This window comes from Miniopterus schreibersii (genome assembly GCF_964146895.1).
Source record: "Miniopterus schreibersii genome assembly, chromosome: 1".
NCBI classification, from domain to species: domain Eukaryota; kingdom Metazoa; phylum Chordata; class Mammalia; order Chiroptera; family Miniopteridae; genus Miniopterus; species Miniopterus schreibersii.
This window is the reverse complement of record NC_138101.1, coordinates 177,877,110-177,989,431: the sequence shown is the minus strand read 5'-3', so window position 1 is coordinate 177,989,431 and position 112,322 is coordinate 177,877,110. Positions and strand designations below refer to the sequence as shown.

Sequence of the window (112,322 nt, the reverse complement as noted above, 5' to 3'; positions counted from 1 at the left end):
TACTATTTTTCATGCCATTTTGCTTACAATTGGGAAGGTTACATAAATTTCTCAAGGGAACAAAGGAAGTAAGCATTGGAGCTGGGAACCACACCTCAGAGTGTCTGCTCGGCGGCTGAGCGTCGACCTGGGATCCAGGCCATCGGGGTTCGATTCCCAGTCAGGGCACATGGGGGGAGGGGCTCGATCCCCAGCAGGGGGCGTGCAGGAGGCAGCCGACCAATGACTCTCATCATGGATGTTTCTCTCTTTCCCTTTCCTTTCCTCTCTCTAAAATCAATTTAAAAAACCCAAAAACCCCTCAGTATGTATGACTGCAAAGCGTGTTGCTCGCACCCTCTATAGTATATTCCCTCCAGTACAGGAAGGAGGTTCTAAGTTCCATTAGACAAGTACCCATAAAGGGGAAATTTCTGGCAGATGTAGGGGGTTAATCCCCTTCATTTTCATCTGCTTGACCCCAAAACACATTAAAAAAAAAAACAAAACAGTAAAGAGTAAATGCAAATAATTAAAACCACAATGAGGTACCATTACCAGAAAGCCTAAAATGAAAAGAAAAAAAAAACTCACAGAAAAGACCAAGTATTGGAAGATTTTTGGGCAGCTGGAACTCTAATATGCTGCTGAAGGGAACATAAAGTGGTACAATCACGTTGTTGAACTGTTTGGCAGTATCCGCTAAAGCTGAATATATGCAAAGCCTCTGTCCCATCAGTTTCACTCCTAGGCGTGTATACCCAACAGAAATGTGTCCCTATGTTCACTAAAAGGACCTGTATAAAAAAGTTCATACCCATACTTTGTACTAGCCCTAAACTGGAAGCCACCCAAATATCCATGCTGTTAGAAGTCGATGTAGTCGTTACTCTTGGAGTAATGACTGGAGAACAGAGAGAGGCTCACCAAGTGCTGATAATGTTCTATTTCTTAATGTGAGTGCTGATCTACATGTGTGTTTAGGTTGCATGTTTGTGGTCACTTTTCTGAATGCACATATACGTCACTAAAAAAAATGTTAATGCCCTGGCCTGGTGGCTCAATTGGTTGGGGCATTGTCCGATACACCAAAAGGTTGTGGGTTCGATTCCTGGTTAGGGCACATACTAGGTGGCATGCCTGATCCCTGGTTGGAGCACATATGGCAGGCAGCCAATAGACGTTTCTCTCTCTCATCAATGTTTCTCTCTCTCCCTTCCTCTCTCTCTAAATCGATAAAAAACATATTCTTGGGTAAGGATTAAAAAATACACTAAAAAAATTTTTAATGAATGTAAATGTGTAAAAATTTTATAAACCCAATGGAAAAAAAAGACCAGGAGAGAAGCTAATAGCAGACAACAAATGTCAATATAATTTTAGAAGATAGATTAGAATGGCAAAATATTGACATTTGAGGGATCCCATAAAGAACTGTCTGAGTCCATAAGCAATCATCCTACATTGAAAGCCCAGTCAACAAGCCCCGTCTGTGTATAAAAAATTTCCAATCAGCTTTTTAGTACTTCACTCTTTGTCTTAGTCCATTCAGACTTTTATAACAAAATACCATTGACTAAGTGGCTTATAAACAACAGAAGTTGGCTTATAAACAACAGAAGTTTATTTCTTATAGTTTTGGAGGCTAGGAAGTCCATGATCAAGGTGCCAATAGATTTATTGTCTGGTAAGTGGCTGCCTCCTGGTTTATAGACATCTGTCTTTTCACTGCGTCCCCACTTGGCCAAAGGGGTAGGGAGCTCTCTTGGGCCTCTTTTATGAGGCGCTAATCCCATTCATGAGGGCTTCACCCTCATGACCTAATCACTTCCCAAAGCCCCCATCTCCTGACACCATTTTATTGGAGTTAGTTTACAACATATGAATTCTGAAAAGACATAGAACATTCAGTGTATAGCACTCAAATATGAAAAGACACTAAGAATCACCAGTCATTGCAGGAATGTCTTCAATACTATTAAGATTTTCTAAGGAACGCGTGCTCTAGCTGGTTTTGCTCAATGGTTAGAGCATCGGCTCATGGACAGAAGAGTCCCAGGTTCGATTCTGGCCAAGGGCATATACCTTGGTTGCAGGCTCCATCCCCACCCTGGTCAGGGAGCATGCAGGAGGTAACCAGTCCTTGTGTGTCTCTTACATCTCTCTCTCTCTCCTTCCCTCCCTCCCTCCCTCTTCCACTCTCTCTAAAAAGCAATGGAAAAAAATACCTTCAGGTGAGGATTAAAAATAAATAAATAAATAAATAAGGAACACTTATAGAACTCCACCCATTTTGATAACACATATTTTTCAAACATACAAGGAAGATTTAAGAAAATTAATTTTGATTTAGACCATTGTGCAACTTACTAAAAATTGGAAGAAAAAAAAATACTGCTATCATACAGATCTCATTCTCTGACCATATTACAATTAAGTTAGAAATCAATAATAAAATGATTATTTTAAAACTCTGTATATTTGGAGATTTAAAAAATAACTGAAAGATCAAAGAAGAAATCCCAATGGAAATTTATAATATAGATTTGAGAGGTACTGCCCTGGCTGGTGTGGCTCAGTGGTTATAGTGTCAGCCTGCACACTGAAGGGTCTTGGGTTTGATTCCCAGTCAAGGGCATATACCTTGGCTGTGGGTTCCCTACCTGCCCCTGGTCAGGGGCACACAGGGGGCAACCAGTCAATGTGTCCCTCTCATATCGATGTTTCTCTCTCTCTCTCACCCCCTTTCCCTCAATTCTACTTTCTCTGAAAAGCAATGGGAAAAAAATATCCTCAGGTGAGGATTAACAGAACAAAAACACTATATAAGAGAATTTATAGGATATAGATAAGTTAATAAACTTATATGCTTTTACACTAGAAAATAAGACTAAAAATTAAATATGTAAGTGATTGGCTTAATATATTAGAAAAAAAAGAATAAATCCAAAATAGTAGAAGAAGGAATATAAAGGTCAGAGAATAAATTAAAATAGATAAAATACAGATGGCCAATGAAACTAAGGTTAGATTCTTGAAAAGACTAATAAATTTCCTGTGAGAATGATCCAGATAAAAGAAAAATGGGAGCAAATAAATAATATTAGGACTAAATCATGTCCTGGCCAGTGTGACTCAGTTTGGTGGGGAGTCCTCACATGCACCAAGAGGTCACTGGTTCGTTTCCCAGTCAGGGCACATGCCCGGGTTTCGGGTTCAGTCTCCAGTAGAGGGTGTGCAGGAGGCAGCTGATCTCTCTCATTAAGGTTTCTTTCTCTCTCTCCCTCTCCCTTCCTCTCTGTTTCTCTAAGATCATATTTTTAAAAATAATAACAATAAGGGGAGACATCACAAAATACAGCAGAGATTTAAGAAACAAGAAAATATGAACAACTTTATGCCAAAAAAATTGATTAGGCAAAAGAATGAAAAGACAAGTCACAATTTTGGAGGAAATATCTAAAAAACACATTTAATAAAGATTTGTTATCCAGAATATACAAAGGAATTTTGAAACTCAACAACCCAATTAAAATTGAACAAGATATCTAAATAGACACCTCACCAAAAAGGATATGTGATATCCAAATAAGCATATGAAAAGATGTTCAACATTATATGTTATTAGGGAATTGCAAATTAAAACAATGAGATACCAGTATTTTATGGAATAACTAAATTCTATTAGAATGGGGAAAATTCAAACACTGACAACACCAAATGCTAAGGCTATGGAGCAACAGGAACTCTCATTCATTGCTGGTGGGAATGCAAAATGGTAGTCACTTCTGAAGGTATTTTGTTCGTTTCATACAAAGCTAAACATAGTTTTACCATACAACCCAGCAATCATGCTCTTAGATATTTATCCAAATGAGTCAAAAACTTAAGTCCACATAAAAACCTGCAAACAAATTTTAAAACAGGTTTAGTCATAAATTGAAAGCAACCAAGATGGCCTTCAATAGGTGAACGGATAACCAAACTCTGGTACATCCATACAATGGAATATTATTCAGTGATAAAAAGATAATGAGCCCAGCTAGCGTGGCTTAGCTGTTGAGCATCGACCTATGATCCAGGAGATTGAGGTTTGATCAGGCACATGCCCGGGTTATGGGCTCTATCCCCAGTAGGGGGCTTGCAGGAGGCAGCCAATCAATGGCTCTCATCATTGATGTTTCTTTCTCTCTCTCTCCCTCTCCCTTCCTCTCTCTGAAATCAATAAAGACATATTTAAAAATAAAAAGATAATGGAGGAAGCATAAAGCCACAAAAAGACATGGAGGAACCTTAAATGCATATTGCTAAGTGAAAGAAACCAGTCTGAGAAGGGTATATATTGTATGATTCCAACTATGTGACATTCTGGAAAAGGCATTCTGGTAACAGTAAAAAGATCATTGGGCCCTGGTCAGTGTGGCTCAGTTGGTTGGGGATCATCCCATGCACTAAAAGGTTGCTGGTTTGATTTCCAGTCAGGGTACATGTGCAGGTTTCAAGTTCAGTCCCCTCTAGGGGGTGTGCAGGAAGTAGCCACTCTCACATCAATGTTTCTCTCTCTCTCTCTCTCTCCCTCTCTCTCAAATAAAAATAATAATAAAAAATATTTTTAAAAATTTGTCTTGCTTTAAAAAAAAAAAAAGATCAGCAGTCACCAAGGCTTCCTGGGGAGGAAGGAAGATGTGCATAGGTGGGCCATAGGATTTTTAGGGCAGTGAAACTATTCTGTATGATACTGTAGTAATGGATACATGATGCATGTGTCAGAACCCATAGAACTGTGCAAGGTAAGAAAACCCTAAAATAAACTGTGGACTTCAGTTGGTAATGTATCAATATTGATTCATCAAATGTAACAAAGACCACACTAGTACAAGATGTTAATAATAAGGGAAACTGTATGAGGGAGGTATATGGGAACTCTCTGTACTTTCTGTTAAAATTTTCTGTAAACCTGAAACTGCTCTAGGAACAAATTCTATTTTTTTAAAAAAAAATCATACTGTGAACCACTTGTTTTATCTTTAACTGCTTTATGCATTTATTCATTGATTCCAAGGACAACTTAATACCAAGCACTGGGACGTTATGTACAGAAAATTCAAGAGGAACTGTGGCAAGAAGTGCTAGTGGCCTGCCTCATATCCATTCTCCCCTTATGCTTAGTAACAGAAGTCAGGGAGCATTTTAAAATTGCACTTAAAAAATACATTTTGTCTCCATTGGCAATGGGTATGGCCATGTGACTTAAGTTCTGGCCAATGAGGTGTAAATAAAACTTTTTGCATTGGACTTTTGGTAAAGTTGCAAAAAAGGGTGCAGACAACTGCCACAGGCCCTTTTTGCCTTTTCTCATTGGCCTTCCATTTATTTCTTGCTAAGACTAGGGCCTGATGGCTGAGCTCAAACAGCTCTCTGACAATGCAGTGTCACCTTGAAGATGGAAGCCAGGTGCTTAGAAAGATAGAATGGAGAGGCAGAAAAGCCTGGATCCTTTACGCCCTCTATAGTTCCCATACTAACCTTGAACTACCTACTTCTGGACTTCTTTTATATGAGAAAACTAGTTTTTTAAGCCACTGCAGCCAAATCTTTGTTAGGAATGAAATCCCTAACTGACACAGGAAATGAAAGCTATTAATAATGCATGCATGCCACACAGGTGAACTAAACCTGTTGCACAGAGTGACAGCACTGAAGATACTCAATAAAGGCTTTCAATATGGTACCCTTTATTGGATTTGCTTAGTGTGTTGAAGATAAAGGTCAAAACTTAGAAGAACCACTAAATAGGCTCTTTCTGAAAACCTATTTCCTTCCATTGAAAGTCTATCCGTCCTTTCTACCTACCAATCTCTTCTATAAACTTTTGTAATATTAGGTACTCTACAGATTATAAAAATATGTAGCTAGGCACTCAAGAAGCTTGCAAGCTAGTTGGAAACACAAAAAGACTGTTAGCAAGTGAGAAAAGGTATTCTTTTGGGGTGGTTTAGAAATATAGAAAACTTTTTTTTTAATGTTTTTGTTGATTTCAGAGAGAGGAAGGGAGAGGGAGAGATGGAAACATCAATGATGAATCATTGATCAGCTGCCTCCTGCATGCCCCCCCCACCCGGGATCAATGTCTGTGTTCATTTAGAAAAAATTCATGAAGTCCCCTTAGAATAAGGGTGAAACACAAGTCCCCAATGGGACAAGTTCACCTAATAATAGGGGTTTAAAGAGTGGAGAATCAGCATTCCTTTTGTTCTGCAGTGAGTGGTGTGATTTGGGGCTGAGCTGAATTTCTTTGTAGGGTAAATGGGGTGATGATTTAGAAGATTTAGGGGAATCAATCAGAGATAGAGAAGTCAGCAAGGCTCCAAACTTCCTGGGAGAAAGAGAAAGTCACCTCAGAGGAGAGACTCAGGGGGAGAAAGAAATGTTTCAAGTGTTTGGGGAGTTGAGTTTAAGGTCTTTACTGTGAGGAATGTGCGTGTTATGTAACCAAATCTATCCCTCATAGGTAAGGTTCAACAAAGTCCATATCATTCTCTATTGCTTTTGTTACAATAGGTTCTCTGGAGGAATATGAATAGGTGTTAAATTTGGCATCCAGTCCTGGTCTGTGTGGCTCAGTAGGCTGGGCATCATCCTGTGCACTGAAAGGTTGCTTGTTTGATTCCCGGTCAGGGCACATGCCTGGGCTGTGGGCTTGATCCCTGGTAGGGGGTGTGCAGGAGGCAGCCGATCCATGTTTTGCTCTCACATCGATGTTTCTCTCTCCCTCTCCCTCTTCCTTCCTTTCTCTCTAGAAATCAATACAAACATGTTTTTTAAAAATCTTTTTAAAAGGGCGATCTGGAGGCCAAAGAGTGGACTGGTCACAGAGAAAAGAGCACAGTTAAAGAGACCTCCAGTTAAAGATGATGGATTGAGTCATATAATTCCACTTTCTCCTGAAATCCCTCTAAAAATGGGAAAAACATAAAACTTTAATGTAAAAATAGATACAGAAAAAGATGAAAACCACCCAAATGAAAACAAACAAGCTATTTGTTCAGAGCTTTCTATAGCTAGGAGTCAGCCACCTTCACTCGTGTTTGGCAAAGACTCAGAGGACTCAGGCAGAGGAGTGGGAAAGCTTTATAGTGGGGAAAAAAGGTGTGTGTGGGGGGCTTCAGATATGCTCTGATTGGAGGTCATTGTCATGGGGCAACCAGAGATGGGCTAACTAGAAGCCAGACTTCTTATGTGATTAGATTGGCTTTCTCTGTTTGGTCCTATGTTGGAAGTGGGGCAAAACATAAGGAAGTTGACTCATTGATAAGTTCAGACGGTTCTGGGCTGATTGTCTCAGAGGTTGCAGTTTGGCTTCCCAGGCTGGTTGTTGCAAAGGTTATGGGTCAGGGTTCTATTGCCATATATGTTCTGTCCATTTGTCTACTGGTCTGTCTCTCAGAGAACAGAAGAGGAGATAAACTCACTAACATCTTGAGAGCTGGAAAGCAGAAGGACAGTGGGAACTGACTTAATAAACTCATCATCTGCCAAAGGACAGGCCAAGAGCAAGCCTGAGTGTCCCAGAGGACTCCCAAAAGGCTCAATGATGGGCAGCACCAGGTACCTCAAGAAGCAGGGGTAAAGTTGGGACTAAAAGCAGAAAAATAGATTAGAAGTCTATTTCACAAGTAGTTAAACCACCAGATTTCCCCTCTAGCTCCCAAGTAACTGTCCCTCTAGGGCTCCTACAGATGCCTTCGGATTGATTCCCCGGAGAGGGTTAAGTAGGGGGTACCTTGTCTGGTTAAGGATGGTTAAGTGCCATACTAAAAACATGAGGGTTCCGTGAGAAGTATTTACTTTCAAGACTCCTGCCTTACTCTCTCACATCAACAACCAATGTTAAAGAAAAAGTTTCAGCCCGGCAGGTGTGGCTCAGTGGTTGAGCACTGACCTAGGATCCAGGAGGTTACCGGTTCGATTTGATTCCCAGTCAGGGCACATGCCCAGGTTGCAGACTCGATCCCCAGTCGGGGGCGTGCAGGAGGCAGCCGATCAGTGACTCTCATCATTGATGTTTCTATCTCTCCCTCTCCCTTCCTCTCTCTGAAATCAATAAAGACATATTTTAACTTTTTTAAAAAAAAGGAAAATAAAATTCAGATAATTTTGTTATGAGCATATGCCAAACTTTTGTTGATCTCTTGAGACAAGGGAGAAGGCCTATTGTGGGATATAGGAGAAAGTGTGAGATACTTCTAAATGGGCCAAAAGATTATTGGGAAATGGAAAGCTATGCATTGTTTTAAACATACCCTTCCCTCGTTTCAGATTTAATGAGGTTTATGCCTTTTGTTGTCTTTGAACTCAATTTATCAACCTCAACAGATTTTTTCACACCCTACACTCTAGCTCCTCTCTACTCCCCTCCACATATACTCTAATTCCTTTCTCCATTAATCATTCAGTGACCGACGCTAGAAACCTGTAAAATGCCCCAGACTCCTGCCTCTCCCTTGTCCCTTTGGACGTACTCTGAACAATGATCGTCTAACTCTGCTGGTCATAAAAAAATTGCTCCTCAGCTTCCAAACTACCCCCCTGTACTGTTTTGTGGTGCTGAGGCTGGGTCTCTGAAATTCCCACGTTTCCTTTGCCAGGCTGATGTCTGTTAGGTTCTGCAAATAGCGGGAGATCAGAGGCAGGAAGAAGGGAGAAGGGACTTGTTCCTTCCTGTTTCCTTCCTGTTTCTATCAGTGTCACCCAGGCAACAGTTCTTCCTGCCAGCAGCAGCAGTTGGTTCTAGCTTTGGATTTCTTTACCTATTCCCAGAAGGAGCCTCATCACATTTCTGAGATACCAGCACCAGTTAGTCAGCAAACCCTCCTTAGAGGCCAGAGGCCCCGCACTGCAGGCCCCCCTCTGAGCTGCTGAGGTGTCCATGTAAAGTCAGCAGCATGCTCTCCTCGAGGTCTAGGTTGTGGCTCTCTAGGGCGCCTCTAAGTGTTTGGTCCCAATAATCCCAACCTTGACCCTTTACTATCCCATCTACTTCTTGCAGTTTCCACTTCTTTGTTCCACTTTTCCTTTTCGATTCTCCAATACCTGTGATGTCTCCAATAACTCTTTACGTTAATTTTCTCAGTTAAGGTAACTGCTATAGTTTCTGTTTCCTTATTGAATCCTATTACAGAAAATGGTCCCAAGAGTGGTTCTAGGAAACAGACTTTCAGATATAGGATTTTGGGTTGATTTGGTCATATCTTTAAAACTCAAATTCAATGTTGAGCAACTTGTCAATGGGAAATGGGATGGAGTGGCATTGTAAGCAATCAACTTCACGCCTTTAGCAAGTGCTTTGGAGCCGTATTTGACAATTCAATGGCAATGCTGACTATGATAGCTGCAGGTTGGGAGTGGCAGCATTGGATTGCACTGAAGAACTTACATAAAGAAATGGAATGTTCAGGTCATTAAACATTCAGTTCAAGTCACAGTCAGAGAACAAAAGCTTCGATGGCAGTCTTAAAGGGAACCCTTATTTTTCGTACCTGCAGACTAATCTTTCTGAAAGGCAAACATAAAATTTAATTGTGCAGGTTTCAGGATTACAACATAGGTTGATTTCATAGCCATTGCCACAACTCTTTAGTAATTACAGGGCACTGATTGGGAAGGGTGTGACACTGAAACTTGGAATGGGGACATTTTAGTTCACGCAAAGTTAAGATTCTAGAATGCCCAAATATCTCTAAACCTCCAGTGTCAGTGGAAGGTATCACTATCAGTATCAGCCTTCCATCCCTTGCTTAAAATCCCTGTAATAACACCATCTGAAGAATGTCTATTTTCCTCAAGTTTTACTTCAACCACTCATTGTTACCTGTAGATCAGGGTTTCTCACCATTTGGGGCTGTGATTCTTTATTGTGAGATGTCCTGTGCATTGTAAGATCTTTAGCAGCATTTACTCCCTATAAAATACACACTTTAAATAAATAAAATACAAAGACACAGTTTTAAAGTAAAAGGGAAAGACATGCAAAGAGTAAAGCATAAGAAAGTGGAGTAGCTATATTAGTATCAGATAAAACAGATTTCAAGATACAGGTACTACAGGAGATAAAAAGGGGTCTTTTATAATAATAGTAATAAAAGGATCAATATATCAGAAGACATAACAATCATAAATGTGTACATACCTCATAACAGAGCTTCCAAATATGTGAAGCAAAAATTACAGAATTAGCCCTGGCTGGGTAGCTCAGTTGGTTAGAGCATAGTCCCGCTACGCCAAGGTTTCAATCCCCAGTCAGGACACATGCAAGAATCAACCAGTGAATGCATAAATAAGTGGAACAACAGATCCACGTCTCTCTCTCTCTCTCTCTCAAATCTATACATTAAATTTAAAATATATATTTAAAATAACTAGGTAAGTTTATAAATACCAAACAAATTGTTATTTCCTCTCAGAAATGGGGGGAGAGTGTAAGTACGAATTTTAACTTACCTAAGTTAAAAAATTTTTTTTTAGTGTTGGAGATACCTGAACATACTTGCCAACTAAGGGGAAAAGCCGGTAGCATTGGAGTGGGTTAATATGTAGGAGGAGAGGAAAAATGATGGAACAGGGATAAAAGGAGATAACATGAGATGGTTCCAGAACACAGTGAAAGCACTGTGCCTAGATAAGAGGAGTTTTGCCATGGGGAGACCTGAGACTCAGGGCGTTCTCAACTAATGGCCTCCATGATCCTTGTGAAGTAGACGAGCTCAAGGCTAAGGGCAAGGGTTTGGGGAGTGTGCTCAATTTATGAGGGTTTAGGAAAGGTATTATGGTGACATTAACAAAATTATTTTATTTAATCCTCACATCAGTCCCATAAGGTGTTATTATCTCTACTGTACAATATTATTCCATTTATAAAAGTAGAAACAGAAGCACAGAGATTAGATAATTTTGTGCAAGACCGCACAGGCTGATGAATGATGGAGCCACTTTAGGAAGCTCTGTCTAACCCAGGCCTCTCCCGCTCCAATGTACTGCACCCGTCTGGGCCTCACGTTCCTCGGCCATGACGCAGAGATGGTCTCAGGCCGCCCCATTCTCTAATGTAATGGCCCCCGCAGTGGAACAGGATGGGCACATCCAGGGTGTGCATGATGGATGGTCCATTGGGATGTTAAAAGAAAATATTAGATTTCTATTTATATTTTTTAATCTAAAAAAAATTTACAGAAATTGAGCTTTGCCACTACTTAATATACAGATGGACACTGGAGTCCTTATTTAGTCTGGATGCCAGCTGGTTATGAGTCATTTTGGTATCTTGAGGGAGACAGGAGTCCCACAGTGCAGATGGATTGATGGTGGTGCTTGCCCATATTATTTTTGTGTGGTTAAGGAATGATGTCAATGTGTTCATTTCTGTAGAGAAAAAGACTTTTATGTAGCAGAATCTTTATACAACAGTGGTCTATGATGAAACAGGGATTGACGGAAAAGATATTTGGCTTCACTCAGAGACTGCTGGTGTTTCTTGTCTGAGTATTAAAATAATTGTCAGAACCTATAAATAACTTGCACTTTTCTTTTATAAGAAGACAAGTACATTCAAATTTTGCTGACTTTTTCAATGATGGTAAGGTGGCTGTCAGTAGTATGCTACTTTATAGATACTAAAAAACAATGTTTTAAAGCTATTCCTTTTGGGTAAAGTCAATAGTGTAACAAGTGAGAAAACTGCTTTTTGAAAGCTATTGCAAATGAATATTTTGAAAAATGATTTGGTGGAGTTCTTTTTGCCAAAAAATATAGAAGTGTGTCACTTCTAAAAACGCTCATATTTGTACACATAAAACCTCGGGAATAGTTTTTTACTGTGTTTAAGTGTATTCCAAATAAAAGAGATTCAGTGGATTCTAAATATACTTGTTAAAAGTACAACATCTGATTAATCTGCTAATGTAACTGATTGATATCATGGAAAATAAAAATTAACCAGCTGAAATTCAATAAAATTGAATGGGGCTAAAGATGTTTCACTTTTGAATAAGCCTAGCCAACTATTTTTCCATTTGGATCCTTTATATTTTTATGAGTTTTATTTCCATTAAAACTAAGTTATAAAATAGACACATCATAGAGACAAACTTTTGAAATCATAATATCACAGTGTATTAAACTACCATTTTAAAAGTAAAGCAAAGTCCAGCTCTGGCCAAGCAGCTCAGTTGGTTAGAGCATCATCCTGATGTGCCAAGGGAAATTTGAAAACACCCTGAGATGAATGGATCTGAATAGATATTTCTCCAAAGAAGATATACAAATGGCCAATAAGGACATGACAAGATACTCAACATCAACAGCAATCAGGGAATTGCAAATCAAAACCATAATGAGAAACCATTCGCCCACTTGTATGGTTATAAGAAATAAGATGGACAATGACAGAGATTGGCAAGGATATGAAAAAACTGGAACCCTCATACCTTGCTGATAGGAATGTTAAATGGTCAGCTACTTTGGAAAAACAGTTTGGAAGTTCCTCACGAAGTTAAACAGAGTTATCATAGTGATACTATGTATATACACCCAAGATAGGAAAACATGTCCAAACAAAAACTGGAACACAAATGTTAATAGCAGCAGTATTCACAATAGCCAAAAAGTGGAAACAGCTCAACTGACCATACCTATACAATGGAATCGTTTGGTCTAGAAAAAATGGGGTACTGATACAAGCTACAATAAGGATGAGCCTTGAAAACATGCTGAATGAAGGAAGCCATACACAAAGGCCACATATTGCAGGATTCCACTTATATAAAATATCCAGAATAGGCAAATCTATTGAGATAGTAAGTACCTAAATTGTTGACAGGGGCTAAAGGGAGAGAGGACTGGGGAGTGATTGCTAATGTGAATGGGGTTTCTCTTTGGGCTGGTGAAAGTATTCTAGAATTAGATAGTGGTAATGGTTGCACGACTTTGTGAATATACTAAGCCACTGAATTCTGTACTTTCAAAGGGTGAATTTTATGGTATGTCAATTATATCTGATAAAATTATTATTAAAAAATGAAAGGATATATGTCCTATAGATCTTGTTGGTGAAATTTGTATTTAAAAAGATCAGTTTCTTCCACCCACCCCCAAATTAAGATTGACTGCTATTTGAAATGACCAATAAATAACTTATCCTTTAAAATTTAAATGGCATTAGTTATATTATATGTATATAATATGTATTATTTGTCTGAATTAAATCTCATCTATAAGCAGTTTATTTTAAAGTTGAAAACATTTTTAAGTGAAAAATTTCTGAGCATGTTAGTATCCATATGTAGCTCTTAATATGCTAAAATTTAGTAAATGTTTGAAAAGGGGCTTAGTATTTCTTAGTTGTTTTTTTAAAACAAACAGTTTCTAATGTTTGAGCTTTTCCTTAGCATTTAGTCAGTTTTTAAAGATTCTTTACTCCTTCTCTAGTGATATCAGGGCCAAGCAAAAAAGAAATCAAAGAGTAAACGAATTTCTGGGAACTCTACATCTGATCAGTATTCGACCCTTGGTGGGCCTATTAAGTAAGGGTTAAGTAATTTTAGTATTTTGGTTTTTCCAGAATGAATTTATAAAACAGTGTTTCGGGGCTTCCTGAGTGTGAATGTTAATATACAGAAGTTTCTGTGCCTAAGAAAAATAGGACTTTTTCACTTTTCTCTCTCTTCCTCCACACATTCTATGCAGTGGAGAGATCACTCAGGGGTCCAACTCCATTTGCTATTTTTAAGCTAACTACACTGGCCTTTTCACCATAAATGCCTATATCAAAAATGCCGTGCTCATATAGTCATTGAAGTTGATTAAATGTTTGTGTTATATAGTTATGTACCATATTATTAGTTTGTAATAAATGGCCCAAGGGTGTATGTTAAATTCTTAATAAAAAGCAAATAGATACCATGGGGCTTGATCTTCTAAACTTGGGTTATATTATATTAGGGTTGCCAGATTTAGCAAAGACAAATACAGGATGCCAAATTCAATTTGAATTTCAGATAAACCTAATTATGGGAACAAGGAGAAAGGGGTTTTATGTACTCTCCTTACAAAAATCTGTCCAGAGTAGCTGTAGGATATAAACAGACTGAGTGCTCCTTCATATCTAACCTGACTGGTCAGTGAAACTCAAGGAAGTTTCCAGCAAAATCCTAGAATTGGGCTGGCATGTGACCAGGTCCTGGTCTATTGTTAGGCTGAGGTAAATGGGGCAGTTAGTTATTCCAGAGACTGGGGGAAATCAAGTTGCATTTAAAGTTGTGGAGAAGAGATAAATGCTGAAGAGGGGAGAGGAGAATGTGTCTTAAATACTGCCACAATGAAGGCCACTTCAACCACATTACTATGCCCATGCCCCCCACCCCAGGCAAATAAGACAGGTATAAATGATGCCCTATTCATTGAAAGGAGCCAGAGGGCTCTATTTTTTAATGTGTAGAGTGTGTTAAGCAAACAAACAGTGCGATGGGAAACTGGCCTTAAAATTGAAATGAAGCACGCATACCTCAAACACACCCATACCTGAGTCATTCCCTTCCTTGCCAAATTCCTCCCCACTCCCTAAGTTCATTCATGTATTTAGTGGCAACTAAGTGATGGCATGTGTTGGCTCTGGATATATACCCATGAGCAGAACAGACATGATCCCTGCTCTCAGAGAGCTTATAGCAGAGTGGAGGACCAGTGATATAATCATGAAATAAATGATTATCTACACATTATGATACTGCTATGAACAGAAGATGTTGGGTGCTGTAAATCTTTCAAGCTAGTATGCTGCCACTGATTTTTATGGGGCTATTAAAATAAACACGAAGCTTCCTGAGGATTAAAAAAAATTTTTAAGCATGCTTTATTTTTTTCCTATTTAGGGGAAATAATATCTCATTTAAACCATAATTTCTGGAATTTGGTGAATTGCTGTTAACTTCAGCAATATTTGTGATTATGTAGACTTTTAAATTAAACATTTATTTGCATTTACGTCATTAGTATATCAGTAATCTTATCGTTGTCATTGTGTAAAAAGCAGAAGTAGGTGACTTTTCTTGATGGGTGAACGTCTTGTGTTCCACGTTCAGCCCATCTTTTACCCCGGTGTACTAGACTTACTACCCATAGACCATCTCTAGTCCAGAGGATGTGATTCCTGTGAAATTCAAAGGGCAAAACTGCCACCTGCCTATTTTAGTAGCTCATTACCATTTAATGACAGAGGATAGCTTCTAGAAAAAGTACTACAATACACTGAAAAGGGGCCTTCTTACTGTATCTGGTATAATTCCAAAGCACTTAACCTCACTGGGGTGGAGGCCAAGGCTCCCAGCCTACTTAAGTGCGGCAACTTCTGGCCTGGAACCAGCTGCTGGTTAACAGCTGTACAGCCTCAGAGTCCCGCACTTAAGGCCTTGAAGAGGACCTCTCGGCACCCAATGAAGCAACATACATATATTCCTATTTTCGAGTAACGCTTCTTGTGTCTTGCAAAGCTACTTGGATCTAATGGACACAAGTACTTTCTGCTTCTCGGGGCTTTCTCAACCAGGTTTTGGCAATTCTCTTTCCACTCAAAGAACCCTCTTCCCATCCTCTATTTCCCATATACCGCTGTATTATCTACCAGACGGTACAATGTAGCCTTTTACTGAAAGGCTGGAGGGAGAATTAGAGCACAGAAATGGGGGTGGGTGGGCAGTGTTAAATTTTTATTTGGTGGGTGTAAGAACGGATGCACCACCCAAATCCCCAAGCAACCTTACCCCAAGAGTCTTGGTTTCCTTCCCTTGGACGGGGCTCGGGCGACCCCAGGATGAAACGCACTGAGCTCGGCCCGCAGTCCCCCCTCACCTCTCTGCCCCCTCGGGCTGCATTTTCCCGACCGAACCAAAGAGCGGGGAGCCGCACTCGTCCCGGCGCCGGGCCCCCGGGAGGCGACGGACCGCAGGCCGCCGGGGTAGGAAGGCGAGCCCGCAGCCCCGCGGCCGCTTTGATTGTTACGCGCCCTCAGCTTAACAGAGTGCGGCGCTCCCGGGGAGCCGCGGAGCCCCGGCCCAGCGCCACCTGGGTCCTCGCGCGAGGTGGAGCTGCGGCGGGAAAGCCGAGCCGCCGCCCGCGTTCTTCCGGCCAGCAGCCTGCGGCGGGGGAGGGGCAGCCCCCGCCCGCGCTCTCCAGGCGCCCGCGGCCCGCGGAAGCGCGGCCACAGCTGGGGATCAGCTGCTGGAAGAGGCGGAGAAGGAGAGGGAGGAGCCTGGGCCGGGGGGTGGGGGGTGGGGCAGAGGAGGGAGGGGACCATCAGGAAGCCGCGAACGCCACCGAGTGTCTGCACACCTCGCTCCGTCTGCCATGGCTGGTTAAAGAACCATCCGGATCCCAGCGCGGGGGGAGGGTCGGGTGGGGGGAGCGCGGCGGCCGCGCGTGAGGCCGAGGGAGGGGCGGCGGCGCGAGCGGCGGCGGCGGTTCCAGGATGAAGAGGAGAGCTGGCCTGGGGGGCAGCATGAGGTCAGTGGTGGGCTTCTTGTCCCAGCGGGGCTTGCATGGGGACCCCCTGCTCACTCAGGACTTTCAGAGGAGACGCCTGCGGGGCTGCAGAAACCTCTACAAGAAGGACCTCCTCGGCCACTTCGGCTGTGTCAATGCCATTGAATTCTCCAACAATGGAGGCCAGTGGCTGGTCTCAGGTAAATCAACCCCCTTCCCCTCCCCGCGCCTCCCGGCCCCTTTCCAATCTCCCCCTTTTGCTCTCCCTCGCCACCCTCCTCCTCCTCCCTCCTTCCTCCGTCCCCACCTCCTCCCTCCTCAACCCCCCTTCTGCGGTGGGAAGGTTTGGTGTCAAATTAAAACCATTGCAAGGGGAGGGAGGGAGGGAGGGGAAGGAGAGGATGTCTTCTATAAAAAAGACCCAAAATGGTTGACAGGTCCTTAATTCTCTTTATCCCAAGTGTAAAGTGATCTCTCCTGCTGACTGCCCCGAAAGTGTGGGTTGGGAGGGGGGCGAGGTTACCTCTGGATAAAGTTTGAGGGGAAACTCTTCCTCCGCGTACTTTAGAAGGTGTGGGGGGCATTTTGGGGATTGGAGGGGGAGGGGTCCGAGGCGCGCCTGAGGCAAGGGGGAGCTCGAGACCCCGTCGCCTCGTCCTGGGGCAGGGGCCTTGGGCCCGGGGCCGGGCGGTGACAGGGCTGGTCGCCCGAAGGGTCGGGGGCTGGCTGGGTGAGCGGAGGGGAGGTGACTGGCGGCCGGGTCGCTGTTGGCCGCCGCCCCCCCTCCCCCGCCTGGCGCCCTTAAGGGCCCAGCTCCATCTCCTGTGGTCATGTTTTTATTATGGTTTCGGGAGTGTCGAGGGTTCTGCAGGCGAAAAGGCGCCGGCCTGAACTTGAATGCGCAACTTGTGAGGCAGGGGGCGACCACTGGGCGACCCCGGAGACTTGTTGGCGGGAGCCCCGCGCCCGCACCCCCTCCCCGAGGCTGCCGTTGCAGGTGGTCTCCGCGCCTCTTCCCTCCGGACCAGCTGGGCTTGGTTGTCCCCGGGCTCCGCCGCCGGTTTGGGGAAAGTGGCGAAATCGAGGCCGGGGCTCCGGCCGGGCGGTGTAGGCCTCGCTCTCCCTGGGCTCCTAGCGACAGGCAGCTGAATCGATAGCCTATTGCTCCCGGCGAGGCTCGGGCAGGGCGGGCCGCGGCGACAGCTGCCCCGGGGGAGGTGCGCCTGCTGCTCGAGGGGGCGCTAGCCGCCGCCGCCCCTCCCGGGGGTTGCGGGCCCAAGGCGGGCGAGTGGGGATGGGGGTACTTTGGGGGCGGCTCCCCGAAAGTCGGCTAAGGGGAGGAGGGCGAAGACGAGCGCTCTGGCGTTCCGCTTCGCTTCCAGCCTTCCTCGTCCCTTTTCCTACGTTGAGAGGAACAGGGAGTGCAGCGCTGGACGTGGCGCTTCGCTTCCCCCGGGCCGGTCCCCGAGTGATTTTCTAATTTACGTCAGTGGGCAGCTTGCCAGAAACTTCTGGGATCATGGCAAAGCATCGGCCTTTCTTCGAGATTAACAGTCCAAGTGACACGGGTTGTGCCGTCCAATTTGGGGGTAGCAGAGATAAGACCTGTGATCATTTCACCATGAACCTTCTGGGGTTTCTCCAGAACTGACTTGACTTTTCCACCCCAGATCGTTTTCTCACTGACTACGTAGATTTTGGCCCTAGATCATCCCCGGAAGAAACCTGATATTCCTCTTCAAGGCATACCCCAAACAAAAGCTTTCTTCCCCCACACGGCCAAAAATTCCAAAGGCAAAATGGGGGAAGTCCTCTTTAAAATCTCCCCGTTTCCCCCCTACGGTTTCTTCTGTGTTCCTAATACTCCTGCCTCCTTTCCAGACTGATTATGTTCCAACAGAGATGTTTCCAGACACAAGTAAACTCACCCCAGTGGGTTAGGGAATTTAGGGGGCACTTTTATAGACAGAACTGATCATTTTAATTAAATCATAAGTACAAGTCACAGGTTGCCCAGTTTAACACACTTTTTAAAAATAACGGATTTATGGCCCTGGCTCAGTATCTCTGTTGTTTGGAGCATCCTCCCAATAGGCCAAGGTTGTGGGTTCCATCCACGTCAGGGCACATGCAAGAATCAACCAGTGAATGCATAAATAAGTGGAACAACAATTGATGTCTCTCCCCCCGCCCCAAAATAAAAAATTAAAATTAAATATAAATAACATCTATTAAGATGTAAATCACATGCCGCACAATTCACCCATTTAAAGTGAACACTTTTCAAAAACCACTAAAAAGTTGCCTCCATTCTCTACCAGTTATAGTTATCCTTGTTCAGGACCTTCCTCTATGTCTTAAATGAACTCCATTTTCTCTAGTCTTGGCCAGTTCATTTCCTTTCATTTTAGTCTGTAGAAGCCGAGATCCTTCCCACCGAGCAGGCTCTGATAAACCTGGTTCTGGGCATTCGTTTCCTTCCTTTTCAAGGTCTGAGTTGTCCGTATCCATCAGTACTTTCTGGGTTTCAGCCTTCTTTGCCCCTATTCCTCCTCCTTCCCCTCACACTTCCTGTAGCTCAGTTCTCCCTGTTTCCTTTTCATCTACTCCTGCCCTGTTTTCAGTCCTTCCAGCTGGCTTTACCACCCACCCCTCCAGTTTAGCTTAGATAGACTTAGCCTTTCTTATTTGTTCCCAGAACATAGAATTTTGCTTAAAAGCCTTTTCAGTTATTCAACTTCCATTATGAGTATAATTTATGCTAACAATGTTCCTCCTGTTTGCTTCAGATAAGGAAGCCCCCTCTAGGAATTATAAATACAGCTTAACTTGTTAAAGCTAATTAAAGTTTGTTCTGGGGAGTCTTTCAGTAATCTTTCCATGTTTAAAACTATTTATAGTGTCATGTTTACATTTTATCTGCCATTGTCCTCCTTTTAGCAGTTAACACCTGAGGGGAGGGGCACATAGTATTTTTGAGGTTAATGCTGTCCATTCCCTCATGCTTCACCATAAGGTGGTGGGAGGCCAGACTCTTGGATGGTAATGAGAGATTACTTTTAATGCTTTCTGTTGTTGTTTTATCTTTTCTGGATTGGTTAAAGCCCTCAGAAAGTGGTGATTAGAATGATTGTTCATAGTTTGTTCACTGTTCTCATTTCCTAACTGTTTGGGCAGGCTCATGTTTCTTGTAACTGACACATACTATTTGATAGAATTAGATTAGACCTAGGGCAAAAATAATATTTGCATGATTCCTGTGGCTTTATACAATGCTATTTGTTAAGGATACATCATTGCTTTTTTGTTCTAACAGCTAGCCCTCTTTCCAGGGCACAATGAAGCCAGCAGATATTAAGAGTAACCTAGAGAAAATCAGGAAGGAGAAAAGGCACTCTGCTGGGAAGTGAGAGTGTGATAGCAACAAGTGGTAGGATGTTGTTGTTTTTTGACATATTAAAACATTAAAATATTTTAACCTAAAAAGTATTTTTTATTGTTGATCAGAAAAGGGCATTACTATGATATCATGTAAGGCAGTGTGGTATAGCAGACACATGGTTAAAATCACTGCTTTGTCATTTCATGTGTGACTTTAGTCGAGGTGCTGAGCCTCTCTGAGTATGTTCCCTGATCTATGCAATGGGAATACCAGCACCTACCTGAAGGGCTGTTGTGAAGACTACATTAGGCAAAGTTTAGGTTGGGGGCTAAACAGAGTGCCAGGCCTCTCAGAGAAAATGCTGTTTGTTTTCTTTCCCCTTCGTACTTATAAGTCATGGTGTCATTATTAGCTGACACTGTTCTTACAGTATTGGTAATGAACTTGTGTAAATGGGGCAGACAGGATAGTTTTGTGACCTTCTGATGTGGAATGAGGAGGCACAATGTGTGGAAGGAGCCTGGGATTTGGTGCCACATGATTAGGAGTTGGAGGCTCTACCAGTCACAAATGGTATGAAAGTAAGTCCCTTTATTCTACATCTGTAAAATGGGGATAACAAATTGCTCTCACTACCTAACAGTAGTATTCAATGAAATGTTATATGTGAAGGTACTTTGTAAACTACATGGGTTTGAGTGAAGATTACTTTTTATAAGGAACAGTTTATGCTTGATGCTTGCAGTCTCTTAAAATACTTATGTGTTAATCCTTTGAGGGATGAAGAAAAATGTATGTTGAAGTCCTACTTTACAAGCGATCCCAACAACATCAAGGATGTTATGTTAGTACACATATTTAGGGTGTATCCTGGGTTTACCTTTTAAGTCTTTGGTTGTATCTAGTACTTTCCATTGCCTTCATTGCCTCCTTTTATGCTTCTCCTTTTCCCTAGAATGGAGTCTTTTATATGTTTGCCTAAATTGTCTTTTTTCTTTGGGAACAAAATGAGCATCTTCGGATCTGATTGGGAGACTAATTAGAATGTAGCTCTGTGTGTATCTGAGTTGGATTGTAACTCTGCCTTCTAGTTATTACCTGGGACAGCTATTACATTTCTGTTTCACATGGGCCTCTGACTTTATTGATCATTAAAAGTATCCACAGGGAGGAGAAAAAAAAAGTATCCACAGGTATAAATAGAGATTAGGAGCATGAACCCTGGAGTCAGGCAACCAGGGTTGGGGGTGAATATCAGCTCAACTACTTGCTAACTGGGTTCCCTTTGACAAGTCATTTATCCTCTTCGTCTCTTTCCTCATCCATGTAATAAGGGCAGTAATACCTCACGGGGTTGTGATGAGGATCGAAAGAAATAACATTTGTAAAGCTCTTATTTAGCGCAAGGACCTAGCCCCTGATGTTGCTCTGGTTTCTACTGCTACTGCAACTGTTACTGTTGTTTAACTTTAAGCTCACAAAAAGCTTTTAGGAGATTGACACCATTAATCTCTAACATTAATGACAGAGTAAAACGTGAAAAATTGAGAAAGATCTCAACTAAGTGAACTGTTAAAAATGCTTGGTGAATAAGCTCAACCTCTAAAAATGCTTCATGAATAAGCTCAACCCCAGTATTGTCATCAAAGCATATTTTTAAGCATCAAATAATACCTATAACTATATGCTTAATTTGAACCCATTAATTATCTTTTTCTGTTGCCTAATCATTAGTTATATCACATTTAATAGAATCAATTTTTTTGTAAATAAATTTATCTAAGAGCATATTATCTATAGGTAAAATATTTGGCTTTAGCCAGTTAAAGTTTGACTTCATTAAAACTCGTGAGTCTAATTAGAATGAATTTCTTAATCCAGTGGTGAGTTTAATCAGGAGAAATATGCCCATTGGTAGGGCAGATTTCTGACTTTGAAAAGCTTTAATAGTACTTAAATTTTGACATGATGATTAGGGAATCGATTCTTGGATTTTCTTCTGGGCTTTTCTATTTGCTGGTAGTTCATTGTTTTGAAGGTGTTAAATTTTATGCTTCGGTCTGCTTATTAGTTCAACAAGTAGTTTTTGAGTGCATACTATTTATAAGACAGCTATGAGAAGAACAGAGATGATGAATCAGGTATAAATCATGCTCTCAAGAAGCTTGCATTTAGGAGCATTTACTTCTCATTTGTAACAGTGCATGACCCTTTTTAATTTTTCCTTTCTGCTTCATGATACTTTAATAGATATTTGATTTTCCTCTGGTTTATGGTACTTAGCATAGCAAAAATCCTCATACCTGTGAGCTTTAGTGGGAAAGAGAAGGTTCACAGAGATGGTCTTGGTTGACAGTGCTATAATAAATTATAGATCATGTGACAAGGATAAGGTAACATGGATATTTATAGATACACATTTTTCCTACTTGTTCTTCAGTCTAGTGGTGGTATCTATCAAAGATTGGCAAATTTAGAATTATGCCCTGGTTTGTCACTTCTGCTTTAAAATAACCTAGTGAGGTTTAACTGATGACCACCAGTCTTATTAGACATTATTAGCACATTAGAAAGTTGTCTTTGTGTTCATATTTGTTCAAAGGATCATCACTGACTTGACTTATACCAGTGTGTTTTTGATTATTAAGATTTCCTAAGAGTGGCAGCCCTCATTTACCACATTGAGAGGAGGTGTCAGACAGGTGCAAGCGTGTGCTCATTCACTGATAATTGATAGATTTGATTGTCAGGTACAGTTGGAATGATTCAGATCAGGGAAACTTTATTGACCAGTAAAACTTGAGACACAAATGGATACTGCTTTCCAAATGCTGAGTTGCAAAGTGGATACATTTCTGTTTCTTTTTTTCCCCTTTATATTTTTCCCGTCACCATTTATCCCCTCTATACTCTTCTAGAACCACCGGCCCCTCTCCCCCAATCACCACACTGTTGCCTGTGTCCATGAGTTTTCTCTTTTATTTGCATTTATTTTTTCATTCCTAGAGCACTTCTTCCATTGCTAACAAAATGTTTGATTTTAATCCTTTTTTCTTTTTTCATAGTTTCAAGAAAGAAGTAGCTTTTCATACTATTTTAGTTTGAATTTATATACTCAAGGGTAGAATTAAAGCCTTTTAAGGTTAAAGGAACTAAAATCCTAATTCAAATGGAGATTAAGAAGGAATCAATTCTGTTTTTAATTTTTAGTGCCCTACATTATATTGTTTCTTATAATTAAGTGACAGAATATTAATCTTTTAGGATTAACCCTTAGATTATTGTGAGAATATGAAGTTATATTTCTTATCTACTTAATTCTCTGCCCTTAAATTTTTTTATTTCAAGCTATAAGGGTTAGATTACTGTTTGCCAAAGTTTGGGTATGTAAGCTGATTTTAGGTATCTTTGAATGAATATTTAAATTTTAATAGTACATTTATTTTTATACCTATTAGAAAATCAATTTAAGAAAAATAATGGTGTATGTGTTATATGGATAAAGCAAAAATCAAAAGGTGACCAAGATTGATTGAAGCTTGAGAAATACTGCATTAGGTAACCTTTTTTTTTTTTTTTTTTAAATATGTCTTTATTGATTTCAGAGAGAGGAAGGGAGAGGGAGAGAGAAAGGGAGACATCAATGATGAGTCATTGATTGGCTGCCTCCTGCATACCCCCTACCGGGGATTGAGGCCTGAAACTGGGCATGTGCCCTGACTGGAATCAAACCGTTATCTCCTGTATCAACCGCTGAGCCATGCCAGCTGGGCTAGGTAACCTTTTCTGTATCTTCTTTCTTCTTCATCGAATCAGAGAGATGGAATGATCTTTATTTTATGGAAGAGGAATATAGCAATAGAAAAGCGACTTGCCCAGAGCTGCCCAGTTAGTCTTTGGCAGTCAGAACTCTAATTAGGGCTCACTGCTCCCAGGAAGGGGCTGTTTCTTAGTTGCCTTTTTATATCTTTCTCCCCCCACCTTTTTTTCTGATAGGGTGGGCCAGTTTTTCTAGATCTTTTTTAAAGAATTAAAAGCTGAATGCTAACAATTTCTGAGTGCATGTACAACTCTAGTTGCTTCTCTTAGATGATAAATTGAATTTCTGTGTTTTGCTGTAAAGTTAACTTGTTCCACACAAGTATCTTATGTTTATTTATTCATTAATGTGAACTTACTGTATGTGCCTCTTTAATCTTAATAACTATAAGAATTATTTTTTTACATTTATTTAGCATATAATGTGTATCAGGCCCTCTGCTAAAGCACTTTATATTTCTTATTTACCACTTGGAAAATAGCCAGTATTATCTGTAGTCTAGAAAGACAAGGGGATTTGAAGGTTTTGTATTAATTGTCATAAATAAGTGCTGAAGAATCAAGAAAGGACATTGATGAGTGACTGCTGATGGTTCTATGATGCAGAGAACTGGTAGGGCATTACATTATATTACACTGAAATATAACTCTAAGGATAAAAAAATGATTTTTATTACCTTGGTCTTTGTAGAAAATTTGGTTCCAATAGGTGCTTCCAAGTTTTTGTTCTTTTCAGCTTTAATACTTACTAGTCATCACTGCCAACATAAAAGCTTCCTAAAACTTAACTCTCATTTTCTCACATCCCCGCCTGATCCCTCAAAAATCTACAGTACTCCCCAGTTTCTACCGCGTAGGATGCCTCACCTCATGTTCAGTTTATAAAATAAATGTTTAACAATATAAAAATAGCTAATATTTGATCATGTTATTTTTCAAATATTATTTGGGGGTGTTTCATATGTGTCAGGCACATTTATATACATGATTGCATCTAATACTCAGTAGAATCTTTCCTAAGGTAGGGATAGTACTATTATTCTTATTTTACATATGAGGAAACTGAGGCTTAGAGAAGTTAAGTAACTTGTGAAAGCTTCTATAGTTAGTGGTGGAGCTGGATTTCCAGCCTGGGTCTGCATGAGCTCCAGGACGTGCTGCTATTATATGCTCTGAAATTTTTAGTGTTATGTACGTTTTAAAAGGATTTGATTTTTTCCCCCTACAGTCTTACCTCCTGATGCTGTCACTCTGATACTTTACTAGCTGCTTTTTTCCCCCTTCATGTGTAAATGGAAATGGGGGTGGGGCTGAGGGGACGGATCAGTCATTTTGGAGCTTGTAAGCACTGTTCAGGTCACATTAAAATTACCTTGGTCTGTTACCTTGGTCTTTGTAGAGAATTTGGTTCCAATAGGTGCTTCCCAAGAAGCTACTGTACTCACCCCTCAAGCAGGTTTCTCTTGGTGTTAGAAATCACTTCACCTGGATGGATATTAGCCTTGGCAGTCATCTGAAGTCTCCTTTTTTACACTTTGTGTGTTCCACACTTGCTTACATAAACCATGTGACTAACTTCACACTTGGTTAAACTTACCTACTTCAGTCTAATTAAGAGTAAGTATACTCTTGTTACCAAATTGGTTCCTCTTCTCCATTAGCCCAACTAAAAGTACAAACAATATATATGTATTTACTGAGCCTGTAATTTGAATTTGATATCTGCTGAAAGCATGCTGATTGAGTACATTTAGCTGAATTTCAGCCAACCGAAATATGTATCTTTCCTCATAATTATACACGGGGAGAAAATATCTATGCCAGAGGCACAGATGAATAATGTTGTTCACAATAAAGTGCTTTTTAGCAGAAGGTTTAAATAACATAACATGGGATTATTTGCCCATAGAGCACACTCACTTGTAAAGTCATTTGGAAGAACTTTTCCACAGATACAGTATCATAAAGGGAGGTATAACTCCTAACCCAGATGATAAACCTGTTTAATCCTTAATGGAAGCATAGTGTTGTTGCAAGTAAAATTTACTTCCGTCACCAGTAACTTCATTCTGGTTCTGTGAAAAAGAAGGCATTTCATTTCCAAGGTTATTCACCGATTGGGTGAACAAGGAGGGTTGCTCTTTAGATTCTGTTCTTAGGTTCCACTTGCTCTTCACAACAATTTTCATAAGTCAGGGATTTAGGGAAAGATGACAGTAGTATTTTGTCACTTTAGTTGTCTACTCTTCCCATAACTTCATATTCATATTTTCTTGCCATCTTCCTCAGTCCTTGCACTTTGCAGTGTTGAATACTGAGATCCTATCACGTATCTCTCAGGATACAGAGTTGATAAGCATTGGAGATCACGTCCATGTGCTCTGAGTGCCATTTTCCAATTGGGGCCAATTTTAATATGGAAGTAATAATCCAGGGCTGGGGCATGTAGGAATGAATGAGAAAATGGCATTTGAGGAGGTTGAAGGTTTAAAATAGGTCCAAATAGCAGAGATGATGGTGGGGGAAAAGCAGATTCCCATCTTCCCTTTTGCCTCTACTGGGCCTCCTGCTGGTTGATAAGGTGATTTTGAGATAAGATTACTTTATGTGGTTGATAGGGTAACTCTGTAGGTCCCTTGCCTGCCTTGCTGCCTGCTGGGATCCTTTATAATCAAGGTTCATATGTCCTGGTTCACTTGGGGAAGAACGGTCCCAATTGTCCTGGTACAATTAGTGTTCTTTTCATTCTTGAAAAGGTACTATTTTAGATGATAAGGTGTTTTGTTTTTTTCAATTGATTTTTTAGGGAAAGGAAGGGAGGGAGGGAAGGAGGGGGGGATCAATTGTTGTTCCACTTATTTATGTATTCATTGGTTGATTCTTGTAAGTGCTCTGAGAGAGAGAGAGAGAGATCAGTTGTTGTTCTAATTATTTATGCATTCATTGGTTGATTTTTGTATGTGCCCTGACCTGGGGTCAAGCCCACAACCTTGGTGTATTGGGATGATGCTTTAACCAGCTGAGCTACCTGGCCAGGGCTTAATAATAAGGTATATGGCCACTTACTCATAAATCTCAGCTATCTGGTTCTCAGGTAAAACCAAACCACTTACCACGGAATGCCTCTGATGGAAAAGCTACCGAGCCTCCATTCTTCCCTTGTCAGGTCTTTCAGCTGCCACTGGATTGGGCCTGAGAGACAGTAAGTTGGTTATTTTTCCTAGTCTTATTAGAAAGGGGGTAAAACTATTAAAAAAATGTTAAGTCCGAGCAAGCTCTCCACCTCCGGTGCAGGGCGGGGAGCAGGGCAGAGTCTTTCCCTCACTCCTCTTCTTCCCCCAGGGCCCCAAGCCTTTGCCTTTCTCCTAAGCTCCAAGGGCTCTTATTTTGCTTTTGTAACTTGTTTCCTAAGCCTGTGCAGCCCAGCTGGCTCACTTCTACTACCTCTGTAACTTTCTAAATAAACTTTCTCTTATAATTTGAAAAAAAAAAAAGAAAGAAAATGTTAAGTCCAAAGACTAAATTACCACTTTTTTCCTGTATAACCTCGTCTTACAGTTCTTGTTCTTTTCACCTGTACATTCTTTCTTTTTCTTTTTTTTTAAGTCTTCTTGTGGGGGATTGTTTTTCACAGAGTTGATTTTGAGGAAAGATGTTTTGAGGAATGGTTCTCCACTGAGTTGGGTTTGTTTTTTTTTCCCCTGAGGTGCTTTTAACTGAAAGTGGATATGCCATTGATGTTAACACCATGCTACAGGCATAGTTTTGTACCCCAGCACTAGGGTACATTTGGAGTAAATTTGTCCCCCTCCTGTGTATAGGTTGGCCCTGAGAAAGGTTTTCAGGAATTAATAGTTTTTCAGGTACATGGCCAGTTGGCTTTAGAATGTCTTTCATGTTGTGGAATGTCATCAGTAAAGAAGTTCAAGAAATCTGGGTTAGAGTCCTGATATCAGCATCCTCACTTGTGATCTTATGCTACCGATGTTCTGTCTCTGAAGAATCATAGAATTTTATTGCTGTAAAGGACTAATGATGAAGCCTTTAGTTTTACATAAAAGGAGTAAAGAGGTAAAGTGATTTGCCCAATCGTTAACTACTAGTTAAGGAGTATAACCAAAACTAAAATGTGGGTCTTCTGGCCTGATCCCTCAGTAAGGAAAGTTACAAGGTCCAGTAAAGTGTTAAACTCTTTAGGTGTCTTCCTCTGCCCAGTACATTTTATATGAAGTTTCATTGTCCCTGAACATGGTTGCTTTGATTAAGTTGGTGGTGTCCCATTATTTTATAGATGAGTAAGTAGAGATTTTCCAGGGTGGAGGCAGACTGTCACCTTGGCTGGGTCTCCAGTTTTAATTCTTAGCCTACCTATACTTCCTTACTTTGGAAAGCCTGTTTCCTTCCAAGAACATTACTCAGGAGGAGGAATTTTTTGCAAATCCAGATGCCTGTCAGAATCTTGTTACACAACTTCGCTTCATTCTGAATTTCCATTTAAATCTTGTACTACATTTAAATTCCAGTTGTATTTTTTGTGTTACTACTTAAGGCCAAGTGAGTGATTGGAGCCTCTGAGATTATAATGTGGTTTTTTTAAATAGATGCTATAACAATGTTTGATGGCCTAGTGCAGATATCTGATAAATGTCTAAGGCATGTATTTTGCCTTAGACATACTAGCAAGAAACAACTGAAATTTGCATGTTTGGCAGCAGACTTCAGGCAGCCTTGATTTAGTTTCAGAGTTGACATCTCTGTTTATACCTGCTTGAGGATGGGTATTGTGTGCCTTCCTAGAAAGACTAAGAAAATATTGGGGTGCCTCAGAAGAGAAAAGAAGGCCTTATTATGTTAATTTTTTTTTGTTTGTTTTTTATTTGGGGGAGAGAGAGAGAACCATCAGTTTGCTGTTCTACTTAGTATTGCATTCATTTGTTGTTTTTTGTATGAGCTCTGACTGGAGATCGAACCTACAACCTTGGCAAATCAGGATGACACTCTAATCAACTGAGCTATCTGGTGCCTGGGGGTTGTTAATGTTTTTATTTATTTTAAAATATGTTTGTATTGACTTTAGAGAGAGAGGAACACATTGATGTGAGAGAGAAACATCAGCTGCCTCCTGCATGCCCCCTACTGGGGATTGAGCTGGCAACCTGGGCATGTGCCCTGACCAGGAATTGAACAGGTGACCTGAGCCACATCAGCCAGGGCATTGTTAATGTTCTTTACGCAAAGAATTTTGCAAAAGTCAGGCAGGCAGTGCTCTTATTGAAAAAAAAATCTGAAAAATCAGAACCTGCTCAGAATGAACGAACAGCATATGTAATATAATTAGGGGTGAGCATATTGTTCAGGTTAGTTGTCTATGGCAAAAGAAGAGGGATTGGACACAGAGACAATCTGTGGTCTGGGAGTACCTTTCAGTGTATCATCCACTACCTTAATAACCTCCCTGCAAATCCTTACTGTTTTTGAGTCCCCAAGACTCAGTTTTGTTTTGTGTGTGTGTGTGTGTGTGTGTGCACTTACTCCTCTAGCTCTATTTGAGGAGCTTTTTTGTCCGTTGACATTTCACTAATTTCATACTTTATTATTGAGAATTTCCTGTTGAATCATTCAAGTAGTCAGAATATGGCACTTAAAAGTCAGGCTTCCCACTTATTTATTTATAAGTTTTAAAAATGTTATGTATTAATTATAGGAAATTTAGAAAATAAAGAGATATTTAAAGAAAGTAAGAAGTATTTCACCTACTCAGGATGACCATTTTTGACAAATGGGATATATTTTAGCCTTTTAATATGTATATGTACATTTTTAAAAATAAAATTGAAATTAGTCCATCTCTGCTGTTTTGTAACTTTTCTCTTATATAATATTAACATTTTTTCATAGGTCATTGAATATTCTTGAAAAGCAGGGTTTCTCAACCTCAACAGTATTTACATTTTGGGCTGGATAATTCTTTGTTATGAGGACTGTCCTGTGGATTGTAGGATGTTTAGCAGCATCCCTGACCCCTAACCAGTATATGCCAAGTAGCATCTCCCTAGTTGTAACAACCATAAATTTCTTGGAACATTACCAAATGCTCCCTGGGGGGCAAACTCACTCTGGTTGAGAACTACTGTTCTAAAGCAAAACTTCTCAAACTCTTTGGTCTCAGGACCTCTTTACAATTCTTAAAAATCATCAAAGACCTCAAAGAATTTGTTTATGTGGGTCATATTTATTGTTTTCTATTGCATTAGAATTTAAAGTTGGGAAAGTTTAAAAGTTCATTGAAGAAGAGCAATAATAGCCCTGGCCAGTGTGGCTCAGTTGGTTGAGTGTCCTCCCATGCACCGAGAGGTCACTGGTTCAACTCCTGGTCAGGGCACATGCCCAAGTTGTGGGCTTGATCCCCAGTAGAGGGCATACAGGAGGCAGCTGATTGATGTTTTTCTCTCCCTCTCCCTTCCTCTCTCTAAAATCAGTAAAAACATTTTTTTAAAAAGAAGGTGGCTTTAAAAACAATAATAAACTTTATATTAATGATAATATTTTAATTAAAAATAACTTCTAAAATAAAAAAATAGTGACAAGAGTAGCATTGTTACATTTTTCCAAATCTCTTTAATGTCATAATAGACATTATGAAGACATTTACATTTACTCTATTGTGAAATACTGGTTTAGCTGATGTATATGAAGAAAATTCAGCCTTAAACAGATATGTAATTAGAAAAGGGGAAGAGTTTTAATGTCTTATCAAATAACTGTGTATGTTCTTCTTTGATACTCTATCAAAACTCAACAAGTGGAAATTTCTTAAAGATTAGTTGCAATGTACAATCTGAAACTGTATCAGAGAACCGGCAACTGGGAACTAACTGGGAATCGAACGGACGACCTCTTGGTGCATGGGTTGACGCTCAACCACTGAGCCACACCAGTCGGGCCACTCTTGGTTGCTTTGTACCTTCAGGTTATTTAGTTTTTCTGTAGTTTCATCTGGATAATAAGGGTAGCAATACCTGCTTTATAGGGTTGGTAAAAGGATTAGAAGAGCCCTATGTATTGTTTTATAACCTCGTGCATTGGTCATTGGTTTGAGGAGTCATGCCAGTTTTTCAAATCTTGACACATTTCATTATATATTTTAAGAAACCATATTTGTTAATATCACCACCAATCTCATCAGAAACGTTTTTAAGAACAGTATTGGGAAATTATTGCTCTTGCTGTTGTGAATATGGTTTTTCTGAATCTTATCATTGGCTACAAATACTACCAGTTGTTTTTCTTGAAGTGACAGGTTCATCTTGTTTGTTTTTGAGAAAATATCTGCCAAATACTCAAGTCTGAATAACCGTAGTTTGTCACTTGTTTCAAGTAAAAATGGTATTTCTTGAAAAAGACAACCTTTTCAGCTCACAGTGTAGACTGTCACACACACACACTGTTCCACAAAATCACCATTGCTCTGTGCTGTTCATTGGAAGTGCTTTATGTGTATAATTCCCACTTCGTTATACAGAGTATTAATTAAGATGTGTACTCTGGTTGAAATTTGATGAAATTATTTTACTGTTTCATCAAGGACATTCCTAAGTGAAACTGACATTTGCTTTTTACTGCCAGCATGTGACAGTTAAGGATACGCTGATGACTAGTACAGTTTGCTGTACTGCCTTCGTTAGCACTAAGACACCAGTAGTTTTACAAACCACCATTGCTTTTGCACAATCAATGCGGTGTCAGCACAGTGAAAAAGTCAGATAACATTTTAGTGTTATGAAAATAGTTTCAACTTTTTGAATGTTGAATCACTGGGGTTCATGGAACACTCTTTGAGAACAACTGCTCTAAAGCATGATATTATGGCATTGTATCCTGTCCAGGGCCTATGTCAGGATTTAGCCAGTTCCCTCCTGTTTATTTTTTGCTTTCATCACAATTTTTGTAGCTAAGCTTTTGTGAAAATTTGTTTTTTCCCCTTAGAATAAAATGTTAGAAATGGGATTCTGGATCAAAGGATGTGAATGTCTTTTTACATTTATGAAATACATTTGACATATATCTATGGTTGAACAAACTAATTTATATTTGTACCAGTTCATTGTGAGATTGCATCATGGCTATTGCTGAGCATCATTTAATCTTTGTCTGAAAATTCAATCAGTATGTGAAAAATGGTATCATTAGAAAAATTTATTATTGTTTCAGTTCTCATATAACTGGCCTTGATTATTAGTGAGTCTGAATATTTTTATCTTAGTTTTGACCATTTTTATAGTCTTTCTTTAGGCTAATTACATCACAACTGATTAGGTTGCAACTTTCTTAATATAGTCACGTATCATAATACCTCTTGAGATTAATCCCTGGTTACCCTGTTTGCATTTGAGTGTGTATCAAATCCCAGCCTCTGATTTAGAGGCCCTCCCTTAAAGAACTGTAGGTAGTAAAGGCACCTGGTAAACTTCTAAATTTCAGAAGTTTGAGCCCTACCTTTTTTACTTTTGACATATTTAAGGGGTATCACCTATGATGTTACTTAAAATTTCTTTTAGTTGACTTCTCTTAAAACAATGCTTAAAGGAAACAATATTATATAATATCTATGAAGTCATGGTTTAAACTTTTTAAATTAAATAGTTGCATACAATATATTCGTTTCAGGTGTACAACATGTTGATTCAACATTTATATACCTTATGATACAATCGCCACACTAAGTCTAGTAACCATCTGTCACCACACAAAGTTATAAAAATATTATTGACTCTATTTTCTGAGCTGTATACTACATTTCCATGGCTTATTTCATACCTGGAAATTTGTACCTCTTATTCCCCTTCCCCCCCAAATCATGGGCTTTATGTGCTAGTTTTCTCCCCAATACACATTAAAATACATAATTGTTAAAACTGTTGCTCTACTGTCTGAAATCATCCAGTGGCCTCTGCTTACCATACTTTAGGAAGAGCAGGGGCTTTGGAATCAGACATCTTGGATCTGAATCCCACTCTGCTTCTAACTGGTGGTATGCTCTTGGATCAGTGCGTTTACCTCATTGCGCCTCTGTTGTTTTTTAAAAAATATATCTTTATTGATTTCAGAGAGAGGAAAGGAGAGGGGGAGAGAGAGAGAGAAACATCAATGATGAGAAAGTCATTGATCGGCTGCCTCCTGCACTCCCCCAACTGAGGATCGAGCCCGGTCCCCGGGCATGTGCCCTGACCAGGAATCGAACCCCGATCGCCTGGATCCTAGATCAACACTCAACTGCTGAGCCATGCCCAGTCGGGCATGCCTCTGTTTTTTCGCTGGCAAAATGGGGATGTTCAAAAGATGATCTCGTGGGTGTCTTCCAGATCTGTTCTGTTGTGATTCTAGTGTAGGTTATTTTTGGATTCCTTTCTCTACTTTCAGGAATTAGAGACATTATCTAGGGATTGGTATGCTGGCGCAGGATTTTAAAACCCTAGCTCTGTTAAATTCCACTGCTACTAGTCACCTGATTTAGAGAAACCATTTTATTTCATGGGGTCCTACCTGTCTAGTTAGGGTGTTGCTGCTACTTTGATTCCTCCTTCCCATTTAATGTAAAGTTCTTCAGGCTAGGAATCAAGGCTTCCATCATTGAAGTAAGCCAGTGCCTCACTTTTCACATCTTTAAAATGGGGGTAATGTTTCTGCCCTACTTACCTGGAGATGTGGAAAAATGAGATAATAGGTATATAAATGGGCTTGGCTTTTAGAACAGGAGTACTAGGTAAGGGCAAGGTATCAGCAGAAGTTAATGTCTGTAGATGTTATCTCTCCTGTGGCTACTTCTGTAGTGAAGAGCAAAATCCATATGACACTACCTCTCCTTATCTCTCCATACATGCCCACACCTCCCTGATTTTTAGGGAGTGCCATTGGACCACAGTTTTGTGACCTCAAGCAGATCACCCAGCCTTAACTTATACGTGGGCCAAATGCAGCCTTTACTGAAGCCTACATTCAGCCTGCAAAATCAAGTTGCTGTCTTCTCTTGAAAAATTGGAAGACCTGGCAACATTAAGCCTGCTTTCTCTCCTATGGCAGTAACTGGCTGGAACTGAGTACTGCCTTGTCCTTTAAATTTTATTTATTTTTAATTTTAGAGAGAGGAAGAAAGAGAGAGAAAGAGAAACAATTGATGTGAGAAACATGAATCGGCTGCCTCCTGCATGCACTCCAACTGGGGATTGAACCTGCCACTTTTAGGTGCCCGTGACGACACTCTAACCAACTGAGCCACACCAACCAGGGCCTGGCTTGTCCTTTAAAGAGGGTTGTGTATTCTCCAGTATGCCATTTAATCTGGAAACTTTCACTCATGCTTTGCTGCCTGACCCCTGATGTATTTGAGAGGCTGGGTTGTATCCTGGTAGGGAGCAGTTTCCAGATTCAGATCCCAATTTGCACTCTTTGTCACTGTGTACCTTCAGGTTATTTAGCTTTTCTGTAGTTTCTTTTGGATAATAAGGATAACAATACCTGTTTCATAGGGTTGTTAAAAGGATTAGACCCTTAGGACAGTCCCTGGCCAAGAGTAAATTTAGCTGATGTTAGCTGTTGTGCATTGCTGGTGGGAATGTAAGATGGTATAACCACTGTGGAAAACAATACGGCAGTTCCTCAGAAAATTAGACGTAGAATTACCTATAATTCGAAAATTTCATTTTTGGGTAAATACCCAAAGGAATTAAAAGCAGGGACTTGAACAGATCTTTGTATCCCCGCACTCACTATAGCATTAGTCACAATAGCCAAAAGGTGGGAGCAACATAGTATCTATCAACAGATGAATGGATAAACAAAATGTGGCATATACATTTAATAGAATACTATTCAGCCTTAAAAAGGAATGAAATTCTGGCACATGCTGCAACATGGATGAACTTTGAAGACATCATGCTAAATAAAATGAGCTGGTCATAAAAGGACAAATGTTCTATGAATCCATTCATGTGAAGTAACTAGAGTAGTCAAATTTATAGAGACACAAAGAACTAAAAGAAAAAATTTCATAGATAGAAATGGTATCTTCAGAGGTAGAATGGTGGTTGCCAAGGAGGGGAGGAGGTGGAAATAGTTATTTAATGGGTACAGAATTTCAGTTTGGGAAGATGAAAAAGTTCTGGAGATGAAGTGTGGTGGTGTTTGCACAACAGTGTGAAAATGTGAATGTACTTAACTGCCACAACACTACACTTAAAAATGGCTAATTGGAGACAGACTAGAAAATCCTTTTTGTTCTGTGTAGAAAGCTGTGGGACATCCTCACTTGGAATTGTAAGTAGTGTCCTGGTCTCTGCGCTTTGATAGAAGGGATACAATGTGGTTTTAGGCTCAGGCCTACCTCCTTGGAATATTAGCAAGTTATTGTATCTTTCTGACCCTAATCTGGAAAAAGGGTCTATATAATCCTTACCTCACAAGCGAAGATGTGTATGAATGAACTTCTATACAAATGTTATTTTCACTTTTGGAAAAAAGAACAAAACAGACTTATTTCTCATTCACCGATGTAGCTGGGCTGTGGCACACTGGCTCTGCCTCTATATCCCATGCTTCTCTTATACTCGGGAGAGGTGTGGTCGACACAAAAGGAGATTTAGCTTCACAGAGGGACGATTATAGACACTGAAGGAGAAGGAATAAATAGGCTGAGAAGAAAGCAAGGCTGAATGATTTTCCTTTAGTGTTAGCAGGTTAAAAGAAAACAAAACTGTAGCAATTTAAAAGGGTATTAAGGAAAATTGCTATTCCCAAGAGGTAACTTCTATTAACCATTTTGCACCTGTCCTTCCATGTATAATTTCGTGAATATTTTTGTTTTATTAAAATATTTCATGTTATTCACACTCTTATGCTACCTAAAACAAGAGTATGAAAGATTAGGACAAAGTCATGGATGGTATTTAAAGAGAAACTAGGAAGTTTTGAGGAGTGTGTGTACCTAATATATTCATACTAGGCTAAGGCTATGTATATTATCTCAATTCACATAACAACCCTGGGAGATAGTTGGTATTTTCTTCATTTGATAGTCATAAAATTGAGGCTAGAGAATTAGAATAACTCACCAAGGGACACATGCATGGTGAAACCAGGATATTTTTATTCCAGAGCTTGTATTTCCTATACCTTTTGCTGCCTATCAAAGATGAAACCCCAACCCTAGATCCAATTCCACTGTGTCATTTTTTTATTTATTTAAATTTTTAAATTCTCACTTGATATTTTTTCCCCCATTGCTTTTACAGAGAGAGTGGAAGGGGGAGAAAGAGAGAAATATCAATGTGAGAGAGACACATCGATTGGTTGCCTTCCATATGAGCCCCAACGGGGGCTGAGGATTGAGCCTGCAACTGAGGTACGTGCCCACGACTGGAATCGAACCCGCGACCCTCTGGTGCGCAGGCCGATGCTCTAACCACTTGCCAATGCTGGCCAGAGCCACTGTGTCATTTTTTTAAAAGAAAATAACATTTCTAATAGTTATACAGTCTAACACTTGTATCTTAGTGATTATTCCATGTCATAGCTGCCTCATGCATTTTGGAGGGCGAAGCTGCATAATACTTCATACATATATGAAAAAGAAACTTTTTTTGCATTTTTTATTGTAGTAAAATGTACATAACACAAAATTTACCATTTTAACCATTTTTAAGTGTACTGTTCAACGGCATTAAGTAATTCACATTGTTGTGCACCACTCTCCATCGCCAGAACTTTTTCATCCTGTAAAAATGAAACTCTATAACCCTTCAAGAACAACTCCACATTACCCCTCACCCCAGGCCCAGGAAGCCACCATTCTACTTTATGTCACTATGAATTTGACGACTCTAGGTACCTCATATAAGTGGAATCACACAGTACTTGTCCTTTTGCGTTTGGCTTATTTCACTGAGTGGTAATTTTAACCAGACTCCTGTTGAGGGACATTTAACTGTTTTAGTCTTTCGCTCTTCAAATGACGTTGTGCTGCTGGAGCATTTGATTGTGTGCTTTCTCAATTCTGCCCTGGGCTTGGCTGAGGAGGAAACCCAAATCAAATTCTTTCCTGTGGTGCCCTCAGCTTTTCTGGGCTATAAAATAAGAATGTTAAATAATTACTTTTCTTACAGTATGGTGTGAGTGCCTGCATAGTTTTTGCTTATAATTCACAAATTCTTTGGGAAAGAGTACTCTAAGTATAAAGGTTTTCTACCCCTGGTCCCTCAGAGTGCTCCAGTTAAGTTGGCTTCTGTTTTTATTGCTGTGGTCCCTTGTTTTATTCTTACCTATACATATTTGAGTTTGCTACCAAGGCAATTATCTGACAGGTGAATATGCTTTGTCAGTTGTGGTTCATTTTTTTTATTCTATAAGACAGACAATCCAGAGTAGTGGTTAAGAGTGGAAACTATGGAGTCTTAACTACCTGCTTTTGAATCTTAGCTTAAAGATCTTTACTTACTGTGTGACCTTGGCAACTTAAACTCTCTGGTACTTGGCTTTATAATCTATAAAACCTTTGAGAGTAGAGCTATTATGATCCCCATTTTATATTTGATGAAACTCAGGCTCAGGGAGATTAGATTAGAAGCCTGAGTAAGCAGAAGAAATACATGGGCCCATATCTCTTTTTTTAAAATATATCTTTATTGATTTCAGAGAGAGAGGAAGGGAGAGGGAGAGAAACATCAATGATGAGTCGTTGATTGGCTGCCTCCTGCACGCCCCCTGCTGGGGGATCGAGCCCGAAACCCCGGCATGTGCCCTGACCTGGAATCAAACCACTATCTCCTGGATCCTAGGCCGATGCTCAACCGCTGAGCCATCCCTGGCCGGGCAGTGGGCCCATATCTTTTAATTTTCCACTTTTAACAGAGACTTGGGCACAAAGAAATAGTTTTTTAATTAGTATAAGATACACAGTAGCAAAAGCAGTGATAGGTAACTTACCTGTGGCCTCAGTGTTGGGGAAAACAACAAGAGACTATGTAGAACTAAAGTGCCTGTCTAAATCTGTAAATAGGGTAAAAAAACCTTGCTTCATGTCATTTTTCATTAAAATAAAACAACAAAAACTGAAATCTTTATTTTTATTATCTTAACTCATGAGAAGAGATAGAGAATTTAGATAACCTTACCCCAGGCCAGAGAACTCATAGTTGAAACAGGCAAATCATAAACACGGAATGCTGCAGACCACACTTAAGGGAATGTCTGGTAGACAAATACTTTTAAGGAGGAGGCAGAACTTGATTTTGACCAACAATGGAAGGAAGAAGGAACTCAAGAAATGAAGGAACTCAAGGAGCAAAGGCAACTTTTTCTAGGGGACGAAGAGTGAGTATGATTTGAACACTGTATCCTCTAGTATTTTTAAAAAATTATTATTATTAAAGGAAATATGCTTATGGCAAAAAGTCAAGTAATACAGGAAGGTATAAATTAAAACATAAAAGTTTCTCAACAGTCCAGAAGAATCAAAAGCAGGAGCTTGAACAGATATTTGTCCACCAATGTTCTTAGCAAAGTCACTTCATCCTCTGTAGTTTCAGTTTTTGGTCAAAAAGGAAAAAAGATGTGACCAACCTCTCAATTCACTAACAGAATTGGTCAGGAAATTAAATTAACTCATAAATGAGAAGGTGCTGCACATTATTTTAAAATGCAATAGAATAGAAGCGAGGAAAGAGAATTAGGAAGGAATTTTCATCTGGAATGAATTCCCACATCTTACCAAGGTCAGTGGCTTCTCAGTGCAGCCTTCCTCGACCCTGACAGTCACCCTGATCTCTCTGTTCTCTGAATGAAAAAGAAAGATTTTCAAAGTTCACCTTTAGCCATGGCTAGTGTGGCTCAGGTGGTTGGGCAACATCTTGTGTTTCGAGAGGTCATGGGTTCGATTCCCCATAAGGGCAAATGCTTGGGTTGCGGTTCAGTCCCTGGTGGCGGCTCATACAGGCACATTCTGTGTGCACAGGAGGCAGCCAGTCAGTTTCTCTCTCACATGGATGTTTCTCTGTCTCTTTCTCCCTTCCTCTCTCTCTAAAATTAATGAAAGCATGCCCTTGGGTGAGGGTAAAAAAAATTCATCTTTAAAAAAAAGATCTACTGATTTAATGACTGTGGGATATGCCTCTGCATGTGTGGATGTGGTAGAATTTGTGCCTGTTGTGCTGAATAAAGGAGGGGAGGCAGAGGTATAGAGCTTCCTGTGGTTTCCTGCCTGTGTTTGCTCCTGTTGTAACTTAAAATTTTATTAGGAATATAATAGAAGCTTGTTATAAAAAGTCAAACGGTGCCAAATATATGTCCTCTAATCTGCCCTCTACCTCTCTTTTAATCTTATTTCCTGGAAGCAGTAACCACTGTTAACAGTCTGTAGTTCATCCTTCCAGACATTTTTAATGTGTCTGCAAATATAAAGAATACATAGAACATATATATTCTTATTCTCTAGGAGCTGGCTCACACAGTGTAGTATCACTCACCTAATTCAGACTATTGAGTTATGCAAAGGAAGGAGCTGGACTGCGCTTCATGAGACCCAGGTTCTGTCTGGATTCTACTTCTGTGACAAAGGCAGTCCCTTAGTTGTTATTTTTATGGTGTCCCATAGTCAATGAGATCACATCAAGGAGAGTGCTTTGAAAACTGGTATGCTACAAATATTTAAGTTCTTTTGTCGCAAGCACTAGAAACCAACTCAGGTTCTGTTAGGTTCCCTCCACCCTTCCAAAAAAAGATACTAGCGGAAGGATTTTAGGTAGTAAGTGAAGAAATATTTATGTTCTCTGGAAAGTCAGGAACAGGGTGGATTTGAGGGTTTCAGTATCAGTGCTTATCCCTTTCCATTTCCGTATGTCTGTTCAAGATTTAATTCCTGGGGAAATTAGGGCTTAGGGGCCATGTGTCTGCTGATGGTTTTGATGGTTAAGGGGTAGAATCCTGGGTTTATATGCCCCATCAGAATCTCATGGAGTTGGGGAGATGCAGTTTTGGAAAAGATGGGATTCAAAGCTGGCAAAACCAAGTGTCAGCCTTGAAATATCAGCTGTTTTAACCCTAAATTCTTACTCCCCTCTTAAGGAGGAGATGATCGCCGGGTTCTGCTATGGCACATGGAACAAGCTATCCACTCCAGAGTCAAGCCCATCCAGCTGAAAGGAGAGCATCATTCTAACATTTTTTGCCTGGCTTTCAACAGTGGGAACACCAAAGTATTCTCTGGAGGTGAGAAGAAGAGAGATTTCCACACTGGGAAATTTCACTGTGGCCGATATTGTACATAAAGGAGTGCCAAAATAACTCCTTATTTTTCTTTATTTCATTGTTCTGTGGAATTCCTAGTTTTCCATAGCTTGTCATTTTTGCATTACAGCCATTTAGGTATGTGTATTAGAGTAATCCACCCCTCCCTCCCTCCCTCCCTCCCTCCCTTCTTCCTTTTCCCCTCCGTCCCTTCTGTTTTTTTGCTTTCAATATTTCTCTTTTTTTTTTGGGTAGAAAACTTTTTACATTGTAATCTGCTACAGAGACACACACACATATTTGAAACAGTACTTAACCTTACTATATGTGGAACACTCTAATTTATATATATTATTTTCATTGTTTTTCAGAGAATGGAAGGGAGGGGGAGAGAGAGAGAGAAACATCAAGAAACGTCGATGTGAGAGAGACACATTGACTGGTTGCCTCCCACACGCTCCCGACCAGAGGGCAGGGAGCAAACCTGCAATCGATGTACATGCCCTTCACTGGGAATCGAACCCTCAACCCTTCGGTGTGCAGTTTGACGCTCTAAGCACTGAGCCACACCAGCCAGGGCTAATTTTTTTTATTCTGTTCTATCTCATTTTTAAAGATTTTAAAGGTTGTGGCTCAAGTTGAACTTAAAACCCATGAATGGCTCCCAAAACATTGTGCTAGGGTACAGCTGGGATGGCTTCTGCTCAAGCCAGCTTCTTGGTGATGGCTTCCATCACCACACTTCTTTCTGACCAGCAATTTTCTAGCCCTGACCTCTCTTCTGCACTGCAGATTTTGCCACTGAGTATCTACCTGTGTGTTCCAGAAGCAATTTAAATGCAGCAGATCTAAAACCGAGATGATTAGTTCTCTTCCCCTGCACAGATACTTCCTCTTAATCCCTTTCTCAGTTATCATCCCCATTCACCCAGTTATTTGTGCCGTTAGATTTAACTTTAAGAAACTACTGATGTTGAAGCATTTTCAACTCACAAAAATGACAATTTCACATAGTTCAGCTTGATAGAAATCTTGAAGTCATCCTCAAACATGCCTTTCTTCCATTTACACATTTCGTTAGTCACCAACTAGACTTGAAAGCCTCGCATTCATTCTTTAGTTTCTGTTCTCTTCCTGTACCCCTTTGGCCTGGACTATTGCAGTGTCCTTCTGTCATTTCTGCTTCCAGTCTCTAACCCTCCTTCTAATTCATTGCTTATACAGTTTTCTTTTAAAAATAAAGGGTTTTTTCCTTTTATTTTTATTGAATTTATTGGGGTGACACTGGTTAACAAAATTATATAGGTTTCAGGTGTACAGTTCTATAATAATCATCTGTATATTGTGTTGTGTGTTCACTACCCCAACTCAAGTCTCCTTCCATCACCATTTATCCCCCCCTTTCCCTCTGGTAATCACCATACTGTTGTCTATGTCTATGTGTTTAAAACTAAAGGTTTAACCATGTGAATCTTTTTGACCCTATAGTGTCCACAGGATAAAGTCTAAGTCCCAGTCTACCTCTCTGGCCTCCTCTCCTTCCCCTTTCATCTTTTGTTCTAGCCCACTAAATCACTTGCCAGTGTAGATACCCTTTTGCTCATGCTGTTCCTCCATGGGTCATGATTAATTGTCCAGTTCCCACCAATTTCCTAAGTCTCCCATTGGTAAGAGTTTTGAGTAATTTGAGTTTCTGTTCAAATATCTTCTACCCCATAAAAACAGTCTTCCCTTCTGCCATGTACTTTCATCCTGCTCATGAAGGCAATAATTGCTTCTTTATCTGTGTCCCCATTTTAAGCATATTGCTACAAGATATCCTGTCTTGTCACCATTAATTATTTGTGCAGTTGGACTGCAAGTTCCTCCAGGGCTGGGCAGAATCTTATTCTTATATCCCCAGCACTTTGGCTGTACCTATTACCTAAAAGGGATTAATTAGTATGGGATTAATTTGACTTACTTGGTATGTACCCACAGTAGAGTTTATAGCCAGGGATTTAAGCTGACCTGGGCCGCTATTAATTTTACTTTTTATTTAAATGACTATTGGTTGTGCTTTCAGCATAGAATGGGAAGTGTTTTACTTTCTGTCTTTTTATATTTAGGTTATTATTTCTTAGCTATATAAACTATTTGAAGGCAGCACTACACATAATCATGAATGTACTATTTTTAGATTTCTTGATGGGATTAAAAAATGCAAGAGACAAAAGTTGTGGATAAAAACTTACCTGTTATTTAGAATCATATAGTCATCATAATTTCAGTGCTGTAGGAAATGATGAGATGTGAACACTAGCAAACAGCTATTGGGGCTTATTAGGTGCTCAGCCCTATTCTGAATGCTTTTACAAATGTGCTCTTATCCTCACAATAAACCTGTGAAGTAGGTACAATTATTATACATATTTTGCAGATAAAAAGCTGAGGCATAGAAAAATTACAGATACTATTCCAGATCTCACAGTTAATGAGCATTTTGCTTTAAAAAGCTAGCTTGAACTGATTTCCCCTTGATTATTTACTTTTTTCCTTAATGGCCAGAGCTTTTTTTCTTTTTTTTTTTTTTAACACTATCCACTAGACAATACATTTTGGAAACTATTATCATGTTATACCTAGTTGTTATCATGCTTTTAAAACTCTAAAAGAATGTCCTGTCCTTAAATTATTTTTATAAATTGCTTTTCTAATTAACACTCCTAATTTGTACTAACGTAGACTTTGTTTACATTTAATTTTCCCTGAAAACCTTAAAATTCTAAACTGTAATGTGGACAGGGATCACTCTGCAGGAATGATCAAATGTCTGATTTTTTCCTTTCAGGAAATGATGAGCAAGTTATCCTTCATGATGTCGAAAGGTAAATAGATTGCTGATATGCGAAGGTGATTAACTGTTTTTCATATGAAGAGAGGCAGATATTTCTTTAGACCACAGTAGTTTTTGTTTTTTGAAAAAAATAACAAAACATGCTATTCCTTTTTAAAGAAGATTCCTGTAATAGTTTTGAAATAAAATTTTGATTAAAAAGAGAAAAAGATTTGCAAAGTTGCTATGAAATATAACTTTCCGGTGAAAGCTTAAAAAGAAAGTTGGAAGGGAAGGAAATAATAATAATAAAAATAATATGGCTAATATTTATGAGTGCTTTGTATGTATTAATCAATTTAATCCTGACAATAATTCTATGAGGCAATACTATTAGGGTCTCAATTACAGATGAGGAAACCTAAGGTCACTTGGTGCTAGGATCTGAACTTAGGCAACCTGGCCTCAGAACTCTTATTCACTGTGCCAGACTGCCAGTAGATACCTCTTTTACCCAGCTGGCATCAGACCTGGCTGCTTTAAAGCTTTCCCTTGTTTTTTAGAAATCAAGCAGCACTCCCAAATCTCTACACAAGCAGATGCATTCTGTAGTAAGTGAAGACACAGAGCTCATCTGTTGAGTCACTTTTAAATATGCTCATTTAGTGCAAAAAGCAAACTTACCGTGAAATCTATAAAAAGTCTCTGTAATGTACTGTTTTTTCCTGAAACTTGAATACCTACTTTTAAAGGAAATATAATATTCTTTGGGTTTCGTTAAGTTGCCTTTGTCCTGGAAATGAAAGGGAATCCTACCCTAGGAACTAGAGTAGAGGGCTGGGACTCTGCACTATGTTTGTGTGTATGTGTGTGCCTGTGTGCCTCTCTCCGTTCTCTGTCTCTCAGCAGTGAGACCTTGGATGTGTTTGCTCATGAAGATGCAGTATATGGCTTGTCAGTGAGCCCAGTGAATGACAACATTTTTGCCAGCTCCTCAGATGATGGCCGGGTTCTCATCTGGGACATCCGGGAATCTCCCCATGGAGGTAGGGTCACTGTTCAAAATGCTGTTGGATTGTGTTGAGTTTAATATCAAGTTCATTGCAGATCTAATTTGTGACCTGAGTAACCTGGGCGGGAGTGATTTAAAGGAGAGGAAACTCACATAGGGGAATAGATGTATGTTTCTGGAGGTCCCACCTTACCCCTAAGTAGTCAGAAGTGAGGCCCCTTGCCAGTCCTTTCCTGCCACCTGTGAACCTCCACAAACCCTTGTACCTGTAGTAAACACCACAGTATCTTGGTGTTTAGTAGCCCCAAGGAACAGAAGATGTGGTGCCTCATCGTGGAGCTTAGCAGGCAAGGGCCAACTCTATGTGTGGTTCTGGCATGCACACATTCTTGGTTATTTACAGAGAAGGGGGTGTTATGTACTTTCTTGAATGCTGATTTCAGGCTTGTTATTTTACTGAAAGAACCACAGAATCTCATCTGTGTATAGGAACTTAAAATGATGGCACATACACTGTTTACAGGGAATTATCTAGGTGAGTTCCTCCTCCAAATGTGTTCTTTGAATCTCTGGAGTGTAAAATGAAGAATTGTTTTGTTGAAGTTCTCTGAAGTTCTTTGGGAAATGCATCTTTTCAGCTCATTTCCTGCAGAGAGATTTCTTCTTGTAACTCTGCCTGTCTTCAAAGGCTTTTTTCCTTCAGTACTACCCTCAGTGCCACCCCTACCCCCACCCTTGGTGCAGCTTTGTCAAGATTACACCTGTGTACATAGAGTTACTTTCCTGCATGCCTTGTCTGGCAGGATCTGAGTATTTTTATTATTCTGTATTCTGAGCATTTAACATGCCAGGCTGTGTCCATTATTGAGGTTCAGGCTATAAAAGAAGCTTGTTCTTAGGGTCAGGCAGGTAAGGTAGCTGCAAGCGGCAGCTGTGGTAGAGTCACCATATGCTTGGTAGGTGAAATTCTCCTTTGTCTGAACTATCTGCTGGCTGAGATGACTGAGTTCCCCCCCACACACCCCCACACGCAGGTGCCTGGGAAGTGTCACATATGGAAATTATAGACTGGGGAATGCTTTCTATTGCTTCTAAAGAACTTCCACAGGAGTATGTCCTCTCAGGTAGCAAGTAATTCCTTCTTCACTTGGACCCACCTAATATATGCAGAGAGCTGCAGGATTTCTAGGTGAAGTAAATTAGGAACTGGCTAGATGCAAGTTCAAGTGTTAGTGTTAGGTGTCCTTTTCTTTTTTTTTTAAGTTTTCCAGTGCTGGGGATGAAATAATAAAATTCTAGACAGAGGCCATTTTCTTTTCAATTTAGGGAACAATATGACCAGAAGGGAAAACTGTACTATTGTTTTTACTTGTCTTCATTTTTCTCATTGCTTTTCTATGTCTTCAAAAAATTTTTGTATAGTTTTAAATCTTTTAATTTTTTTAAAATGTTTTTATTGATTTTGAGAGAGGAAGGGAGGAGGGGAGAGAGAGACATCAATGTGAGAGAGAAACATTGATTGGTTGCCTCCTACATGCACCCTGGGGACTGGGAACCAAACCTGCAACCTGGGCATGTGCCCTGACTGGGAATCGTACTGGTGACCTTTCAGTGCACAGGATGACGCTCAACCAACTGAGCCACTCCAGCCAGGGCAAAACTTTTTAATTTCTAAAATTCATAAATTTGGATTAAGGTATAATCCTACCAGTAATTGGTTGTGAATTTTTTCAGCTCGTGTGGAATTCAGTTTTACTTACTGTAAAACAGCTTAGTTCCCATTTACAGTGTCCACTTTTGTTTTATGATAGGATCTGAATAGGTGCTATATGTATTTCTGAATATTATAGCTTAAAGTTTGTTTATATGTATTTAAGTTGCTTTTTGCTATGTGCAGGAAGTGTGTGCTAGCATTTGTGGGAACCTTGTGAATAAGGGTGACCGAGTTGGGGTTCTAGCCTACTGGTGTGGTTATTAAAGGATGTGCTCCTACTCACATTCATATTCCTGCTCATGTGCCTGCCCCTCACCCAAAGGTGTCTGATATGGACTGATAGTAGTTTCTTTCTTCACAGAGCCTTTCTGCCTGGCAAACTATCCATCAGCCTTTCACAGTGTCATGTTTAACCCTGTGGAGCCCAGGTTATTGGCCACAGCCAATTCAAAGGAAGGAGTGGGACTCTGGGATATTCGAAAACCTCAGAGGTGAGCCACTTTATTCATAAGGTGTTAAAACTTTTTCCCACCTCAATTCTCAGGTAATATGATCAGCCAGCAAGGGTTGTAAGAACCTGTTTGGCAGTTGATCTCTCAGTTGGACATCTAATGTGTACTAATATCTCTGAAGCCAGAGGAGCTGTGTTCCCAAGGGACAGGAGTGTGAGAAATCACACTCCTTGCTAAGGAGTCTGGACTCTAGAAAGGTCAATTCTAGGCAAATATATGAAGTAGCAGTGAGAGCCTCCCTTCAGTACTGCCTTCTGTCTTCAGGCCCAGGTTTCCCCAGGTCCCTGGGTGCTTTTGCTTTTTTATCTGTTACTTACATGTTTTCTAAATGTTTGTACATCAGTATGATTCTTCTCCTCCCTGGTCTGTAGTTACTCTCTCCAAAGGTAACCACAGTGAACAGTTTCTTATATATCTTTCCAGAACATAATTTATTGCATATAATAGCATGTATATGTGTCCTTTAAAAAATTTAGACTAAAGAAATCATGTAATAATGCCTACTGTTCTCAACTTTTCCCCCCAATTAATAATATGTATTGGAACTTAATTCATAATAGCACTTACACACCTAGTACATTATTTTAATGGCTACACGGTATTCCATTTATATGATATACCCAACAGTCAGGACTGCTTGTTATAGACAATGCTGCATTGAACCTGGTTACACACTATCTTGGCCTACCTTTGCAGAAATATCTGTAGGGAGTAGCTGCATCAAAGGGTGTATGTTTTTACATTGTTCATAAAAACTGTCAAATTGTCGCGCCACCACCACAGACTGTACTAATTTATAAGCCCACCAACTGTGCATGAGACTACATGTTTCTCTAGACTCTCACCAACACTTAAACTATTGCTAGTCTTACCGGGGGAAAATATTTTGTTTTGATTACTTCTTCATTTATGGGTAAGGTTCTATGGTTTCTTTGGTACCTATAGTTTTCAAAGCCCATATGGGAGAAAAGTCATCTAATAAGGATAATTGGCAATCTTGAATGATTCCTTTCTTATAAATAGAGGAGCACAGTGCCATGGGCATTTGGATGATTTTACCTGTTTCTTTAAACTCTTCTGAGGTTCTGTGTGATTTTATAGGTATCAAGCAGAAAAGGGGCATGAAATCCCTTGGGATCCTGTTCTTCATCCACTGGTATTTTGGGATCAAATTACAGATCTTCTCTGTTTGAATTCTCTCAGTACAACTTGGTGTGGGGGAGGAAGAAAGGGCCCTTTGTCTTTTCCATCCAGGATTCATTATGTTGAGTTGCAATACATGATTTGTCTTCTAAACACAGCTGCCTGGAAAGTCCAACCCAGATCTTGGATCATTTCTGAATCCCCTGGGAGTACAAACCTGGGAACCAGATAGGTCTATTTTAGGGATACTTAAAGTCTAGGGAAAGATTTTGCCCTGGCCCGGTGGCTTGGTTGGTTGGAGCATCATCCCGTACACTGAAGGCTTGCAGGTTCAGTTCCTGTTGAGGGCACATGCCTAGGTTGCAGGAGGCATGTACAGGAGGAAACCAATCGATATTTCTCTCAAATCTTTCTCTCTCTCTGTATATTCTCGGTTGAGGATTATAAAGAGAAAAAAATGTCTAGGGAAAGATTTTAGGGAATTTGTGAACCCCTTATAATTGCAGGTAAAATTGTGTGTGCTTGTGTATCTGAATGAGCACACATTGCATTTTTTCCCCTAAGGACAGGGAAAGTGCATTTACAGGTTCTCTCATATAGAGACCCTTGACTCCCAAGAGGATAAGAACTGGTTGGTGTTCTAAAGATTCTAGATTTATAGCTTATTGTGGTTCCTAAGCAGGCTAATAAGTGACTTCTAGCTTGTAAAATGTTGGGCATGTGAATAAATACTGGCCCTACTTGGAAGGCCTATTGGCTTCCTGGAAACAAATATAATCACCAAGGATTAATAAGGGGGCCTCACACCAAACACTTTTTTCCTGACTTAACCTATGAATTATTCCATACTGAAATGGTTTCTCTGACCTACCCCAAGCATAAGCTGTACTTCCCTGCTTTAGCTTGGTAGCCCGTAGAAGTGCTAGCAGGGTTATGTGGGTTTTTTTTTACTGTTGCCCTGAAATAAGCTAATTAGAAGGCTGGCTGGTAGAATAAAAATGTCAGTTCTAGAAGGGACTTTAGTTATCATCTGATCTGACTTCCTCATGGTACAGATCTAGCCCAGCAAGGTAAAGGGAGACTGAAGAGCTTGATGGCTTAGAGTGTAGGATTTGAAGCCACACATCCTGGGTACAAAATTCAGATGTGATCTTGAGCAAGTTACTTTACCTCTCAGTGTTTCATAATAACAAATAATAGCTAATTTTTGTTAAGCATTACTTGCCAGGGATAATGACAATTATATGAATAATTCTTTATTTAATCCTTATGATAGCCTTATGAAGTAGGTTCTGTTTTTCCTATTTTAATAAGGAATTCAAGACACAGAGAGGTAAAGTAACGTGTATGTGTGTGTGTGATAGCCCCACCCTTTTTTAATCAGTTAGGGTTCCTGTACATTCTAGTTTTTTTTTTCATCTGTGCCTCCTTGCAATAGAACTTTGTAAGAATTTCTCTTAGGTTTTTCCAATACAGACCCGTCCAACTCTGAAGTTGGTCCAACTCTGAAGTTGGTCCAACTCTGAGTCCTTTAGACTTTCTGCCTCTAAAAGTTACTCTTTTTACTGTCTCCTGGCTGCATGCTGGCTTTCCAACCCTGGAAACCTGTACATGCTATTTATCTTGCTGCAAAACTTTAGAACAAAGATTATAAGCTAGTTGCCCTATAGGCCAGTGTCAACCCACAGAAATATTTTGTTTGCCTACCTGATGTAGTAGTGTTTGGAAAGTTACACATAAAAATCACGATTTCTAACATCTTTTGAAAAAGTCAAAAGATCTGTTACCATTAGACCTTTATCCTCACATGGCAACAGTCAACTGAAGCTGAGTCATGAGTTCCTCTTTAAAGACCTTTAGGATGGGTTGTGGGTCACACCACTCCTTGATGTCTTAATTCAAATGTGCTTTCCTCATTTGCATTACTTGCCTGGCAAAGGTCTTCTGCTTTAGCAATTTCAGTGGTAATGAGTGGGCCGTAAGTGGGAGACTTTGAGTGTAAGTGACTGGATAAGAGAAAACTTCACATGTACAGGTATTCATGGCATGTTTGGACAATGTTTCACTTATGTAATTTGGATTACTTTTGCTGATGTCTTTTTATAACCGTCCTATCCTTTGTCACTGCCCACATCCCGATTATATCTTGCTTAGACTGTTACAGTGGCCTCTGAACAGTTTTCAGAACTGAGATCTTCTAACGTCTAGAGTGTTCAGGAAAGTGAAGTTTCCCCCACCATTACTCTCCTTGTTGCACCCTTTTCATTACCTGTTTTAGCTGTCTGCTCACTTACCACCTCTCTCCCTTCTCATATCTTTAGTTTCTGCCAGTTTTTGTCAGGAACTGTTAGTTCTGTGACAGGTAACAGTGTCTTGCTTTGACAAGGACAATAAAGAGAGTGGTTCTTTCCCACTCAATAATAAAACTAGGGCAAGCCAAGAATTCCTGTGAAGACTTAACTCATAAGATGGTGCTTTTACATGTTGTATGAATGACACATCTTAAAATGGGCTATGATTGCCAATTCCACTATCAGAAAGAAATTGCTCTTAGGACCTTGCCTGGCTTTGGAGGGCTCTAGGTTAAATATCTGTCCTGTGAGGCCTGTGCCAATCCTACTTCTCTAAAGACTAAATTAAGTGTAACTCCTTGCCTTCTGAACAAGCCAGACAATCTCTGCCATGTTGCATTTGTGGGTTGCTCTAATCAGGGGACATGTCTTCTGGTCAGCCACTCCTTTCTTTATCTGTTTTTCCACTCGCTCCTTTTTACTGTCTTTGTGTACATACACAATGTGCAGGCAAGTGTTTCACACACTGAAGCCTGTAATAAAAGTTTTTTCTTCCTAAAACTGCAGTCCTTAACTTTTTTTTTTCTTTTCAGTGTCACCATCAGTCTTATAATCATCCTGGCTGAAATCCCAGAGTCCCATTTGACTCTTCTGTCCCTTTATCTTTCTACCATAACCAGCCTTGCCCTGTGTTAGTGCCTGGCCACTGTTTTAAGTTTTTCAAGTCCCTGCCCCATTTTAGGCCCATATCACTCTTTCTATAAGGTAATTACTGCCTTGGCTTCTTAACTTTCCTCTTGTTTCTGGCATATAGCACATATCCTTAAACATCACTTGCCATTATCCTACCCAGGAACTTTAGTGGCTTCTCGTTATCTTTGTTCATGTCCGTATCTCCAGAATCTATTATGTGGGATGCTTCAAGAAAATGTTCTTTTAGAATGACTGTATCATGTCCTAATTTACTGGATAAATGAAAACTCCTTAAGCAAGCAGTCTGCCCCTTCTCTGGTGCCAGTGTCCCTTCCCTCTTATTCCTTCCACCTCCACATACAAACACATTAAGAATTTCTCCTTTTTTCTTGATTTTTCTTTGCTTATTCATGTCCTAGTTACCCCTCAAGGTCCAAGATCAAATGTTTTCCCATCAAGGAAAACATCCTTACTAAGACCTCCCTGTTACATGCTCCTAAATCTTCCTTTACTTTACTCACTAGGTCCATAGCACCTGGCAGTTTGGGCACAGAGTATGTGTTGAATGAAGGAAGCTTTCCTTTATTTCTAGAGGAAAGTGATTGCTCTGTAAAGTACTTATGGTCTGCGGCATTCATGTTGCATGTCTCAGTCACTGCTTTTGCCATCATTGGTTATCTTTAACATGATGATGTCTTATATCCAGCTAGACCAGTATTATGTCCTTGATTTCCTTCCCAGTGCCCAGGAATTGCTTCTTAGAAAGGAGGCACTTGTCCTAATCTGTACTATTACTTGTCATGTTTTTCTGTGGATTTTTAAGGACAGGCCATGTTTTATTCATCTTCAATCTCTAGTGCCTAGCATAGTTCTTAGAATGTTATGGACCCTCAGTAAATATTGAAATGTATGCACAGTGTTTTTACTCACCCCAGAATAGTCTGTATTTTCAAAACTGTCATTCTATAATGTTTTCTGGACCTACTAATTCCCTTAGTGTAATTGCATGGATCAAAGTGTCTGTAAGGAATAAACCCTTAGAGGAGGTTGTAAGGATTCTTGCTGGGCTTTGAAAGCCTGTCAACTCGAGTTATGTGGGGGGCACAAAGTTGCTTTCTAGCTTTTAGGCCACAAGGTGGAGCTCTATCATCAGCTTTATCCACTGGAATGCACAGGGCTTCTGATATCCAAACCCAGTGATTCTTACACTTCTGAGGGTATCGAAATCACCTGGGGAACATGTTAAAGCTCCTTCCTGGAGCACAGACCCAGAGATAGAATTATTGATCTGTGGTGGTGGGACCTGTGAATCTGCCACTTTTTAACAGACACCTAGGTGATTTAGCAACCTAGCTTATCCTGCAAGATGGAAACTGGTTATTCAAAGGTCCTTGTTGAATTTGCTACTGTGTTCATTCAGACCCAGGGTCTTTGACTTTTGGCCAGAGCTTCAGTTTTCATTCCTTCTCATCAAGCACAAAATGTGCCTTTTATACTTTTATAGCAGGAGACTTAGCTTTGGACCAGAGCATCTGGGGAATGCATCTTTTTTTAAAAAAAACTTTATGGCAAAAAAATTTCATGTAGCCTGGCCGGACGTGGCTCAACAGTTGAACGTCAACCTAGGATCCAGGTGATCAGGGTTCGATTCCGGGTCAGGGCACATGCCCGAGTTGCGGGCTCAATCCCCCGTTGGGGGTGTGCAGGAGGCAACCAATCCATGACTCTCTCATCAATGTTTCTCTCTCTTCCTCTTCTTTCCTCTCTCTGAAATCAATAAAGATATATTAAAAAAAAAAAAATTCATGTATGTATTAAAGTAGAATACTGAAATCAACTCTACATAGCTATCACCCAGCTTCAGTAATTAACCCATGGACAATCTTATTTCATTTATTTCTCATCTGTGACCTCCCTTCCCAATTATTTTGAATTAATTTCCATATACTATATCATTTCCTCTGTAAATACTTTAATATGTAGCTCTGAAAGAAATTCTTTTTTTAATTGAGGTAAAATTCATGTAACATAAAATTAACCATTTAAAATATAAGTAGCCTTTACTACATTCACAGTGTTGTGAAACTACCTCTATCTAGTTTCAGAACATTTTCATCATCCCAAAATAAAACTCAGATCCATGAAGCAGTTACTCCCCAGGATACTACTTCTTAGTCCCTAGCTCCTGGCTATCATTGATCTGTTTCTATGGATTTAACTGCTCTGTATATTTCAGGTATCATGTGAACTTTTGTCTGGCTTCTTTTACTTAGCATAATGTTTTTTAAACTTATGTACATTATAGCATGTATCAGTACTTCATTCCTTTTTATGGCTGAATCATGGTCTGTTTTGTTTATCTGCTCACCCATTGATGGATATTTGAGTTGTTTACACCTTTGGTTATTATGAATAGTGCTACTATTAACGGTCATGGATAAGTGTTTGAGTCCCTGTTTTCAGTTCTGTTGGGTCTGTAGCTAGGAGTGGAATTGCTGTGTCATATGGTAATCAATCCTATGCTAAACTTTTTGAGAAGCTGCCAAATTACTTTCCATGAAAAGATAATTCTTTTAAAAAATATAACCACAATATTATTACCACACCTACAAATTAACAGTAATTGCTATTTCATATTTAATTAGTATTTAAATTTCCTTAATTGCCTCTGGATGAATTACTTTCTTATGAATCAGGATTTAAATAAGGTCCATACAAAGCAATTAGTTGATGTGGCTTCTAAGTCTCTTTGAATCTATAGATACTCCTGTCTCTCACTTTTTTCTTGCAATGTCTTTGTTAAACAAACTGGATTATTTATCTTACAGAATTTCCCACATTGATTTTTTTTCTTTTTAGAGAGAGTGTGGAGGAGCGGTGGGGAGAGAGACACATCGATTGGTTGCCTCTCCCGCACATGCCCTGGCCAGGGCTGGGAATTGAACCTGTAACCCAAATATATGCCCTTGACCCAGAATCAAACCTGAGACCCTTCCGTGTGTGGGCCAATGCTCTAAACACTGAGACATACCAGCCAGGGCTGGAATTTCCCACATTTTAGATTATATTGATTGCATCCTTACACTGTCATTTAGCATGTTCCCTCTGACTACAATTTTGTTCATAAGTTGGTATTAAATCTAGGGGCTTTAAAAGATTCAGGTTTGATTTCTTTGGCGGGGGAAGGGGGTTACAAAAAATTTCATAGACGGATGTGTACATCCATAAGGAAGCTAAAAAATAGTCTAGTTTTGTCTCCTTTTGTTTTAAAATATGTTGACCAACTTCTGAATTTAGCTTTTTTAAAATGTAAGTAATGTTGTTGAAGATGCAGAGAAACTGGATCACTCAAACTCTGCTGGTGGGAATGTGTTAATAGTACAGCCACTCTGGAAATTAGTTTGGTAGTTTCTTTTTTTTTAATCCTCACCCGAGGATATGTTTTTGTCGATTTTTAGAGGAGGAAGAGAGAGAAACATTGATCTGTTGCCTCCTGTGTGTGCCCTGACCAGGAAATGAACCTGCAACCTTTTGGTGCCCAGGACAATGCTCCAACCAACTGAGCCACTGGGCCAGGGTGTTTGGTAGGTTTTTTATAAATGAAAAGTGAACTTACCATATGACCCAGCAATTGCACTCTTGAGCATTTATCCAAGAGAGATGAAAACTTATTTTCACATAGGAGCTCGTACATGAATGTTTATAGCAGCTTTATTCAAAATAGCTAAAAGCTGGAAACTACCCACATGTCTTTCAACAGGTGAATAGTTTTAAAAAACTGGCACATTTCTACTATAGGATATTATTTAGCAATAAAAAAAACAGTGAACTGTTGGCCCTGGCCAGGTAGTTTAGTTGGTTAGAGCATTGTCCCAATACGCCAAGGTTGTAGGTTCGATCCCCAGTCAGGGCACATACAAGAATCAACTAGTGAATGCACAAATAAGCGGAACAACAAATTGATGTCTCTTTCTCTTTCTTTCTCTAAAATCAATACATAAAAATTAAAAACAAAAATGAAGCAGTGATCTTTTGGTACATGCAACAATTTGGGTGAACCTTAGGGAATTATGCTGCGTGAATAAGCCAATCTCAAAAGGATGCATACTGCATGGTTTCATTTATATAATGTTCATGAAATAATATAATTATAGAGCTGAGAACAGATTACTGATTGCCAGGTGTTAGGAATAGGAGTAGAGGGGGTGGATGTGGCTCTAAAGGGTAGCATGAGAAAATAAATAGAGGGTGGCATGAGGGAGTCTTGGTGGATGGTACAGATAAGTATCTTAATTGTGGTGGTCCCTACATGCAGCTGTACACACGATACAATTGTATAGAGACACACACACACAGAGATGAGTGCCTTATAACTGGTTTTGATATTGTACTATAGTCTTGATATTGTACTATAGTCATGCAAGATGGTAACATTGGGAGAGGCTGGGTAAAGGTGCAGAGGATCTTCTTGTGCATTTCTTTGCAACTTCCTCTGAATCTATAATTATTTCAAAATTAGAAGTTAAAAAATACAAGTAATACATAATTATGTTCTTTTTAAAACTGTCAATAAGGCTAAAGTTCCTCTCTCTACCTCTTCTAGTTATTGTGCCCTGCCCCCTCCCTGAGGGTAATGAGTGCTAAGAGTTCATAGTACATGCTTCCAGAATGTTCTCTTTGCTTTTATATGTTTATACATATAACCATAGAAAATATATGGTATTTTTTCTATATGCATGTGTGTTTTTCTCACAAATGTTGTAGTGTTATAAAACTTTTGCACTCATCAGTATGTGTCAGGAATTTATATATTAACATATCCAAATTTATCTTGTTTCTTTTGTCAGTTAAGAATATGAGTCAACTCTCTGATTCTCTGTTCAGAGTCAGCTTAGATTTTTCTCCTAGGAAGACTTTTGTGACCACTCCCACTCCTTTCTCCCCAGTGAAGGGTAGATAGTCTTCCTATGTCTCTCACAGCATGTTTCCTTGTTAAAACACTGTTTATGTTATAGAAGGAAACTAATGGTTTTCTTGTCCCTCATTGTCTTTGAGGGTTTCTTCTTCATCTTATTTCATCTTTGAATCCATGTGCCTAGCATAGTACCTGGAATAGTTAGGTAGTCAATAAATGTTTGTTCATTAAATGCCTGCATGGATAAATGAGTTACTGAACCACAGGGAAGAGTGTGAAGTGAATGACTTAGATGAAACCTTCTGGCCCTGATGCGTTGTCATCTGACACCTTTCTGTTGGCCAGATGAAATAATCCATCTCTGCAGTGTATTCTGTCAAATCTTGTTGAATCAAGGAACAGGAAAAAACTTACTTTTCCTGTTTCTGCTGCTTATCTATTGTGTAGTCAGGGCCAAGTCATATAACTGCGTAGGACCATGGTCTCTTCCATTGTGAAATGAGAATAGTGATACCCCCACTATCTGCCTTATAGGATTATTGTAAGGATTAGATAATACAATGGAAGCACATTTTAGATATTAAATTTAATGAAGAACTTGTTGCTTCTTCCAGGATATCTATTGTGATATAACTCCTTCAGTGAAGTTATAGTTTGAACTTTTTATTTTGCAATCACAGGTTTGACCACTTATATTTTATCTATTGTTAGCCACATAGTTTAGATTGGGACTAAACTCTCAATAATCTTGGCTTCTTTTATCCATGAATTATACCCACGTATGGAAGATTTTCCAAGAACATTGCTAATGTTTCTGGATTCTGCATAAAATATTTTGTGTTTTGAATCTGTTTTTCCCCCCCAATAATACAACTTTGCTGCTTTTTTATGGGTGCTTTGGAAGTGAGATGGTAGATCAAACTGAAGGTAGTTTCAGACCTAACCTGGTGGCTGTGTCCATTGCTAATCAAGGCCTGTTTAGTACTTAAAAACCTATCAAAGGAGAGGGCTATTATTTGCCCTCATTGAGAAGAATGGTGAGGGACACTGAAATTTTCAGTCCTTTGAAAATTTTAATTTAACAATCATTATATGAATTTAAAGTAATGATTTAATTTCAAATTTAGCATCTGCACCAGAATCCTGTGGGGCAAAATATTATTTGAAGTTTCCATTAAGGAAGTCTTTAAATGCCCTCCTCTTGTTCTTCCCAAAGCTGTCTTCTGTGGTCCATCGTTAAAGAGGGAGTATGTGTGAGGTGGCATTTTAAAATAACAAATTCTCTTCTGATTATAGAAGTTCATGTTCATTGTAGAAAAACTTGGAAAATAAAATGGAAGATATAAAAAAATTGAAAGTACCTAAAAGTACCTAAACCCTATCAGTCAAATTATATCTTCTTGTTGGTCTCAGTATATCCATCACTCCAAATGTTTATCATTATCTGTTTTTTAAATATAACTGGGTAGGACATGTAATGTATTCAAAAGCTACAAAATTAACTGGTTGCTTTCTGAAACCCGATAGATGAGTTTTATTTATTTATTTACTTATTTATTTATTTATTTTTAATCCTAACCGAGGGTATTTTTTTTTTTCTCCATTGCTTTTCAGAGAGAGAGAGAGAGAGGGAGAGAGAGAAACACATTGGTTGCCTCCTGCATATGCCCTGAAGGGGAAGAGCCTGAAACCGAGTTACATACCCTTGGCCGGAATTGAACCCGGGACCCTTCAGTCCTCGGGCTGATGCTCTAACCACTGAGCAAAACTGGCTAGGGTGAGTTTTTATTTTTTAACTTGTAATTGACTTACTAAAATTTAATTACTAATTTTTCTTTTGAACTTTTATTCTGCAAATTATATATAAGATATAATTAAGAATCCTGTTTACCAAACTCTTCCTTCTTATTAGTAGGCAGATGAATTTAACTCACTTGAAGTATGTATAGCAGTGTCACATGAAGAGGTGGAGAGCTGAGTGGTCATTGGCAAGTCATTTTACTTTCTGGGCCATGGTTCTTTGCCTGTGAAAGAGGACATTGACTCCATGATCTCCAAGCCTCCTGCTATTTCTCTGATTTTATGCAGCTCTGCTGCTTGTCTCTCAAGATTAGGTTTTGTGGGCAGACAGATATCAGGAGCCATATGAACCTTGGTGGAGCCTGTTTTTCGTTGTTTTTTTGTTTGTTGTTTTTAATGTTCTAAGTCAGGGTTTTTCAAACTGCTGCTCATGATCCGTTAGATCATGCATTTAATAGCTACTTATTGAATGCCTATGTGTGTCTGGCACTGTTTAATCACTTGGGGTACACAGGGAATAGATATAAAAGCTCATTGTCTAGCGGAAAAGGACAAAGAAGAAACAAATAAAATATAATATGGGGTATGTAAGGTGGTGATTCATGTAGTACAGAAAAGCAAAGCGGGAAAGGAGACCAGGAATATTGGGGAAGTTGCATTTTTGCATAGGGTATCAGGAATTAAGAGGTAGCCCAGCCAGGCGTGGCTCAGCGGTTGAGCATCGACCTAGGATCCAGGAGATTGGGGTTCAATTCCCGGTCAGGGCACATGCCTGGGTTTCGGGCTCCATCCCCAGTCGGGGGCGTGCAGGAGGCAGCCGATCAGTGACTCTCTCATCATTGATGTTTCTCTCTCTCTCTCTCTCCCTTCCTCTCTCTGAAATCAATAAAGATATATTTAAAAAAAAAAAAAAAAAAAGGAATTAAGAGGTAAGTGAATGATACATGTTCATATCTGGGGAAAACCATCCTGGGCTGCAGGATCTTCAAGTGCAAAGGCCCTGAAGCAGAAGTGTGCCTGACTTGTTCTAGGAACAGTAGGGAGGCATCATGTGGTTGAAGTAGAATGAGGTAAGCTCTAGGAGGTGGAGTCAGAGACATAAGGGATAAGAATAGGAAGGGATTGTCTGAGGCCTTGTTCGCGTTGTAAGGAACTTGATTTTTACTCTGGTTGCAATGGGGAAGCCACTGGAAGATATTCAGCAAAGTAATGATGTGATCTGACTGTGGTTCAGCATCGCTCTGGCTGTTTTGTTCAGGATAAACTGAAGCATGGGCCCAAGAATGGAAGAAAGGAGAAAAGGTAGAAGCTCTTTCATTGATCCAGTGGGTCATGAAATTAATTTAGATGTCACAAGTATTTATTAGATAACAAGTATAGAATAAAAAAAAATCAATGCATTGCATATAGTAGTTGGTAAGTATTATTTAATGAATTTGTGCTAAATAAGTGTGGGTATACAAGGATGCACTATTAAAATGTACTTATTACAAAGGATTACTATAAAACAGTTTGAAAGCTGTTATTTTAAGACATTTATATTGCTGCCAACTAGAGGTGACTTTGGATTTTGGACACATTCACAGTGAGTGGCTCTGTATGAAACAGGCTGTCTTCCTATAATCACATCTCAGCAGCAGCAGTTTGGCCTTCTCTTCCTTTCCTTTATATTCCCCTCTTCTCTTGTTTTTGTATAAGGGTTCTTAATAGAAGTACCAAATTGAGGTTTTTGTTTTCAGACCCTCTTCTGCTTAGAATTTTTTCCAGAGTGTGCCTCTTTATTCTTTAACATTTCTCTAGCTTTGTGGCCTTATGTACCCTAATAGTCAGCACACTCACCCCAGTTTCTTTTCCTGCCATCAGGGGCTGCCTTTTTACCTGCCTATATACCCACCCACTCCTGTGCTGTTAACTGTTGCTGTAGCAACTGACATCATCTCAGTCTCCCTCCTTCCTCTTGCTTTTTTATTGCTCCTGCCAACCACTATTCATTAAACTCTCCCTCTCCAGTTTTATACAGTGTGAGGTCAGGGCTGATGCTATGTCACATCTTTCAGAAGGCAGAACCAGGAATAGTTTTAAGATGAAGATTTAAATGGCTGTTTATGAAACCTCTCTATTTTCTGTAGCTTGGGGTAAAGGGATGTTTTGAATAAGCCAGGCCATCTGATTAACTGAGATGACTTAATGTTGAGTCTCTAATTCTGTGGGAAATTCATGAGTGTTCTAGAACAGTCTGTTATAGCACTGCTTTTTAATTCATTTTGATATCTTGGTTACTTCTGCATGGCTCTTGGTATCTTTGGGACAAAGGCAAAAACTTGGACTCTAGTTCTTCAACTTTGGGCATGTCCCTGTTCTGGAAGATGGTGATTAGAAGCACCACGATGCCTATCATCCATGTTTGCTTTGTAGAGGGCCTGGATATGCCACTTGATAATGTAAAGATCTTTTCCTCAGAAATTTAGTCAAGGCCTTTACTGACCCCAGTCAAGCTTAAATTTTTGTTTTCTTTTTTTTAATGACTTTGTTACAGAATATAAGTTTGCATAAAAGCACTGTTTAGTCTTTTTTTCTTTTTTTTTTTTTAATCCTCACCCAAGAATATGCTTAGAGAGAGGGGAGGGAGAGAGACCGAGGGAGAGATACATCGATGTGACAGAGAAACATCCATCGGTTGCCTTCCATATGTGTCCCGACCAGGGATCAAACCCCAAACCCAGGTATGTGCCCTGACGGGCAATCAAACGGGCAACCTTTCAATGTACAGGACAATGCTCAACCAACTGAGCCACTCTAGCAGGCAAACTTAAATTTCTGGATGTTCAAAAAGGGAAGGAAATTTTACCATATACATGGAACCTATATCTATATTTCAAGCCAGAGAGGCTTGGCAATGAATCATGTTCTGAGGAAAGTAAGTTTGTCTAATCACAGATCACAATGTCTTTTTTAGGGTGGTTGTCCAACAGTTCTGGTTTCCTCTAGAGAAGTTTCTCAATCTTGGAACTGAGGATTGTATTAGAACAAACTAATATAAAAGAAATGGTTAAGGGATTATTGGGACTCTGAACACACTTGAATGGAACTGGTATGGGCTGAGACTCCCTGAACTTGTTCACTTTTTACCTAATTCTAATGTCATCTCGGATTTCTCTTTCTATGGGTTGTGTTATAGGAAGTACAAAATGATCCATATTCTTTATAGGTCATCTTTTCCTAAAGCAGAAGCTGGAAGGAAGAGATTGTCCCCCTCCTGTAGACCTTGATTTTGCCTCCCTGGTTGTACGATACCAGTTCTGATATCTGTGATTTGGAATAGCAGTGCCTATTGTCTCCAATCATTTCACAGGTCTTATGAAACTTTCACACAGAAATGAGGAGGAAATTCATGCCAGTAGGCTTTAGAAAATCTTATTGGCACCATCAGATGAATTGTTTAATCATGGACTTAGGGAAATCTAGGTCTGTGGAGCCTTATCTGGGAACCTTTATGGATGCTCTGTCTTGTGTTGCTGGACAGGATACTCCAGTCACTTTCCCTCGAAACAGCCTCAGCTTGTTTCTCTTTGGTTCCAAGGCTTTAGCCTCGGCCAAGTACTTTTTTGAATGTTCTTTTTATTCCATTCAAGCAATAAAGGGGTGTGTGCGTGTGTGTGTATGTGCGTAAAAACAGGAAACTACGCCAGTGAGAGATATCTTCCTGATGTTCTGGGTCTTTTGTGTGCTGACCCTTGATCACCTCCTACCCCATTCTTACTGCATTTTATGGCAAATCCTTGGTTGAAGATAGGTTGGGAATAGATTTATTGCTTATAGTTTTTATAGGTACATTTTGATTTGAACTCATTTTAACTTGTTGGTAGTCCTTTCAGGATACTGCTCATCTCATTTGGGTGTGTAATGGTGGCCATTTCTCTAGAGGAGTGGAGATAGTGGCATCTCTGTTATTAAGATCAAGAGTCCAGAAAGCAAGTCAGGATTGAGGCATTCTTGTTATATACAAGTAGCCTCAGTTCTCCAAGAGAAAATGAGAAACTTCTCCTTCAGGGAATGTGTTGAGGACAGGGAAAAAACATTTCAGGCATTGTTGGTGGAATGGAACTCCAATCTTAAAAGGAATTGGAGTTCTCTCTGTTAATAGACATGGGGCTGTAATAAGTGCCTTATAGTATGGTTAGCTTTTCATTGAGCCTTTGGTAATATTTCTCTTCACCTGGCTTCTCCCCCAATGTCCCCCACTCTCTCTCCTCCAAAATTCTAAAATGGAATCATGTTTCTCAAAGTGTGGTTCAAAAGTCATATTCATCACAAATAATTTGGATTGCTTGTTAAATTAAGATTCCTGGGCCCACTTCTCAGATTGAATTAGGAAAGCAATTTTTTCAACCAATGTACCCCATAAGAATGTTTAAAACATGCAATACCTGACTATTTAGTCAAGGGCACTAACCTCTTTTCCCTTAGATTGTTAAAGAAATGACAACAGCCAACACAGTAGCCATCAGGTGTGAATGCCCTGTCTTGAACCATAAATATCTAGGCCACATAATAGGGTTGCATTTTATTGGTCATGTTGCATAATAAGGTTGCATCTGATTGGTTAATTATTGGTACCAGAAACCCTTGACAAGTATAGGCACCTGATTTTTAAAAGTCACTTTGGAGCTTGGCTGGTGTGGCTAAGTGGTTGAGCGTTGACCTATGAACCAAGAGGTCAAGGTTTGGTACCTGGTCATGGCACATGCCCAGGTGGCGGGCTTGATCCCCAGTAGGGAGTGTGCAGGAGGCAGCCAATCGATGACTCTCTCTTCATTAATGTTTCTATCTCTTCCTCTCCCTTCCTCTCTCTGACATCAATAAAACATATTTTTTAAAAATAAAAGTCACTTTGTCCGGCTGGACGTGGCTCAGCGGTTGAGTGTCGACCTAGGATCCAGACTATCGGGGTTCGATTCCCGGTCAGGGCACATGCCCGGGTTGCGGGCTCAATCAATGACTCTCATCATTGATGTTTCTGTCTCTCTCCTCCTCCTTTCCTCTCTCTGAAATCAATAAAGATTTTTTTTTTTAAAAGAGCCACTTTGAAACAAAAAGGGTAGGTAATTACTTTTGTTATTATTTTTTGTAAATCAAAATTATACCCTTCTTTTTTGTCAGATTGGCAAAAAAACATAATATATTTTTTGGCATGCTGCAGAATTTTAGTAATTAGCTTATGTGCGCCAAGAGATGAAAAGGTTGAAAATCACTGAATTAGAATATTTGGGGGTGGAACCTGAGAATCTACGTTTTTTAAAAGTCCCAGTTGATTTCTCATGCACATTACTTAGAACCGAAAACAACAGGATCTTTCACATTATATTGTGACTGTGAGAGCAAACTGCTTCTAAGCCTTTTCTTTCTGAACTAGATTGTGCTTACCATTCTCATGAAGAGGAGCCAGCTGCAGAACCCCTGCCTAGAAATTACCATTAACGTAGTTTACTTTCTGGATTTCTGGCGTCATTTCATCCCTCTGGAAGGAATTGAATTTTGTACCCAAACATGAAGTACTCAGTTTTAGTAGCTGCTGCTCTGAACACTACCCTAAACACTCTGGGAGCAAGATTCCTATGTACCTACCCTCTCTGTGTGAGAAACAGGATTTCCCTGCTCAGAAGCAAAGCATAGGCAAGAAAAAAGTTAGTGACTTTCCCTAAGAACCCTGTGGAGTGGCCAGATTGCAAATGTAGGTCAAAGAGTTTGGAGATGGGATGGGCCCAGATTCCTGTCCTGGGCAGACTCCTACAGGCCTGACTAGAATCTGCAGAGGAAGTCCCTGTTAACAGATGGAAAAGGCGTTTGCCAGAGGCCCCAGCTTTCCTGTCAGGGATGCCTGAGCTGATGCAAACCCCTGCTGCTATGGCTGGTGGAGCTGGCCAAGTTTCTTTTTATTGAGTCTTGTTTCCACCCTCAACTCCTCTTCAGTCCTACAGATGCTGGTTTATTTGCACACTCTATGCTGATCTTGAATTGAAAGCCTCTCATTGTTTTCAAGCTCAGTGTTTAGATAACACCACATGTCTCTAGGAGCTAGGGCACCCTGTAAAGGAAATGCCTGAGCTCTAACAGCCGTCATTCATTCTCTGTATGTGAGTGACTGTGGCCTGTGTTTAGGACCATTATAAGAACATTTCTCTGCAGGGATTATTAGTTGGGGCCTGCAGGGGTACCAGGCTTCTTGATGTTTGGAGTTCTAGGAATCTTTCTAAGTCTTCTCTCTTTCCTGCCATTCCAATCATGAGAATTAAAGTCTGTTTGCCCAAGACTTGTTTCCACACATAACCGGAGTACCAGAGCATTCTTCCCTCAGGTGAGAAGACTCTTTTGGGGGAAACAGTACTCACAGGCTAGTGGTGGTGTAGACTGTTTTTATGATCAGACCAGGTTGGCAATTGTCTTTGCACTGTTATTTCAGAGGCTGTTTTCCCCATGGGACATCACCTTCCTTGATCTCTTAATTTCCCCATCACTCTCTTAAACAAAAATAAAGGAAAAGAAAGTGTGTTATCTTCTTTCAATATTAAATCTCTCTTGGTAGTATTTCTTTTTGCCTCTTCATAGGAGATATTTTCAAGCTCCAAATAATTGCTTTTGAAGTGACTTACAAATAGTATCTCCTGTTCTCAATATAAAGTCCCAAAAGCAGAATCTAGTTAATGTATATGGTAAAGGGAAACAAGTCCTCTTGTTTTCCCAGTTGTAACTGCTTGCTCTGCATTTAATTAAAATTTTTTCTTTATTATTTACTATTGAGTCATGCCATATAGAATATAAAAGTCTTCTGTGAACAGATTAAAAATTGACAAAGATAAGTAATAAAGTGATTATTATCGACAAATATTCAGAATTAACTATAAAGCATTTGTTATTCTTTCTAATAGTTCTTATGTCTCTAATACGAATGATAAATATATCCCTTAAATACCATCTATGGTTAGCCAGTTAGTGTGGACACAACATACCTCCCAGGGCCTTGATGGACTATCTGATTCTGTAGTTAGCTTGGTAAATGAAATAACAATTATTTTAATATGTCTCTTCTTTCAAGATGCTTATGTTATCCTTGTCCTGTAAACTTAGTGGTAATTCATCTTTTGGAGATTGAAAAAGGGAACTGGCAGATTAAATAACTTGCTTTAATGTAATCAAGGTACCTCTCCTACCCTCATTATTACCTTCATGCCTATTCCGTAGAAATACCTTTCTGTCGAAATTCAAATGTACAAGTTTGACAGGAACCTGGGCACATGTTGGGAAGAAATAAGTACAGTGAGTTTTGCAGACTCTTGTCCAGCCTGTCTTATGCCCGATCCCTGTGCTTTGTGCCTTCTAGTTCTCTCCTACGCTATGGTGGCAACCTATCCCTTCAAAGTGCCATGAGTGTGCGATTCAATAGCAATGGGACCCAGCTCCTGGCCCTGCGGCGTCGCCTGCCCCCTGTGCTCTATGACATCCACTCCCGCCTGCCTGTGTTCCAGTTTGACAATCAGGGTTACTTCAACTCTTGTACCATGAAAAGCTGCTGTTTTGCAGGAGATCGTGACCAGGTAAGTACTTTCTGCTTCCTGCATCCCACACTCTTGCTTTCCTCACAGATTGCTGTTTCTGTACTGATCTTTATTTCTCTTTAGCATCATGTCAGAAACAACTGAGGGGAAACAGTAAGTGTCTGAGGATGTTCTGGCTTTGTAGTGAGTTTCTTCATCAGGGCTGCCATTGAGTAACATGAGGCATATACCATTAACTAAGGCTGGCCACAATATGGTTCTGAGCAATCTAGGTCTGCCAAGTTTGTGATCAGATTTTAAGATTCTAAGAATGTTTTGCTTCAAAAGAAAGGAGGAAGTCCATGGAAAATTAGCCTGCCAAAAAAAGAGACTTTTTTTTGGTATCAATAAAATACAGTGATGAATGAAACACCCTAAGTACCATCCAAGGGACATATATCCTGAATGGCCCCTTGGGATGGTATCTTTTTCTTGGATGAAATGGGGTGAGCAGCTTTGTTTGAGAGGAAGCCAGATGCTGACTCTTTTTCTTTTTATTGCCAGCATCACAACTGGGAAGGAGAACCCAAGCTGTGAGTTTCCAGCCTTTTCACAGTCTCACTGGGAATGGAGATACTGATATTGACTTAGAGCTGGCAGTTTAAAAACATGCTTGCATTCTTGACTGTCTGTCTTGGCTATAGAAGTTCTGAAGTGGGTGTCAGTGAGTGGACCTGTTGGACTGGTCTGAGTAATCAAGCTGAATAAAGACAAATATAAAGATAATCAAATAAACAAATGGATTTTTTCTCAAATACAACAAATCTTATTGCTATTTCACATTTAGATTGGCAAAAGAGAAACCTATTCTCCTGCTAATGTTTAGTGTTCTCTTTGAGTCCATCAACTATTTCAAATTTTGACATGTAATTCGCATGCTGTACTCCATCTCTTTAAAGTTACTTGTGGGCCTTGGGCATAAAAGAAACAGTTCTTTGAGAACCTGTGAAGTCCCTGCTTTTTGAAGACAGGTAGCTAGGACTTCTCTTCCTAGATTGAGTTTGCTAGAGGCTCCCCAATGTAATAACTTAAAGATTAGTATATGTAGTAGGAGCATAATAAATACTTGTTGAATTGAGTTGAATGCAAAAGAAATTGACAATATCTTTTAAGTTGTCCAGGCTAGGGGTTTCCCCTTTTGTAAATAGAAAATATATATCCAAAGTCAGAATTTATATTCAAGTTGGATTCCTGGGGCCTCTTATCTGTGATCCACACCTGAAACCACTAGGTGGCCTCAGTTATATAAGCATTGTCCCCTTGGAGAGGCCACAATGCTAAAGACTTTTTTTTTTATATAGGCAATTGTTTCTTGGTTGGGAAGAGGCAATTTCTAGAGATAAACAGACTCACGATAGAACAGACCACTGTAATTGTCTGCTCTGCAGAATGATTGATCTAGTTTAGTTTAGCTGTGGAAATAATAACCAAGCACCTCTCTCTCTTCCTGTCTTCCTTCGTTCCTTTCTTCCTTGCTTTTATTGCTTATCATCTTCTGTCAACCTTTTATGTACATATGTGATCCTGTTTAATTGAACAACAAAGAGTAGGCACTAAATGTAATGGTTTATAGGCTTTTTACCAGAAACATGGGTTGAGGGAAAGGTGAAAGAGGTAAAGAGAATGGATGTTGTGTTTTCTTTCAATTCCTATATTAATAGTGAGAACCTGTGTGCATGGAATCCTTAAAAGACTCAGACTAAAGGCGTCTAATCAATATGTAGAACACCTAGACTATGGTTTCTTAACCTTAGCTCTATCAACATTTTGGTCAGATAATTCTTTGTTGTGCTGGATTGTCCAGTGCATCATAGGATAGTTAATAGAATTCCTGGCCTCTTCAAACAAAAATGTCTCCAGGCATTGCCAAATGTCTGCTGGGGAAGATGGGGAGTGGATTGCCCCTGTTTGAGACCTGTGACCTAGATAATTACCTGTTTTCCCCAGATACCCTGGGACGGGTATTGCCACATACAAAGCCACACAAGGTATTTTGTGATAGTCCTGGTTATGTACATTGACAAGATGTAGTTGTTTTTGCCTTTCAGATATATACAGTGATATAAACACTGAATGGCTTTTGATTTTCCCTATTTAGATTTGACTAATTTGTTATTTGTGACTTTGTCCTGTGGAAAGAGTTTATGGGTACTATATCCTCTCTGACAAACTGGATCGCTTTTTGGTTAGGGTGGGTGGTTTTCTTTGGTAAAGGAGGATACGAAGTCATTGAATCTAACTTTGGATCCGTTTTAAAGTCTTTAAAGTCTGTTCATATTCCCTATATAGATTATCAAAAGCATGTAACCTAGGGAATAGGAAATACAGAGATTTATGTTTGCCTGGTGTTTTCACTCCTTGGGGACTAAGAAGTATAGCTATTCATCATTGTCTTGTCTCCAATGTCTAGCACACAGTGAGGGCACAATAAATATTTGTTGAAGTGAATCTTGAGTACTTTGTTCACTGTGTGGGCTTTAGCTTTCTGGGCCTATAGCTTCTCTAACTGTAAATCAGGATTGATCAATACCAGTTTCCTGCTCAACTTCTAGGGGCTTTAGGAGGATGAATTAAAAAATAGATTTTCAGTGAAACTAAGCTGCTGAGCTTATACTTTTTAAGTGTGGCACAGGAAGCCAAACTTCCTGTCTTATTCCTGGAACATGTCTCTCAAAGGTGATTTATAGGCTCTGACTTGGCACACCCAGGGCTAAAGCAGCAGCTGCGATGGTTACGGTATGATCTGCAGGACTGACATGTACAGTCTTTGACTAGTCTAGACAGGATCTTTTTTGCTGCTTTCAAATTCCAAAGACTACCTTTTCCTTATATTGGTCTTTATATTTGATCTTGTTCTTGTATACTTTGAGAACACCCGTGGCCTGAGGCTCTGTGCTCTGGAACTTTTCATTTAGTCATAGGCTCGGTAACTATCCCAGAGAGAAATCTGAAAATTTCCATAATAGGAGTGAACATGGTCAAGAAAGGCACTAAGTGACCCATCTATCTAAAATAGCCTTCTGGCTTTCAATTATAGTGAGACTGGTCACTTCACATAAAGGGACCCAGCTATTGTGCCAGAGAGCATGTACTTCATCTTAGACTATCCCAGGTTCAGTAGGTATTCATTAGCCTTACAATGAAATGGACATTTCAAGAAATCATACTCAGGGAATAAAATATGAAATAGGCTGAGCCAACTCTGTGTCTCCTCCATGTTCACTACCACCATTGTATATGAATTCTAATCATAGAGCTATTAGAGATCATTTTGTATAGACCTTCCTTTTACAGATGAGAAAACTGAGGCTGAGAGAGGTTAGGTTCAAAAGTTAAGACATGTATAACTTTGTAGCTGAGCTAGGACTAAAACCCAGACTTTTGAGCTCTCAGTAGAGACCCCTTTTCACTATACAGTCACACTTAATGCCAGCAGTAGCAAGGCAAGTGGCAAAAAATAAGTGAATTGGTCTAGAAATACAATAGGGAGTGGTGAGGACTGTCACCAACTAGAGAGCCCACCCCATCTAAATCTAAGTGACTTCCATCTGAAGCTTTGACTCAGCTTTAGCCCATTGTTGCCATGAGGGCCTCTGTTTTTTTTGTTTGTGTGTGTTTTTTTCAAGGGAAACCAGAAATAAAGATTTATATGTAAAGTCTCCTGATTTTTAAGTATTGCAACAAATTCATACTTTATTGTGTGGATAAAACAAATCCGTGCATCATTCCTATTTTGCTCAAGAGCCACCAGTTTGAACCTTCTGTACTTCAGCAAGATGTTTTTCTCTCATGTTTAGTTTCATGGCCTGTCACTAATTCATAGGTGAGTGGAGGTGTTCCTTTTTTCTGTCTCCTACTAAACCCTTCTCAATTACATGCCCTCCCCTCCTCCATCTTTTAAAATAAGAAAGCAGTTATTTACTGAGCATCTGCTGTGTGCCAGATGCTATGGTAGACATATTCACGTGACTACCAGACAGTATACCCTGTTTGAGATTTTCATTCAAAGCCCTATATATGGGGTGGGGCAAAAGTAGGTTTACAGTTGTATGTGAAACAGTTTATTCTTATATTATTTATTATTTGTATTATTTTTCATACAAACAACTGTAAACCTACTTTTGCCCTATCCTGTCAAATGTCTTCCCCACTTTTGGCTAAAAATACATGGTTTGTTTATTTTTAGTATAATCTTTCAATTATTCAAGTTTAATAACTTCTATCATCAGATAAGGTGACATAAGTGACATGAGATTGGCTGGGCATCAACAGAAACAATTAGCATATCCCCCTCCCCCCCAAAAAAAAGCTTGAACTTATCTTTTTTCTTTTTTAGCCACCCTACTTCTAGTCTTGAAGCATAGTGAGGAATCTTGCAGTAAAACAGCATTCCTTTCTCTCAAGCCTGCCTGAACCCAGAGGCTCTCCTTGTTTTCCTGTCATACTTGGATTTTTTTGCGTTTGTCTTTCATTTTCTTCCTGAAGCCTGACTGGGTATACATCTGTTTCCCAAGTTTCACACTCCCTTCTGTATTACTCAGTGAGACAATCTCTTAACAGAGCTAAAAAAAAAAAAAGTCAATTTTCCACCTGCTAGCTTTTCTGGTACACACTTGTAAGACAGCACTCGGCTTTTGTTCCTTTTCTTTCACAATTCCTTAAATGGCTCTTGTCCTAGATTATGAGAGTTCAGCAGAGCAGCTTAGGCTTCTGGAAAGTAAGTCTTTCAGGCTAACCAGGTATGTGTTGCCTGAAAATGGACAGTGTGGTGATTTTGAAAATATTCTCTTGCTTTAGTTTCAGCTAATGTCTGGCTTTGGTCTCACTTAATGTCTGTCCCTATGTTTTGCTGGAAGAGGCAATAGAAAAGTATAATAAAATTTTCTTGAAAGAGTTATGCACTAGAGTGTCTGAGCACTTGAATTGCTTTGCACAGGTCTTTCTTTTGAACTTGATGTCAAGGCCTCTGAAATCTTGAGACTTAAATCATTCTATCTCATTCCCTGAAAAAAAGGGCTGACTTGTACCCTGTGACTCCAAAAAAAATGGCCTTGAATACGTGGCCTGGCCTCAGACATTACATCACCACTCAACCTTTCTGTGTTGACATTATATGGGTATAGCAGAGGTGCAGGAATTCACCAGTAAGTGCGCTCCAGGCCAGTGGAGTACCTTATAAAGTTGTAACTTTACTTTTTTTTATAACTCCATGCAATCCTGATTAATCTCACTTGGGGGCCTGACAACCCACATGTTCTTCATCTGAAATAAAGGCACACTTTTTATAGGGGGAGATTGAGCTCTTGGGTTCCATCCTATGATTTGCTTTATGACTTTAGACTAATTTTTTCTTCTTCTCTTTGCCTTTCTTTTATATCATATATTTTTAGCCCTTTGGCTTCTAAAGCAGTGGTTTTTTAATATATAATCCTCCCAGCGACCTTTGGGTTTAGTTAGAGAGGTTTTATCTCCATGTGAAACGGAGGCCTAGAGTGGTGTGAAATGGCAGATCTGGTCGGTAGCAGAGGCAGGACTGGACTCAGCCTCTTGCCTGTGATCGTGCCCCCTTCCTCACAGGCATGCTGCCACCTGTGCCGCACAGAGTGCGTGTGAGAGCCTCTTCGTGGGCTGAGGAGGGGGAGTCAGACACAGAATGTTGTGGCAGAGGAATTCCTTGTTTTATGCATTATTAGGTGAATATTTTAGGAGACTTTATTTATAGAGAGAAGGCAGCATGAAAATAACTTCTTTATTAAATCAACCATTTGTAACTCTTTTTGAATCCCAAGCCACTTTGAAAGTCTGAAAGCTATGAACATTCATTTCAGAAAAATGTACATGTACACATAGTTTTGCATATACCATTAAGGAGTTTATGGAATTTCTGAAACCTAAGGGTTTCAGGTATTAGCAATCCTGTATTAAGACTTTACCCATGGATTATATCATCTTTTAGTCCATTTGTGGATGCAGTTTTAAAACTTGGAAAGCTTAAAACATTTTGGAGTGTATGCAGGCCTGCTTGATATGGTCTGGTTTATAATTGTTCAGCTGAAAAGGAACACTAGGCACCTGATTTCATCTTAGGAACAAACGGAATTGATAAGATCTGGTGGTACAACATGACAGTTCTCTAATTTACGGTTCCTGGCTAGGAGCCTGAGCTTTACTAAGAAATCCCTGGTAGATATTAATGAAGGGAACAGAGTATAACCTTTCCTGCTCTACTTTTCCCATCCTCCTCAGAGATTTTACTTTCAGTAGCTTTGCCCTTTTTTCAGATGTCTTCAGAAAAGGAAAGTAATATTCCTTCCTCTGAATGGTTGAATGAAAAATATAAATACTCATATGAAAACTGAAAGGAGTGATGCCATCTCCCCACTTCCCAGTCCCCACATACAAAAGCTGAGACCCCTCATTTTGCCCAGGTTTGCAAAAGAGTTTTGTCAAATAAAGATTCATTTTTAAGTAATGCAGGCTACCTTGTTACAAGCAGTTGTTGGAGATTTAGAGCATTTAAAAGAATTTTTTCCCCTACTGATTATTTGACTATTATTGGCTGGCTTTATGGAGCATTTTGTTATTAATAGAATTTTCCCTACTCAGAACCCATAAAGGTTAGTTATTTTAATAAATCAAAAAATACCAGGAGCCTAATGGAACTGAAATGGCAAATGACCCAAAGAAGCAAGAATCATGTAACTTCACATTGCAAAAAATAATGTTAATCTTAAGGGTATACATATTTGTGTGCTTTTATTGGGAGCCAATGGAATTCTGTTATTTTCTACCACAAGTAAAGTAAATCTGTGGTTTTTGCCATTTCCAAAGAAAATTTTCCTGTTTTGGATGGTATTTGTGCCAGGCACTGGGTATAAATGATATGATTAAAGGCATATTATATACCCATCTGTAAACCTTTTTCTGGAAATAGTCTTCTAGAGAGCACATCATGAAATTGTTCAATCACATTTTTCCCTCTTCTGACAAAAGGTCAGGGAGAAATAAGAGCTGTGCTTGATTTAAATGTTAAATTGCAGTTTCTCTGCTATTACTGATCTGTGCTAGAGAGCCATCTGGTTTTTCTATCCTAGTCAGTACCATTAATTAGACAGGCATGCCATTTACTGGAGAATAATTAATCAATTACTATGGAAGGAACCTTGGAGAGAACTAAGTTGATCAGTACTCAGTGAATAGTAACTAATTGATATGTTTCCTTTTCCATCAACAGATGTTGGAGAATATCAAATACTGTGCAAACACACGCAAGCTTACACTTATACGTATACAGAGAGAAGGGGGGGAGTGATTGAAGGGCTTATTAAGACATATATTCTGGGTTATTCTCGGAGTGTATCAGATATATGGCCTGTCCCTCCTGCCTTCTAGAAATTTTTCTCTTTTTTTATTTTTAATGCTCATCCCAGGATATGTTTAGAGAAAGGAGGGAGAGAGAGAAACATTGATGTGAGAAAGAGACATCGATCTACTGCCTCCAGTAAACGCCCCTACTAGGAATGGAACCCGCAACCTAAGTATGTGCCCTACCGGGAATTGAGCCTGCAGCCTTTTGGTGTACAGGATGATACTCCAACCCAACGAGGCATCCTGCCAGGGCACTTTTTCCTCTTTTTAATGTAGATTTTAGGTGGGGGTGGGGAGGGTTTTTATATATACGTGTGTGTGTGTGTGTGTGTGTGTGTGTGTGTGTGTGTGTGTGTGTGTGTATCCATATTTCTGAACTCAGTGAGGCCCTAGAATAAAATTGGTAGTTATCTGTATTCCAAATTTCTACCTTTTTTGGTTTGTTTAATCATTAAGGTTTAAATAAAGGTATTAGGGAGGGAGAAATAGTCGCTTTGCTTAAAGATGGCTAATAAATTCTTTTTCCAATAAGCTTCTATTTTGTGAACAGTTTTGCTATGGCAGGCTACATCTAGATCCTTCTTTGAACCTTCAAGTTGTTAAAAATTTCTTATGACTTGAGTGGCTCTACAAAAGTGGTCTGTATATTTAGAGGCATGGACTTCTCTGGGTATTCATCTAATAAAGGTTTTTCTTAAGAGCATGCCTAGCCTAGCAGGTGTGGCTAAGCGGTTGAGCATCGACCTATGATCCAGGAGATCTTGGTTCGATTCCCGGTCAGGGCATATGACCTGGTTGCAGGATCAATCCCCAGAAGGGGATGTGCAAGAGGCAGCCAATCAGTGATTCTCATCATTGATGTTTCTGTCTCTCTCTCTCTCACCCCCTTCCTCTCTCAAATCAATAAAGACATATTGGAAAAAAAAAAAAAAAGCATGCATAATTCAAGACTGCTAAGAGTTGAAGGGGCAGGAGTTCTTGGAGGGTGTTGGACATTACAGCAGTCTACCTGAGAGTAAGGAGCATTACATGAGTGACTCGCTTCTATAACGGTTAATGGAATGACAGAGGACACATGGGCAAATGAGACAGTGACAGAGTGCTAATATGGCAGTCTTTTGTTTTTATGATAGTGGTTCCTTCTTGTTATTTATTAAGAGGAGCAGTTGTTGCTCTATGCTTCAACAAGTTAATACAGTAAAACATCAATATAATGGACTAATTCAGGCAAAGGGGTGTCCGTTAAAGCCAAAAGTCCGTTACATAATAAAGTAGGTTTTCCAAATGTGTAGTTAAAAAATTGACAAATTAGTTAGTTTACCTGTTCTTACTTATGTAGACACATTTGTGTAATTAAAATTAAGTATGTATGAAAAATTTAATCTCACAGAAAAGTTTTCTGTATGTATTACTATAATTTTAAATTTATACTGAATAAGTCTGGTAAATGTGTGCATTCACCAGTCACCTCGATTAAACAAAAGCACAAGGCTGGGGCATGACTTAGTACATGTTGGAGCATCAGCCAGCAGGTGTTAAAACTGCTGCAGAAAGTCACGCCACTTGACAACAGAACCAGTTTCTGAGAGATGTGGTGTGATCTCGTGCTAATCATTTGCCAAACATTGTTTACTAGAAGTGACTCTTGGATTTAAATATGTAGACTATAGTTGTAGATATGTAATATTATTTATGTCAGTGAAATTACTACAGTGTTTTTTCCAACATATGGCCTATTCACTAAAATTTGTTAAAAATAACAGTGGATTAATAACAACAAAAATAGCCTGCTAACTTAATTATAAGGAAATCTTGGTTAAAAGCATTTTAAAATTAAGAGGGTGTTAATTTTCACATATGACATACGAACCTGAAATTATGTCCGTTAAATCAGGGTCCGAAAAATTAAATCAAGGTCTGAAAAATCGAGGGTTTACTGTATTTCCATACTGACAGTGGAATAGATAAAATGTACTGGCCTCAGGTTAACTCTACTTAAAATGACTGGGAAGAGTCAGAGTGTGGCCAGCCGTTAACCTTTGTGGTCAACTGGGAAGGATTATGGGTGATGTGGATCCGCACAGCAACTTGTGCTCATTTTTGCATTGGTATCACCCATCTTACCCACAAAGCCAAATTAAAATTAAATATCTTCCACTCTCTGATATGAAGTAGCCTATGGGTCTCCTTACCCCCACCCCCAACCCAGAGCATTTTGGGAAATGCGGCTTCTATTGCCTAGATAATGGACTACATAAAACATTCTTTTTCCTTCTTTAGAGGCTTGCCCTATTTGTTTCAGGTTACAGGTGAAAGACTCATAAAGTGAGGTTTCTTTTATCTGCTTTTCTTTTTTTTTGACTTAAAATTTTTTTATTTTTAATTTAAATCATTTTTAATTTTCAATTAAAGTTGACATACAATATTAGATTAGTTTCAGGTGTACGCCCCAGTGATCAGACATTACATAACTCAGTAAGTGATCACCCCAATAAATCTCGTACCCATCTGACACCATTCATAATTACAATATTACTGACTATATTCCCTGTGCTGTACTTTACATCCTCATGACTATTCTGTAACTACCAATATGTACTTCTTAATTCCTTCACCTTTTTCACATATCCTCCCAACTCCCCTCCCATCTGGCAACCATCAAAATGTTCTCTGTACCTATGAGCCTGTTTCTGTTCTGCTTCTTCATGTGTTGTCCCAGAGGCTCCTTATACTATCCTCATTTCTTTGGATTCTTTTTCCTTTTTGCTGTTCTGATTGGGTGTTTTTTGCTTAGATTAGATTCCAAATCGTTGATTTGATTCTCAGCTTCATCTACTCTACTGTTGATTCCCTATAAATTATTCTTGGTTTGTTAGTATTTTCTCATTTCTGACTGTTTCTTTTTTATGCTGTGGAAGTTCTCACTAAGTCCCTTGAGCATCCTTATAATCAGTGTTTTGAACTCTGCATCTAGTAGATTGCTTGTCTCCATTTTGTTTAGTTCTTTTTCTGGAGTTTTGCTCTGTTCTTTCATCTGGGACATGTTTCTTTGTCTCCTCATTTTGGCAGCCTCCCTGTGTTTGCTTCTGTGTATTAGGTAGAGCTGTTGTGTCTCCCGGGCTTGGTAGAGTGGCCTATTGCAGTAGGTGTTCTGTAGGGTCCAGTGGCACAGCATACCTGATCACCCAACCTGGGCACTCCAGCTGCACACTCCCCTCCTGGTGTGGTCTGTGCACAACCTTCTGTTATAGTTGAGCCTTGATTGCTGTTGGCACATCAATGGGAGGGATTTACCCTCAGGCTGATCTGCTGCAAGGATTGGCTGGCACCACCGACCACCATGGAGGATCAGCTGTGCAGGGTCCTGCCCCACAGAGCAGGACTTACTTCAGCAGGGTTCCGGTGCTCACTGAGCCTGCCCCTTGAGTGTGTCGCTGTGAAGGTGGTTGGGTGGTGTTTGGATGTGGTCTGAAGCTGTGCACTGGGTGCATTGGCTGTGGGACCTCCTGGGAGGTGCAGGCCTACACTTATAAGTCAGGCCAGAAGTCAGGGTGCTGCACCCTGCAGATGCTGAAAGACAAACTTCCCATGCCCAAGGTCGGTCTGGGACCAGCTCTCAACCCTGCAGGCAGGGTGGGACTGGAACCCCAACCTGCTACAAATCAGCAGTGGCTGCGCCCGCCCAACTCCACAGGACAAAAGCTAAAATGAGTTTTTAATTTGTCATTTACCTCTTACTGTTTAGAATGAGATCAAAGAAAAGACCTAAAAGAAAGTAATGAATTCTTTGGATTCATGTCCTCACTAGGCCTCAAACTTAGTATCATCTTTCGTTTTTGCTTTTCTAAAACTGAACAGTAATCTTCACGTTTTTTCATGGTAGTGTTTTAAATGTGAATGTTGTTTGTGAAGTCCTACATCACAAAAGGGAATAAAAATGTTAAACCTAGGAATTTTTGGCAACACCATTCCTTCTATTAGGTTTTTATAGCTTACCTATTTATAAAGGGCTGTTGGCTGCTGACCCCTTCTCTTATTTAGGCCAGAAGCCCCTTACTCCAGGTCAGCTTCTGATTCAACAGCAGATTGCCTGGGTAAGAATGCATAGGTACTGTCTAAAATTAGATGTCAAGATAAAAAGGAAAAGAGAGAAATCTATATACCTCCAGTTCCACCACTTGAGGTAAAGTTCAATTTTCTGGTTAATTCAGATAATTACTGTGTTTCATGAATTTGGATATAGTAGTTTGAATTTCCTTTGGTAGTGACTGGTGTTGGCACTATTTGGTCTTTGTTTTCTTGCTCCAAACAGCAAATATTTAACCCTTTGCTGTCGTATTAAATTTGGACATGGGTGTCGTACTGGTCGGAATTAATTTCCATTGAAAGAGCAGTGATACATAACATGCAACGTCGGGGCAATGTTTTGGTTCATGACAAGGTTCGCTTAGACACTTAAGAGCTTTCAGAGAAATTATGAACTGATACATGAATGAATAGAGTTAAGATTCGTACGGTTCCTTGCTGTGGTGGCTGAGAGCAGACATACGACCACAAAAGGTTAAATATTGGTGAGATACTTAAATCTTGCTGATCAAGACTTGCTGTGCCGCTTGTCCTCTTGAGCACTAACCATTAGCAGGACCACAGTTGGAGGCTCCAACTCAAGTTTTGGAGGAGATGAACCCTTCCAACACAGCTTTAGAAGAGAGGAATCTTTCCAATTGCTCTGATGTTAAATGTATCTCTGCACTCAGCCCACTTGAAATAATCTTTATTTCCACAAAGCTTTAAAAAGAAAGAAGGAAGGGAGGGAGGACAAAAGAGCTCTTTTGGCTACCTTATGTGTTCATTCATTCATTCATTCATTTTAATCCTCACCCAAGGATATTTTTTCCATTGATTTCTCTTAGAGAGAGTAGAAGGGAGGGGAGAGACAAAGAGACAGAAACATTAACGAGAGGCACATTGATTGGTTGCCTCCTGCATGAGCCCCAACCAGGGCCAGGGATTGAGCCTGCAACCAAGGTATGTGCCCTTGACCAGAATTGAACCTGAGACCCTTCAATCTTAGGGTTGGTGCCCTAATCACTAAGCATACCGACTGTGGAGGCACCTTATGTTTTAAAATAACCCAGGACTCTGTCCCCCTTCCTGGAATACTCATCTCACAGATATCCACATAACTTGCTCCCTCATTTTCTTCAGGGCTCTACTTAAAATGCCATTTTATCAGAGAGACCTTCTGTGACCACCCTATATAAAACAGAAACTAACCACCCCAGCATTCCCTATATGCCCTAACCTGCTGTTTAATTTTTCTCTATACTACTTACCACTACTGGACACATTATATATACATATTCTTTTTAATTTTTTTCCTCTACCCACTCCATTCACATTATTTATGTATCTAATTCTTTTCCTCTTCCCAGCCAAGAAAATTGTCAGTTAAGCTTCATGAGGGTAGGGACGGTCTTTTTTTTTTTTTTTTTTTTTTTTTTTTTTTTATCAATTCTGTATTTCTTTTCCTGGAACAGTGCCCAACATATAGTTGACATTGAATAAATATTTGTTTAATGAATAAAGGGACGGACTAATTTTTATTTCAGTCTCCCACAGTCAGCAGTATCCTAGGCAGCCAGCTTTGAATGCTGGAAGGGGCCCAGCAGACAACCATGAAATGTCATAAATGAATTCCTCAGGGAAGTTTTGTGATTCCAGTGTGTATGAACACTTAAATGGTCTGACTAGATGGCAGTGAGTAAGACCCCCTCCTTGAAAATCATCCCGAGGTATTCCCTTCTGGTGACTCCAAGAGGAAGAGAGGATCAGGAGTTGCCCTTATTTATCCCTCAGAGGAAGCCTGGACATTGTATGCATTTTCCACGTATTTTAGGAGCTGTCATATTAACTCCAAGGGGCCTTAACTCTGTGGGAGTTTTCTTCCTTCTAAGGCAATCTTCTGAGTCAGCGTTCCATCTGGGAGTCAGTCCCCTTTTACCTTTTCATGGCTTTCCCTGGTGAATAGCTGAATAGAAAAGTGCTGATCCTTCGCAATGAAATAGTAAAACTTCTGATAAGTCCACCCTTGGCTCACTCTTGTTTAATATTTATTTTTGTTTGTTTAGTTTGGAGGAACAGGGTACGAGGAATTCTATATGAAGTTTTATAGGCTCTTTTAAACATAGAGCATGAAATGACAGGATGTTGAATAATGTTATATATCATATATATACAGGGATTGGCAAAAGTAGGTTTACAGTTGTGAGTATGCAAAACAGTTTATTCTTGTAATATTATTTATTAATTATTGTATTATTTTCCATACAAACAACTGTAAACCTACTTTTGCTCCACTCTGTATATAAATTAATAGTGGACAGCTCTTTTGCATTCTGTTTTCCCTCCTCTTTCTCCTGGGTTCAAGATTCAGGTGCAAGTGGTTTACAAGATTCAGGTGCAAGTGGTTTACTTGGAAATGCAAGAAATAGTAGAGGAATGGGGAAGTGAGATAGGGAAAGGAAGGGTGATTCAGTGAGCCAACTACAACTGTGGGCAATTGGAGTTTTTTGATCTTGAGGGGAAAGGGTACAGAAAGCATACTCAGAATTATTCCACCTGAGGATAAGGCAGCTGGGATATTGGTTGGATATTCAGTCATTGGTTGAGCTTGCTCCCAAGAAATGTTCATTCCCTAGAGCAGCCTGGCTGCAGCCTCGTAGGCTTTGGAGAAACCTTGGGAAAAGGGGACTGGATACTGGCAGCAGAGATCTGGTGAAGTATACAGAGCAGGAAGGCCTGAGGGATGTGAGCAGGCATCAGGGAGTGAGCTACGCCATACTTTCTGTTCCTATTAAAACAGTAGTCTGCCTGAGCACCATTGCTTTATCTTTGCTCCTTCTTTCTCTTTTCACCACATCTTTACCTGAGGCTGGCTCAGTGCTCATATCTATCTTGCCTCTTTTATGAATCACTAGGTTCCTGTTTTCTCATAATGGCACCTAGTGATTTCTACTTTATGGCATGGTAGTTGTGTACCTACATGTATATTTTCTTCTTGACTTAATCTCCTTGGGAACCCAGGTATTACCTTACGTATCTTTGTAAGCACCACAGTCCCTGGTACATAGGTGCTTGGTTAGAATGAATCTTTCCCCCCAACTAGTAGGTGGTTTTGCCAAAGTGGCTGTGAGAGGAAAGCCCTTGGGCTTCTGAATTCCAGCTTCCTAACTTCAACCAGTGTAGTGTCATAAACTGCAGGGAGTTACTGGATGGACCCTAAAGTCAGAGCAATGAGGAAATATTTTTTAAGTGTTCTGTTTCATCGTATTAAGTACATTCATATTGTAAAATGGTAAATCACAACCATCACTACCATCCACCTCCAGAAGTTTTTCATCTTGCAACATGAAACTCTACCCATTAAACATGAACTCCCTTCTTTCCCTTACCCCCAGCCCTCGGCAACCACCATTCTACTTTCTGCCTCTATGAATTTGACTACTCTAGAAACCTCATAAGTGGACTTGTACAGTATTTGTCTTTTTTTTTTTTCTTTTTTTTTAATTTATATTTATTGTTGAAAGTACTTGCCTTTTTATGACTTTATTTCACTTAGCGTAACGTTTAAGATTCATCCATGTTGTAGCATGTGGCAGAATGTCTTTCCATTTTAAGGATGAAAAGTGTTCCATTGTATATGTTAGACAATGTTTTGTTTATCCATTCATCTATTGATGGACACTTGGGTTGCTTCCACCTTTTGGCTATTGTGCATAATACTATTATGAACATAGGTGTAAAACTATCTCTTAGAGATCCTGCATTCAGTTCTTTCAGATATATACCCAGAAGTAGAATTAATGGATCATATGGTAATTTTATTTTTAATTCTTTGAGGAACTATTTTCTGGGGGGGGTTTTGTTTGTTTGTTTTTTTAAATATGTCTTTATTGATTTCAGAGAAAGGAAGGGAGAGAGAGACACACACATCAATGATGAGAGAGAGTCATTGATCGACTTCCTCCTGTACGCCCCCTACTGGGGATCAAGCCCAGAACCCCAGCATGTGCCCTGACTGGGAATCGAACTGTGATCTTCTGGACCATAGGTCTATGCTCAACCACTGAGCCATGTCGGCTGGGCTATTTATTTGTTTTTTATAGTAGTCACCCTAATGAGTGTGAGGTGAAGTGGTGTCTCATTGTGGTTTTGATATGCATTTCCCTAATGATTAGTGATATTGAACATCTTTTCATGTGATTATTGGCCATTTATAAAAGGCCATTATATATTTCTTCTTTGGAAAAATGTCTATTCAAGTCCTTTAAATCAAGTGTTTTGTTGTTGTTGTTGTTAAGGAAACTTTTTAATTGTATAACAGGGTTAGTCTTTGAGTTTCCTTGCCTTGAGCATATTTATGTATTTGTCAAGTAACCATGGGCTGGGAGCTTAGGGACTTTCATCTCTGATTTGGCTTCTACCTTTCCTTCACAGAGTAATCATAGAATCTTAGAATTAAATTGAGCGTCAGAAAGCATCTGAGTCTGTTCTGGCTGCTATAACAAAATACCACACAGACTGGGTGGCTTATAAACAACAGTAATTTCTTTCTCACTGTTCTGGAGGCTGGAAGTTCAAGATCAGGGTGCCAGCCTGGTTGGATTTTGGTGAAGGCCCTCTTCCAGGTTGCAGACTGCTGACTTTTCCCTATTTCCTCACGTGGTAGAAGGGTGCTAGGGAGTTCTGTTGGATCTCTTTTATAAGCGTGCTAATCCCATTCATGAAAGCTCCACCCTCAACCTAATCACCTCCCAAAAGTTTCACCGAATACCATTACATTTCGCACTAGGATTTCAACATGTGAATTTGGAGTGGGATACATTTAGACCATAGCAGAAAGTGACCATACCAGGAAACTGAACCCACTTCTTTTCCCACTGTGCCTCGGGCCCTGTGACTAGTATTTTTGTCATCTTTAAACATGCCTTTCTTTGCCTCCTTTCTCATGTTCCTACAAGTATTTTGAAGACTGGTAAATGGATTTTTCATGATTGCAAAGTATTTAGTAAAGTATTTACATTAGGCATGAGGTTGTGTATATGTTGTACTTAGAGTTTTTGAAATTATTTAGTGTTATTAAGAAATTTTCTTTAGAAAACTATAGGCCTTTTTTCTAGGGAAATAAGGAGATGAGGCCAAAAGGCAGTTAGTAATGCTGACCTCAACTTAAAGTAAAATGCTTTTGTTAATCTTTGGAAATAAGCTCTTAGAATTGCTCACTGGTTGCTGTTAGACAATGCTTTTATGAGTCCTAATTATAATGAACCTGGCTTAGTGTCCTGTCTTTTTGAGATTAAGCTGTTTGAAGCTGCCACATAAAAAGAGATTGTTTATGTCCCTGGCACTAACTTGTGGCTGGGTTGGCAATGGCTTCCTGCTCAAAGACATCAGCTGATAGCAGGGAAGTTTAGGGTGCTTGGCCTTGCATAAAAGATCTCAAGAAAGCTCCTAAATTTTTTTTTCTGCATTTAAACTTTTTTTTAATTGTAATAAACTATATGTGAAATATAACTTACCATTATGACCAGTTTTAAGTGTACAGTTCTGTGGCATTAAGTGCATTTACGTTGTTGTGTAACCATCACCACTATCCATCTCCAGAATTTTTTCATCTTCCCAAACAGTAGCTCCCCATTCCTCCCTCTCCCTAGTCTTTGGCAACTACAGTTCTTCTCTCTGTCTCCGAATTTGACTATTCTAGGTACCTCGTATAAGTTGAATCATACAATATTTGCTTTCATATGTGGCTTTTTTCATTTAGCATAATGTCTTCAAGATTCACCCATGTTGTAGAATGTGTCAGAATTTCCTTCCTTTTTAAGGTTGAATAATATTCCATTGTATGTATATACCACATTTTGTTTATCCATTCATTCATTGATGGACATTTGAGTTGTCTTTCTACTTTTTGGCTATAGTGAACATTCTCCTATGAACATTGGAGTACAGATATCTCAAGTCCCTGCTTTCAATTTTTTTATGTATACCTAGGAGTGAAATTACTGCATCATATGGTAGTTATATATTTAACTTTTTTAGGAACTGCCATACTATGTTCCACGGTGGGCTCACCATTATATATTTCCACCAGCAGTGCACAAGGCTTCCAATTTTTCTGCATCCTTGCCAACACTTGTTTTCTGTTGTTTGTTTTTTGGTAATAGCCATCCTAATGGGTGTGAAGTGGTATCTCATTGTGGTATTGATGTTTATTTCCCTAATGATTAGTGATGTTGAGCATCTTTTCGTGTGTTTATTGGCCATTTATATATTTTCTTTAGAGAAATGTCTGGTCAAGTCTTTTGCCCATTTTGAATCAGGTTGGTTAGTTTGTTGCTGAGTTTCAGCCAAGGGGCCTTTTGATTTGCAAATATTTTTAAGAGGGTGTTTGCTGTGTGGTGCCTTATGAATATATCTCCATTTTTCTTATTTATTTTTAAAGAATCTTTCTCTGTATAGGTAGATAAATAAAGATATCTTGTCAATCAACTGATATATAAATAATATTTTTGTTCCAACAGTATATCCTTTCAGGCTCTGATGACTTCAACCTGTACATGTGGAGAATTCCTGCAGATCCAGAAGCAGGTGAGTGTGTCCCTAGTATGAACCTGCTGCTGATGTTGGCTCTACTGACCTTTGGCGTGCTGTACCCTGAAAGGACAGACCTGTAGCTATAGAGGAAGATATTTCTCTTTTAGCATAATAAGAAGTTTATTGGAAAAGTGACCAAAGGAAGTTATAAAATAAAAATTAGAAGCCAGATTTAACTATAACCTTCATACCTATCTGTCATAATGATTTTATGACAGATTTTTTCCTTGTAAGAACTTTTCTTTAGACTTCATAGACCTCCTTTATGTCCATTTGTCTCCCTCCTGGAATATTTTTATCTTGGCTTTTACATGCTTTTCCTTTATTATCTTTCTGCACGTTCATGCTTATTACTCTACAAATAGTTGTTAGGGCCTCTTCTTTTTTTTTTGGCCTCCCTGGTGATGTTAACTAAAGTGAAATTTTCTTTGTTGACTGACAGGTGCATTCCCTTGGGTTTGACTGACCCCAGACATCAAAGAAATTGGGAGGAAATATTTCTGCATTTGCTCTAGATGTATTGTGAAAAAAGACCTGCTGAAGGTCTAGGCCAGCTGAAGTTTCAAATAGCATGGATCATTCTTCATTCTTGATAATAGTGACCTTGCATGCTCAGTTATGTGTTATACTGGTTGCTTCCTACTGGTGTATATTTTTTTATTCTCAGGACAGCTTAATATAGCCATCTGCTCTGGGTTATACATGGCATCAAACTGGAAAATGGCCAATAGGAAAATTATAGAGGACTATGCCAAGTGTATATTGCACAGTGTGTCTACTGCTCAGTTTAGGGAAGTTGTTGGCTTGCCTATTGCTGAATTAACAATATTGTTACCAAACATTTGCCTTTCAAAACTTGTTGAGGGCCTTTTTGTATAACTATCCTGTTGCTGCGGTCTAGTTACTAAACACGTTGCAAAAGGTCTTTTTCCCCTTCCGGAAGTTGGAAAGCGTGAGTGAAACAGCTTACCTTTGAAGCACAACCAGAAGGGACAGGATCATCTATCTGAGCCAAAAGTGATGTTCTAGCTCTAGAGGTAGTTCTGTATTCAGTCTCCTTGCCCCCGTATGCTCTAGATTGATTAGCTGAGAAATAAGCTTTGGGCTTAATTGTATATTTTACCAGATCTTGAAAACCTTTTAATTATTAAGTGAGTATGTCTTTAAAATAGAAAATGGATAGCCCTGTCCAGTATGGCTCAGGTGTTAGAGCATTGGCCCATGCACCAAAGGATTGTGGGTTCGATTCCCAGTCAAGGGCCCGTACCTAGGTTGCAGGTTCAATCCCTGGCCCTGGTCAGGGCTCATGTGGGAGGCAACCAGTCAATGTGTCTCTCTCACATCAATGTTTCTCTCTCTACCCCCTCCCTTCTACTCTCTCTAAAAATCAATGGAAAAAATATCCTTGGGTGAGGTATAACAAAACAAAACAAAAAAAGAAATTGCCCAGCTGGTATGGCTCAGTGGGTGAGCACCAACCCATGAACCAAGAGGTCACAGGTTCAATTCCCAGTCAGGGTGCATGCTTGGGTTGTGGGCTCAATCCCCAGTAGGGGGTGTGCAGGAGGCAGGTGATTGATAATGTTTCTCTCTCATCGATGTTTATATCTCTCCCTCTCCCTTCCCCTCTCTCTCAAAAAAAAATCAGTAAAAACATACTTAAAAGAAAAATTACGAGGCATGAAAACGTAGCCGGTAATCAAGAGAGAAAAAAAATCAATGGAAGCGAACTCACAATTTTATAACAGAGACTTTAAATATTATAAACATGAGAAATAAAATAGAAGAAAAGATGGACAAAATGGATGAAAAGATGGAGAATGTGAAAAGAATTGGAATCTATTTAGGAAAAAAATCATGTACACATTCTAAAACTGAATGAAAGCTTAGGACGAGAAAAGAGAGTGGAAAGAGCAGAACAGAGCATGTAGGAAACAAGTGGAACACACATGAGCTGACATATCTGAAATCAGGGTCCCAGAAGGATTAGAAAATGAGTAGAAGCAATATATGAAGAAATAATAGCTAAAAGAATTTTCCAAAATAAATAAAATATGCCAATTCTTAAATTCAAGAAACTCAGTAACCACAAGTAGGATAAATACAGCACACCTAGGCACATCGTAAGTCAAACTATTGAAAGCAAAAGATAACGAAAGCCCAATAGCAGCCTGAGGAAATGGATGAATTTCCTATAAATAAGCAACAATAAGATTGATGGCCAAATTATAGAACCCAGAATTTTATAGAATATGTCTAAAGTGATTAAAGAAACCGTCGCCGGGTAGCTCAGTCAGTTAGAGCATCTTCCTGATATGCAAAGGTTGTGGGTTCAGTCCCGGATCAGGGCACATACAAGAATCAACCAATGAATGCATAAATAAGTGGAGCAACAAATCAAGGTTTGTCTCTCTCCCTTCCTCTCTCAATCAATAATAAATAGCCCTGGCTGGTGGTGCTCAGCGGTTAGAGCCTCAGCCCTTCTTAGTGAAGGGTCATGGGTCCGATTCCCAGTCAAAGGCACGACCTGTGTTGCAGGTTCAATCCCCAGCCCTGGTCGGGGCTTGTGCAACAAACAAATCAATGTTTCTCTCTCTCTCCCTCTTTCTCTCTTCCCTTCTTCCTCTCTCCCCTCCTTCCTCCCTCCCTTCTACTTTCTCTAAAAAGCAATGGAAAGCCCAGCTGGCATGGTTCAGCAGTTATTATTGACCTATGATCCAGGAGATCAAGGTTCAGTTCCCAGTTAGGGCACATGCCTGGGTTGCTGGCTCAATCCCCAGTAGGGCTCGTGCAGGAGGCAGCTGATCAATGACTCTCATCATTGATGTTTCTATCTCCCTCTCCCTTCCTCTCTCTGAAATCAATAAAGATGTATATTTTTAAAAAATAAAATAAAAAGCAATGGAAAAAATATCCTTGGGTGAGGATTTAAATAAATAAAGTGCTTAAAGAATTAAAACCAACTGACCAGAATTCTATATCTAGGGAAAATAATGCTTCAAAAATGTAAGTAGAACAGACATTTTAAAAAAAGAAATTATAGAATTTTAATATCACTTAGCAGCCCTCAATGAATTAATGTATCTAAATATTGAACATCTACAGCAGCTTACATTACAAAAAGAAAGGCAATTAGACATGTGCCTCCTGATGAAAAAACAACACTACCCATAGTCTTGCAAAATAAAACCACCCTGAATCTGATCAGACCTCAGGATCCACCTTTCAATTTGCAGGAAGTATAAGAGGTCAGAGGAGCGTATTGTACTGTATTGTGAGGATACAATCCACAAAATCCAAACTGTCAGAAACTGTTGTACCCATATTCTTTGACAAATACATTCTAATGGATAAAGAAGGATAGACAGAAACCTATTGTTTAAGAAACCTGAGACATATTAAAACAAAACTGAAGTATTTAGGAATGCACACCTGGATAAATAAAATTTTAAAATGCAGAGAAGTGTTTAATACAGAAGTCAGGATAATGGTTACTTTAGGGGGAACAGGGAAAAGGGGGTGTTGTGATTGGAATGAGGCCCATAGGGGCCTCTGAATGACAAGGAAAATTCCGTTTCTTGACCTGGGTGTTGGTTATAAGTGTGTTCACCTTATGAAACTTCATTACACTATACATTTCATGCTTATTTCCACATCTTTTTAAAAATTCCTCAATGAAAAAAGAAAAATTAGTAAATAGTCATGGTCAAAGAATAAATCACAATAGAAATGAAATTTTCTTAACTGAATAAAAATGAAAACATCACAAGTGTTCAAGTACCGCATGGGTATTTCACCCAGATCAAGGGTCCACAAAATTTTCTGTTACATACCCACCCCCACAATCATTTTTTTGAGTTATAAAGAGTATCAAAGTATATTTTTATTGAGGAATAACTTAAACCTCTGCTAAGATACCCACCATGGTAGGGTGCTTGTTACCTCAAGTAACTCCAGTGATTAGAAAGTCTTCTGGAAGATTTACTGTACCCCTATGTAGTCTTTTGAATGGAGGCTTACCGAGAACAGCCTTATTATCGTACTTCCTCTTCATAGACTGACTTATTTGAAGGTAGCTTTCATGTCCCCTTCTCTGTCTCCTCCAGAGATAGCACCCCAAAATATACTTAGTAGTACCTCAAAGAAATGATATCAGTTTCTTGGATGTTCTGATTTCTCTCCTCTAGATTTGTTCTACTTCTGTTTAAGGAGTAACTGTATAAATTCAACAGATGTAGTCTGACTAGACCAGAGAAAATCTTTGGCTCCTTAGTTAAGTGAGCTACATGGTGTTTCAGGAAGTACACTCAGGATCACATAAGCTGTTCTTGGAGGCCACAGAACCCATGAGCCACTCATACTTAAAGAGTTGGCTAGAAACCCCATGGTTTCCACATGGGCTGTGGTTGGTCCTGGATCCCCATCCTTCATTCGGTGCTTAGGTTTCATTGTGCACAAGGCCAAGACCTTGTATTATCTCTCTTGTTAGATTCACTAACTGGTAGTTGAGGGGTTTGTTTTTCCTGTATTACCCTTCAACATTACATCATCTGTCACAGTGAGGCTGTCTCTTTGATCGTCATCTTGTTCTGCATGTAAGTAAACTACCTTTTTGGATTATTTTTATTTATTTATTTTTTTTTATTTTTTTATTTTTTTTAAAATATATCTTTATTGATTTCAGAGAGAGGAAAGGAGAGGGAGAGAGAGAGATAGAAACATCAATGATGAGAGAGTCATTGATCGGCTGCAGCCCGCAACCCGGGCATGTGCCCTGACCGGGAATCGAACCCTGATTTCCTGGATCCTAGGTCGATGCTTAACTGCTGAGTCACCCCCGGCCAGGCCCTTTTTGGATTATTTTTAGCAAACCTTAGCTCATTTGGGGATCCAGTCTTCCTGCCACTATTCTGACAACTTACTCACATTTTTTTATTTTTTCTTGTCCATATATTTTTCCTTTTGTTTTTCCTATCCTTCCTTAATCTTTTTCATTTCTTTTACTATTTTTAGAGTTGAGTACTTTTGTTACCAAAGTAATAACAGGTACATAAATTTTAAATCAAATAATATTACAAAGCTTTTTTTTTTAAAGCAAGTTTCTTTTTCTTCCTATAATATACACATAATAATTTTAAATTTAGCCATTGTCAATTGGCTTTCTACTATTGAAATTAGCCAGTTTCCCCAAATAGGAATCTTTGATCTCCTATCAGGAGGGTATTTACCTAACAGTTGAACTATGGTACCAAGAGCCAAATAGGGAAATAGAACTATGGATCTCACATCTATACACAGATATTTGTTTAATCCCACCCACAATCTGTGTCTATTGTTTTTAGTCCAAAGTGTCTTTTAGTTGGCAACCCCCAGGGAAGGGGTAGTTTCCTAGCCCTGTGTGCTGGTGGAGGGGTGTGATGGTGAAATTGCTCTTTATATAGGTTTTTACCTAATCCTATTTATAGCCCTATCCTTCATTCTGGCTTCAGGGATACTTACCTCTTATTTTTATATGTAATCTCTATTTTTAAATATTGGCAATTCATAGTTTAAAAAATATTCGGCAAGGTTCAGCAAGCCAAACATAACATATAAGGGCTAGATGTGGTTCTTGGATTTTAACTTTGAGTGCTTAGATGAGGAAAAGTCTGTTAGGAAATTTCTAATCTTATCTACTGCCCCTCTGACTTAAACAAATATGGAATGAGGCTGAATGGGCCAGTTTCACATAAGATACTAAGGCAGTCTACCACAGGGAAACTGGTTTACTGTTATATGCCTTAATGGCATATCAGATGACAAGCAATCAGCATTTATTGAATGCCTGCTGTGTGCTTCAGTGTGTGCAAAATGCTGGGAGAACTAGATGGAGAGAAGTCCTGAGTGTGAGCCAAAGCAAGGGCATCTTTTTCTTCTTCACTCTTCTGTTCAGAAAGATGGACAGTCACTGGAGTTTTTGCTACACCAACTCCAGAGAGATGAAAATTATTTATTATGTAAACAGCACTGACTTAACAAATTGGCCGAGTAATTCTCACCGGGTTTCCTAGTAGGCTGAGAAAATCATTTTGAGATGTAAGATCTAAAACTTACTGTAAAATTTACTACCTGGCAAGATTAGGCTTGATATTTTAGTTGATGTCAAATAATAATTCATTTCTAAAAATCTCTTTAAAAATTAGAGGACAGAATAGAGCTGGGAATTTTGCTGTGGCAAAGAACACATCAGAATATGCTTTACATCTCTGAAGTACGGAGAATGAGCATATTTATGGAAAGAAGCATAATGTAATTGAGTTGGTAGGCCTGGGTTTAAATTCCTGATCCATTCATCTTCAAGTTGGAGGCCTTGAAAAAATTATTTAATCTTGTCAAACTTCTGTCTTCTTTTTTAAAATATGTTTTTATTGATTTTTAGAGAGAGAGGAAGGGAGAGGGAGAGGGGGAGAGAGAGAGAGAGAGAGAGAGAGAAACAGTGTGAGAGAAACATCGACCGGCTGCCTCCCCACACATGCCCCAACCAGGGATTGAATCCAAAACCTGAGTGTGTGCTCTGACCAGGAATCAAACATGCCACCTTTTGGTGTACAGGACGATGCTCCAACCAACTGAGCCACAGTGGCCAGGGCTCTTTTTTTAAAAATAACTTTTTTTTCCCCATCACCATTTATCCCCCCATACCCTCCTCCACCTCCCCGCCACTTTCTTCCCCCCACATGATTATTATTTCTCAGTAAGAAATCCTTCTCCATTTTAACTTTCTTCTGAAAAACCCCTTAGAGACAAAGACATTGTCCTCTGGTGCCCACCTGAATGGTTGGTTACATTGTTTTTGCATGAAGGTTGCTCTTGACTCTGTAGTTTAAGAGGGGGAAGTTATATAACAAATTTTTCCCTGAATGTATGTAAACATGCAGTTTCACTACCAAGTCACTGCAGCACCCCACTGCCAGTAGGCTGGAAACAGCTGCAAATGCATTTTCAGGGGCCTGCTTATGTGTGCATGCTCTGTGTCTCCTCCTTTTTCTACACAGGCGTTGACTCTCAGCAAGTTAGGCCTGGGCACCTGCTTTTTCACCATGTAATTAGAAGAACAACTGTTTTTAATTGGTACAAGTAGTTGGTGCAGACACATGTGAAGTACAGATGATGAAAGAAGAACTTAGCATAAATGACTTTTTTGTGCACTTAAACATTGCTGTCTATGGAGCTCTTGAGCTTTACTGATAGCACCGGCCATCCCTATCCGGCTTTTCTTAACTTTTAAGTGGCTCATGATCCCCAGGAGACAGCCACTGGTCTTTCTGTCTTGCCAGTACCCTGATTGTATTCCTCTTTATGGTTTGTAATTTGGAGACCTTGGGATTGTTCACTTGGGCCTTTTGGAATAGCTAAAAGGGCGTTTAGAAAACTCTTTGAGATATAGCAAGGAAAAGAAGTAGTCCCTTGACTCTTACAGCTGTAAATTCTTATTTTTTTGTAGAAAAATATGTTTTTATTGACTTAGAGAGGAAGGGAGAAGGGGGGAGAGAGAGAAACATCGATCAGCTGCCTCCTATATGCACCCCAACTGGGGATCTAACCCGCAACTTGAGCACATGCCCTAACTGGGAATCAAGCTGGAGATCCTTCAGTGCAAAGGATGACACTCAACTAACTGAGCCACACCGACCAGGGCTGTAGCTGTAAATTCTTAATTCTACTAGTGGAGTCAGGAATGAAATAGATTGCCTCAAGAAGTATTTACCAAACCTCATTTTGGTAGATACAGTCAAACCTTGGTCTCGAACATCTCCCATCTCGAACAATTCAGTTCTCAACCAAGTTGTTCATGAAAAATGTCTGTGTTGTCGAACAAAACTTGGATTCTCGACTATCAGCCCTTTCATGCTGATACCTGTATGATCAGTCATAGGCCAAACGGAGGAAAGAATGCGGAAGCATGAGTCAGTTTACCACTTAACCTTGTGTTGTTAACATCTCAGGAAATTGTACTGTGGATATTTTTGTATTTTTTTGCTTTTGTTGCTGCTTATTATTATTAAATACGTACAATAAGTCACCATGGGTCCTAAGAAGGTTCGTGATGGCAGCAAAGTGAAAAGGAAAGTTGTGAGAACAACAATAGAGTTTTAAAAAGAAATAATTGCAGAGTATGATAGAGGTGTTCCGTGTCTGATCTGGCTACCTACTATGGCATGCCAAATTCAACAACACAATTTTAAAACATAGAGCCATCAGGAGTGCTGGTGTTGCTAAGGGTGTGAAAGTGCTCATGAAACAACGATCACAGGCAATTGAGAAAGGTTAAAACAGGAAACCATCTAGGGGCCTGGAACAGATTAATTCAATTCACATTATTTCTAATGGGAAAAAATGATTCAGTTTTCAAACAAATCATTTCTCAAACAGCCCCTCCGGAACAAATTAAGTTCAAGAACTGAGGTTCCACTGTAATAGCTTTAGCCTTCTCCATCAAGCCTTGTTCCAGAGAAAATGATGAGGGCATTTACTTCAGTTTGTTTATTTATTGGGTATCCTTAGATAATGCAAAGCCCTCTAGACAGTTGAAAGATAAACACTTTCTTCCCCTCAAAGAACTTCCATTCTAAGAGGGATGAAAAAAGGGTATGTGCATATGGTACTCTAAATTTAAAAATGAGTCCCAAGGCCCATAAAAAGGATGATTAAGGAGTACTTGAAAAGATTGTGGGTATCAGTAAAGTTTTCATGGAATTAGCATTTCAGAGGACCGAGAAGGGTGTATAGGATTTTAGCCCCTTTATTTCTCTGCTGTTACCATAGTAAAAATGCTTGAAAGGAAAAAGGGAAGAAAGTGAAACATTCGAAAGTGACAGTGGGAAGGTGGAGAAAGAGAAACATTCGGATAATCCTCATGTTGGATGATGAGACCCACTAATAGAGATTGGGCTTTTTACTGTGTGCTTATATTCTACAGTCTAATACACTCACATCTTTTTATGCATTTATCCAATGTTTATTGAAAACCTATATGATTAGCACTATTCTGTAGGCTTGGTATACAACAGAGGAACAAAATAGCCTTGCCAACATGGAGCTTACATTCTAGAGGGGAAAAAGAGACAGTGAACAATAGATACAATAAATTATATGGTATGTTTAAAAGGTTAGAAGTACTATGGTAAAGGAAAAGTAGAGCAGAATAAGGGGGATAGGAAGTGGTACTGGGGGAGGGGATCAGGGAAATACGATTTCAGATAGGAATTTCAGTACAGGCCTCATTGAGAAGGTCATATTTGAGCAAATTCCTAAAGTGGTGAGAGAGTTGGCCATGCAGAAATCTGGGGAAGGACATTTCAGGTAAAACCAGTGCGAAGAACCCAGCCGGTATGGCTCAGTGGTTGAGTGTCTACCCATGAACCAAGAGGTCACTGGTTTGATTCCCAGTCAGGGCACATGTCTGAGCTATGGAGTGGCTTGATCTGACTTATTTTAATAGTATCACTCCAGCTACTGAGTTGATGGGGTTGCCAAGCATAGAAATGAGAACTATCAGGAATGCCACATAATATAGTTGTGTGGTGATAGTGGCTTGAACCTAGGTAATAAGGGTTGGAGTCTAGCTATACTTTGAAGGTAAAACCATCAGGATTTCCTGATAGATTAGATTGGGGAAGTTGGGGATCAGTGTCCTGAAGCCCCAAGTGCCATTGAGTACCTCTTTGTAGCATGATTGATAAATTGCTGTTAAACTAAGGCATTGAAAAATCTTGACCAGCCCAGCCAGCATGGTGCAGTAGTTGAGTGTTGACTCAGGAACCAGGAGATTATGGTTCAATTCTTAGTCAGTGCACATGCTCAGGTTGTGGGCCCTGTCCCCAGTAGGGGGCGTGCAGGAGGCAGCTGATCACTGATTCTCTGTCATCACTGATATTCCTCTCTCTCTCTCCCTCCCCCTTCCCCTCTGAAATCGATAAAAACATATTTTAAAAAATCTTGACCAAGTTGCTTTTAGCTTTTGAGTTGAAAGCATAGCCATTCTTGTAGGACTTTGTTGAAGCAAATTAAAATAACAAAAACTGAAGCAACAAGTTGGCAAGAAATGCGAGTGATGTCCTGACCCTTGAGAGGCATGAGGGAATACATCTCAGGCTGAATGTTGTGAAAGGAGGAGCACGTTGTAAAGAAGGGGAACATTTGGCCTTGGCATTTTATTTATTTATTTATTTATTTATTTATTTATTTATTTATTTATTTACATGTACTCTATTTATATTCTAAAAAGAAATGAACCAGAAATAGGAAACTTGATTTAATAATAAATATTAAATATCATACATTAATGAACTATTCTGTTTACTCTTCATTATCAAGATTTACTTAATGTCAAACATACCCTCTCAAACCCAGTTGGTAAAATAAGTTGATGATAGCTTCTGACATAGCCAAATAATTTTCATGAAATTACAATACAATTAATATGAGGAAGATGTTCGTATTTATATAAACTGTATAAAAAGGGAATGATACTAAAACCAGCTCCATAATAATGATTTTTCCTTTGGTATTATTGTCATATATATCTTCTTTTTTTTTTTTTTAAATATATCTTTATTGATTTCAGAGAGAGGAAAGGAGAGGGAGAGATAGAAACATCAATGATGAGAGAGTCATTGATCGCCTGCCTCAAGCCCGCAACCCAGGCATGTGCCCTGACCGGGAATGGAACCCCGATTGCCTGGATCCTAGGTCGATCCTCAACCACTGAGCCACGCCCAGTCGGGCATACATATTCCTTTTATGAAATAAACCTGTGGGAGCATAAGACTCAGAAATAACATATTGAGAAATTTAAAAAATAATAATAATTAGCTAAGGAAACTAAAGCCTGCTATTCCATTTCTGTTAAGAACAACATGTAACTCTTAAATATCTGCACTAGTTTCACTCCGAAAACCTACCACTCCATATAGGCAAAAACCTAGGAAAGCATGGTGCCTTATTTGTAAGTGACTTTTCATTGACAATTTCATCATAAGTACTAAAATACATCACTCAAAGTATATTTCTTGTTGACAATATGTCTACAATGTCATTACAAAAGCAAAAATAGTACATTATATTACTTTTAAGTTTTTGTCATTCAAAACAAACTTTCAATAGCAAATCAGATGCCACATTATTATATATTTCAAAAAAGACAAGAAAGCCATGGAATTTGTCATTTAGTAGAATACAGACTTCTTTTTTCCTTTTAAAAGCATCAAGACCAGCGTAGATAAATTCATTCGAAGGTAAGATTATCTTTTCTTCCTCTTACACTCTCAGAACTTTTGACTATATTCACTTTCTCTAGTGTTTCCTGTGCTACTATCACTGTCGCTGGTGTGTTTCTGCCTCTTTTGTTTATTCATCTGATAAATGTCAGAGTCACGTGGTTGTTGGTGAGTCCATTCATAAGAGCTGGGTCCAGCCTCCAGATCTGGAGCATGGTTTAGTGAAGGAGGCACGGATGTGCTATTAGGAAAAGGCACTGTCATCTCACAGTAAGGAAGCTACAGGGCTGGATTATAGCATGCCACTGCATCTTCTGAAAGAAAAAATATTCTTGAGGTAAAGCTGCATTATTAGTTGGAAAGAACTGCATGGGAAAGAAAGATCTGCCAAGGACTTCTTCATTTCTGTAGCTATGTGAATTTATCTTAACACAGATCTCAAAACTTTGGTTAGCTGGTTCAGAAGACCAAGAGCTCCCAAATCGATACTGCACATTAATTGGTCTTCCATATAAACAAATTCCATTCAGCAAAGCTATGGCATAAGACACTGATTCTGGGTGTTTAAAGCAGACAAATCCAAAAGACTTCAGCTTTCCGTCTCTGTCTCTGTCTTTGCATATAGTCACTTTGATTAATGGCCCAGCCTATAAAAAACTGAAGGAACAGCTCGTAGAGGATCTCTTCCCGCACATGGGCCTCTAAATTCCCCACAAATACCATCCTGTCAGCCTCCTCCTGAACGGGGAACATCCCTCCGGTCTTGGTGGCGGACTCGGCCTTGGCATTTTAGAAAGGTCTTTTTCAGGGTTCTAAGCAAGGGGTTTTCTCTGAGTCCCTTGTGTTTCCTGGGTCCCCCTAAGGTAGTGAGTGAGTCACTGATCCTGGAGTCTTACAAGGTGGCCCAATAATTTTATTTTCTGAGGTTTTCTGGTATAGTAGATGAAGTGATTTATAGCCTTTCCCACCTCCCTAGCATCCCTTCTGAACCAAAGGAAAGATGGAAATAAGGGAACTTTGGCCTTGACTTATTAAAGAAACCTACTACAAAGTGGTGCTAACATGTTTGGTTAAGCTGGCGAAACAGATGCCCCAGAGAAATGACCATTGGTCCATGCAGAACTGTATAAATAAATGACAGTTCAAGGATGGGTAAGGTCCTTTTTCCTGGGTGTGTGATATTTTATTCATTGGTACTCATTATTAGTGATTAGGTCATGACTTCATTTGATAACCATGGGTGAGGTTGATCCTTACCAGGCCCCTTACCTGCAGTCTTAGAGATGACCCCCAAGGGATTATATAGGTTATGTAGGTCTTAGAAGAAATAATCCCAGCCTCACTCCTTCCAACTTGATCCGTCTATTGATGGGCAAGATCTGGCTAAGTGACAGAGGAGAGGAGACCCCAAGTTCTTACTGATAACTGCCTTTTTTACATTAACCATTTCAGAATAAAGAAATCTGTCTGAATTACTCAAATCTTTACTCAAATCTCCAGAACTGATGAAAATTTATTCTCTAAAAATCATTGTATCTAAACTGTATAGTAGCAGCTGTATTAATTCATTTGAAACCTGGAAACCAGGAAAGGAACTATAGAGAACCTCTCTGAAGCCCTTTTATTGCTATGATTCTGTATACATAGTCTTGGTTACCTTAAACAAATGGAAGCAATAATTCTTCCTGTAGCTGTTTACACTATCAGTCTCTTGGCTCTATTGGCTTCCTCCTCTTTTTCAGATTTCCTAGGTTCCAGTTTGGGTGGGAAGGAGGAGAAAAGACCTCATATTAAAGTTGCTACCAAGAAGAGAAACCAGATGAGGTCACAGAGCAAGAAAGAGCAATAGAAACAGTTTTTCCATTGTCTGGAATTTTCAGTCATTGATACCCTTCAGTTATCCTTCAGATCTGAAAGTTACTGTAATTTATTTCAAATAACTTTTGACAGAAAGATTGGTTTGGTTGATAAACTTTAGTTCTATTGTAGCTGATTCTTTAAGACATGAGACCCTCTATGTATCTTCCTTTGGTGGTACTTATTCTAGAATTGTCCTCTCCTGTACTTATTCTAGAACTGTTCATTCAACAATGAGCACCTGCCTTACTTAGTTTAGGCATTGTGGCCAGGTTCTAGGTATGCAAGAGATCCATTTCTCCTCTCATGGTCTGTTCTGTGTTGTTAATGTGATGAAATGTCCTGTGGTGTGATGCATAGCGCTTGCACTCAGGATACCTTTGGATGGAGTCTCCTCTTTCCCCCATTTAAATTCAGGACTTAAAAAGAAAACCAGCCTTGGCCAGTGTGGCTCAGTTGGTTGAGTGTTGCCCATGCACCAAAAGGTTGCTGGCTTGATTCCCGGTCAGGGTACATGCCCAGGTTGTGGGCTTGATCCCGTGTTGGGGGCATGCAGGAGGCAGCCAATCAATGTTTTGCTTTCACATCAATGTTTCTCTCTCCCCCTCTTCCTTTCTCTCTCTCTGCCTCGCCCACTCTCTCAATAAAAAAAGAAAAGAAAACCAACCTATATGATAAAGATTTAGAAATCATTTATGAGCTTCTGACTTCATTTCTATTCAAATTCTTTCATTTCTTAAAGGCTACCAATATGATGGAAAAGATATTAGATTAGGCATTATAGCCAAACAGACTCTTTTTTTAAAAAAATATGTTTTTATTGATTTTAGAGAGGGGGGGGTAGATAGAAACATTGGTGGGAGAGAAACATCGATCAACTACCTCCTATACTCCCCCTTCTGGGGATCAAGCCCACATCCCCGGCATGTGCCCTGACCAGGAACTGAACCTGTGACCTCTTGGTTCATGGGTTGACACTCAACCACTGAGCCACCCCTGCCAGGCCAGACTCTGATTCAAATCCTGGCCCTGCTATTTACTAGCTGAATGATTTGGAAGAAATCACTTAAATTCTCTGAGTCACTTAAATTCCTTTTCTTAGAGGCAATAAGATTAAACAAGAGATTGGTACTAGGTTTAACCCGAAGTTTCTTTTCTAGTGACCACCCTAATAAGGGTATGGATAGGAGTAGATGTTAAACATAGAATTCAGAAGAGACCATGAGCAGAAAAGCTATTTGTTGAATCAGCCTCATATAGAACAAAAATAGACCTGAAGGAATTCCTTGGTGGTGATGCGATCCCTCTATTGAGACAACTGTTTTAGATTCCCATGGATCCCTTTTATTTTGAGTAGACTCAGGTTCCTTTCCCTCCTCTCATCCCAGCCTAGGAATGCAGGGCACTCAGGGTGCCTAGGGGATTCCATCGTGGCATCCTACCTTGGCGCTTAACCTTTCCTGATCCCATTTTTCATCATAAAAACACACTAGTTTTATGTCTTAGTCACTCTCTTTCCTTTATGGTTTATTAACAAACTTGATGTTGGGCTGAGATATAAAGAGCTTTAAATGTATTATCCATCCTGGATAATTCATATATTAGCAATGTCAAATATGGGGGGCGAAAATTAGGCAAAGGACATTTTTGTCACCCACCAAGTAGAGTAAGCACCTAGTACTAGCTAAGTTGGCACCACCAAAGGACAGATCAGTACAGTCTGAAACCTTGCTGTTATAAAAAATATTTACATGGCAATAAAGAGGAATATCTTCCATGAAGCAAAAGAGGAGTTGTGTCGGGATGCCAAAAGCAGAAGACCCCTCCCCAGAGTGAGATTATGTCTGGAGAAGGGATGTTTGGTCTAGTCATACTCCTTCCAAACACTGAGACAACAGATGTTTGGAATGAATATTTGAACAAGGTGGGCTTGGGAGTGTGGATGGTGTGTCATGTGGAGCCGAAACTATACTTTGCCCTAGTGGTGTCATGTTCCTGGTAGGGACTGAGAAGGTATTTTATTGCTTAAATAAGTGAACACACATTTGTTTGTGTCTGAATGCATCATATTTGCCAGTTTGCCAGGGTCACAGGTTGGCCTATGTGTACTGAGCTGTTGATGGTTGCTCAGAAACAACCTTGCTCAGGACTTGGGTGTATGTGCTCTGTGTGACTGTGATGCCCTTACCAGTGAAGTTGAACCTTTGAGATTATCCCAAGTTTATAAATGATAGCATCTTCATCTGCAGTGCAAGTTCCAGGCCTCTGGTACTTTTCTCAGTCATTGGAGAAGAAAGCTTACAGGATGGTCTTTAAAATACAGCTTTCTATTGGTGGCCTCTTGATTTTAATCCATACATGGTGTCTTTAAGGCCCACACTCTCTAATTCAGATTCTCAATACTTGGGCTCTGCTTATTATGAAAGTGACCCAATCTCTCTCTATCTTTAGTTCTTTCCTGCTACCAGGGTGGGGGGGGGGGGGGAAGTATATCTTTTCTCCATTTTTTTCCCAGTGGTTTTTGTATATTTGCTTGTTTTGTTTTGCTATCTGCATCATAGAAATTGAGGGCAAATGGACCAGAGATGTTTTTGTGCATTTAAGTAATTGTATGCTTCTGGTTCTGCTTGTCCCTGGCTCAGCTGCCTAGCTGTTCCCAGGCAGTTCAGTCTCATTTTGCTCATGACTGGCCTTTTCTAAGGTAACACTTGGATTCTATCTTGGGATCAAAAACTTGTGACATGTTTTAAGTGGCTGTAGGTTCATTGACAATGGAATTACAGTGGGTGGCCGTGGGCAATGCTTAAAGGCTAAATAAAGGCTCTTGGTAAAAGCACATATGCTGAGAGATATTTCATCTTCCCTCTTTCCATAGCAACTTAATCTGTAAGATTAAGTTTTCGGCTGGTGGTATAGTTAATAAAAATTTTCAACTCCAGTTCAGAGTTGTTTGCCTGCCATTACTGGAACCTATATACTTTCATCATTTGATTTTTGTTTCCTTCTGTCTTCCCAGGTGGCATTGGTAGGGTTGTCAACGGAGCCTTCATGGTACTGAAAGGGCATCGATCTATTGTTAACCAGGTCCGATTTAACCCCCACACCTACATGATCTGCTCTTCTGGTGTAGAAAAGATTATCAAGGTGAGGCACCTTCCCCTTCTGTCCTTTTAGATAAATTATTACAATTCACAGTTGGAAGAAATCAAAACAGTGTTTGTAGGACCTCATATTTAAACATACTAACGGTCTATCAAAATTCTCAATTTTTTTGACATTACAAAATATTGAAAATTTTTTGTAATTTTAAAAAGAGTGATTTAAAACCCTCATTTCAGAACCTTTTTTTAAAGAGAAGAGTTTACTTTTTTTTTTAATTTATCTTTATTGTTGAAAATATTACAGATATCCCCTTGTCCCTCATTGGTCCCCTCCACCCCACATCTGCTCCCATCTACTCCCTCATCACGCCTTCCCTCTGAGATTCGTCAGTCTGTTCCGTGCTTCTATACAACCGTTTTTTTAAATAAGAAAAACTGTATTGTCATTTATTCAAATATATTGACTAGTATTAACTCACAAGATATTCACTCACAGGCTTTTGTAAAGAACTGGGTTTTGAAAAGCATCAGTAGAAAACAGAGCAATTGTTTCTACTGAGTGGTAGAAGACAACTTCTTGGTGGTCAGAAGAGGTGAACTTACCAAATGTTCAGTGTCTCTCTTTTGGACACATGACAAATCCTGGCAAATACTTTATGCAACTTGAAGAAACAGAAATGGCTTCCCTTTCTGTTCTTGAAGCTCTAGAGATAGCCTGGCCTATGGAGCACCCTCTTGCAGCTTCTAGAGGCTGTCAGCATTCCTTCACTGGTGGCCCCATCACTCCAGGACCAGTATCTTCAAAGCTCTCTCTGCTCTATTGTCATGTCACAGAGCATGTCAAGATCATTTTTAATATAGTCACTAGGCTTTGAAACGAGACACAACCTATATGCTGCTATATTCCAATGGCCTTTGATCTTGAGTTCGATGAATTCTGCTTTCTAAACTTCATCTAGAGGTTAAGAAGCCACTATCCCCTCAGTTACTCATTGTGCCCTTTGCATTAATTGCTGTCCTAATATGGCACAGATATAACTAAGTGACTGCCAGAATCATAGCTGAATTGTCTCAGGGCATACCAAAAACCAATGCATGTGGTTGCCATTAAGGCTAAATACTTGCATCAATTGCACATTGACTGAATGAACTTAACCCTGCCAAGGAGTATTGTTGTCAAAGCCTGCAACTGAGAGACCCAGCCTGGCTTGTATCCACAGAAGGGTGGTTCACTGCCCATCACTCACATTCCAGTTGCTACGAACCCTTTCCACATCTGAAAATGAGGGTTTGGGGCAAATGATGATTTCTTGAGGACCCTGTGATAACTTGATTTTTAAGTAAGGATAGATGATATTCCCCCAAAAGAGTTAAAATTTCTTCTTTTTCCTCCTGAAATGGCCTTGAAAACGTGAGGGAGGTTTCAGGGGGAAAGTAAGAATTGTTTTGTGATGATTTGGTAGTTTTCATTTTCTTTTGCTCTTTAAAAAAGGGCATCCAAAATTAAACCAAATTGTATCTGAGGCAAGGGAAGCTATCAGAAATAAAATGTTGGAGTATGGGTCAATAAGCTTATTTGTCCTTATTCCAGCTGCTGCTTGTATTTAGATTTTGTTGGTCCAGTGATTTCCATGATTGCCTGCATTTCCCCATAGGACTAGAACAGGATTTATAGATCATTTTTACTGACTTTTTCTTTTTACAGATGATGATATTTATGTTATACATTAACTAGCTGGGGTTAATTAGTGGTAAAGCTAGGATAGAGCCCTGTTCGTTCTTCTTCCCAGGGTACTGCCACACTCACTGTGCTAGTGGGAAGGCAGCAAGCTGGCAGCCTGATGTTCCTGCTGGATTTGATCCACTCAGTAGCCCTTTACTTGGGCAGTCATTGAATTGGCCTTGTCCCTTGCATTGCTTTCCCTTCTCCTTTGGCCTATGACTAATGGGTTGGCATGGTAACATGCCCTCTCCAGGTCTGTTGACGTCATTCTCTGTCTCAGAGAGCTCTGCTTGGGCATCTCCTTTAGAAGAAAGATTCCTGCTTGACTGTGCACTCTGAGATGCTTCTGTGTTGAATCTCCCCAATTGCTATTTAGTCAACTGGAGTCCTTACCCTAACGGTCATAGGTTGGAAACTGGCCAAGCTCTCAGAGGAGAAAGAGAAGAAAATGTTTTCTCTTTGAGGTTATCCAGACTGAACTATGGAACTCACTGCTTCCAGGTTCCAGTAGGGTCTGAATCCTGTCCCACCAGGAGGCACATTAAGCTATTTGAAACTTTAAGTCAGTACAGTTGATACCCTCAAGCAGCTCTTTGAGTCTGTCTCCTATCTGTCATGTGAAGATGTTAACCATGACTTGCCATCCAGGAGAGCCTGTGAATTACCTGTGCATAAATGTCACTTTCCTACTTGCTATTTCTGAAAGGATCAATGGCTGAAAGAACATCATCCTACCATGTTCTAGTCCAGCCTGGATTTCTCTCTCTACCTCTCTGCCTTTATCTCACCTTCCCTCTGTCTGTCCTTTATTTCTGCCTTTTTAGCCCAGAGGAGAAGAGTCCCTGTTGTCAGAGCCCACCTTTTCTCACCCATAACAGGTTTTTTATCCCCCTGAATGCCCACATTTAGCAAAAGAGGGGGTTCATTTTGTAGTTAAACACAAGTGGGGGCAAGATGGGGCAAATACATTTTTTCTCGAAGACCAATATTTATTCACCCCATATGTGTGATATAACTATTGTGTGCCATTTGTATTAGGCCCTGTGGGGAACACAAAGGTAAAGAAAGGTAATGCAAGTCCCCATAGGAATTGATGACTTGGTAGAAGACACAAGAAATAAAGATAATGGAAAAAGCAATAGGTATACAAGACACATTTAAAAAGTGCTGTGGACCTGGCCAGTGTGGCTTAGCTGTTGAGCATCGACCTGTGATCCAGAAGATCTCAGTTCGATTCCCAGTCAGGGCACATGCCTGGGTTTTGGGCTCGAGCCCCATTGGCGGGGGGGTGGGGGGGTGGGGGGGGTGCAGGAGGCAGCCAATCAGTGACTCTCTCGGCATTGATGATTCTCTCTCTCTCTCTCCCCCTCTCCCTTCCTCTCTCTGAAATCAATGAAGACATTAAAAAAAAAAGTTCTAAAAAAAGAAGCCAGATTACAAAATGTGACAAACCTTTGAGTAGCAATTTAGGCTCTTATCTGAGTAGTTTTTCTTGGTAGGTGGACAGATTTCTAAATTTAGTATACTAGTTAGTGCAAAGAGAAGAGGGGCTTAGAGCTACTACCTGAAACATGCCATGGTCAGCTGTGTAGAACAGAACACTTGTTACTTAATTGCTTTCCATTCTGATGATGTTTGATTAAGAATTGAACTGTATCCTTTTCCTCAGCAGCCTCTTGAGCTAAACTTTTCACTGGGCTTGGAGAGAGCGAGCTACTCATCTCTCTCTCTTCCTTTTCTCATGAACCTTGCCCTATGAGGAGGCATGTCTGGCTACATTTAATATGTCACAGGAAGTTATATTTTCATTGTTTCCCTTCTGAGTTATTGACTTTCACTGTAAATAAGTAAACAGTTTCACAAATGAAATTTTTATTTTATGGGTGAGGGAGACTAAGATAATAGGGACCATCAGTACTTCTGGTATTCAAAAGTCTCATTAAGGATGGCTCTGAAACTTTCTCGTTGAGGCATTCAGCTGCTAAATAAGAGAAAGCACCACATTTATTGGTTCTTTGGTAGGTATAGACTATGAAAATGATTCTCATTTCTACAGATGAGAAAAGGGACTTTGAAGGTGAAGTCATTTGCTCAGGGACATGTGAAGCGGTGGGGCTGGGGTTCCTATCTATTCTCTCTGCTCCAGCAGCTCTTGCTGTAAGTCTCTAGAAGCTAGAAAACTTGCTGTGTATGATGGGGGGGTTGTTTTGCTCTGAATCTTAGGATTGGATAACACTCATCTATTCACTGCTTAGATGAGGGAGCTGAGCTTCACCCAAGGTCATCAGCTAACTAGGAACTGAGTGGGAACCCACACTCAAGTCTCTTGCCTCCTAATCCAGCATTTTGCTCTATTACTCTAGGCTTCAGGAATGAAAGTCTACCAGAGTCCAAATAAAAGCTGACTTTCAGTGTTTTGGTTTCCATTCCTGAAGCAAAGACGCAGGGCCCTGGGTAGGAGATTAGAACCTAGAAACCAGCTTGTTAGATAGTTAGACTAGCATCTTGCTATTAATATTTTGTACTTCTGTTAACAAATTCTGAGTTTATGTGAAGTACATACAGATTTAGCTTCATGTTAGACCACATGGTTAGTAACATTTTACCATTTTTGAACTGGGGAAGTGAGAGATTTGGCCCAGAATATAGAATAAGACCACAGAACATCCTAAGGGCTTTGCCTTTAGGATCCCTCATTTTCCTTTCTGAGCCACCAGACATCTATTCCCGTGGATATCTGTTCTCAGAGATAGTCATTTATAGTTTGAGCCTATTGCTGAAGGCCATGTTTAAATGTTTCTCAAACACTGAGTCTCACAAAGAATTTTAAAATCTCTTTAGACAAATCTGTTGTTTTCTGCTACTTATTTTCTAACTATATTCCAGTGTTTCTTAAAAGTTGGTCCCCCTCCACTTACTTACTCATTCCTTGAGTACTTGTTAAAAATGCAGAACCCTGATACCTCCCCATGACTTATTGAATCAGAATCTTTAAAGGTGGGTGAGGCTCAGGAGTCAGCATGGTAATTATTCTTCGGGTGACTCTTGTACACTCCAAAGTTTGAAAACCACTGCATTAAAACTCTCCTGGGTGAGATTATGAAGTGGGAGAGGGGAGAACACCTGAGGAGTTGTAGGCAGGGAACAGAGTTGAAGGAGGAATGAATCTGAACTGGGAATTGGTAGAGAGCTAACCTAGGTTTCTTCAGCCTCTCTTGAAGTGAGGACCTTTCAAAGAGGCACTGCCAACCAATAGTTCAAGTAAAGCATGGAGGGAACAGGCTTCAGTAAATTTATGGAGGCGAATTTGTCCTTGGATAGCTTTGGGGAAATGAAGCCATTGTCTTGACAGAGGTTAGGGAATGAGGAGCCACCGTTTTCTGGGTTGGGTGCCATCTAAAGATAGACACTACCCTGTCAGGCAAGAAAATCGCCTGGAATTTCATCTGAGTTGCCATGGCTACCGGCTGATATAATTGAGCTTCTTTGTGCTGCTCTGTGGACCAGTCTGGCAGTCAGGTGAAGCTAGTCCTCATTTGCAGTGACAGGTTAATTACCTTGAACTTGATTTTTGCATAACTCACTCAACTTGTAAAGTTGGGCCTTTGCATTCAGACAGACCTGAGTTTGAATCCTAATTCAGCCACATTTTGCCTATGAGTCCATGTTCCTGACCGTGGAATGGAGGGATGTTAAGGAATGGGGCTGCAGTCTTGGGGTGGGGGGTGTCTTATCCCTGCAGTAACAGAAGAGTTGAGGAGCAAGCCAGCAGCTCCCTGGTTACAAGAACCCAGTTTCCTAGGTAACTGATGACTTCATGTCAAGAGGGACCTGCATGTAGGCAGTTGGCTATTCTCCTCAAGCCCCAGTAAGCAGCTCCCATTAGTTAGAAACAGGAATGTTGCCGTTGGAAAGAAGTGGAGTTATAGGCTGAAATACCAGCTGTCACAGAGGAATGACTGCTGGGTCTGTTTTTGCTTTCGCAAAGTGGTATACCTCTCTGTGCACAGCTTCAGTCTTCTGAGAGTTTTGAACACATTGGCCAATCTTTACATCCTCTGTCCTCTGAGACTGTGAAGGTAAGTATTGTAATTTTCATACTAATGGAGGAGTCTAAAGGGCAGGCAGGTTGTGGGGGAGATGGTGTGTGGTTTTCCTGGGCCTAGAGACAAGACGTAGGTCTCCTGACTAATGCTATCTCCTAGACAGTGCTTTGTTCCACATCTGACTTTCAGAGCATCAGTTTTCATATGTGCCCAACATAATCCAGGCTGATAAAGAATATATTTTTAAAGTTGGTTGGCAAGTCCTGGCTAAATGACAGGAAGGGCCTGGGAAGGCTCTGCCTTAGTGTTCTTTATCACCACCAGCTTCAGAATACTTTCCAATCAGCCCTCGTTGGTCTTGTTTTCACCTTCTGTGCAGATCTGGAGCCCGTACAAGCAGCCAGGATGTACCGGAGACCTCGACGGTCGGATTGAGGATGATTCCCGCTGCCTCTACACCCACGAAGAGTACATCAGCCTTGTGCTGAACAGTGGGAGTGGCCTGTCGCATGACTACGCCAACCAGTCTGTTCAAGAAGACCCCCGGATGATGGCCTTCTTTGACTCCCTGGTGCGCCGCGAGATCGAGGGCTGGAGCTCTGACTCAGACAGTGACCTGAGTGAGAGCACCATCCTCCAGCTGCATGCAGGGGTCAGCGAGCGCTCGGGCTACACCGACTCCGAGTCCTCGGCCTCACTGCCCCGCTCCCCTCCGCCTACAGTGGATGAGTCTGCCGACAGCGCCTTCCACCTGGGGCCCCTGCGGGTCACCACCACGAACGCAGTGGCCGCAACTCCGCCACCACCCGCATGCGAGGATGCAGCTTCTCGCCAGCAGCGTCTGTCAGCTCTGCGGCGCTACCAGGACAAACGCCTCCTGGCGCTTTCCAATGAGTCTGATTCTGAAGAAAATGCTTGTGAGGTTGAACTGGACACGGATCTCTTCCCCCGGCCACGGTCTCCCAGCCCTGAAGATGAGTCCAGCAGCTCTAGCAGCTCCAGTAGCTCCGAGGATGAGGAGGAGCTGAATGAACGCCGAACATCCACCCGGCAGCGGAATGCCATGCGGCGCCGACAAAAGGCGCCCCGAGAAGAGAAGCCCAGCGCCCCGCCCAAGCCCACCAACACCTACATTGGAGAAGACAATTATGATTATCCCCAGATCAAAGTGGATGACCTCTCCTCCTCCCCCACCTCCTCCCCTGAGCGGAGCACTTCCGCCCTGGAGATTCAGCCAAGCCGGGCATCACCAACTTCGGACATAGAGTCAGTTGAGCGGAAGATTTATAAAGCTTACAAGTGGCTCCGCTACTCCTATATCTCCTACTCAAATAAAGATGGAGAGAGCTCCCTGGTGTCTGGGGAAGCAGATGAAGGGAGAGCTGGAACCAGCCATAAGGACAACCCAGGCCCTTCCTCCAGTAAGGAAGCCTGTCTAAACACCGCCATGGCCCAGAGGAACCAGGACCTGCCCCCTGAAGGCCGCAGCAAGGATGCTTTAAAAGAAGGGACTTCTGCTAAAAATCCCAGCATTGCCCCAGGCCATGAGCACAGTGGCCAGTCTTGGGCAGAGGCACCAGAAGATACCTCTCAGGACACTAACAATGGTGGCTCTGTAGAACACTCTTTTGAAACCAAGAAGCTCAATGGAAAGGCTCTGAGCAAGGCCCTGAGCAGCCGGGCTGAGGAGCCGCCCTCTCCTCCTGTCCCCAAGGCATCTGGCTCCACTCTCAACAGTGAGTCTGGCAACTGTCCCAGGACCCAGTCTGATGATAGTGAAGAGAGGAGCCTCGAAACCATCTGTGCCAACCACAATAATGGACGCTTACACCCCCGTCTCCCTCACCCCCACAACAATGGACAGAACATTGGAGAGCTGGAAGCAGTGGCCTGCTCTTCCCCAGGACATTCAGACACTGACCATAACTTGTCCCTGACAGGGACACTCCTACACAAAGATTGTTGTGGGTCTGAAATGGCCTGTGAGACCCCCAGTGCTGGAACGAGAGAGGACCCCACTGATCCCCCAGGCATAGACAGCAGCAGGGCGGTTCATGGCCACAGTGGCCTCAAAAGGCACCGGGTCGAATTGGAAGATACAGATTCAGAGAATTCTTCCTCAGAGAAGAAACTAAAAACATGATAAATGCAAAGGGAAAACAAAAAGCTACAAAAAGGAGCTATACAAAAAGAATTTTAACCCTGCTTAGTGAACACAGAGGAAAGGAAAAAAAGTATTAAAGGCACATAAAACCAGGGCCTGAATTTTGTGTCTGATGCTGCTCCCTTCTATTCAACAATGGGTCTGATGTTTAGTTGGCCATTGGCTTGTGCTGTGTTAAGAAAGGGGGGGAAAATCCAAGTGACTCCTTTCTAGTAAAACTTGAGCATAGTGTACCTGTGCAGATTCTGTTAAAGTAAACCCTTGTTGAGACATTTGACTTGTCCCTGTGTGTGTGCACTGGCACACGTGAGCTCATTGTTTCAGACTTTTCCTTCAGTTCTCCATCAGAAAAGGATCTATGGATCTGTGTTTGTTGCTATCTCACCTTGTTTACATGCCATAGGTGTTCTGGTCTTAACGATGAGTACCTGCTAAATCAGGTTGTGTAGGCAGTGAGTAGTGGATTTATGCTGAAAGATGGGAGGAGAATGGAAACAGGCCTTCAGCTGGTTGGCTGTGCTGGAAAGGAAAGCATGGTTCCTTTCTTAAAGAAATCTTCCATGTTTTCTCTCAGTAGCACTTCTACATTGAGCATTTAACATAGACATACTAAAAGTGGAGCATTTTTAATGCTAATGAGAAGTTAGCACTTAAGAGCAGATTCAAGAGAACATAGATCCCTGAAAATTTTCACTGATTGCAAATTGAGTGATGCTGCAACACATACTGTCTGTATGGAGGCCATAAAATATAACTAGTTGTGGGTAACACTTTAACCAGTTAGATGCTTAGTTCTAAAAGGCACTCAAAAGGCCTGCAGGCGCTTCCTTGGCCCTATGGGGTGGCGTCTAGGCATATTGAAAGAAGGGGGAAAGACAGCTCTCAAGAGCTTTGTGCTCAGACTACTAAAGTGGATGTTATATATGTGTTAAGAAGTGTAGTAAAGAGCAGAGTGTGGTACTATATTAATTTAATTCAACCCAAAACGATTGGTGAGAATTGATGGGCCTGGCATCTTCCCTCAGGCTTGCAGTTGACAGAGGCTGTAGTGTTCTGACTAGATCTTGCAAAGCAGTGGACATCTTGAAGTAACAGATTCTTACTGAGTAGGTCTGTTAGGAGGCAGAGCATGTGGAGAGAGGAGTTACTGTTTTAAGACTCCTGGCTCCTAGAAGAGACTCCTTTTCATTGAGGTAGATGAAGATTGAGCAGGTAAAAGACCAAGAGATTTTCAGCATTGAATGGTAGTTACAGTCACTTGGTTATCAGTGAAGGGTTATGCAAGACAGAAGGACTAGGAATGACCAGGTATCTTGCTGTCATAGATTTTATGAAAAGGCAGGAGAATAGTGGCAAGAAATGAGGAAGAGCGCAAGGAAAACACTTTAACTTTGTTGGGCACAAAGGTGCTAGATAACTAGGAGCCCAGCTGGCACTGGTGTAGACAGGAGCCAGGGTGTGCCTAGTGCGGCCCCACTGATCCTTTTAGAGGGGTGCCTGTGCTGCTGGGCCTGGGACCAAGGGGAGACAGCCTCTGGAGGATGAAGACAGATGAAGTTAGGCACTGGGGGGAGAGGGGTTATTTATAAAAGAAGGTTGTTGTCTAAGCTAAAAGGACATACCATCTTGCTAACCTTGAAAGGAAAGATGTGCCTGGTGTGTGTGACGTGACTTGGGTGTGAAAACACTGTCTTAGGAGAAGGAGATGAAGGAGTGTGAGTAGCAGTGGGGATGCCTACAATTTAACAACTGTAATCTCACTGGGAGAATAAAAGTGATTCTGTAACCATTAGAATTACTTTGGAATTGTAATCAAAGTGGTTTTATGATTTGTCTTTGACTATTCACAGATAATTGTAAATTCTGGTTTTATAAACCCAAGTCATTTTACATTTGCTTTTCCAAAATTTATTAAATTGGAATTTTTTAATCCTTTATATACAAAAAAGATACAATCATTCAGTGTGTGTTTCTCTTCCCCTTCCTAGTCAGCATAACTAATCTTTTTGTTTCATTTAATCAGTAGGCATCCTTTTCTGACTTCTCTAAGGATAATCCACGTATCTTCCTGGAGACTAAGGAAGTAGTTCAAGTTCCCTTGCGAACTAGCCACTGGTAGTTACTGTTCCCAAATGCAGAACTTGGTCTTTTCATGTTAAAAAGCCTTAATCTCATTTGAATACTCAAAAGAGAAGTCAGTTTATTCTGGCTCAACTTTAGTATCCAAGAAAGATCCCTTTTTAATAAGGACTCCTTTCATCCTTGGAAGAGACTCTTCCCAGCATCCTAGGGTCAACTGGCCAAAAGATAGGCCCTGCAGGATACCCACAGGAGCAGGCTGAGAAATGCTTGTCTCTGTGGCCGTTCCCCTCCATTTCCAGAAATTTCCTGTCTGTGATTGCGGTCCTGGAAACCTGCAGGAACCACTTCCAGAGTCCCTTTGCCTAAATCCTTATAGAATTGAGGCTCCGACTTTGGAGGCACATTTAATCCCCAGATTCTTCTATGAGAGGTCTTTTTACTAGCAGGACCATGACACTGATTAGATTAAGAGCTGTTCAAAAGTGCCTCATGTTTTTCTGCATTCTGTACCTAAAATTTTAAGTGGCTGGTCCAGATATGTAAAACCGTATCTCTCTACTTGATATTCCACCTGGTTTTGTGATTCCTGTGTCTGTAGGACAGCAGGTAAATGAGTTAAATGAGTAGTTGGCTTGGGGCAAACGAAGGTTGCTACTGTGCTTGATTTACTAAGCCAGAGTCCCTTGTTTGTCAGGTGCCTTCCTCTGCTGAAGCCTTACCTCCTCACAAGCCCACCTCTCCCAGCAAGGCTAACTCTTCTCCGTGTATATGCAAATAAACCTATTATCCACTTCTCATGGCTTCCTCTTCTCTTCCAGGAAAAACTTGGTTTCTTAGACACCCCTCCTCCTTCGTTTCTTTCCTTTTTGTTGTTGTTGTTGTTGTTTTATATATCTTAATTGATTTAGGAGAGGGAGAGAGATAGAGAAACACCAATGATGAGAGAGTCATTGGAAATAGAGCCCTCAACCCGGGCATGTGCCCCGACTGGGAATCGAACCTCGATTTCGTGGATCCTAGGTTGATGCTCAACCGCTGAGCCACACCCGGCTGGGCTCTTTCCTGTTTTAATTCTTGCCTCATTGGAAACTTGATTCAAAGCTACACTGAAGACCAGAAGAAAAATTGGTCAATGGTCAGTAGTCATTGTCACTTCTAGGTATTGGGACAAAGGTCACATCTGGACAACAAAATAGGATAGGTGGTCTATTTGCTTGGTCTCCTTTACCAGGCTTAGGTGGACTCAGGAGAGTGAGGTCCTGGAATTGACCCTTTTATTAGTTGGGACTGAGGGCGTGAGGCAGTGAAGCAACATTACAAAAAGCCCCCAAAGAAATTGTTTTCTGATGTTTCCAAATATCAGATTGTTTTTCCTGCCTTGTCACAGGCATGTGCTGCAAACTTTTTTTCTTAAAAGAAAAAACAAAAAACCTTACATATCTTGTGTCTAAAGCTGCCTCCTTCAGTTAACTGAAAAATTCTTGCTGGCCAAGACTTGTGAGGAAAATAGACCTTCCAAAGAAAGACTGTCCTTCCCTTATGACCTGAGCAAGACACTGTGCCAGGGTTGAAGCACTAAGGTGAAGTAAGGCTTGGTGAGTCCAGCCTGCCCACGGCAGCAGGATAATGGCTTTGGACAAGGTGTGTGTTTCTCTAAGAAGGGATATTTCAGTCTCAGTGCTCATTTGTCCTTGAGTACTCATCCGGGAATGAAATAGCATGAATTTGGGCTACCTGTTCGGGACCCCTTTGCGGCTGGAGCTTTTGTCTCTCCTTCAATAAACTTTTGCTTTCACTTACCTAAAAAAAAAAAAAAAATAGCATGAATTCAAGTGGCGTGGAAGTGATTTTGAATTTCTTTAAAGAACAATGCTTTCCACATGCAACAGAAGAAAAGTGTATGAAAAGAAAATCTGAGCCATCTGCACCCTGATTGCATTTTACTCTTAGTACAAAGGTGGTAAGATGCTTCTGAAATGGAGGCTTAGAGACAAGGATAAACGGCACTGGGTCCAGCACTCACATGGCCAGGAACAAGCAGGAGGAGTTGCTCAATTTCCTTCACTCAACAAGTTTTACTCCAGCTGTGTGTAAGGGTCCTGCAGTGCTTATCTGTAAGACAGTCACCTAAGGAAATGGGATATCATTTCAAGTTACTGAAGTTGGGAAATGGCTTCTTTCTGGAGCCCAAAGCCATGAGCTAATGGAATATTCCAGCTGAAGTACAGGATGCTAGCTTACAAGTCTTCCTCTATCTGGCTTTGTTAGTAACCCCACCAACACCAGAGAAAGTCAGTAAGACACTAAGATATGTGGGTGCCAACCCAGGATCCTTAGACAAGAGAGACGTTCTTGTGGTCTAGGGAAGTTTGGAGAGAAGGGGATTAGGAAGACACTAAAATGGAAGAAATTAAGTGTGAGGTGGGTTCAACAGCTTTCCAGATCCACAGAACTAGCATAAAACATGATATGAACCAGTATCTGAAATACTTGGTCATTAAGACTCCAATATCCCCAAGTAAAATCCTTAATTGAAAGAAAAAAAAAAAAAATGGATATCAGTAAAAATGCAGGGTTGGCTTGGAGAAATTCTCTTTTCTTGAATGCATAAATTCCACACAATAATGACAAATATATACCTAAAACAGGCGAGTGTGTGCTGGTTGGTACTTGGCACAGGCTTTCATAGGGAAACATCTCCCAACTTGAATTCCCAGACAGGTTAGTGACTACCTGGGGCCTACCCCTACCACCTCTTTTACTTATTTTCTCCATGTCTCAGAGTCAATGTTTTCTAACATTTCTAATCTGTCCAAGACCCTACCTTAAATCATTAAGCCTAACCTCTTTTCTCTTTCTCCTAAGAGAGTCCTGCGAGTGGGATAGAAATGGCATTGTATTAGCAAAATAAGTGGATTCTATACTGGTTCTTCAATGAGGCAGCTATGTGAGCCTTTTGCAAATTACTCAATTCTGAAATCTTTTCCATTCCATGGGCTAGATGAATTCTCAAGATATTTCCATAGTGCTTACCAAAACCAGTGAGTGAGCCAGGATCTCTGGCAAGTGTACAACTGCTTAGAGCCTCAAGTTCATCTATAAAATGGGGAAAGAATGCCTGTCTTGGCATGTTGTTAGAGGACCAAGTGAGCTTAGACCAGGGCCTTCTCTATAGGAAGCACTAGTGTTTGCTTCATGAGCATATCCTCTCCTCTGGTCTCATTGCTTGTTGATAGCAACATGCACACCGCATAGAAGGCTTTTTTGGATGGGATCTGCCAAGGAATATAGAAAGTAAGTTCTTCAGAGAAAGAATTTACTGTTTATTAGCAGACCTTAATCTGAAACCACAGGAAAAAAGTAAATCATCCCCATTATAGTGGACTTGACTAAAGCTGAGTTTGGAGCCTTGGACACCACCTCCAACTTGGGAAGCCAACTATTTAAAGACTCTGAGAGCTGGGAGATTTAAGACAAAAAGCCAGGCCTGGTTGACAGAGGCCTCGCAGATCCTTGCTTAGGCAGCAAATCTGCAGTGGGTCGGGGAGGAGTGGCAGAGTAAACTGAAGTCTTAATATGGTGGTGCTGGAGA

General features: G+C 40.1%; 1 protein-coding gene and 1 pseudogene across 3 annotated transcripts; one reads left to right on the top strand and one right to left on the bottom strand.

Annotated features, from left to right (window-relative positions):
• Nucleotides 1-16,427: 16,427 nt before the first annotated feature.
• On the top strand, nt 16,428-110,526 carry DCAF5 (DDB1 and CUL4 associated factor 5). Of its 2 annotated transcripts, none has more exons than XM_081131600.1 (9): nt 16,428-16,530; nt 39,824-39,967; nt 42,816-42,852; nt 43,707-43,846; nt 45,888-46,017; nt 64,259-64,472; nt 82,427-82,493; nt 98,631-98,758; nt 104,864-110,526. In XM_081131600.1, exons 2-9 carry the CDS (start codon nt 39,856-39,858, stop codon nt 106,625-106,627), a joined length of 2,592 nt encoding a protein of 863 aa, XP_080987726.1. In that variant the 5' UTR covers nt 16,428-16,530; nt 39,824-39,855; the 3' UTR covers nt 106,628-110,526. The 2 variants fall into 2 exon arrangements, with proteins under 2 accessions (XP_080987726.1, XP_080987725.1); XM_081131599.1 differs by having other exon boundaries at nt 16,434-16,709.
• Nucleotides 93,806-94,510, bottom strand: LOC308555748 (splicing regulator RBM11 pseudogene; annotated as a pseudogene). The gene has a single exon. The product of its transcript is annotated as a splicing regulator RBM11 pseudogene (transcript).
• Nucleotides 110,527-112,322: the final 1,796 nt, after the last annotated feature.

Bases quoted from the DNA above. Each gene is read 5' to 3' on its own strand.
- DCAF5 (XM_081131599.1), top strand. From the start codon at position 16,496: ATGAAGAGGAGAGCTGGCCTGGGGGGCAGCATGAGGTCAGTGGTGGGC. The intron at 39,968-42,815 runs GTGAGAAGAAGA...TTTTCCTTTCAG, and splicing joins CACCAAAGTATTCTCTGGAG to GAAATGATGAGCAAGTTATC. The intron at 98,759-104,863 runs GTGAGGCACCTT...CCTTCTGTGCAG, and splicing joins GTGTAGAAAAGATTATCAAG to ATCTGGAGCCCGTACAAGCA.